Below are 144,179 nucleotides of genomic sequence, written 5' to 3'. Positions count from 1 at the left end.
TAATGTCAGGTCCGTTGGATTTTCTCTTTCGGTTAAATCTAACCCGATCCAAGTCGAGGTCGAAGCCTGTTGTTAAAGCTAGATCCATTGCATTTTCTCTTTCGGTTAAATCGAACCCGATCCAAGTCGAGGTCGAAGCATGTGTTAAATCTAGGTCCGTCGCGTTTTCTCATTCTATTAAATCGAACCCGATCCAAGTCGAGGTCAAAGCCTGTGTTAAAGTCAGGTCCGTTGCATTCTCTTAGTCGGTTAAATCGAACCCGATCCAAGTCGAGGTCGAAACCTGTTTTTAAAGACAGGTCTATTGCATTTTATCATTCGATTAAATCGAACCCGATCCAAGTTGAGGTTGAAGCCTGTTTATAAAGCCAGGTCTGTTGCATTTTCTCTTTCGATTAAATCGAACCCGATCCAAGTCGAGGTCGAAACCTGTTGTTAAATCTAGTTCCGTTGCATTTTCTCTTTCGTAATCGAACCCGATCTAAGTCGAGGTTGAAGCCTGTGTTAAAGCTAGGTCTGTCGCATTTTCTAATTTTGTTAAATTGAACCTGATCCAAGTCGAGGTCGAAACTTGTGTTAAATCAGGTCCGTTGCATTTTCTCAATCGGTTAAATCGAACCCAATCCAACTCAAGGTCAAAGCCTGTTGTTAAAGCCAGGTCTATTGCATTTTATCATTCGGTTAAATCGAACCCGATCCAAGTCGAGGACGAAGCCTGTTTTTAAAGCCAGATCTATTGCATTATATCATTCGGTTAAATCGAATCTGATTCAAGTAGAGGTCGAAGACTGTTGTCAAAGCAAGGTCCGTTGCATATTTTCTTTCGGTTAAATCGAACTCGATCCAAGTCGAGGTCGAAGTCTGTGTTAAAGACATGTCTGTCGCATTTTCTCATTCGGTTAAATCGAATCCGATCCAAGTCAAGGTTGAAGCCTGTGTTAAAGCCAGACCTGTTGCATTTTCTCAGTCGGTTAAATCGAACCTGATCCAAGTCGACGTCGAAGCCTGTGTTAAAGCCAGGTCCGTTGCATTATATCTTTCAGTTAAATTGAACCTGATCAAAGTTATGGTCGAAGCTTGTGATAAAGTCAGGTATGTTGCATTTTATCTTTCGATTAAATCGAACCCGATTCGAATCGAGGTCGAAGCCTGTGTCAAGCCAGGTCCGTTGCATTTTATCTTTCGGTTAAATAAACCCAATCCGAATTGAGGTCGAAGCCTGTGTTAAAGTCAGGTCCGTTGCATTTTCTCAATTGGTTCAATCGAACCTGATCCAAATCGAGGTCGAAACCTATTGTTAAAGTCAGGTTCGTTGCATGTTATCATTCGGTTAAATCGAACCCGATCCAAGTCGAGGTCAAAGCATGTTTAACACCAGGTACGTTGCATTATCTCTTTCGGTTAAATGGAACCCGATCCAAGTCAAGGTCGAAGCCTGTTTCTAAATTCTGGTCTATTGCATTCTATCATTTGGTTAAATCGAATCCGATCCAAGTCGAGGTCGAAGCCTGTTGCATTTTCTCTTTCGGTTAAATTGAACCCGATCCAAGTCGAGGTCGAAGCATGTGTGAAAGACACGTCCGTCGCATTTTCTCATTCGGTTAAATCGAACCCGATCCCAGTCAAGGTCGAAGCCTGTGTTAAAGACCTGTCCGTTGCATTTTCTCAGTCGGTTAAATCGAACCTGATCCAAGTCGAGGTCGAAGCATGTGTTAAAGCCAGGTCCGTTGCATTTTATCTTTCGATTAAATTGAACCCGATTCGAATCGAGATTGAAGCCTGTGTCAAGTTAGGTCCGTTGCATTTCTCTGTCGGTTAAATCTAACCTGATCCAAGTCGAGGTCGAAACCTGTGTTAAAGTCTTGTCTGTTGCATTTTCTCAGTCAATTAAGTCGAACTTGATCCAAGTTGAGGTCGAAGCCTGTTGTTAAAGTCAGGTTTGCATTTTATCATTCGGTTAAATGGAACACAATCCAAGTCGAGGTCAAAGCCTGTTTTTAAAGCTAGGTCCGTTGTATTTTCTCTTTCGGTTAAATGGAACCCGATCCAAGTCGAGGTCGAAGCCTGTGTTAAAGCCAGATCTGTGACATTTTCTCATTCTGTTAAATCTAACCCGATCAAAGTCGAGCTCGAAACCTGTGTTAAAGTCAGGCCTGTTGCATTTTCTCAGTCGGTTAAATCGAACCTGATTCAAGTCGAGGTCGAAGCCTATTGTTAAAGCAAGGTCTATTGCATTTTGTCATTTGATCAAATCGAACTCGATCCAAGTCGAGGTCGAAGCCTGTTTTTAAAGCCAAGTCCGTTGCATTTCCTCTTTCAGTTAAATCGAACCCGATCCAAGTCGAGATCGAAGCCTGTTGTTAAAGCTAGATCCATTGCATTTTCTCTTTCGGTTAAATCGAACCCGATCCAAGTGGAGGTCGAAGCCTGTGTTAAAGCCAGATCCGTGGCATTTTCTCATTCTGTTAAATCGAACCCCGATCAAAGTCGAGCTCGAAACCTGTGTTAAAATCAGGTCTGTTGCATTTTTTCAGTCGGTTAAATCGAACCCGATTCAAGTCGAGGTCGAAGCCTGTTGTTAAAGCCAGGTCTATTGCATTTTGTCATTCGGTTAAATCGAACTCGATCTAAGTCAAGGTCGAAGCCTGGTTTTAAAGTCAAGTTCATTGCATTTCCTCTTTCGATTAAATCGAACCTGATCCAAGTCGAGATCGAAGCCTGTTGTTAAAGCTAGATCCGTTGCATTTTCTCTTTCGGTTAAATCGAACCCGATCCAAGTCGAGGTCGAAGCCTGTGTTAAAGCCAAGTCCGTCGCATTTTCTCATTCTGTTAAATCAAACCCGATCCAAGTCGAGTTCGAAGCCTGTGTTAAAGTCAGGTTCGTTGCATTTTCTCAGTCGGTTAAATCAAACCTGATCTAAGTCGAGGTCGAAGCCTATTGTTAAAGCCAAGTTTATTGCATTTTATCATTCGGTTAAATCGATCCAAGTCGAGGTCGAAGTCTGTTTTAAAGTCAGATCTATTGTATTCTATCACAAGGTTAAATCGAATCCGATCCAAGTCATGGTCGAAGTCTGTTGTTAAAGCCAGGTGCGTTGCATTTTCTCTTTCGGTTAAATTGAACTCGATTCAAGTCGAGGTCGAAGCCTGTGTTAAAGATATGTCCGTCGTATTTTCTCATTCGGTTAAATCGAACTCGATCCAAGTCAAGGTCAAAGCTTGTGTTAAAGCTAGGTCCATTACATTTTCTCAGTTGATTAAATCGAACTTGATCCAAGTCGAGGTCGAAGCCTGTGTTAAAGTCAGGTCGGTTGCATTATATCTTTCAGTTAAATCGAACTCGATCCAAGTCATAGTCGAAGCCTGTGTTAAAGTCAGGTCGGTTGCATTATATCTTTCAGTTAAATCGAACTCGATCCAAGTCATAGTCGAAGCCTGTGTTAAAGTCAGGTCCGTTGCATTTTATCTTTCGATTAAATCGAACCCAATTCGAATCAAGTTTGTAGCTTGTGTCAAGCAAGGTCCGTTGCATTTTATCTTTCGGTTAAATCGAACCCGATCAGAATTGAGGTCGAAGCCTGTATCAAGCCAGGTCCGTTGCTTTTATCATGTTGGTTAAATAGAACCCGATCTAAGATTGAGGTTAACGCCTGTATCAAGTACAAGTCCTTTGCATGTTGAGATCCCACCTAGTGTCAAGGTTGGTCCATTTATATCACACCTTCTTTGAATAGAATTTCCGCCTTCCCAATACTTTATCTTTTGTGTTTGTCTACCCTTTTAGTTCTGCAAGGATACAAAAAAAGGGGCAAACTGTAGACACCGTATTTGGTCCGGCTCTCTTTTATTTTAAATAAATTATTATTTATTTTATTAAGTTTTATTTAATGAACATAAGTTTTAAGATAAGTTTTAATAAAAAATAAATTTTGTTTTAAAAAGAATTTGATATTATTATTATTATTATTATTTAAATTAGGATTTTATTTTAATTTTAAAAAACAATTTTTGGTTTGGTTTGATTTTTTCTTTGTGAAAAAGCCTCCTAGGTGTCACACTCCCCTTTTTCTTCTTCCTCCTTTTTCTCCATTCTCTTCTAACTCCTTCATCTTACCGTTATGTTAAGTGATATTTAAGAGAGGGCAGCAAACACATTATGGACAAAACCCACACAGAGAAGATGGATAAAAAAAATCTTATTCACTTCCTTCTTTCTCACCACCATCATCCTCTCATTCTTCCTTCACCATCTCTTCCTTTATTTTTATCCTTTTTTTATTTATTTTTATTTATTTTATTTTACCACCATCATCTGCTCTTCTTCTTCACCCACACCAGCGACCCCACGGCATCGGCAGGCAGGCTTGGCGAAGATACTCCAGCAGCACATGTCCCCCGACGACCACAAGCTCCAACAACCCACATCACAGTAGTCCGGTGCAAAGCTCTACAATCCCGACGGACAGCAATAATACAACGAACCGGGTTACCCACCTGCAATAGCACGAAATTTTGGCAACCTCTACAACCGACGCACAGATCTCCGGTGACCCGACTCCCACCAGCACAGTAGCTCAAGTGCTCCTTCACGGCTTCAGACCCGCGGGCACACCACGGAATTCTTCTCTACAGTAGGTGATTTTTTTTTAAAAAAATGCTTTTGGAAATGATTTTTTTTAAATAAGAAAATTTTATTTTGGAAAGTACATTTTTTTTTAAATAAGTAAAATTTGTTTCTCAAAAGAAAGTTTTTTTACGGATAAATTTCGGCGAATTACAAATTACCACGTAATTATAATGAAAAAATTATATGTCATTAAATTAAGGCCAATTAAATAATGTCACATATTATTTTTGGGCATTTGAATTCGACCAATCAAATTATATTATAACCATATGATGACATAAGTTGATCTAATAAGATTGCACCACATATGACATATAAATTGGTCCAATCAAAATTTGCCATGTCTATTTGATGACATAAACTTATCCAATTGGATTGTGTCATGTGGCAATGGACTTATAATCAGATGGGTGTTAGCCTACCTAAGGCCTATAAAAGATCCTATAAATAGAGGGGTTCATTCACCTGATCAAAATCCTCCCTACAAATAGGATTAAAATCTCTTTGCCATCTGGAGATCAAGGAGAAGCCAAAGAAGATCAAGATCATCATCAACGATCAAGATCAATAAGTTCATAAGGTCTAGCAAATCAAGATCATCAAGTCAGAGTTCGATCAAGATCATCATCAAGCCCGAGGCCGATCAAAATCATCATCAAGCCTGAGACCGATTAAGATCAACATCAAGTCGAAGGCCTCAAGATCAACATCAAGCCGGAGGCCAATCAAGATCATCATTAAGCCTTAGGCCGTTCAAGATCATCATCACGCCTGAGGCCGATCAAGATCAACATCAAGCTACCGGTAGGCCGATCAATGTCAATATCAAGCCGCCGATAGGCCAAAATCAACAAGCCACCAAGAGGCCGATCAAGATCAACATCAAGCTACCGGTAGGCCGATCAATGTCAATATCAAGCCGCCGATAGGCCAAAATCAACAAGCCACCAAGAGGCCGATCAAGATCCACAAGCCACCAAAAATTGAAGGGAAAGTCATTATAGGCCGATCAAGATCAACAAGCCACCAATAGGCCGATCAAGATCAACAAAGCAACCGATAGGCCGATCAAGATCAACAAGCCGCCGATAGGCCGATCAAGATCAACAAAGCCGCCGATAGGCCGATCAAAATCAACAAGCCGATCAAGATCAACAAGCCCCCAAAAATTCAAGGAAAAGAATCAGAGGATAAATATTAGAGATTGTACGAACCCTTCAAATATCAATACAAATTGTATTTAGTCCACAAAATATAATTTTTGCAGACATTTCGTGTGAACAAAGTTTTGTTTAGATTTTTTTTTAAAGAAAAGAATCCCAAAATAAGATTTTAAAAAAGAAAATAAAAATTTTGTAAATAAAATTTGCTTCATAAATTAAGGTAAGTTTTAAAATGAAATATTTGTGGATTTTCCTTGAAAAATTGTAAAATTTTGATTTTAAAATAAAATATTTGTTAAATAAGTTTTGAAAAATGAATAAGATTTCATTTTTAAATAAGTTTGTATTAAATATGATTTTTAAAATAAGTTTATTTTAAATATGATTTTTTTTAAAATAAATTTGTTTTAAATATGATTTTGTCTAAATAATTTTATTTTAAATATAATTTTTTTAAAATAAGCTTGTTTTAAATATGATTTTTTTAAATATATATATATTTTTAAATAAGTTTGTTTTAAATATCATTTTTTTAAATAAGTTAAATAAGTTAAATAAGTTTGTTTTATACGAATTGTAAATCTAAAACAAAATAAATGTTTTTTGAAACAAATAAATGGTACTGCTATTTATGCTTGGAGATGGTATATTTAAACGCAGTATTCCATGCTGTGCTTACAAGGTGAAAGAAATATAAATAATAAATAACAAAAAGTTAATTTATTTTGAAACAAAATCTCAAGTTTTAAAAATAACAGAGATTCATTATTTGATTTGATATAAATAAATAAATAAATAAACCCCTAAACCCAGATCCTGGAATTTAAAGTTTTCACAAGCCAAATTTCGTCAACATTCAAATTTATTTATGCCCAACAATTCTTTAAAACAATTATAAGAAAAGTAAATTAAGACCACACACGGTGTATACAACTATTTATGCACCTTTGTTGGATACGAATCCTGGCTTGCCACGTATCATGTTCGAAGAGGGCAATTAAATCAACACGCACACAAAATATAAGAATTGACTCCAAAACACTTAGGTCGGTAGACGGAGAATGAGCTAGGACACCGAGCCGACCTATGATAAAGTCTGTAACGCGGTCTCTTTCGAACCCGACAACACGCCGCGTTTTTAGGGTGTATCAGAATTCCTGTCGGGCCCAGTTTCTATAAATAGAAACCCTTGCCTTAAATGCAAGGTACACAATCCTAGATAAACTTGGCGAGTTAGCTCGGACTAGAACTAACTTGCTCGTCCAAGTGCTAACTTTGTTTTGCAGGTTTCGTAAGTGGTCTAGGAAGGTGTGGAGCAGCGGTCAATAGCTCATTCTGTACGTTCTGATCTAACACTTGTCCGAGCTTGGCAATTTCGAGCTCAAACATTTGGCGCCGTCTGTGGGGAACGACACATCTAGAAGTCAGTCTCACCCTTTGCAATCTGAGCCAATGGCCCAAACCCGCTCCCAGCAGTCACAATCTCAACTTTCACCGATCCGCTCTCCAATGAGGGATGTTGCCACTTCCCGTGCCCATCCTCGCCTCACGTACTCTCAGGTGGCCGGAACTCCTGTCATCAAGCGACGACCCCAGGCGGGCGTGGTCAAGGAAAATGGAGGTCGGCCTGCCACATCCGATCCCATAGCAACCCGAGACTTCCATCTCACCCCAGATCAGTTTCCGCCACTGCAGCCTCAGAGGAGCGGGTTGCCGCCCCATGTTCCTTGTCTCCACAGCTGGGGGAACACTGGTGCGCGCTCCGGGGCAAGTGCCGACGTGGGCGTGGACCCCATCATGGTAGCTAACGTAATCGCCGAGCTCGCAGAAGTCAAGGCACGGCTCGAAGTGGTCGAGAAGGGCAGCGAGGTGTCCGGCTCTTCCATCTCCAGAGATCCCGCTCGAGGAAAGGGGCCGATGCATTCGACCCAAAGAATGGAGTATCAGTTCCGACCTCGCAGGGGGCCCGGGCAAGAGTACCCTCGCGAAGGCCACAATGCCTGGGGACGGGTAGTGCCCCTAGAGCACAGGTACGCAGCTACGCTCAGCAGGACAACCAGGTGGAAGACCAACGCTCGAGGGTCCGACCAATTCGGACCCCTGGCATCATTCGATAGCTACAACGCCCGTCAGGGTCGAGGTGAGGGGCCACCAAGATGGCGAGAGGTGGCACCCGAAGATCGGGAGTACCAGGTCGACGGTCGGAGGGGAGCCCGGAGGTCGACGATCGAGAGAGGTCCTCCCAGGGAGATCATTCATTTTGATCCAAGGTAGACCTCCTCCGGGACCAATTTCAGAAGGAGATAGAAGATCTCAAGCGGCAGTGCAAACCTGTAGACCCACATCGGCCGGTCGAGCAAGAGGAGCCACCTTTCTCCCAAGCTATCCTGGACGCGCCCATCCCGCCGAGGTTCAAAGCCCCAGTTATGAGTTCGTATGATGGATCCGACGATCCCGTCTCGTATGTGGAAGTGTTCGAAGGCAAGATGGATTTTCTAGCTGCGAGCGACGCCATGAAGTGTCGAGCGTTCCAAATAGCCCTGGAGGGCTCAGCGAGGTTGTGGTACCGACAGCTGAAGCCTCGATCCATCGACAGTTATCAACAGCTGAGAAGATTATTCATCAACCAGTTCTCAGCTCGGCAGTTGTTGAAGCTGCCTTCCTCGCACCTCGGAACAGTGAAGCAACGGGATAATGAGTCCCTGACGGAGTACATCACTCGGTTCATGGACGAGCATGTCAAGGTGGTGAGCTGTACTGACGACATCGCCATGATGTACTTCACCACAGGTTTAAACGACAGGAATCTGACAATAGAGTTCAGAAGCCGCCCGCCGACCTCCCTAAACAAGATGCTCACCCGAGCTCGCCAGTATATTGACGGTCTAGAGCTGTGGAAGGCCAATGGAGCCAGGCGAAGCAACAGTGGTAAAGATCGGGACCAAAAGTCCCCCTCCAAAAAAGCAACACGGTGATGATCGGGCTCGTCTCGACGGGTCGATGACAACAAGAATAGAGCTCGTCGCGACGAGAGAGTCCCTTCAGACCGTCGAGGGCCGAAGTTCGACAAGTTAACTCCACTGAATGCTTCGATCGCGGAAATCTACGCGGTAGCTGAAGATACTGACTTGGAGGCGCTGTTCGCAGCCCCAGAAAAGCTTCGCCGACCTTTAGGGAAGCGTGACAAACGACTCTACTGCCGATTCCACAAGGATCACGGTAATGACACTTCTCCTTGCTTCCACTTGAAGGAACAGATCGAGGACTTGATCCGAAGAGGTTACTTGAAGAAGTACGTCGGCAGCCGAGAACGGGCTGAGCCAGAAGGATCGGCTCGGGAGGAGAAGCGAGAAAGGTCACCACCGCCCAACGAAAAGAAGATCGTCCTGCCGTTATAAACACCATTCACGGGGGTCCAAGCTGGGGGCAGTCTAGGCAGAAGAGGAAAGCCCTAGCCCTGGAAGCCGCGCACGAAGTCTGCACCTCATACCCGAAGGAGCCAGTGATGCCGATCTTGTTCGGCGAGCAGGACGGCAAAGGGGTCCATATGCCTCATAATGACACCCTAGTAATTGCCCCACAAATAGACCATGTGAAGGTCAGAAGGGTCCTCGTCGACATCGAAGCGTCGGCTAATATATTGTCTTTCTCGACCTACACGGCCCTAGGGTGGAAAGAAGACATTTGAAGCGCAGCCCAACACCTTTAGTCGGCTTCGCGGGGGAGTCAATTAGAGCGGAATGGTGCATCTCACTCTCTGTCACCGTCGGCGAAGGAGATCAGCAGGTGACCAAGGTCACGGAGTTTGTTGTAATAGACCGAAGCTCGGCGTACAACGCCATACTTGGCCGATCTCTTATTCACGATCTCAAAGCAGTTCCGTCTACTTACCATCAAGTGTTGAAGTACCCGACCTCGGCTGGAGTCGCCACAGTCTGAGAGAGTAAAAAACGTCGAGAGAGTGCTACACGGCCGTGATGAAGGGGACCAACACTTGCGCGGCAATCATGAAGCTAGAAGCAACCGCACCACCACGTGCCGACAAAGCAGAGCCCAGCCGCGGCACCCCAGCTGAGAAGCTAGAACTTATCCCCTTATTGGGGCCGGATAAGCAGGTCAGCGTCGGTAGCAGGCTGGGGGCCGAGGTGAAGAAAGAACTCATCGGTTTTCTGAAGGAGAATTCTGAAGTGTTCGCATGGTCCCATGACGACATGCCAGGCATAGACCCAAGTATAATGGTGTATAGGCTTAATGTAGACCCTAGCTATAGGCCTGTGAGGCAAAAGCGTCGGCCTGTCGACGCCGAGCGAAGTAATGTAATTTGTCAAGAAGTCGAGCAGTTGCTACGAGCTAATTTCATAAGAGAAGTTCACTACCCTGCATGGCTGTCTAATGTTGTTTTAGTTAAAAAGTCTAACGGCAAGTGGCGTGTCTGTATCGACTTTACAAGCCTCAATAAGGCGTGTCTGAAAGACAGTTTTCCCCTACCTCAGATAGATCAGCTTGTCGACGCGACGACATGGCACGAACTCCTCTCCTTCATGGATGCCTACTCCGGGTACAATCAGATTCGGATGCATGCGCCCGACCGAGAACACACCACCTTTGTTACTGATCAAGGGCTGATTGCTACAACGTCATGCCTTTCGGTCTGAAGAACGTCGGGGCAACCTACCAGCGGATGGTCAACATGATGTTCGCCAAACAGATCGGACGCAACATAGAGGTGTATGTTGACGATATGTTGGTGAAGAGCAAACAGACGAGCTCACATTTGGCCGATCTGGCAGAGGCCTTTAGCGTACTTCGGAAGTATCAGATTAAGCTCAACCCGAGCAAGTGCGCCTTTGGAGTCTCGTCAGGGAAGTTCCTCGGGTTCATGGTCCACGAACGCGGAATTGAAGCAAATCCGGACAAGATAAGAGCAGTCCTCGAGATGGAGGCACCGAGGAATATTAAATAGCTACAAAGGTTGAGTGGTCGTCTGGCAGCCTTGAACCGCTTCGTATCTCGCTCCACTAACAAGTGCCACCATTTCTTCCAAACGCTAAGGAAAAAGGGTCGGTTTGAATGGATCGACGACTGCGAAGCAGCACTTCGGCAAGTGAAGCAGTACCTCAGCTCGGCTCCGTTGTTGTCCAAGTCGCTGCCTAGCGACGTTCTCTACTTGTGCTTGGCTGTGTCGGAAAATGTAGTAAGCTCAATACTTATCAGGGAGGCAGAGGGACGGCAGAGCCCTGTTTACTACACAAGCAAATCGTTGACCGAGGTCGAGGCCCGTTACCCCTGTGTTGAGAAGCTGCTCACTACTTGATGCAAGAAGGCAAGCTCTTCAAGAGGGGGTATTCCCTACCATTGCTGCGGTGCCTCGACCCAGAGGAGGCGAGGTATGTTATACGCGAGATTCACGAAGGAGTTTGCAGAAACCACGGAGGAGCTCGGTCCATAGCTGCGAAGATCGTCCGCCAGGGCTACTATTGGCCGACGATTGAACGCGACACCAAGGAGTTAGCCAAGACATGCGACAAATGCCAGCGCTTCGCAGGCATCTTGAGACAACCCCCGAAGATGCTGACGCCGATCTCAAGCCCTTGGCCTTTCGCTCAGTGGGGGGTAGATCTGATCGGCCCACTGCCGACAGCAAAGGGGCAACTGAAGTTTGTCGTGGTAGCTGTAGATTATTTCACCAAGTGGGTAGAAGTCGAGCCTCTGGCATCCATTACCGAATAGAAGGTCGTCAGCTTCGTGTGGAAGAGCATTGTATGTCGGTTCGGTATACCAAACGCCATCATTACCGACAATGGAAAACAGTTCGATGGTGCCCAATTTAACCAGTTCTGTCAGCAGCTCGGCATACGCCACCTCAGTTCGTCTCCGGCCCACCCACAGTCAAACGAGCAAGTTGAAGACGTCAACAAGATCATCAAACGTGGTTTGAAGACGAGGCTTAAATCTCTGAAAGGTCGGTGGGCAGAAGAGCTGCCAGAAGTGTTGTGTTCCTACCGGACTACACCGCACCGATCTACTGGCGAGACGCCATATGGCCTAGCCTTCGGGTCGGAGGCCGTCATTCCAGTGGAAGGCGGCATGCCAACCCCCGAGTTGAGAATTTCGACGAACAAACCAACAGCGAGGCTTTTCTTATGAACCTCGACCTACTTGAGGAGAAAAGATCTCACTCCCAACTCAGGCTGGCAGAGTATCAGAAACATATGGCTCGCTACTACAACGCCAGAGTAAAAGTCAGAACGTTCAAGCCTGGCGACCTCGTCCTCAAAAAGGTAATGCAGCATGTCGGATCACTCGAGCCGAACTGGGAAGGTCCGTACAGAGTCTTGAAGGTACTCCGACTTGGAACGTATCTGTTATCCGACCTCAACCAAAGGCAAATCCCCCACCCATTTGCGAGTTTATTATCAGTAAGATGTGTGTAATCCGACGTGTAAAATTTCATTCATTAATGAATGCCGATCTCCAATGACTTGTGCAAATTTGACTTTATTCGATAGAGTTGTCTGTTACTACCGAGCTACGTCAAATGGGGGCCGGGGAAGACCACGTTGTATGAAGCAATGGTCAGCTCGTAGGAGCCTGGTTATCCCAAGTGCTTCCGTTGAACACACCGTCGAGCTGAACTGTTCGTCTCGTAAGTCGTTGTGTAAGAAAGAAGTTATCTAGACTTAAAAAGCTCAGATAATGAAACCAAAATTAAAAGCTGAAATCTAATTAAAATTAAAATTTCTCCAAGTGTAGGGACCTCGAAAAGAGAAACTTGTTTCGTTAAAAATAAAAGTTTGATGAAGAGCCGAGGTGTATATGCCTCGGCTCAGTACAGTAATTGGGTTCAGAAAGAGAAAAGAGAAGGAGCGACAGAAGAATGAGGCGATCTACTCTTGCGGAAGGTCGGCATGACTGTTGGTTCCTGCGTCAGCATCAGCGACCGTAGTGACCTCAGTAGCCTCGGCCTCCTTACTGTCGTCGGCAGGGCGGTCGGCCCAAATATACTCGTACTCCAGCTCGACGGCGGCAACGGCCTCCTTCGGGCAAGCGGCGTCAAGCTTGTTGACAGCATAGTAAAAGACCCTATCCGCTAGGTCGTGCGCCAGGCCATCAAACTCGAGGAATTCTTTGACTTTCTTCTCCAGGTAGGCCCAGCTGGCCAAATTCTGCTGAGCCTCATTCCAGCCCTACTCCGCAATCTCAGCTCGGCCCCGGGCGTTCTTCAGGTCAGTGCGAACTTGGGCTATCAAGGCCTTCGACCTATTGGCCTCAGCTTCCTTCTCAGCTCACGCCTGGTCAACTTCGACCTGGAGCTCAGCGATCCTCCGCTCGTAGGAGGCGTTTGTCTCCTCCTCCTTCAGGTCCCGTCCTCCGAGCTCCAGGCTCATCATCGATGCCGAAAGGCAGACGTGGTAGTGCAGCTGCAAAGGCCCGCTGCCTCATCGTACTGCTGAGCGCGAGGAATTTGGAGGCCATTCCTGAAAAGAAGACGAGGTTATTCAAAATATTGTAGACGACGAGCTAGAATAACAAGCGAGGCTTACGTTATGGGGCTTTGCGCTTCTCTGATCTTCACTATCGAGGTTTAGGTAACTTCTTGAGCTCGTCCGGTTGGTCGCGGAGGCTGAGACCGTAGGAGAAAAGGTGAGAGTTGGAAACAAGTGCTTCACCCCACAGCGCGTACTTCAATCTCCAACCTTGGGCTCGTCTGATGATCTCCCAAGACTTGTTGTTGATCCTCGAAACGGGGGATAGCAGGGCTGCAAAATAAGACTACGTCAGAAACGAAAGCACAGAAATTGAGACAAAAAACCCCTAGCTCGCACCTAAGACACTCACCTACGTCTCCGAACTCTACTGGGACATGGCAGGTCGGCTCACCCCCTCCATCCCTCAGAAGCCACTCGCCAGAGACAAGGAACCAACACTCTTTCCAATTTTTGTTAGAGGAGGGGTTCCTAATCAGCTGACGTACGTTCCGCCGAGCTGAGAGGTAGTACCGACCCTCTCCCTCGTTGGAGGCTTTGACCGTGTGGGTCGCTAAGAGTTGATCTACCGTGAACCTGTCCTCATCCTCATCCCGAAGGACCCACCAAAGAACGTAGGCGCCGAGCACGGTAGATCAACCGTTAGGAGAGAGCTGAGTTGGGGCGAGGTTGACTGCGCTAAGGAACCTCTGAATGAAAGGGTGAAGTGGAAGCCTAACCCCCCTACTAAACATCTGGGGGTACAAGGTGACGAAGCTCGGAGAAGGGTCGTCAAGAGACTCATCGACGTTGGGCACCCTAAGCTCTATGGAGTTGGGGATCGAGTAGGTTTTGCGGAGCTCGGCTAACCTACCTACTGAGCAAGTCGAGGGGGGAAGCTCAACTACTGGACCAGGGTTAGGGTTTCCCGAGGTGGAGGCTATATTGGGGTTTGCCGAGCTATCCTCGACACGAGGGTTCCCTGAGGTTGAAGCTAAGGTCAAATCCCCTAAAATGTCGTCTGAACGAGAGAAACTAGACGACCCAGATAACGAATCTCTAGATGAGCTACTCATCGTCAGACCTAAAGAACGAATCTAGAGAGCTACCTAAAGGAAGAAGGAGAGAGTACCTGACTTGGGAAACGGCCGAGGTACACAAAAACTTCGAAGTGAAAAGTGAAAAGTAAAAGATGAAAAACTTTCGCCTTTTATAGGACAGCCCGGAAGCACGAGGGCAAGATTTGTCCACGCCAGGCGGTTTCCATGGCGACATTTGAGTTCTCGAGGCAAAAACTGTTAGCTTTATGGCTTCAATCAAACCAAATATTTTGATGATCACAAACAAAGTATAAACTAACAATTTGAGTGTTTCAAAGTGTCCATAGTGTAGAGCTTGAAAAGACAAAACAAATGTCTGTCAAATCATTCAAATCGGAGTTTAAACGAAGAAGTTATGGTCAAAACAAGTTAGGAGAAAAGTTCTACGTAGCGGGTGACGTGGACAAGTGGACAAATCCTACATGGTGGGTGACATGGACAAGTGGACCGCTTAGAAGTTGACATGTGGCATCAAGAGGACATACTTATGCTGACGTGGCATCCAACAATAACAGAAGAAATTTGTAAACTACTTTGTTAAAGAAACTTCAATGTCTACTACTGTTTGCAATGCATGCGGAAAACTTGGTCATAAACTTTATGCTTGTAACTTGAAGAAAAATGGTGCATTAAATGAAAAGAGATGGATTCCTAAATTTTTGTTTACTAACCCTCAAGGACCCAAACAAGCTTGGGTACCTAAAGTTACATCTTGAGTATCATCTTTCTTCTAGGTATGTTTGAGATCAATAAAGAACAAGTGGTACTTGGATAGTGGATGTTCAAAGCACATGACCGGAGACCACACAAAATTCACGCACCTAGAAATGAAAGATGGAGGATACGTTACCTTTGGCGATAATAAAAGAGGTAAAATCATTGGCAAAGGTAACATAGGTAATGGTTCAAAATTTATGATTGAGAATGTGTTGCTTGTTGATGGCTTAAAACATGATCTTTTAAGTATTAGTCAATTATGTGATAAAGGTTATAAAGTAGTATTTAATGATAAAAATTGCATAATTGAAAATGCTTGTGATGGACAAAAGTTGTTTGTAGGAAATAGAGATAAAAATGTTTATACTATTGAATTGAATGACTGCCCCGTTGTTAATAAATGTTTGTCTGCTATGCATGATGATTCTTGGTTGTGGCATAGAAGATTAGGTCATGTTAGCATGTATCTGATTTCAAATATTTCCAAGAAATCCCTTGTTCGAGGTCTTCCAAAATTAAATTTTGAAAAAGACAAAGTTTGTGATGCATGTCAAAAGGGTAAACAAACTAAGTCATCCTATAAAGCAAAGAAAATGGTTTCTACTTCTAGGCCTTTGCAATTATTACATATGGATCTATTCGGACCTACTAGAGTTGCAAGTCTAAGTGGAAAACATTATGCTTTTGTTATAGTTGATGATTTTTCAAGGTTTACATGGGTTTTATTTTTATCTCATAAGGATGAGGCCATAAAAGCATTTATTAGTTTTTCAAAGAAAATTCAAAATGAAAAAGGTTTTATGATTTCAAAAATTAGAAGTGATCATGGAGGAGAATTTGACAATGTAGCTTTTGAAAAATTTTGTGATGAAAATGGTTTTTCTCATGATTTTTCTTCTCGAAGAACACCACAACAAAATGGTGTTGTAGAAAGGAAAAATCGCTCTTTGCAAGAATTAGCTACTTCTTTGTTAAATGAGTATAATTTACCAAAATATTTTTGGGCTGAAGCTGTTAATACTGCCTCTTATGTGATGAACCGTGTTTTAATAAGGCCAATTTTGAATAAAACCCCTTATGAGCTTTTTAATGATAAAATTCCTAATATCAGTTATTTCAAAGTTTTTGGTTGCAAATGTTTTATTTTAAAAAATAAAGAGAAACATGGAAAGTTTGAGTCAAAAACTGATATTGACATATTTTTAGGATATTCAGCATGTAGTAAAGCATATAGAGTTTTTAATAAAAGAACCTTTGTAGTTGAAGAGTCAATGGATGTTGTTTTTGATGAATCTCATATTACTGCTAATCAAGTTCCAGCTAGTGATGAGTTAGAAATGCCTTTTGAGAATTTGAACTTTAAAGATAATAACTCGGAAGTTGTAGTAAATGAGACTCAACAAGTGCCAGAGGAAACCCTTCCTAAGGATTGGAGTTTCTCAATTCACCATCCGTAGGAGTTAATTATAGGTGATGTATCCCAAGGGGTAAGAACTCGATCTTCTTTAAATGCATTAAATAATGTTGCTTCTGTATCTCAAATTGAACCAAAGTCTTTTAAAGAAGCCGAAGTTGATGAATTCTGGTTAATTGCTATGCAAGATGAGTTAAATCAGTTTGAAAGAAACAATGTTTGGGAATTAGTCCCACGTCCTAATGATCATCCTGTTATTGGTACTAAATGGGTATTTAGAAATAAAATGGATGAGTCTGGTAATATTGTTAGAAATAAAGCTAGGTTAGTTGCACAAGGATATAGTCAGGAAGAAGGAATAGATTATGAGGAAACTTTTGCTCCTGTTGCTAGACTTGAATCAATTAGAATGTTGCTTGCATTTGCATCTCATAAGAACTTTACTTTATTTCAAATGGATGTTAAAAGTGTTTTCTTAAATGGTTTTATAATGGAAGAAGTATTTGTTGAACAACCTCCTGGTTTTGAAAGTGTTGAAAATCCAAATCATGTTTATAAATTAAAGAAAGCTCTTTATGGTCTTAAACAAGCTCCTAGAGCTTGGTATGACCGTTTGAGTAAATTTTTGCTTGAACAAGGTTTTAAAATGGGACTTATTGAATGATTTGATAGACAAATCAATCAATCAAACCAAATATTTTGGACAAGTGGACCGCTTAGAAGTTGACATGTGGCATCAAGAGGACATACTTATGCTGACGTGGCATCCAACAATCGAACAAATGAGAAGATGACATGTGGCGCTTTCAATCTCCACAAATCAATTTCCACCAATTTCTCTCAATCTCCTCGATCACTCTCAATCTCCTCAATCACTCACAATCTCAATGATTTCTCAATCTCCACCAATTTCTTTTAATCACCATAACTATGTTTTCATTTCATTTCCTTACCTCACATCTTAATCTATACCATTCATCATTTGTTGCCCTAAATCCAATGGCCAAAATTCATCATAGAAACTCTATTTAAAGCCACCAAATTCCATCATTCTATACACCAACTATCAAATCAAAATCATTTGTTTTCAAATTCTCCTCTCAACTTTTGCAAAATCTTCATTCTCTCCTACACATAACTTGCTCAATTTTTTTGTGAGAGATTCATTAGAGTGTGGCTTTTTAGCCATTACTTTGGTGCAAAATTTGTATAATCTACTTTGTTTTTTAATTCTATATTTTCAAATTGGGTTTTGTATTAAGGTGTGGGTGCACCTTGGGTTGTGAGAAAAGTAAATTGGTTGGATCCTGAACCAGTAAAAAGGATTTTGGGTTTCTCTTTAGCCTAGGACAAAAAGAGGGTCGATCGATTTGGTTCTCACCCATTAAGAGAGCCACTGCAGTAAAATACCCAAGAAGGAGTCTTGGGGAGTAGAGTAGGAATTTCCGAACCACTATAAAATTTATCGGTGTCACCACTCTCTTCTCTTTTCTCTTTTAAATTCAGTATTTATCTACTTTGAATCTTGGTAGATTGCATATAGGTTTACTTAAATATGTTGTTCAATGTTTCCTCTTCTTGTTAATCTTCTTTTATTAGATGCATAATTGTTCATTACTTTAAATTTATTTTTAATTTTCAAAAAGTGGTAAGCAACCCTATTCACCCCCCTCTAGTGTTGCCATTCGATCCTACAAAACTAGGGCTGACGACATCCGTGACGTCACACGCGAACACGTGGATTCGACCCATCTCCTGTTAACTTGGAGTCCTTCGCCGAGCCGACCTCTGCCCCGCCGAAGTGGGGGCCAATATTGGATACGAATCCTGGCTTGCCACGTGTCATGTTCGAAGAGGCGAATTAAATCAACACGCACACAAAATATAATAATTGACTCCAAAACACTTAGGTCGGTAGACGGAGAATGAGCTAGGACACCGAGCCGACCTATGATAAAGTCCGTAACGCGGTCTCTTTCGAACCCGACAACACGCCGCGTTTTTAGGGTGTGTCAAAATTCCTGTTGTTGGATCGGTATGACAACCCTAGAGGGGGGGTGAATAGGGTTTAATTAAACTTTATAAATTTTTTACTACGATGGGCCCAAATTTAAACAAATAAATAAAATTTTTTAGGAACAATTAATTTTATCACAAATTAAACAATAAATTAGAAATACAAACACCCTAATTAATTTCACCACCCAAATAATTTAAATATAAACATTGAGCATAAATATGAATAACAAATTCGAACAATTAATTTTATGCAATTTGTAATAAAGAAAATTAATTGCAAAAATTAAATAGAGTAGGGTTAGAGAAAATGACACCGAAAATTTTATAGTGGTTCGGCAACAACCGGCCTACTCCACTCCCCAAGCGCCTCTTGGGTATTCGATTAAGAAACTTTGACTCTTTCCACGGTAGTAGTCAAACCGGAATAAAACCTTCTTTTTCCTGGAGCAAGAAGAAACTTGATCCTTTCCACGGTTCAGGATCAAACCGTTACAAATGCTCTTTTTAGGGCTTAAGAGCAACCCTTACAAAGGATATGAAATTTGAGAACGAACTTACAAACTCTCTCAAAGAGTGGGTATACAAATATTTTGCTCACAAATTTGTAAGAAAAAAATTCTTACAAATAAAAGCCCTCAAATTGGATAAAAGAAATAAAATTGGAAGCTCAAATATCTCTCAAATAAAAAATCTCCCTAAAAAATATAGAACAAAAATTGAAGCTTTGAAGAGAGATTAACAATATAGAAATTTGGAGTGAAAATTGGGAGAGAATGAGTTATATGAAATGTTGAAGGAGGTGGGGTTTAAATAGGTGAGGAAAAGTTGAAAATAAATTTGAAATCGAAATTGAATTTGGGCCATTAAATCTTTAATGATTGAAAATCAAAGGTTGATATTTAATTGAATAAAATAATAATTGATTTTGAAAATATAATATAATAAAATAATAATAATAAATTTCTCTCTAACGGCTCCAGCGCCATTTCTTTTTCTTTCTTTTTTTTTCTTTCTTTTCCTGTCAGCTCCTGCCGGTTTTTTTTTCTCTCTCTTCAAACGGCTCTTTCTCTTTCTCCCTTTTTTTTAATTTCATTTCATTTCATTTCTTTTTCCTCGTTTCTTTTTCTTTTCCATTTTTTTATAAACTAAAACAAGTTTCAGTAAATACATCTCGCCACGTGTCGTTATTTCATCGGTCCACTTAATTGATTTAGTCGCCACGTCATCCTCTTGATATGTTTCCTTTTAACTTCTTTCGATCATAATTTCTTCGTTTGAGCTCCGATTTTGGTAATTCAAAATTCGTTGAAATCATCGTATCGAGTTCTACGCTGTGGACACTTTAAAACACTAAAATTATCAATAAACAAAATATGTATTATCAGTAAATCATATAATATTATTGAAGCTCATAATAAATTTATGTTTTATAACAATAATTCTTACACACCAAAAACAATTAATAGTAAGTGTGTTTGTTATCATCAAAATATTAATTAATTAAATTAATTAACCGAGATTAAGGGCCAAAAAGCCAACATTCTCCCCCTTTTTTATGATGACAAACCACTCAAGAAAAATGTAATCAAAGTGGCGTGTGAGATGACATGAAGCACAATCAAGATAAACATAAATTTAATTGTAACACAATTTCTCACAAGGTTATTCATTTTTCTTAATACCTCTCCCCCTTTTGGAATCAATCAAAAAGGAATAAGTAAGAAAAATAAACAAAGAAACATGGAAGCTCCCTTTTTTTAAGCAATTTAACACTCCCTTTTGTAAGGGACAAAAAAGAGATTTAGCACAAGTTTTTGTAAAACTCCCCCTATCAAGATGCCTTCTAAAAATTAACAAGAAAAATCAAGAAGCATCACTTATAAGAAAATAATTCTAAAACAAATTTTAATTCGATGAATACTTACTCCCTTAAATAGATAAACAATAGCATAAGAGGGGTAAAGTTTCAACATACCTCAATAAGCTTTAACGTCAACACATTTAGCCTTTAATCTTTGTCAAGCTTAGTAGAGGTGCTTATGAGAGTTTTTGTAATATTAGATTAATTGACTTTAAACAATTTTAGCAAATTCTCCCAGCATACTCAATGTCAACATCACTATGTATACTCTTTAAAAAACACATTAACAATAAAAAACAATATGTAGAAACAATTTCATCAAATTCACAAGTATTATAACTCCCCCTAAAGATATGCATTCTCCTCTTAAAAAGACATATCAATAAATATCAAAGACATAAAGGGATATAATAAAAAATTATCTCAACAATTTGTACAAGATGGATATATTAAAACAAATAATGATATATCAATCTATCTTAGACAAATTATCAAAATATTCCACAAAATTTCCATTCAAGAAAATATGACATAAGACAAGTATAATTCCAAGAGAGCAATTTTAATTCTTATGATTAAGCGCAATAAATCACATACATGAAAGATACTCTCAATTGAACTCATCAATTTATCTAAAAAAGTTTAACATCAAGAATTAAAACACCATCAATATGCCAAAAATAAAATCAGGATACCAAAAATATCAAATGCTAAACAAAACAATTTATAAAGAACAATCAACATTGATATCAATTAACAACAAAACAATATCGTCATTTATACCACTTAAAAAGTATTGCAAATTAAATATAGGCAAACACTGATACCAATTGTTTTTTATCATAGGTATACTCCGATTTATGTCACAAAAAAATTACAAATTAAATATAGGCAAATGACATCATAAAAATATTAATTTGACTACAAAAGAATTTAATCAAAGATAGACAATGCAAAAATCACAAAAATCAATTGAACACTTTTGAGCAACATGTTAACGGAATACTAAAATATAAACTGATTCTTAACTACTCCCCCTATGACAAACAATTCAACCACTCTTTTCAAACAAAATTTCAAAACAAACAATTTTCAATAATGAACAAAAATTTTGAAATTAATTTTCATAGAGAGCACATAGTTTATGGCCAAAAAGCATCTAAACAAATTCTTTAAAGAGAGTAAACAATAACCATCACCTATCAAAAACAATATTTCACAACACAAAATTTCAACCATCCATAACAATATTTTTCAAGACAAAATATCCTCAATATTTTTCAAGAAAGCACAAGGATAACAAGCAACTAATGGACCAAAAATTAAAGACTTTAAGTTTATCAAAGAATCAAGCAATTTGGATAAATCTTAACATCAAAATTTCAATATTTTGATAAATCATAAATTAACTTTGATAAATATTAAAAACCAATATTCGAATATCATGTAAAAGATGTCAAAATAGATATTCAATCATTTCTCCAAGACATATAATCCAATATTCAAGCAATATAGACAAATGTCAAAATACTACTCAATATCTTCAGTATGATGCAAAATTGATATTCAATAATTTCTCAATGACATATAACAATCCAATATTTCAAATAATTAGCAACAAACATTATCGATAAGTCTCAAAATAATTTACCACAATGAGAATTAATCCACTAATTCATAAATAATCGATCAATAGACATAAGTGCCAAACATATTCTCAATTTAGTCAAAGGCATTTTATTTGATAAACGATAAAGTTCAAGAGACAAATTCAAACTTTTCTAACCCATCAAGAATATATAATTATTCCATAAATTATATCAATAGCATAATAATCTAAAAAAATAAAGGTTACCACATAGGCAATTTTCCTTTGTTAGGTTCAAGCAAGCCATGACGTTGCTCATTTGAAAATTTGAAATTTATTTTCAATTTGAAGTCTCAAGCAACCCTTTGCTTCTTGAAACATACCTACAAAAATAAAACTCAACCAAAAGATTTTGGTATCCATTTCTTGGGTCTCTCATTGTTAGGAAGCATAGATTTTGGAACCCATTTCAAATTAGTTCCAACATTATTTGTATTTAATTTTGGCAAATAACATGTATGAAATTTATGACCAATTTTGCCACAAGAATAACAAACAACATTAGGCAAGAATTTCTTTTTAACAAAATGATTTGGCACAATAGTTTTCTTATAGAAATTCTTCCTTGGATTATTTTTCAATTTAAAGTAATTAGGCCTAGTATGACCTTTAACTCCACAAAAATGACATGTAGGCACAAATTTGTCATTATGCATATAATTTGATTTTCCATGAACATGCTTAGACACAAGTTTAGCACTATGTATATAATTAGTTCTAACATAAGCATGTTTAGGTACAAATTTTGATTCTACATGCATATTTGTCTTTCCATGCTTAGGCATAAATTTAGAACTTGAATTTGCATTTGAAGCTCTAGATTTAGACAAGTGACAAGAATAAGCTTTATGTCCATACTTGCCACATGAGGAACAAACAACATTATACAATGATTTATTTCTTTCAACAAATTTGTGCACTCTACTTTTCTTTGGGAAATTTTCTTTTAGAGCATTGTGAGACTTTGCTATTTGAGAAACTTTTCTTCTAGAAGAAGTAGTTCGTGCATATTTCAATTTACAACACTTGGGTCTAATATGCCCTTCAATACCACAATGATGACATATAGGCACAAAACCAGATTTAGCATTTTTAGAAACAACATTAGGCATATTAAGCTTAGGCACAATAGGTGATGCTTTAACAAAGATAGTTTTAGAACTTGAAGGAGTAGAACATTCATCTATATAGCCTAAACCTCTCTTATCACCAAAAGGTTTGCGTACTTCAATTATTCTATCTAATCTTTGACTACCTATTGTCAACTTCTTAATAGACTCTTTTGCAATTTCAAGTTCTTTAATTGCAAGCATTTCTTTTTCCTTAAGCACATGCAAAAGATCATTTTTCTCATGACTATCAGATTCAAGAAATTTAATTTTATCAATAAAAGAAATTTTCTCTTTTTCTAAAGATATATTGCTAGTTTCTAAAATAACAATTTCACTTTCCAAACTAGTAATTTTATCTTTTAACTCCAAAGAAGAAGATTCAATTTTCTCATTTTTGTTTCTCAAATCATTTAAATCCAATTTTAATTCACATGCTAAAGATTTGAGATCCTCATTTTCCTTTTCAAGAAATTTAATCCTATCATTCAAGATATTTTTCCCATTATAATAATCATCAATATTTTCATGCAACAACATATCATTAGTAGCTCTATTTTTCAAACAAGAATTTTCATCTATCAAAGATTTATTCTCTATGGATAATGTCTTATACTTCTTTGATAGTTTAACATATTTAGAACTAACTTTTTCTAAATCACATTGCATGCTTTCAAATACATCAAACAATTCATCATATGAAGGAGGTTTATGAATTACCTCATTGTCATCACTTTCAAGATCGCTCCCATTGTCTGAATGAGCCATCAAACACAAGGAGGATCGATCATATTTTTCTTTTTCCACTTCATGGAATTTTTCTTGATTTTGAGAATTATAATTCTCCTTCACATCAAATAAATCATTAGTAGTACAAGGAGAATTTTCAACACTATACATATTATCAAGAAAATTCCAAATATCATATGCATATGTAAAATGTAAAATTTTATCACATATTTTCTATCTAAAGCACAACATATGATATTTATGCTTTTGGCATTAAAAGAAAGCATTTCATCACTTAATTTTAATTTAGATACATCATTTTCACAAACATACAAAATATCAAAATCAATAGACAACAAGAATGTTTTCATACGATGTCTCCAAAGATCATATTTTTTACCATCAAATAATGGAGGTTTATCAATACAATAACTTTCAAGAAAATCTAAAGTTGTCATAGCCCTAGCAATTAAGCTTTTCAAATAATTTTTCAAAAATTAAGAAGATACTTAGTATCAAGATAAAATTTGAAAAATAATTTTTGTAGAAGAGCGAAACCGTGCTCTGATACCAATTGTTGGATCGGTATGACAACCCTAGATTATAAACCAATTGTTCGATCGGTGAATAGGGTTTAATTAAACTTTATAAACTTTTTACTACGGTGGGCCCAAATTTAAACAAATAAGTAAACTTTTTTAGGAACAATTAATTTTATCACAAATTAAACAATAAATTAGAAATACAAACACCCTAATTAATTTCACCACCCAAATAATTCAAATATAAACATTGAGCATAAATATGAATAACAAATTCGAACAATTAATTTTATGCAATTTGTAATAAAGAAAATTAATTGCAAAAATTAAATAGAGTAGGGTTAGAGAAAATGACACCGGAAATTTTATAGTGGTTCGGCAACAACCGGCCTACTCCACTCCCCAAGCACCTCTTGGATATTCGATTAAAAAACTTTGACTCTTTCCACGGTAGGAGTCAAACCGGTATAAAACCTTCTTTTTCCGGAAGCAAGAAGAAACCCGATCCTTTCCACGGTTCAGGATCAAACCATTACAAATGCTCTTTTTAGGGCTTAAGAGCAACCCTTACAAAGGATATGAAATTTGAGAACGAACTTACAAACTCTCTCAAAGAGTGGGTATACAAATATTTGCTCACAAATTTGTAAGAAAAAAATTCTTACAAATAAAAGCCCTCAAATTGGCTAAAAGAAATAAAATTGGAAGCTCAAATATCTCTCAAATAAAAAATCTCCCTCAAGAATATAGAACAAAAATTGAAGCTTTGAAGAGAGATTAACAATATAGAAATTTGGAGAGAAAATTGGGAGAGAATGAGTTGTATGAAATGTTGAAGGAGGTGGGGTTTAAATAGGTGAGGAAAAGTTGAAAATAAATTTGAAATCGAAATTGAATTTGGGCCATTAGATCTTTAATGATTGAAAATCAAAGGTTGAGATTTAATTGAATAAAATAATAATTGATTTTAAAAAAATATAATATAATAAAATAATAATAATAAATATTTTTCTTTTCTTCTCCCTAGCGGCTCCAATGCCATTTCTTTTTCTTTTTCTTTTTTTTTCTTTCTTTTCCTGTCAGCTCCTGCCAGTTTTTATTTTTTTTTTATTTTTTTTCTCTCTCTTCAAACGGCTCTTTCTCTTTTTTTTTTTAATTCCATTTCATTTCTTTTTCCTCGTTTCTTTTTCTTTTCCATTTTTTTATAAACTAAAACAAATTTCAGTAAATACATCTCGTCACGTGTCGCTATTTCATCGGTCCACTTAATTGATTTAGTCGCCACGTCATCCTCTCGATATTTTTCCTTTTAACTTCTTTCGATCATAATTTCTTCGTTTGAGCTCCGATTTTGGTAATTCAAAATTCGTTGAAATCATCGTATCGAGCTCTACGCTGTGGACACTTTAAAACACTAAAATTATCAATAAACAAAATATATATTATCAGTAAATCATATAATATTATTGAAGCTCATAATAAATTTATGTTTTATAACAATAATTCTTACACACCAAAAACAATTAATACTAAGTGTGTTTGTTATCATCAAAACATTAATTAATTAAATTAATTAACTGAGATTAAGGGCCAAAAAGCAAAGACCTGTCGTGTCCAGTTTCTATAAATAGAAACTCTTACCTTAAATGCAAGGTACGGAATCGTATATAAACTCGGCGAGTTAGCTCGGACTAGAACTAACTTGCTCGTCGGAGTGTAACTTTGTTTTACAGGTTTCGTATGTGGGCTAGGAAGGTGTGGAACAGCGATCAATAGCTCATTCCGTACGTTCCGAACTAACACTTGTCCGAGCTTGGCAATTTCGAGCTCAAACACACCTTTTTATAATTATAAAAAAAACCAAGTTAAATTTTTTGGATAATATTTTGTGTTTTGTGTACTAATTTATTACATTAAAAAAATATATATATATTTTCTTATCAAAATACAATAACATGGTAAATTGTGCAATAAATTAATATTTCGCCTAATTAATGAGGATGTTTTATTCGAAGACTTTAGTTACTTTCCTATAAAATTTAACTAATGATGTAACCATAAATAATGGTAAAAAAATTAATGTGACTTCAAAAAATGGTAAGAAATTAATGACTTACCCATGGTATAAATATTCGTCGACACGTGGACATGTCTATCGATATTTTCATATATTCATGGGTTCGACGTTAAGATGAGGGGTAAATAGATATTTCCATCCTATTACAAATAAATCGACAAAATATAAAGAATATCAATAAAATGTCACTATTATATACATAATATTAACATTAATCATTTTAAACTTTTACAGAAATATTTACCTATATCGACATTCTATATCGATATTTCCATAAAATTGAGAGCTCGATATTTCTATCAATATTGACCTTTAAAACCTTGAACTTATCAGGAAAATTTATGGTTACTTTTTGGAGGAAAAAAACCGTTAAGAAATGAGAAAATATAGGAAAAAAATAACAAATTGACTCTCTTTCCTTGCCCTACAATCCTATTTAAGACATTCTCGACTCAACCATCATACATCAAAAGCCAAGAATTTAAACTCCATAACTCATTTATTTTCTTCCATATTCTTTGCTCCTCGCAAATGGCTTTACGATGTCGTCCTTTTCATTTCATCTACTTCTTCATCCTTACCATGTCTTTTCCTTCCATGCTCATGGCGACTTCTAGGGTGATGTTCGCTTCAATACCAACTAATGGTGAATCTACCGTTGAAGAGCTTACTCCAGGACATAGAGTGCCAATTTCCATGCCTAAAAGGTCAAACGACGACTTTTTCATTTATAACCCAACCAATCAAATTCATAAACCCGTTGTGCCTGTTTCGGCCCTTAGAAGTTGCTTGTTCAAAGGTTCACCTCGGTGGTCAAACCCCCATCCTATTGGAGATGATACCTCTAACAATATTATTTGCTAAAACATACCATGTGAAACAAGACTTATAATAGCACATTACCTTACAAATTATTATTGATTGTACTCCTTCATTATATTTATATTTTACGGATACACATCGTTATTCGTGAAAAGTTGTCTCATGTGTAATCCAAAGAGAAATATACTACAAAATTTACGTTGAGCTAAATGTAATTTTCCTATGTATTGTGTATCAAATCGTATTTTACAATATTCTAGAAATTGTCAACCTTTTTAAACTCTGGAAAGTTCAAATAAAAAAATTATATAAAAGAAAAACAATTGAATCTTGAAAATTGGAATAAAAATAAGCTTTATTAGGAATATTAGATAAAAAAAGACAACAAATATATACGTATAAATTGAAAAGAATTTATAAAAGTTCAAAATAGAACAGCTGCAATGTTGAATAAGAATTTTAATTTTAGAAAACTAGGGTTTGAATATCAGACAATATATATTTTTTTATTTTTTCTCTTTAAAAAATGAACAAATATATAAAATAATTTTTAATTTTTATTGCCACGTACTAAACTATTAGATTATAAAATATAATATATATGCATATACTCGTATAAAATTTAAGGTTGGACTTTTGGAATATTGGATCATGGGCTTTTGGAATATTGCATATACTCGTATAAAATTTTTATTGCTACGTACTAAACTATTTGATTTTTTCTTTATTTGGGTTCGTTGAAATTAAAATGGGCATAAATATTAGACTTGAATCTCGTCGAGTTTGAATAAATCTCACTCCTTTGATTTTTTCTTTTTATTTAGGTTCCTTAAAATTAAATGATAATAAATCTTGAGCATGAATCTCGTACGAGATTTATTCGGTTGGGATTCATGCAATTTCACCAAGTTTGCATGAATCTCTGGATTTTTTTTAATTTGGTTTTTTTAAATTAAATGATCATAAATCTCGAGCTTTAACATCGGAAAAGGCAAGATTATTTCATGAATCTCGAGCGAGATTGCATGATTTTGATCGGCATTCAAAACTCGAGCAAGCTTTGTCAGAGACTTTAGAATTGTGTAACACAAGTTGGGCAAAAGCTTGGCCGAGTTTGTGTCTAGGGGTTTCATGCTCACTCAAACATTAAGTTCCTGATGTTAATTTTAGGAAAAAAAAAAAGATGAAGAATGAGTAATTTGATTTTCTAAATATTCTTAGAAAAACAAAGACGATTTGGAGATTTTAGAAAGGGATGTCATGTTAATTTTTTAAAAAAAAAATGAAGAGGAATTTCGATTTGTGAAGTAGATGGCTAGAGACTTTCTGTTTTTTTTTATAATGAAAACCCGAGCAAATTTTACCCAAGAAATAAAGTAGTACGTAAAATTTGAGACCAAAACTCGCTCGAGTTTAGAGATAACTCGCCCGAAACCATGAGTACACGGGCGAGTTTCCATAAGTGGAGATGATTTAGGGAGGTTGAAGTTTAATATATATATATATATATATATATATATATATATATATATATATATATTTGTTTGTTTTTTACTTTCAAAAGTTCTTTGTTGCTGGCTTCAAGTGTGATTCATTTAGCCTTGAGCTTGTGTTTGAAATTTGCTGCAGCATATTTAATTTTTATGCTATTTATGAAAAAATGGAAAAAAATTGAAAACCATACCTTTCAAGATTCAAACTTGTGCTCATATGAGAGAAAAACACAAAGATGGACCACTCAATTTAGCAATTAAAAGATGTACTATAAATTAAAAATTCGCCCGAGAATTACCAAGTTGTAAACCTCGCCCTTGAATAAATAGTTTCGAGCGAAATTCATAAAATTCGGGCGAGTTTTCTTCGAATTCGTCCGAGTTTCTGCACTATTTTCTTGCTTCAGATCTAATATTCTTTTTTATCAAGTTATGGGTAATTTTATACTTTCATCCTCAGTGACATTTCAGAAAAAAGTTGATTTGGGTTAGAAAAAATAATTTTGGTAGGTGATTTGAGCACAACCTAAAAATTTTTAGGTCAAATCAGTCAATATCCCCATAACAACCTAGTTTTTTAGTTAATTTTTCCTCGTTTCTTTTTGGTAAAATGTATATATATATATATTTTTTGTTGAGGTTTGAGTTAGGTGTCTATTTGGTCCCTATAGTTTTGAAAGATTTTTAGTCTCTGAAGTTTGAAAAATAGTTTAAAATTGTCCTGAGTTAGATTGACACTGTTAGTTAACTAACGGAAAAATGACGAGGCATTGTGTCGATTTTTAAATGAGGTGACAATTTTTTATAAATTTGAAATTATTATAATCCTAAGTGGCTTTTTTTATTAAATTATTATAATTTTAAAATTTATAATAAATGACACTTCATCTAAAAATCGATATATCAACTATGTCAGGTCACTTTTCTGTTAGCCACTAACGGTCAATCTAACTCAGGTTCATTTTAAACTTTTTTTTAATTAGAAACATAATTTTTTTTAACCAAAAAAGAGCTACAGCCTTAGGGCAGGGACCAAGGTGGCCCTCCCCTAAAGAGCTACAACATTACAACTTTCTAATCTGGAGAGGGTAAAGCTATATTGTAATTACAAAAGAATCTCCTATTTGTGAGGCACTAAGAGGTCGTTGTAATTTGTACATTTTCACAAAAAACTCTAAAATGGGTGGAGGTATTGTTGAACACTCTTTGTAATTTTAAAATATTTTTCAAACTTCAGAAACAAAAAATATACCTTTCAAGACTACAGGATAGGATGAAATAGACAACTATCTCAAACTTCCGGACCAAAAATAATATATTTGTTGCCTTTTTCTTTTTCTATTTCGTTCTCTTATTACTATAATCAGATTCCTTGATCTTATTACTTTTCTTCTCATCCTGAAATACTTCAACTTAAAATAGGAGATCTTTTATTTTCAGTTTTGGGAATCACTCAACCAAGTTCATTTTCTTTAATTTTTTTTCTAAATTATTCTACAATTATTTTCAGATCTGTAGGTTTTTTATTCTTCCAACATTTTCAGTTTTTAGATCTTCAATGGATTTGATTTTTTGAACTATTTTACCGATTGTTTTATCAATTTCCACAATTTAAACATAAATTATATTTCTAACAATAGAGCTAGTGTTAAATTTAGACTTCTAATAGATTGAAAATTTTGTTGAATAATTTTCACTAAATATAATCTTTTGCAAAACCCACTTTCCCTCCCCCCATTTAAAAATTTTGGTTGTTTAAAAAATATTGGGTCACATCACCTCTCTTCTTCCTTGAAAAGGAAATCTAGATTTCAAATTTTGGGTGTTGAACCACGAATGGAGAGACAACTTCTAGCAGTGTGACCCATAAAACACCAACATTCTAGCAGCAATCGGCATCGATTCACACCCAATCGAACCCAAATTTGTGTTACCCATCTTCGACGCTAGATCTACCAACCTGAATATTATCAATCTCCGATCTATGGTATCGGATCTTATTGGCGCTGACCCCGCTCAACCGAACTCAAATCTGCTGCACCAATTCCCTCTTCACATCTCATAAAAGAAAAGGTTTGTAATCTATGATCAGATCTTAGCTAACCAAACCCCAACAAATCCCGATAAAATAAAACGACAAGGTTTGAAGGTGATGAATCGTTAAATAAAAATTTAAGCATGTTGTTTATTTATTTATTTATTTTCAATTTTATTTAAGCATGATGTGTGATTTTCTCGCAGTGTTAAAATTGAAAGTGGGCAAATGAGTTAAGTCAATCAACGAAACTCAGGGTATAAAACCATTAGCAAAAAGCAAAATAAGTTAGAAACTCAACAGTGTTGAAGCAAGAAAACCAGCCCAACTAAGTTAGAGTCCAAGGCCAATTAAATTAAACCAGGTGGCAGTGCCTAAGAGACTTAACTATTTGCAACAATAAAGCGACAAAATTTCAACGAGAGATCGACAAACTTCAAAGTTGTTTACTCTCGACGATTAAAAGATAACTATAACAAAAAGGTATGGGGTTGCCCAGTTTATGAACAACAAAGTCTTAAAGAACAAGGCAACGAGTTAGAGAATGGGTGCTAATATTAGAAGTAAAATACAAGTTAGAAGACGAGTAGGATCAACTAGCTAGAAGGCCAACAACAATTAATCGGCAGTGATGGCAAATCAAGAATAGTCAACCAAGAATGACTTACCAATGATGATCATCTAAGAATGGCTGACATGGTAAATAATCAACATACGACAAAATACTGTGAAAGCAAAAGTTTGACATTTTGACTAACTCATTATCTTCAACTTTGAGAGTGGGGCTAATGTTATAGATGAGAAAATCACTGACAATTCGAATTCTCTATATTTAAAGAATTCAAAAGGAAAAAATATTGTATAAATATCATATGCAAAAAATAGCTTATTATTCGATTATTTCGATTCTAACTTACAATGTGGCTAAAGCCACACTGGTATTCAGTACTGTTCGGTTTTGCAGGTTTCGTAGATCCATTTTTATTCTCAAAGATTGACGCGGATTTGGCGAATATCGAATGGGTCAAATTTCGGCATCAACAACCAACATACATTTGATATTTTTCTTCTTAAAAAAAATATAATTTGATGATATGATAAATAATTTCACCTCATATCATTAATTATATAACTATCTTTGAAAAAAATATTAAAGTTCAAATGAAATTTATATTTAATATTAAGACTTGAATTCTATTTTAGTATGTATCTCATATTTTATTTTCTATTTACTCTATTCCCTTGGGTATGTTGGTTCTTTTACATGATGTCATTAACTTTCTCAAATTATAAAACTAAAATCTAAGACCCTGTTTACTTATCAGGATTCAAAATGAAAATCAATCGGAATCAAATCAATCATAATGAGAAAGTTATTCTTTTGATGTTGTTTACCAAAAATTTTCTAGAATCAAACAATTACTAGTATACCCCTTTTTTTAGTACAACATGTTGGAGAGGTAATTTGAACTCAAAACCTCTTGGTTGGAGCTATATGCCAATTACCACCGAGCTATGCTGGTTTTGGCTCTTTCTAGCTAATTACAAGTACATTATTATGCTAATTTTTTTAATTACAATAGTAATAAATTTTAATTTATTTTATATAATTATTTATAGTAAATATTTTTAAATTCATTTTACTCTTAATTTGGCGCTACTCTTTTACTATTTTCAAATTGATAATAAAAGTATAAAACAATTAAATAAAAAAGTTTGAGCCTCATTAATTTTTTTCAGAGGATTAGGGAGCCGAAGCCCTTTGGGCCTCATTAATACATGAGAGAGAAAGGGTAAAAATAAAAAATTAATTGCAATGAATGTGTGGGACCAACAGAATAAGGAATAAGAATGAGATTAATGAGGGTGTATGAAAGTAATATATTGTCATTTTTAGGAAATGGGAATGAAAAAATTGTGAGTCCCACAATTTGATTTCAAGCTTTGGTAAACACCATAAAAGGGGATGAAAATTTGATTCTCGTTAGAAGTAAACATGAAATAAATACAAAGTATATAAACTAATATATCTTGCAAAAAAATATTTTCTAAAAATAAGAATCTAAGATTGTAGATTTCCACTAACATGAGCTTGTGAGTTCATGTTAACATGGTCAAAGCGAGCACAACTTAAAGGTAATTGGCATATATCTCCAATTAAGAGGTTGTAAGTTTGATACCTCACCCCCACATGTTGTACTAAAAAAAAAATAATTCCACCAACATGAGCTGTAGTGACAATTAATACATATCTCTAACCAAAGAGGTCGTGAGTTCGAATCCCCCACCCCCCACTTGTTGTATTAAAAAAAGGTATAATTTCAAGAAATAATGGAAAAAAACCAAGTCCAATACGAGATAAATAATTTTCTATAAAATTTTGAAAGAGATAAATATGTTTGGCTTGCTTCTTGAAGGTGTCACACCAACCGCCTTTAACTTTTTATTTGCTCTCATTGATTAAGTTTGATTTTTACCATACCAATATAAATCTTGTTGGGTTTTATGCCCTAAACTCGTTTGTAAATGTAAAACACAATTATTCAATAAAGCTGTTATTGAGTTTTCTTTAAAAATTACATTAACCCAAATCTAATAAACTAACATCCGAGGTTACGTCATGTAATTGAAACATGCTATAGTTGATATACAGGGTATATATTTAATATACATTATATATTCGATATACAAGTGGATAATGTTCTAGTAATAACCTAAATAGTCTATAGTATACAGGTAAGGTTGGATACCTTATCTTGGTAACACTATGGACACACCCACTTTGTAAGAGTTACAAACGACTTAATTCAAATCATTCATGTGGAAACATGCAAGTGTGGGTATCCTATGCAATTAGTTTGTATAAGATCGGACCGTGAAATAATTAATCTTTAGGTGTAACACCATTAACTAATAGATTATTATTTCATAGGAAGACCAGGTAATTCAATCCTATGCAATCCTATGCAATAAGTTGCTTGAGACATGGCTACCGTTTTGTTCTTGTGATCCCTTAGAATTTGGATGCCAAGAACATACTCAGCCACTTCTTTATGTCAGTGAGGAATCCTTCATCATTCCCAATGAGTAGGATATCATCCACATACAACACTAAGAAGGCTACGGTGTTATTGAGGATCTTCTTATATACACAAGGTTCATCAACATTTTGGTCAAAACCATAAGATTTGATCGCAGTATCAAACCTTATGTTCCAAGATCGAGACGCTTGTTTCAATCCGTATATGGACCGTTTAAGCTTGCAAACCTTTTACTCTCGACCTTGAGCTATGAACCCCTCGGGTTGAGACATATAAATAACTTCTTCAAGATTGTCATTCAGAAAGGCAGTCTTGACATCCATTTGCCAAATCTCACTCATAATATATGGCAATGGACAAAAGTATTCTTACGGATTTGAGCATAGCTACAGGGGAGAAGGTTTCTTCATAGTCCACCCCTTCCCTTTGTGTCTAGCCTTTCGCCATAAGCCTCGCCTTGTAGGTCTGTACCTTTCCTTCGACGTCTCGTTTTCTCTTGTAAATTCATTTGCACCCTATAGGTCTTACCCCGTCAGCTTGGTCTACAAGTTCCCAAACAGAATTGAAATACATAGGCTTCATTTCCAAGTCCATGGCTTTAACCCATTTGTCATTGTCGACATCTTCTATTGCCTGTTTGTAGATCAATGGATCCTCGACACCGTCATCAGGTGTGACAACTTGGGTTTTAGTTAAACCCACGTAGTGGTCCAGTTGTGACACAATCCTCCCACTACGTCGAGGCACCCTCAATTCTTAAGGTGGATGTGACAGACATGATGTGCTAGCTTCATCAACAACTCTTGTTGAAGTGCCAGCTTGATCAACAACTCTTGTTGACGTATTTATAGCCTCTTCAAAAATCTCATTTATCACTTCCTTACTTCATGGTTTATGATCTCGAACATGGTTTTCTTCCAAGAAGGTAGCATTTGTCGATACAAACACTCTGTTATCTTGAGGATTGAAGAAAAGACCACCTCTCTTCTCTTTAGGGTAACCTACGAATAAGCATACTTTTGAACGAGGTTCCAATTTCTTTGGACTAGTCATGAGCACGTGTGCCGGATATCCCTAAATACGGAAGTGACGTAAACTAGCTTTACGACCCTTCCATAGTTCAAAGGGTGTTTCAGAAACACTCTTCGATGGAACTACGTTCAGAATATAAACCTCAGTCTCCACTGCGTAAGCCCAAAACGAGTTAGGCATTTGAGCATAGCTCATCATTGAGCGAACCATGTCTAACAGGGTTCAGTTTCTCCTTTCTAATACACCGTTCTGTTGTGGTGTACCAGAGGCTGAGATTTGGGACGTGATTCCATGTTCTATCATATAGTCCTGGAATCTCAAATCTATACTCTCCACCCTCATCAGATCGAAGTGTTTTAATGATTTTACCTAATTGATTTTCAACTTCGGTCTTGTACTCCTTGAACTTTTCAAGTGTTTCGGACTTGTGTTGTATCAAGTATAGATAACCATACCTTGAATAATTATCTATAAAAGAGATGAAGGATTCATATACTCTCATCGAGCTTTAACATTCATCGGACCACAAAGGTCTGAATGTATAAGTTTTAAGAGCTCTTTGGCTCTATAACCTTTTCTAGTAAATGGTCTTTTATTCATCTTGCCTCCAAGACAAGATTCACATGGTCGTAAAGAATCGTCTTCTAACTCGCTTAGAATGTCATTCTTAACCAACCTCCAAATTCTATTGAGATTAATGTGACCTAATCTTAAGTGTCAAAGATAGGTATTTTCTTTGGGAGAAACTTTTTGCCTTTTAGTTTGAGTTTTAGAATTTTTAAATAACTCTGTATTTAAAACTGTTTTAGTTAGGGTTGGTCTTAGCACATACAAGTTGTTTTCTAATTTGTCAGAACAAATGTTAACACCATCTCTTGAAATGAACACTTCATTCATAAAAAAAGAAACATAGTACAATTGTTCTAATAGACAAGAGATATAAATCAGGTTCCTCCTAATTTTAGGAGCAACATATACATTATCTAATAAAATATATGATTTCTTACCTAAAAACAACTTAAGCTCTCCTACTGCCACAGTTGAGATGACTTCTCCCGTTTCGACCTTGAGAGTCATCTCTCCAATTTCAAGCTGCCTCCAGGAACCAAATCCCTGAAATGAAGAACAAACATGGTTAGTGACCTTGAATTAAGTATCCAGGCAGAATAATCACTCTCCACTAAAAAAGTTTCCAAAACAAGTAAATCATAAAATTTTCATGAATCTTAAAAAATGTCATGTAAGGTTTCACACACTTGTTTCTCATTTTCGAAATACTCACTTTCTTTGTTTAGATATTTATGTTTATGGATTTTGTGAGTTTTTCATGTGTTATGTGGTTATTTTGAGTTATGAATTTGGTTTGTTTAGCTTCAAATTAGTCTGTCCTTATGTCTCCCCCACCTTTAATGTCATATTTTTTCAAATCAGTTCCTTGTTTACTTATTTGGAATTAGAATGACAATGAATCAGAATGAAAATCAATCGCAATGAAATCAATGACAATGTGAATGTTATTTTTTGATATTAACATTGTTTATTTGAAATTGTAAATGAAATCAAAATCGAAAACCGAGTTGTTTACTTTTATCTGAAATCGAAATCAAACATAAGATATTACTAGAATAAGCTAATATATATATATATATATATATATATATATTTTTAATACAGAATAAATTAATATATTGATAATTAATTTAAAACTGTATTATATTATTTAAAATAATTTTTTTTTAGTATTTACTTAAAATAGTTTTAGCTATACTTTATGTCATTTTATTTTATATCAATCAATTTTATTTTTATATTGAAGTTTTAGAAAATCTTTACACTTTATTTGATATTATTATTCATTATTTATTTACAATAAATTTTCTTTTACTAATTTAATTTAAAATTAAATATATTTTTTTGAAATACAAAATTAAATAATTAAAAACTCAAAAATGGGTTGTAATGTTTTATAAATTAAATCGGTTAGATTTATATCTACCATGACAAAAGAAAAAATTGATGTGTCTTCTCGTTAGCAAAGTTTATTTTTAATAAAAAAAATCATTTTGTTTTTACTTTTAATTACTCCAATCCCTCTCTCCACCTAGAAAACCCTATTTTCTTCCTTCTTTCCCCCTCTCTCATACCATCCAGCCACTTCTCTCTCTCTCTCTCTCCCTTTCTCTTCCATCCCTTACCCTCCCAAAATCTCGTTCCACTCCAGCGGGCAAACATCCAACAGTGGCCAGAAGATCGCGTCGCAGCGCAAACCAACGAACTTGGCACAAAACTCGTCTCCTGTAGATCTAATTGCCTAGACGAACGGCGACGATAGGCCCGATGGCACGCAAAACCCACGACGTGAAGACCCAGTCACTGGGTTCCTCCCTATGGCGGTTTGACGCAACAATAGCGAGCAGTTGTGGCACGAGCTCCTCTAATGAATGTTCAGCGAGCAGGTGCGAGTAGATCCGACACATTCAAATCCACAACGAGAAGAATCGACAGTAAGTGAGTCAGGTGGGTGAGCATAGTTTTTGAGATTGTGTCTGAAAATTACTTAGTATTTCGCACTGTTTGTTGCTTTTAAATTTTGGGTATTTTGACTTTTTGTGAGTTTGTATGTTTTGAATTTCTATGTTATTTTGGATTGTTTATATTCTGAACTTGTATGAGTATTTTTTATTTTGAAAGTATTTACGGAATATTTGAAATGAATATGTTCTATTTTGATATATGGATTATTTATGGTCCCAAGAGTTTAACTATTTTTTTGCGGTTATGGAAGATCTATGGTTATTTGGGTGTTGAATGAAATTTTGAATTTTTTTAAGACTTTGATTCATGAAGCATGATGGTTAATTTATTTTGTAATTTTTTTTGGTATTTGTGGACATTTAGATGCTTTAGAATTTGTTTTAGCTGCCATAGTTGAGTATATTTTTCATATTTGAGAGCTCAAGTCTAGCTTGTCAAGTCATATTTCAAGATTGTCCATGATTGCTAATGTGTAACAGGTACGGTCAACCGGTACATATAAGGTTAAGAATTATATGTTTCACTGGTATAATTGAGATTTACTCTCGTATTTGATTTAAAATACCCCGAATTGCAAATAACGAGTGACCCCCTACCCCGAACAATTCTAAGTTGTAGTTGAAGGATGAAGTTGTTATATAGGAGGTAACATCAAACAGTATACTTATGTATGTTGTTTATGCGTTTATGTCTGATTTTATTTCCACTTTGTTTGAAATTCAATGAAATATTATTTTCTTTTACTTTTTAGATTTACAACTTTACTGTTTGTTGGGTTATTTTTAATACATAGTCACCATGTGTAGTTGGGTTTTAGAAGATTCACAACTTCTTTGCTTTTTTTTTTTTTTGATTCTATCACTTTATTGTGTTTACTTACTACGAGTTTTGAGTTATTTTCTTAGATCCAGCAAATAAGTGTCGGAGAGAAGTTAAGATGGAAGCATTGAGTTTTTAACATCCAAGAAATTATTGGTTGGGTTCGTACCTCAACGCATATGTGGTACTGCATTACTTAAAATTTTGTTTGAATGTTGTTGTTTACATCAAATTTTTTGAGAAAGCTCATTTTCCTAACTTGCTTATTATTGGTTTATATGACAGGAGCAAGCTTCGCACTCGAACGAGAAGTTGTAAGGGTTTTTTATTTTGTCGGACCGCGTCCAGGTGAGCTTAATAATGTTGTGGCCATTTCTATCAAAGTTCTATTATAATAAAGGTAAGCTAACTTGCTTTTCATCATCATTCATACTATAGCATTTGAATATTAAATCTTTCTGAATCGGCCTTGTTATATGCTGTAACTATAGCTAATCTATTACATTTATCAGATTGTTGAGTAAGTTCACAAGGAAGACTGAATATTTATTATAGATACTGTCATTAGATGAGGAATATACGTTTTCAATCATTATGATATACTAGCTAGTTTGTGCTATATTGTTTAAGTATATTTTGTGCTGTGCTGTTGAAGGATATTGAAGAAGTGTTGAGTTCTTTTGTTATTGTAACATCTTTTGTTCTGTTTGGAATTTTGTTTGGTCATTTTATTGGTTATTGTATCATATTATTGTGTAAGTACATAAGAGTTTTATGAATACTTATTATTGATACTTTTGTTATGGATGATTGTACGTTTACAAATCTTATGATTGTACTGATTTGTGCTATGTAATTTAATGATGTAGAAAAAGTGTAGGCATGTCGTTTATTTTAATCGCGCTTCTTCTATTGGGATATTTTTTTGGTCGTTATGTTGGTTGTTTTATCAGATTATTAAATAAGTTGATAAGAAAGACTATGAATGTTGATTATTTGTAGTGTCGTAGAAGATTAATGTACATTTTCAATCATTGTAATACTTGTTTAAATTTTTAAATATTATGTGATATTACTAAAGGATGTAAAAGAAGTGTACGTAGGTTAGTTTTTGTTTAATCAATTTTGTTCTGATGGAATCTGTATTTGCAAATATTACTATTGTGATAGGCTCCTAGTGTGTTTAGTTAAGAATGTTATTTGCAAAGATCACGATCCTTTGCAATTTTTAATAGATAGACACGTTCTTTTAGAAGTGAATTTCTTCCCTTATCTATCTTTCATTATTCATTTATCTAACTTGTGTATTGTTTTTTTCATTAGGTCTTTCACGACCTCAAAGAAGTCGATAATTAGGAATCCAACTAATTGATGGATAAGCTTCGTTGTTGGGGTTGGTGTGTGAGACTTGTTTAATTCTGTAATTTGTGTCTGTAGAAATTTGAACATGTTTAATATAATGTACTATCAAGTCCGATAATACTTTGAGAATACTAATATATTCTAAATTAATATATTAGCTTCCTTGTTCATGTTTAATATATTTCAATTTTGTTATCTAAATTAATATATCTGCGTGTTCAGTCGACAATTTCATTATATGATATTTCTATTACGCGACATCTGCAAGCAAAATCAAATACATTTTCTGTGATTTTTTTTTTATCATCAGAAAATAAAATCATTCGTGACATTTTTAAAACGTCACAAAAATGTTTCTAAGATAATTATTGAACGTCATGAAATATTTTATTCGTGACGTTTAAAAAACGTCACGAAAGGATGTCACGTGACCTTTCCTCGCTACTCAAGGTCTTTCCGTGACGTTGTATAACCGTCACGAAATCAAATGTCGTCACGGTTACTCATTTACGGTGACTTTTTTTAAACGTCACGAAAAGTCTTAATCGTGACGTTCTTAAAACGTCACAAAATCATTTTTAATGACGTTTAACGAACGTCGCGGAAGCCTATATTTTATATGACGGTCTTTAGCCGTCACATGTGCTAATTTTATTTAACGATATGAGTATTTAAAAACCAAAATATATAAAATCTAACCGATACAAAATCACAACATTTTAAAACTTGGGTCTTACATGTTGTATCTTTTTTATTGAGTGGTTTTAAAAAAATAACACCACATTCCTATGGCTGTTTTAGATTAAAACACAGTAGTCTTCTTTTTTTTTTTTCATTTCCATACTATTTCTTTTACAAATGTGTCATTGTTTTGATTTCAAAAATAAACTTCAAATGATGTAATAATATTTTAATATTTCTGGATTCATTTTACTCTTAATCTTAAATAATTATTCCCCTTTTACTCTAATTTGAATCCCAGTAATTTAGTTTGTTTGATTTTGTTTTCGTAATTTTCATCTCAATATTAATATTTTATGTTCCAACTTTTCCATGTTCTTTTTCTTGTGTCATGTTGTTTAAAAAATCCTGAAATCAAACATGTGTATAACTATTATATTTTATGGGTAAATTTGTTTAAAAACAACAAAAATCTTGGATTATGTGAAAATGTCATTGTCTAATACTTTTGACGATTTTTTGTTTTTTTTTTTCTTTTTTTGCTATCTAATCCAAAAAAAATTCATAGGCTAGGTTTAGCCAGAGCCTTCAAATCCTTTGACTTTTGAGATAGCATCCATCAATTGTCCATCTTTCTAAGTTGGGAGATTTTCAATGATATTGAATTATGTAGCATATCATGGGATGGAGATGGAAATATACACATTTATGGGTCGTTTTGTTCAATATTTTAAAAGATAACTTGAGAATAAGATGTCTGGAAATGAAAAGTAATTGTCTTTGGTTATGTATATAGTGACGTGATTATACAAAACTCCAAGCTCCAATACTCAACCTACACCAACAAGATAGAACGGTTGGAAGAAAGACCCCAAAAAAGAAGAAGGGTTAATTGGACCCATCAACAAATTTTGTCCATCTTAAAGGTCCAAAAACAACCGATGAGGATCAAGAGGAAGAGACAAGTGGAGGAAAGACCAAGCGAGTCATCTCAAGGACAGGTCCATGAAAGGACGTAAATCCCACAGCGGAAATAGGGATCTTTGAACTTGAATTTTGAGGAACAAAAAAACACAAGTTTAAAGAAAAATACAGGGGAAAAAAATTTTCCTTTACCTTTGAAGAATCGTTCTTCAAGGAATCACCAACGAACACCATCACTGATCTTCCCGCTATCCTCTTGGAACGACGATCTCACTTATGGGAGCTTTGGTTTGGCAACTCAAAGAGATTTGAGCGAGAGAGCTTTGGAGAAAAATGTCTTGGAGTTTTCTTGGGATGAATGTTCTGTTTTTGCATAACACTTCTACAAAAACTAAAAAAAAAAAACAGGACGTGGGGAGTTATCCAACGTCACATAACTCCCCACACCCCTGCAGTTTTGCACGGGACTTTTATTTTATTTATCATGAATTAAATTAATATTAATAAGATTAATAATACTAATAATAATTAATATATATAATTATTTAGTTTTAATAAATTAATTATTAATCTAACTAACAATTAATTAATTAATTAATTAATTAATTATATATATATTAACTAAATAAATAATTAACCCTTAATTATTTATTATCAAAATAGAATCATATTTTAAAAACATTTTTCTCGTATAACTTATAGTTATAATGTACATCTTATGCACATTATTTTTAACCTATATTAATAATATTAATCATATTGATAGTAATTTTATTTGAATCTCATTCAAATAATTTATCTCATAATATATAGTTTTAATTAGAATTAACTATATATATTCTAATGAATGTATCAACATACATATATAATATCTTGAGCAATTTAAACATTTCAATTTTTTCCAAAAACTTAATCCTCATTTTACCCGTTGTGAGCTAGCAATGAGACCTAATGGACTAACAGATCAGAAGCTCCAACGACATGAGATCAATCGGTCAAACTCATTAACCGAGTTAATCAACATTCCTTAGCTACAGGTCACTCCACTAAAGACCCGCAGCTGCACTATTCTCACTGCATAATGTTTTCGTGTCCACGAATATACGACAATTAATGGCAAGTCAATCATTCACGAGTGTTCGTAACTCAAGCTAGGTCAAATTACCGTTTTACCCCTGAGTTAGATGTTACTCCTTAAATACCACTACTCCTCTAATGAACAATCCGGTTATGGTTCGACCAATAACAAATTCCTCTCGTGCCAATGAGAGGGTGGGGCCCTTTGTTCAAGTCTCGAAGTCAGCATTTAAGAGAACACTCATCTACTCCCCTAAAGTCGAGGAGGAGTGAATTCCATCTTGTGTAGTTATGTTCCCAACTCCTAACTCGGTCTCGTCCCCAAAATGGTGGGAATATTGAGTCGGCGACTTGGGCAACTCTCACCCATATAGATCAAAGAACAAGCCCACACGGGAAGGAGTCCATAACTCACCCAGGATTAAGAATGAGTTGTCTGGTCATCCTATGAAATAGCAATATGTTAGTCAATGGCGTTACATCTAAAGATCGGCTATTTCATGGTCCGGTCTTATACAAACTGATTGTATAGGATACCCCCACTCACATGTCTACACATGAACGACCTGGATCATGTCGTCTGTAACATTTACAAAGTGGGCTGTATCCATAGTGTTGCCAGGATAAGGTACCCAGCCTTATCCATATACTATATACACTTTAAGTTATTCCAGGGATATTATCCACTTGTATATCGAGAGTATATCAAATATATATTCAGTATATATACTGTCCCGGTTACATGATAATAACCTTGGATGTTTAGTTTATTGGATTTGGACAATTCAATGTTATAAATTCAACAACAAATTGATTGAATATGAAACCATAACTTTATTGAATATAAATTTATTTGTACGTTAATTACAAACTACGAGTTTAGAGCAACACACCCAATAAACTCCCACTTGAACTAAACTCGAGTGGGGTGTACATAATCATAAAACAAAGGAAACTACAATAAACTAGAGCATACACTATACCCGTTACATTTCTCCCACTTGCCCTAGACTAATCGTACAATGCTCGTAGACTTAGACTTTCTAGACGACCCTCAAACACTATAGCCGTGAGTGCCTTCGTAAAAGGATCAGTAATGTTGTACTTCGAAGCGATCTTTGTGACGATCACATCCCCTCGTTGCACTATTTCCCGTATTAGATGATACTTCCTTTCGATTTGTTTGCCTTTCTTGTAGCTTCAAGTTTTTTTAGAATTTGCCACAGTACCACTATTATCATAGTAAAGTGTGACGGGCAAGTTCATATTTGGAACGACTTCCAAATCGGTCAAGAACTTCCTAAGCCAAATCGCTTCTTTTGCTGCTTCACAAGCTGCAACGTACTCAGCTTCTATCATGGAGTCTGCGATTCATCCTTGTTTGATGCTTCGCAAAACTACCGCTCCTCCATTAAGAGTGAAAACCGACCTTGACGTGGATTTCCAAGAATTTTTGTCTGTTTGGAAGTTAGAGTCAGTGTATCCTATAAGGATCAAATCCTTAGAGCCATACACGAGTTTGTAGTCTTTCGTTCTTCTAAGATACTTGAGGATTCCCTTAACAGCAGTCCAGTGATCATATTCTGGGTTGGATTGATACCTACTGACCATCCCCACTGCATAGCAAATGTTAGGCCTAGTGCACAACATAGCGTACATCAGGCTGTCCACTGTTGAAGCATAAGTTATGCGTCTTATATCATCAACTTCTTGAGGTTTCTTAGGACAATGTTCCTTAGATAGATGAATCTCATGTCTGAAAGGCAATAAGCCCTTCTTGGAATTCTGTATCGAATATCGAACACGCATCTTGCCGATATAAGTTGCTTGAGACAGGGCTAGCGTTTTGTTCTTGCGATGCCTTAGAATTTGGATGCCAAGAACATACTGAGCTTCTTCCTAATCCTTCATTTGGAACTCAGTAGCTAGCCACTTCTTTATGCAAGTGAGGAATCCTTCATCATTCCCAATGAGTAGGATATCATCCACATACAACACTACGAAGGCTACGGTGTTGTTGACGATCTTCTTATATACACAAGGTTCATCAACATTTTGGTCAAAACCATAAGATTTGATTGCAGTATCAAACCTTATGTTCCAAGATCGAGACGCTTGTTTCAATCCGTATCTGGACCGTTTAAGCTTGCAAACCTTTTGCTCTCGACCTTGAGCTATGAACCCCTCAGGTTGAGACATATAAATAACTTCTTCAAGATTGCCATTCAGAAGGGCAATCTTGACGTCCATTTGCCAAATCTCATAGTCATAATATGTGGCAATGGACAAAAGTATTCTTATGGACTTGAGTATAGCTACAGGGGAGAAGGTTTCTTCATAGTCCACCCCTTCCCTTTGTGTCTAACCTTCGCCACAAGCCTCGCCTTGTAGGTCTGTACCTTTCATTCGGCGTCTTGTTTTCTATTGTAGATCCATTTGCACCCTATGGATCTTACCCCGTTAGGTTGGTCTACAAGTTCCCAAAGAGAATTGAAGTACATAGGCTCCATTTCCAGGTCCACGGCTTTGACCCATTTGTCATTGTCGACATCTTCTATTGCCTCTTTGTAGGTTAATGGATCCTCGACACCGTCATCAAGTATGACAACTTGGGTTTTAGTTAAATCCACGTAGCGGTCCAGTTGTGACACAATCCTCCCACTACATCGAGGCACCCTCAATTCTTGAGGTGGATGTGACTAACGTGATGTGCTAGCTTCATCAACAACTCTTGCTGAAGTGCCAGCTTGATCAACAACTCTTGTTGACGTATTTATAGCCTCTTCAAAAATCTCGTTTATCACTTCCTTACTTCATAGTTTATGATCTCGAACATGGTCTTCTTCCAAGAAGGTGGCATTTGTCGATACAAACACTCTGTTATCTTGAGGATCGAAGAAGAGACCACCTCTCGTCTCTTTAGGGTAACCTACGAATAGGCATACTTTTGAACGAGGTTCCAATTTCTTTGGATTAGTGATGAGCATGTGTACTGGATATCACTAAATATGGGAGTGACGTAAACTAGCTTTACGACCCTTCCATAGTTCAAATGGTGTTTAAGAAACACTCTTCGATGGAACTACGTTCAGAATATAAACCTCAGTCTCCACTGCATAAGCCCAAAATGAGTTAGGCATCTAAGCATAGCTCATCATTGAGCGAACCATGTCTAACAGGGTTCAATTTCTCCTTTCTAATACACCGTTCTGTTGTGGTGTACCAGGGGCTGAGATTTGGGATGTGATTCCATGTTCTATCATATAGTCCTGGAATCTCAAATCTATATACTCTCCACCCTGATCATATCGAAGTGTTTTAATGGTTTTACCTAATTGATTTTCAACTTCGATCTTGTACTCCTTGAACTTTTCAAGTGTTTCGGACTTGTGTTGCATCAAGTATAGATAACCATACCTTGAATAATTATCTTTAAAAGAGATGAAGTATTCATATAATCTCCTCGAGCTTTAACATTCATCGGATCACAAAGGTCTGAATGTATAAGTTTTAAGAGCTCTTTGGCTCTATAACCTTTTCTAGTAAAAGGTCTTTTATTCATCTTGCCTCCAAGACAAGATTCACATAGTGGTAAAGAATCGTTTTCTAACTCGCTTAGAATGTCATTCTTAACCAACCTCCAAATCCTATTGAGATTAATGTGACCTAATCTTAAGTGTCAAAGATAGGTATTTTCTTTTGGAGAAACTTTTTGCCTTTTAGTTTGCGTTTTAGCATTTTTAAATAACTCTGTATTTAAAACTTTTTTAGTTACGGTTAGTCTTAGCACATACAAGTTGTTTTCTACTTTGTCAGAACAAATGTTAACACCATTTCTGAAAATGAACACTTCATTCATAAAAAAAGAAACAGAGTACAATTATTCTAATAGACAAGAAATAGAAATCACGTTCCTCTTAATTTTAGGAACAACATATACATTATCTAATAAAATATATGATTTTTTGCCTAAAAACAACTTAAACTCTCCTACTGCCACAGTTGAGACGATTTCTCCCGTTCCGACCTTGAGAGTCATCTCTCCAACTTCAAGCTGCCTCCAGGAACCAAATCCCTGAAATGAAGAACAAACATGGTTAATGACTCCTGAATCAAGTATCCAGGCCGAATATTCATTCTCCACTAAACAAGTTTCCAAAACAAGTAAATCATATTTACCTTCGTTGGCTTTCTTCTTGTGGACCAGGTATTATGGGCAATTGCACTTCCAATACCCGTCTACGTTGCAGTAGAAACATTTTCCTTTGTCTATAGCCTTGGCCTTGCCTTTCTTGGCAGCGGCAACAGCGAAGTCAGTTTTGACCCCTTACTAGCAGCCTTATTCTTCTTGAAAGTCTTACTTCTAGAAGAAGAGGGTGAAACTTTGTTCCAGAGGACGAACCTCAATGGAACCTCTTGGAGGTGGCAACGTTTGCCTCCCCTTCTTTTTCCCTTTTTTTCATAAGAGACTGATAGGTCTGCAACTCGTTTAAGAGCGTGGTAAGGGTGTACTCCAGCTTATTCATAATCGCATTGTTGCGGAATGGTAGGAAACTCTTCAAAAGAGATTCGAGAATGAAGCTGACCTGACTCTGCTCGTCTATGATGGCCCTATTCGACTCTGCCACGTTGAAGTGGACCATCAAGTTGAGAACATGTTATCGCACTGAGGAGCCCTCCTTCATACCGGAGTTATGAATGAACTTAGGGGTTTCATGTCGAGCCCGTGAGGACGGTTGTCCAAACATGCTCTGCATCGAGTCCATGATCTCATTAGCGGTGACCGTGTCCTCGTGCTTCTTAGCAAGCACATCAGATATGCTCACCAAGATGTAGACCTTGGCCTTAGTCCATCTGTCATAGACGTTACCCACCGCCACAGTGACGTTAGGCGCAGGATCTTGAAGACAATCTTCTTTCAAGACGAACCTAAGATCATCTATCACAAGTATAGTGTTTAGGTTCGATTTCCATTGTTTGTAATTCTCGCCGTTAAGTTTTTCAGCCAAAGCAATTATAGAAGTAGACATGCTGAAAATAAAAACAAACTTATATTAGTTTCATGCATTATCCTTTAAACCCAATCAAATTTTAGCAAAAGTAATTAAGCACCCTAACTAAACTATTTTGCAATGATGCTTCAGTGATTTAGAAGAACAACCATCATAGGGCATATAACTACCCTTTCATTGAACCGAGACGTTTTCAACTAAATCTTACACTAGAATAACTCTTATTCCTATAACCTTTAGTCATTGTTTATTCGGTCAGGGAATTGCTAATTAGCTTAACAACTCCCCATAAGTGTGATCCACAATTTTTGGATCTCAGAGGTCTGCTTCAATAATTCCCAACGTAGGAACAAAGGAAAATATTGGAACAAAACCTAAGAAACTCTTATCTATTTCTGGAGCTTTCCTTGATTTCGATTCCATACAATGGACCCTCCGTAGGGATAGTCGCATCAGGACGACACGCAGGTCATGTATGAATTCTCATGGTACAAACCAATGGTGGAGACCGTAGGATGTGTTGCCACACGTCCTTCTCCCACTTACTATGACTACCATCTCTGTTCACCTCGATATTGAACCATGCAAATACCTTTCGTAGGGAGGCTGCGCCCAGGGCGACACGAGGCCGAGCATGGAACTCACAGTGTGAATATAAAGGAGAAACGTGAGAGAGAAAAAATATGTCATATTTACATTGTATATCAAAAATATACGTGGTTAACACATTCTCTTTTGCTCCCACTTAGTATTCTAAGACTAGATTATATTACTTAGTTAAATACCGATTAAGTGAAATTAACTAAATGAATCTTTTAGTCGGCCCAATATAACTATTTATATTGAAAGTTGTACAATAATGTTTTAGTTTATCAAATGTTTTAATAAACTAATGAAATTATTGTATGCATAAAATATTGACTAATTCAACCCCTATGTTGTTTCCAAGGTAGAAGTTTCTTTTATTATTTCAGTTTAAACCTAGTTAAAAAAAATAATAAAAGACTACCCCTAGTCATATTAGAAGATATAACTTAAGGTCTAATTAATTTTAAACCCCTTTAAAATTAATTAACATAGATGCTATGTTTGCATGCAACTCTTTATTATAAATTTTTAATTTCTATCTACCAAATTTTATAACTCTTATAAAATTTAAGAAATTAAAACTATAAACATGCATTGACGACATACATTAACATAGCGATTATATTAACTAAAGTAATGACATTGTTCAATGCACCTTTATTTTCATCTAATTAATACAACACTTATATTAACTAGTGTGCTACTACCTGCATACGCACACAGAATTTTAATTTAATTTAATTTAATAATAACATCAATTAATGAATTAAAAAAGCAATACCACTAATTGTAAAACGAAAAAATATGTAAAACAAACAAATAAGAAATAAGATATATTTATGTGAACTTTCTAAAAATATATTTGTCTATTTTAAAGAAAATATTTTACTCTTACATGATAATTGCTAAAAAACCATTCAACTTTCAAATCCAATAGTAACATCTCAAACATATAATATATTAAAATATTAATTAACTAATGTATATCATGCTCTCCTCATATACTACCCAACATATTGAGTTATTTTTTAAATTACCAAGACTTGAGAAGTAAAGGATATGAGAGAATTAAATTTAGAGAAAATAAAATATAATTTACTTTTATAATTTTAAAAAATTTCAATTCATTTAAAAGTGGATTTAAATTTTAATAATTCAAAAACTAAACTTCAAACTATTATATATCTTTTCTAAAAACATCCACCATTTATATTATTTCTTAAAATTTATTTATATTATTTTATTTCTAAAATTTTTAAGAATATTTTAGACTAATTTTTAACATAACTAAAAAAGTGCATGTTATAAAAAATCATAATGTATTAATAATTAATACATTAAATGTACACACATTATTAGGGTAGAAATGCGGAATAAATAATTAACCCTACTTACATAATTTTATAATAAAATCACTTCACTTCTCTGTATTCTTAAATTAAATATAACACAATTAGAAGTTATAATAATTAAATTAATTAAGGTAAGTAAACTTTTCATGTTATAAATTAAATATATAAATTATTAATTAATAGTAATTAATTATAAGTCACATCTTATCTATCTTTAAAATTTCACGAGAGATAAAATAATCAAAAAATATATTTTTAGAGATGGTAACTTTTTTTTTGTTTTTTGTTTTTTTATATATAAGTATGACAATGGTAAAGTAGAAATTTTGATAAAGTTTAATATTTGACATTTATTTTTAATTAAGGGTACTTTTAAAAAATTTTAAAAAGATAGGGTAGGTTTTTCAATAGATTTTTTCAATTGGGTGTCTAAGAAAAAACTTCATTATGCTGTTTTCACATAATACAAAAATTGAATCAACCCAACAAATTGAAATTGAACCAACCAAGTTAGTTTAGTCAATTAATTATGTTGGTCTATTAAATCGAATCAAAACGTTTAAAGACATATTGAATAGTCAACATAATTTTTATGATTATTTTAATTCTAAAAAGGTAAATGTATATTTGACCGTTTATTAATTTAAGTAAGTTCACGCTTTTTTTATAAAAAAAATAAATAAATAAACATAGATCATCACGTTCAAAGACAATTTTATTAAATAAATAAAATTCAATAACAATTTCGCAATTAAAGCAGTATTTACAAAACTCTAATAATTCATACTTTTCTCTCAACCCAAACTAATTTTATAGTTGCCGCCGCCACAATGTGGCTTATCGTTGAGTGTTTGCCGCCGTTACTCATTGGTGCCCGTCGTTGCCACCACACTGATATTCATAATCATTCTTTTGTTGCGATATTAAATAATCAAGAAAATGAAGAAAATTTTCTATGAATAGAGGGTACACAATTTCTAGCAGATAAAAATGAAAACAAATCAAGAAAGATAGAGACTCATTAACCTCACTACCAACTCCAATCAAAATTAGATGGTTGACGATTCCTATATTTGGTTAGCAAAGGCTTGGAGGTGGCCATTTGATAAAGTTATCTGAAACAATGTTGAGCTTTGATGATTTCTAAATCCTACATTTCCTCCTTGTAGGGTACGTTGTTTGCAGCGACAAACAAGTCGGCCATATCACGCTTCCCAACCATTGAAGCCACATTTAAGAACACGTTTTTTTATTAATCCAGCATCCTCCTTTAATTTAATCTTCTCGAGATAGTTGGCAAGCTTCTTTGGACAAGTTTGACCATAACCTACAAAACCATTTGGATAATAAGATTTGTGGCAAAACTTTGTTTCTAAAGTAGAAGATATTGCTAAACATAAACCGAATGAATTTTAGAAAAAAAAAAATTATATGAAAGTTGCACATCCTTCTGTTTTGCACAACTTACTTCACCAACTACAAAATTGGATTTGGGGGGTTTGACTTTATATTTTGTATTTATATATTTCAAGTGGAATTTTCCGTTTTAGTATCATAAATTTTGTCAATAATAAATAAATTAGTAACCGTTTATGTATCTAACATAATGAATTGTGCAAAGATAATTAATTTGTCGGTTAAAAAAAAAAACTAAAAGATCAACGAAATTGTTGCCCCAAGATAGCACTAAAAATGACATATATATTTGTGTATTTAAGATTTCATACCAATTATTGTTGATAATTAATTTAGTATTTAATTAATTAAACACTTTTGGATGTATTAACTTATATGATTTTTTTTCAACTAAAAAATATGAACTTGTAATTGATCTACATTTTAAACAAATATTACAAATAAAATTGCTCATAATAAACATATTCTAAATAAAAAATACACTAATTATAAAAGAACATAAAAAAAAACAATAGTAATAAAAAAAGTCCTAACTATACCATCATCTTTTGGAATACCTATCCTCATGGTTGATAATTGCTTGTCAAATACCATTTTCAACTTTGTGGAACGAGCCTAGTATTTGAGATATATAGATAGATTCGACAAGTGTATCCCTTGCAACTCGATGAATATGCATCTTTTGCAACTTGATGAATATGTCACCAACATAATATTTTCAAGATCTAATAATATTTGAGAGATGTTCTGAAGGAATCTTTGAGAGATGTTTTGAAGGAACTAAAAGTAAAGTAGTGAAACTTCTAAGTTGGGAAAAATATGGTGGAAGAAAGTTTATTTTTATAGTAGTAGAGGATAATAAGTTACAAAAACTTTTGAAATTCTAAATCTCTTCAAATTCTAATATGAATTATAATTAAAAAAATAATAATTTTATGTTATAGGAAAACTTTTTGCATTCTAACCTTTTAAATTCTATGCATTAATTTGTATTGTTAATTAATAATTAATTTAATATTTATATATAATAATATATTAATGACATGATTTGTAAATTACTAAATTTAGTAAGGGACAAAAGTATCCAAAAATGTTTTTCCTACATCCTCCCTTTTTATAATTAATCATGAAAATAAAACAAACATTCATACATTATAATAATTATAACTATATGATGCATGATCATACATACATACTATATATCAAATATACATATTATGCATGTATCTTATAGTGAGATTTTAAAATTATATGGCATATATTATGTAATATGCATTTAATTAAAATATACATTCAAAATGCATAAAATAATTAAATAGCAAAGTTGGACCGTATTTTGGCATCTTAAGAAAGCAAAATAAATAAATAATTAAAAAAACCAAGAAAACGCCCAAAACAGCACTTGAACCGCGAACCGAGACAACATAACATGTTGGAAAACACACGGGACAGCGCCGCGGCGCCAAAGGGTAGCACTGCAGCGCTGCGGCAGCAAAAAACCAGCAACACAGCACCGCAGGACTACAGTGCAATGCCATGGCGCTGTCTGCTGTTTTTCAGTAGCACCATGGCGCTTCCTGCACGGACTGCTTCGTCTTCTTCGCTGTTTTATGCAAAATTTCGCCAACCCGACGCCAAGAACAGTTTTCGAGCAATCCAAACTTACAGACTTGATACAGAAATATAATGCCCAAAACACGGGGCCCTTACATTATCAAATCAATAAGGAAAACACTATCTACATGTCAAAATTCGCAAACATCCAACCTGCAAAACCCACATTTCGAAAATGGAGAATTACGCAACAAAAATAGTGATTTTGTTCCTAAAGAATTCATAATGTAAATGCCGCTCTGATACCAATTGAAAGGACGTAAATCCTGCAGCGGAAATAACAATCTTTGTTCTTGAATTTAAGGAATAAAAAAACCACAAGTTTAACAAAAAATACAAGGGAAAATAATTTCCCTTTACCTTTGAAGAACCGTTCTTCAAGGAATCACCAACAAACACCACCACCGATCTTCTCGTTACCCTCTAGGAACGACGATCTTGCTTGTGGGAGCTTTGGTTTGGCAACTCAGAGAGATTTGAGCGAGAGAGCTTGAGAGAAAAATGTCTTGGAGTTTTCTTCAGATGAATGTTCTGTTTTTGCCGAACACTTCTACAAAAATTAAAAACAAACATGACGTGGGGTAACTCCCCACTCCCCTATTGTTTTGCAGGGGACTTTTATTTTATTTATTATTAATTAAATTAATATTGATAAATAATAATTAATTAATTAATCTAATTAACAATTAATTAATTATATATATAAACTAAATAAATAATTAACCCTTAATTATTTATTATCAAAATAGAATCATATCTTAAAAACATTTTTTTCGTATAACATATAGTTGTAAGGTACATCTTAGACACATTATATTTAACCTATAGTTTTAATATGAATCATATTCGTAATAATTTTATTTGAATCTCATTAAAATAATTTCTCTCATAATATATAGTTTTAATTAGAATTAACTATATATATTATAATGTATCAACATACATATATAATCTCTTGAGCAATTTGAACATTTCAAAATTTTCCAAAAACTTGATCCTCGTTTTACCCGTTGTAAGCTAGAAAGGGGACCTAATGAATCTACAGATTAGAAGCTCAAACGATACGAGATCAATCTGTCAAACTCATTAACCGAGTTAATCAACATTCATTAACCGGTTACTCCACTAAAGACCCGCAGCTGCACTCTTCTCACTGCAGAATATTTTCATGTCCACGGATATACAGCCATTAATGGCAAGTCAATTCTTCAGAGTGCTCTTAACTCAAGCTGGGTCAAATTATCGTTTTACCTTTGAGTTACATGTTACTCCTTAAATACCACTAGTTCTCTAATGAACAACTCAGTTATAGTCTGACCAATAACCGGAAGTCCCTCTCGGGCCAGTGAGAGAGTGGGTCCCCATGTTCAAGTCTCGGAGTCAGCATTTAAGAGAACACTCATGTACTCCCCTAAAGTCGGGGAGGAGTGAATTCCATCTTGTGAAGTTATGTTCCCAGCTCCCCACTCGGTCTTGTCCCCAAAATGGTAGAAATTTTGAGTCGGCGACTCAAGTCACTCTCACTCATACATATCAAAGGACGAGCCCTCACGGGCAAGAGTCCATAACTCACTCAAGATTGAGAATGAGTTGTCTGGTCATCCTATGAAATAGTAATCTGTTAGTTAACGGCGTTACATCTAAAGATTGGCTATTTCGCAGTCCAGTCTTATACAAGCTCATTGTATAGGATATCCCTACTCGCATGTCTCCACACGAATAACATGGATCGAGTCGTCTGTAAAATTTACAAAATGGGGCGTATTCATAGTGTTACCAATATAAGGTACCCAGCCTTATCCATATACTATAGACCCTTTAGGTTACTCCCGGGACATTATCCACTTGTATATCGAGTGTATATCAAATATATACCTAGTATATATACTGTCCCGGTTACATGATAATAATCTTGGATGTTTAGTTTATTGGATTTGGACAATGCAAGGTTATAAATACAACAACAAATTGATTGAATATGAAACCATAACTTTATTGAATATAAATTTGTTTTTACATAATTACAAACTATGAGTTTAAAGCACAACACCTAACAACTTATACATAAGCGCATAAACCACGGTCCTAGACATAGACACTCTAACCCATAAAAGCAAATGAGTTGATATTACATTATAGGATTGTGATTATACATATAAATGTGATAGTACGTTACCATAGGCTTTGCAGTAACCAAAAGGCGGTTCATGAAATAGTAGAACTCAAATTTCCTGAATTTGCCAAACAGTGCTTGGCGCTTTTTCCCTCAATTGTATATTTTTTTTGTATTTTCTCCTAATACGAAGGCAAGAAGCAGAGATGTTGTGTTTTATAAAGAAGCTTAATATTTGCAAACCTACATTATAAATTTATCACCTATTTTTATCCATAAAACTCAATTGCAATTTGAACCATTTCATCTCATTAAATTCATTTGAAACCAAAAGTACCTAAGGATTCGACCTTGGAACTACTTCCTTGTACAACTTGTGACCCGTGTACGCTTGCACATGTCTCTTATCTTTTAAGGTAGAGAATATCTCGAACAAGTTCTTGGCGTCCTTGTCGGGGACTTATTTTTCAAAATTATTTTCTTTTTAAGTGAAGTGTTTCATATTGTGATTGTGCATACCTCTCTTGGAATACCATTGTTATATCTCGTTCTTGAAAGGTTGAGTTTTTATGTATAAGCACAAGTTCGGGACTCCCTAACCCAGTTCGTAAATCCCTCACAGTCAACAGTCTTTACCTGCCACAAGGTACTTCCTAATTTAATAGTCATCACCTTGGTGATACATTTGAATGGAACATAATTTATCTGGACCCAAAATGATACATAGGTAAACACCAATTCGGAAGGTTGCGCTGCCGCAATCAACGAAATAAGAATTACTAACCCTTTATCCAAAAGTCCACGAACTTGACTTCATAACCCGAATTTTGTCAGCACGTACGATAAAGAGATTGTCACCTGCCGGATCAATCTGAGTTTACTCACCGTTTTCATGACAGTTCGAAAAGCATCAGAATTGATGCATTTACTCAACAATACCTTACCAACAACACACAATTCAATGTGTTCTTCAATCCACCTTCACCATCTCATTCTCCATATTAGTGAGAATAAAACCCTTCCACAACTCATTATCTCATCCATGGACACCAGAATGCACCTGCACAAATTTTGAAAAAAAAAAAAAAACAGAAACCACCCTTAAGTCAAGAGAGATCCCATACACAGATGAGAGATCTTAGTTTTTTCGATTCTCTATTTTCCTCATCGCTAGATTCCCCATTACATTTTTTCTTTCTTTCTTCATAAGTCATTTTATTCCCAGTTTGTTGCTCTTTCTTTTATGTTTTCTTTCTTTCTGACGAAGTTAATTCCAATTTTCATTTCTCCTATATCATTTTTTCAGCGGCGATTATTTCTTAATTCTATATTTCCAAATTTAATATTTTTTAAGTCCCGGCGGTTCTTGTTTGAATTTTCCAACATATATATTTTTTCGACATTTTTTTTCTAGGCGTCTTTTATTTCCGACATCCTTACCTGACGTCCTTTTTTTCAATAGTATGATAAACATATACTCCTCAATAATGTTGTATAATATATTCTAGTTCAATAATATATTCCAATGACCATTATATAATATATTTTTCATTTTAATTTTCTAATTTACAATATGATAAACATATACTCCTTGAAAAGTTTATATAATATATACTTTTTATTGGTATATATTAAACCATTGAGTTACATTATACATGTTTATTTTTTTATCTAACTTATACTATGAAAATAATATACCACCAATATGTAATATAATCTTCCAATTTAGATTATGATAAATATATACTCCTCCAAACGGTTGTATAATACTTTTTATTGATACTATTGGGTTACATAATACATATATTTTTTTTTATCTAACTTGCAATATGATAGTAATATACCCCAAATATGTTATATAATCTTATAATTTATGGTATGAAAAATATATACTCCTCTAAAATTTATAGTATGGTAAACATATATTCCTCTAAAATTTAAGTAGGATAACTGTGACATCATCAATCCATAAACATCTCATTCTTCTCTCCTTTCATTAAGTCGCCGCTCCCTTTCTTCGCGTCACACCCCTCTCACTCGATTGTCGTCTCCAGCAACAAGCAACAGCTCAATGGCAACCTGTAACGCCCCAGGATTACCAACTGTAACACCCGAGGATTTTCAACATCCCAACGGGAACCATTACTAAAAGCCACCTAAAAGTCACACTCGTACTAGAAGATTTAACCCACTAGACATATAACCTATGACAAACTCTCACCACGCTTCTGCTGCACTACTCTGAATAATAACACTTACAAACACTTGCACTAAACAAACAAACAATGTTAAAGTTCTAGCGCAACTCAAATCCTTCACAGTTAATAATTTAATAACAATCTAACCTTATAAAACTTCTCAAAGAAACCTGCACTAATCATAAACCATCCACTACGCGATTCCAACTTTCACAAAAAGCAGCGAAGCATAAGCTAACTCAAGTTCAACTTGAACAAATGCATTATACTGATAAATACCCTCAACATATTACATCACCACAGTCCAGGTAGATAAACAAAATTAAGGTTCTCAAGAAAACGAGCTGTCAAACCTAGGACATTCCCTAAATAAGTGACTTAACAAAACAATTTATTAATCTAATAACAGAATCAAGCTACAAATAAACAACTATAGCTATCCTATTCAACTTGAAACTTAACAACGCAGTGTTAAATGGTCTCTCCAGTCAAGTCTCCTCCTCGCCATCACCATTTCAAGAGTTAGCTCGGTACCTGCAAAACTGGAGGGGAAAGAAGGAGAGATGAGTACAACCACGGTACTTAGTAAGCAGCCCTTATCTGAAGGGTCACGGACAAACAACATGCCTATCAAGGAAAACGTCGTGTCATGCTTATCAAGGAAAACATCGTGTCATGCTTATCAAACAATCAATACATCATACTTATCATAAATCTCGAACCTTAAATGAAAGAAACATGTTACAAGAAACAGTTTATGCATAAGTTTAACTAAACATGTACCATGCATGTCAAACTCGTCCTCACATCTTAACTGTGCATCGTGTTGGGTGTGTTGCCCTGAACTTGTAGTTTGAATTTTGTAAAAACAAATGTCTATTTAATAAAGTTTTATTCAATAAATTTGTTGTTGAATCTTAGCTTTGCATTGTCCAAAATCCAATAAACTAAACATCCAAGGTTAATTTTGATGTAATCAGGACAGTATATAGTTGATATACGGGGTATATATTTGATATACCCCTGATATATGAATGGATAATGTCCCGTGAATAACCTAAAGGGTCTATAGTATATGGATAAGGCTGGGTACCTTATCCTGGCAACACTATGGATACGGCCCACTCTGTAAAGGTTACAGACGACTCGATCCAAGTCGTTCATTTGGAGACATGCGAGTGGGGGTATCCTATACATTGAGTTTGTATAAGACCGGACCACGAAATAGGCAATCTTTAGGTGTAACACCGTTAACTAATACATTGATATTTCTTAGGATGACCAGGCAACTCATTCTCAATCCTGAGTGAGTTATGGACTCCTGCCCGTGAGGGCTCGTCCTTTGATCTGTATGGGTGCAAGTGGCCCGAGTCGCCGACTCAATATTCCTACCATTTTGGGGACGAGACCGAGTGGGGAGCTGGGAACATAACTTCATAAGATGGAATTCACTCCTCCCCGACTTTAGGGGAGTAGATGAGTGTTCCCTTAAATGCTGACTCCGGGACTTGAACAAGGGGCCCCACCCTCTCATTGGCCGAGAGGGACTTCCGGTTATTGGTTGGACCATAACCGGGTTGTTCATTAGAGGAGCAGTGGTGTTTAAGGAGTAAGATGTAACTCAGAGGTAAAACGGTAATTTGACCCAACTTAAGTTACGAACACTCGTGAAGGATTGACTCGTCATTAATGGTCGTATATCCATGGACACGAAAACATTCTACAGTGAGAAGAGTGCAACTGCGAGTCTTTAGTGGAATGACCCGTAGTTAACGAATCTAGATTAACTCGGTCAATGAGTTTGACCGATTAATTTTGCATCGTTGGAGCTTCGGATCTGTAGGTCCATTAGGTCTCCTTTCTAGCTCATAACGGGTAAAACGAGGATCAAATTTTTTGGAAGAATTTGAATTGTTCAAATTACATAAGGGATTATATGTATATTGATACATTATAATATATAGTTAATTGTAAATTAAAACTATATATTATGAGAGATATTATTTGAATGAGATTCAAATAAAATTAATATGAATGAGATTCATATTAAAATTATAGGTTAAAAATAATGTGCATAAGATGTACATTAAAACTATAGGTTATACGAGAGAAATGTTTTAGAATATGATTCTAATTTTATAATAAATAATTAAGTGTTAATTATTTATGTATATATATATATATTTATTAATTATTAATTGGATTAATAATTATTTATATTAATTAATTTGATTAATTAATTTTATATATATATTAATTATTATATATATATATATTATTATATATATATATATTATATTATATATATATATTAGAATTATTATTATATATTATATAAATATATATATATATTATTAATATTATTAATATTAATAATATTAAACTCGCCTGCAAAATTGCAGGGGAGTGGGAGGTTAGTGTGACGTCACTGCTTCTGTTTTGTTTTTGCAGTTCTGCAAAACACAGAACAGAAGAAGAAGAACAAAAAAAAACCCATTTTTCCCTCAATCAAAAGTAGAACTCTCTCAAGCTCTCCCTCTCGTTCCAAAGGATTGCTCCCACCAGCACGATCCCGAGACCCAAAAGGATAGCGAGGAAGACACAGTGGTAGTGTTCGTTGAAGAAACGTTCTTCAAAGGTTCGTATTTCCTCTGTATTTTCCTTCTGTAAAATTCGATTTTGTATCCCGAAAATCAGCAACGAAAGTCCGCTTTCGCTCTGGGATTTACATCCCTTCACATCGACCTTGATATTTATCCCCAAGGTATCGACGACTGCTCAACGTATTGGTCCTTGCCTCCAAACAACTTCTAACCAATCACATTATGTTAGTCTCTAAGTCTAACTCCTCGAATCGTAACGGCCCTTGTTATTTATCCCAAGGCCCGACACTCATCTACAAAAGCTTGGCGTTCGGCGTTGCCATTTATCCCCAAGGTTTTGAACTGTGCATCGACCTTGACTTTATCCCCAAGGTATCGACGACTACTCAACATATTGGTCCTTGCCTCTAAACAACTTCTAACCATTCACATTATGTTAGTCTCCAAGTCTAACTCCTCGAATCGCAACGGTCCTTGCCATTTATCCCCAAGGCCCGACACTCATCTACAGAAGCTTGGCGTTTGGCCTTGCCATTTATCCCGAAGGCTTTGAACTGTGCATCGACCTTGACATTTATCCCCAAGGTATCGACGACTACTCAACGTATTGGTCCTTGACCGCCACCACATCAAGACCCAATACTAATTCAACAAAATAGAATCACCGTGCCGACCCCCGACCCTTTGTACCCTGAGCCTCGACACTCATCTCTACTAAGTTGGGGTATCGATCCCCGACCTTTGCACCTGGAGCCTCGATACCAAATTAGTGACGTGCCAGCCTTTTTGGCCTTTTTAGTTCTTCATTTACTTTATTACATCCCGGAACTCTCACCAGAGTTCTACTACGTACTTTCTAGGCCATGACCCATGCAGCACTCAACTCACAATAAAACCAGCATGCTTCCAAAACCAAAAGCAGTAAGCTAAAAATGAAATGACAGGTCCACATGCATGGGCAACACAACAGATTTCTCCCACATTATTTCAGTATGCTTTTATGAACACAACCATACAACCATAAAACCATTCATAATCCATAATGTTTTCAGAAATACCACTAAGCATCAAATCCAACAACGAAAAGCAAATCAATTATAAACAACTGGAACCAACATGATTTCATTCAAACTATTTATAATCATTAGCCAATATTCATAAAGACACAATAAACTTACATATTAATAAATAATAAACACACTGAAAGCACCAAAAAATTTATACCTATTCATACAACAAACATTCCCCAAGTAAGAACTACTTACAAACAAAGTCCCAAAGTGCTACTAAGCTCGTCGAAGGGTTCCTAAATCCAGAAGCAAACCAAACTTGATTAGATTTCATGTTAGAAACACTTAATTTGCATCGAAACTAAGTTTAGGTGATCCATTACTTATTATCTCACCCTAAAACCCCGTGGGTTAGGAGTGGGTCGACGTCGAGGATGTCCGGACTCCAAACTTCGTCTTCGAATCCTTAGGCTTGCTGATCCGATGTCAAACAGTTATGGGCAATGTTGATTTGGGTCCAATTAGAGGTGGGTTAACACCGAACCAATGCCGAATAGGGTGGGTATCATGAATCGAGCTTCGAATAGGAGTGAGTAAGCATCGAAACTTACCGAAATCTCATTGAAGTGCTGCTGCCCATGGGTTTCTGTAAAACTCGCCGAAAAACACACTGAAGCCGGGGTTTGCTACGCGCCGTTGCTGCTATCCAACACACCGTCGCCGCCGTTTGTGGCTGCAGTAGCTGCGTGGAGTGCCGGAGATGACGACAAAGCTGTAGATCTCGTCGAAATCATGTGGACAGCCGTCGAAAACGCTACAGCCGCGCGCTTGTCACCCCGAGATCGCCAGAACCGCCGCAAGCTGTGTAGAAACGCCACTGGAGGAATGTGCTGCCACTAAAACACCGTGGGAGTGTCGGGTCTGCTCGATTCTCACCGCTACAAGCGTAACGCTGGAGAAAGGAAAACCAGGGGAGGTCGGCAGCTCGGGTGGGGGTGAAGAAGAAGGAGAAGTAGATAGGGAGACCTAGGGTTTGTTTCGTTTTAATTTCCTTTTCTTTTGTTTGTTTTCACTAAAATCCCAAATCCATAATTTTTAAAAGGAAGCCCAACAAAAACCACAATGGCCCAAACAAGAAACCCCAAAATTACATTTAAGTTCAACAAATAAAATCCACCACAACCCGAAATAAAATAGTTAACTTAAACTCTAAAACCCAAGAATTTAAATCCAAAAAGTGAAAATCGAATTTCCCAAAAACCTTTGATTTGAGATTTAATTAAAAATCTCCTTCAAAACTCGATAACTTAATTTATCTTAATCCAACGAAATTAAACTTAAATTATAGTTTACCCAAAATTAGAATTCTAATGTAGAAGTCCAAAAATTTAATTACCAGCTTAGGGAAAAATCCAAAGGCACTATTTACCCCAAAAAAAAATAAACGATCCAGAGAACGTGGGGCGTTACACGACCTCCCTTGCAAACTCCCTAACCACGACCCACGTGCGACAAAATCCAACGACATGTAGCAACACGTCTTCAAGCAGCAAACCAGTGACGACCTCCCCTACAAACTCCCCAACCACGACCCATATGATGCAAAATCCAATGACATGTAGTAGTGCGTCTTCGAGCAGAAAGTGCGACTAATATTAGACCACCTCGAACGGCTGCTGACAATTAAATTGACGACCAGCGGAGACCTACAAACGAATCCGGCCACTAGGGGTGATCCATGAACAAATCTGGCGAACAGATCATACAACATTAGTGTTGGGTTTTATGTCCTAAACTCATGGTTTGTAAATATAAAACAAATATTTATTCAACATTAATCTATAATCTTTTTAAAGGTAGAGAAAGTTCCAACACCTGACATTTGCTATGCGGTAGGGATGGTCAATAGGTACCAATCCAACCCAGGATATGGTCACTAGACTGCTGTTAAGGGAATCTTCAAGTATCTTAGGAGAACGAGGGACTACAAGCTCGTGTATGACACTAAGGATTTGATCTTTACAGGATACACTGACTCTGACTTCCAAACAGACAAGAATTCAAGGAAATCCAGGTCGGGGTCAGTATTCACTCTTAACGGAGGAGCGGTAGTTTGGCGAAGCATCAAACAAGGATGCATCGCAGACTCCACCATGGAGGCTGAGTACGTTGCAGCTTGTGAGCAGCAAAAGAGGCGGTTTGGCTTAGAAAGTTCTTGACAGATTTGGAGGTCGTTCCAAACATGAACTTGCACATCACACTTTATTGTGATAACAGTGGTGCTGTGGCAAATTCTAAAGAATCTCGAAGCCACAAGAGAGACAAACACATCGAAAGAAAGTACCACCTTATACGGGAGATAGTGCAACAAGGAGATGTGATCGTCACAAAGATTACTTCGGAGCACAATATTGCTGATCCTTTTACGAAGGCACTCACGGCTAAAGTGTTTGAGGGCCATCTAGAAAGTCTAGGTCTACGAGCATTATACAGTTAGTCTAGGGCAAGTGGGAGAAATGTAATGGGTATAGTGTATGCCCTAGTTTATTGATTTTCCCTTTGCTTTATGATAATGTACACCCCACTCGAGTTTAGTTCAAGTGGGAGTTGGTTGGGTGTGTTGCCCTAAACTCGTAGTTTGTATTTTGTGTAAAAATAAATGTATATTCGATAAATTTGTTGTTGAATTCATAGCATTGCATTATCCAAAATCCAATAAACTAAACATCCGAGGTTATTTTAGTGTAACCGGGACAGTATATGTACTAGGTATATATTTGATATACCCCTGATATACGAGGTGTATATTTGATATACCCTGATATACAAGTGGATAATGTCCCGTGAATAACCTAAAAGGTCTATAGTATATGGATAAGGCTGGGTACCTTATCCTCACAACACTATGGATACGGCTCACTCTGTAAAGGTTACAGACGACTCGATCCAGGTCGTTCGTGTGGAGACATGCGAGTAGGGGTATCCTATACAATGAGTTTGTATAAGACTGGACCACGAAATAGCCAATCTTTAGATGTAACACCGTTAACTAATAGATTGCTGTTTCTTAGGATGACCAGACAACTCATTCTCAATCTTGAGTGAGTTATGAACTCCTGCCCGTGAGGGCTCGTACTTTGATCTATATGGGTGAGAGTGACCTGAGATGCCGACTCAATATTCCTACCATTTTGGCGACGAGACCGAGTGGGGAGCTAGGAACATAACTTCACAAGATGGAATTCACTCCTCTCCGACTTTAGGGGAGTAGATGAGTGTTCCCTTAAATGCTGACTCCGGGACTTGAACAAAGGGGCCCCACCCTCTCATTGGCCCGAGAGGGACTTCCGGTTATTGGTCGGACCATAACCGGGTTGTTCATTAGAGGAGCAGTGGTATTTAAGGAGTAAGATGTAACTCAGGGGTAAAACAGTAATTTGACCCAACTTGAGTTACGAGCACTCGTGAAAAATTGACTCGCCATTTATGGTCATATATCCATGGGCAGGAAAACATTCTGCAGTGAGAAGAGTGCAACTGCGGGTCTTTAGTCGAGTGAGTCGTAGTTAACGAATGTTGATTAACTTGGTCAATGAGTTTGATCGATTAATCTCGTATCGTTGGAGCTTCGGATCTGTAGGTACATTAGGTCCCCTTTCTAGCTCATAACGGGTAAAACGAGGATCAAGTTTTTGGAAGAATTTGAACTGTTCAAATTTCTTAAGGCATTATTTGTATATTGATACATTATAATATATAGTTAATTCTAAATTAAAACTATATATTATGAGAGAAATTATTTGAATGAGATTCAAAAAAAATTAATATGAATAAGATTCATATTAAAACTATAGGTTAAAAATAATGTGCATAAGATGTACATTAGAACCATAGGTTATAAGAGAGAATATGGTTTAATTAAATATTAGATATTTAATTAAATGTTAAATAATTAATTATTAATTATTTAATATTACAATTTAATTAATTAATTATTAATATTAATTAATTATTAATTTGATTAATAATTATTTAATATATTATATTTTAATTAATTAATATTTATCAATTATTATTAATTATTAATTTTGATTAATAATTAATTATTAAACTCCCCTACAAATTTGTAGGGGAGTGGGAGGTTAGTATGACGTGGGGAGTTACCCCACGTCATTTTTCTTCTTTTCTTTTTGGGATTGCAGAATGGTTCTGCAACTGTTACAGAACAGAAAAAGAAAGAACACTCATTCTCTCTCAATCGATCTCTCTCAAACTCTCCCTCTCGTTCCAAGGAAACGCTCCCACAAGCGTTATCTCGAAACCCAAGAGGATAGCAAGGAAGATTCAGTGGTGGTGTTCGTGGGAAATTCATTGAAGAAAAGTTCTTCAAAGGTATATGTTTTCCTCTGTATTTTCATCTTGAATTTTTTGATTTTGTTTCCCAAATTTCACGAACAATAGTCTGCTTCCGCTCCGGGATTCACATCCCTTCATAATATACAGAATATATTCGATATACAAGTGGATAATGTTCCAGTAATAATCTAAAGGGTCTATATTCGATATACAAGTGGATAATGTTCCAGTAATAACCTAAAGGGTCTATACTATCCAATATTTTTTTCAGATGAAAACAATGGTGCAATATTTTTTATTTTTTATTTTTGAAATATAAAGTCATTATATAAAAGGTTTACATGGACCATGCACGTCCAAAAAGACAAGTTAAAATTTTGATATTCTTTATAAAATTAAATCGTTGATATCCCTTATATTTAGTATCTAATTAATATTAATACTGAATAAATAGTAGTGATATCGTAATCAACATTATTGATAATATTAGTATATTAATCGATCAATTGAAATGGTAAACTAGAATTTAAACAGCTGATATACCAGAAATTAAACATTTGATATACCTTATATTTAGTATATCAGTTGGAAATACATCAGAGATATATATATATATATATATTATATGTATAATATGTACAATTGATGTATATCAGTGGTATATATGATAACGTATATCATGGGTACACATGATACTGTATATTAGGAGTACATCAAATGTATATCGGAATTTATCATAGTTACATCGGATGTACATTAGATATAGATTTGATGTATATCATATACAAAGTTACATCAGATTTATATCAGATATCATAAAGGTAAAATTGCAATAATAAAAATTCCGAAAATAAAAATTCAAATATTTTGCTATATTTGAAAATTTGAAAAGCTTGTGACATTTTTTGAAATACATGAAATATTATTGCTACCCACTGTAATTATTCTTTTATTTAAATGTCTCACAATCTATTAATTAACACTTTGTTATAAAATATGAATTAATTGGTGTGAGTGGCATGAAAGTCATTAGTAAAATTTATCACATCGAGAGTATTGGAACGTTCCAATATCTGTCATTGGAGTTTTTAAAATAATTATTAATTTAAAAAAGATGATAAGTAAAAAAAATATATATTTATTTTAGGGCACATAAAGAGCTCAAACTTGGGGAGTGGGTGTCAACTCAGTCAAGCTTCTTGCTACTACTCAACACTGCCATACAAATTTGGTTTTCTTCAAAAAAAAAATCAAAAAATCTTTTCTTTATTTACTTTCCTAAATACTTTATTTTAAAACTTTCCTTTAAAAGATTTTAGTTAAAAAAAAACTCAAAAATTCAATTTCACTCAAAAACAACTCTTATTTTTTAAAACATAATTTTATTCACCACAATATTTGGTTTACCACTCCCAAAACTATTATTACTTAAAAGCTTACTTTAAAAGATTTGATTTTTTTTTTTTAAAAACATGTTTTATTTTTTGAGACTTTTGTGGGTGATGGAGTTCGCCGGTTTGTTGTGGGTATCGGGGTTTGCCGGTTTGTTGCGCCACCGCTAGATCTACCACTGCCGGAGGTTTTGCAGTCGCAACGCCAGCGTGGGTCGGTAGCCAGAAGCTTTGGGTGCCGCCGGAACAGATCTACTACTGGTCAAGATGTACTGCTGCGCTGATCTGTGGGTCTTCGTCGGAGATCAGTGCTGCTCCGTCAAATGTGTCATAGATTGAGGTTGTCGGAATTTTTGGTTTCATCACCGTCGGTCTCTTGTCGCCCGATATGCTGGAATCACGCTGGAGATTGTTGCTGTATAGCCATTTGCCGCCGATTTAATTTGTTGCTACCGTCGGTTTGGGTGCCGCCGTGGAAGGTCGTTGGAATCTGTCGCTCGCCGTAGTTGTTGCTACCAGAGTTTGTGGCTGTTGGGTACTGTGGGTGGTTTTTAGAGGAAGAGAGGGTAAAAGAGAAAGAAAAAGAGGTAGAAGATGAAGACGGTAGGGGTTGTAGAGAGAGAGAAAAGAAAATGAAATGGTGTTTAAGAGAGACAGATGAGTTTTCTAAAAAAAAATTTAATCCGCCCTTACCAATTCCTTTCTGCTCTGCTCTCTTGTGTGTTCTCTTTTAGCGTTATACCTCTCTTACATATTGTTGGAGGCGAATTTGGACCTACCGATCATATTGGTAAGTCGAATTGACATGTGGAAGAAATTAGAATTTTTTCCTAAGATTGTTTAGGTCGGCGGTCACGGGCGACCACCGACCTAAAGGGACGAGCCGACCTGAATAATCTTAGGAGTCCGTAAACGTGTTTCTTCCAAACCCGACAACACGTCGTATTTTTAAGATGTGTCCGAGTTCCTGTCGGGCCCAGTTTCTATAAATAGGAACCTTAGCCTTAAATGCAAGGTACGCAATACGAGATAGACTTGGCAAGTTAGCTCAGACTATAACTGACTTGCTCGTCAGAATGCTAACTTTGTTTTGCAGATCTCAAGAGTGTTCGGAGGAGGTGCTGGGCAGTTGGCCATAGTTCGTCCTGAACGTTCCGATCTACGTTACATCTGAGCTCAGCAATTTCGAGTTCAAACACATACGCAAAAACTATAACGGTAACACTGCGTGGGTAAAAAAAGATAGAGGAAAAGAAGGAAGAAGAAAGTAGTTTTGACCCAGAAAAAAAAAGTTAAAATTAAACTCTCTTTTTTTACTAAAAATAAAATCCTTTTATTTACTTAAAAATCAATAATAATATAAACCAAATCAAATCAAAATCTCTAAACTTTTTAAATTAAATAAAAATTTATCTAATAAAACAATTAAGCCGAACTTTAGCTTTTCTAACCAAGACAATTAAAAGAAAAACTAACTATAATAAAGTAATATAAAATAATAATAATAATAAATGGATAAATTAATAAAAATAATAAAACTGAGTCAGACCAAATACGGTGTCAACAACTTGTCCGTTTATATATTCTTGTAGAACTAAAAAGGTAGACAAAGACAGAAATATAAAGTATTGGCAGGATGAAATTTTTATTTAAAGAAGGCTAGAGTGGCAAACCTTGCTTGTCACCATGAGGAATCTCAACAATGGTCTGATAAGATAAGTGAGATGTAGCAGACCTGCGCTTGACACAAGCTTCAACTATGATCTCCGATTGGGTTCGATTTAACCAACGATAAAATAAAAATGCAGCGGACCTGGCTTGATACATGCTTCGAACACGATCTTTGATCGGGTTCGATTTAACCAACATGATAAATGAAACGGATCTGGCTTGACATAGACTTTGACCTCGATCTTTTATCGGGTTCGATTTAACCTAAATAATAAGTGCAACGGACCTGACTTGATATAGGCTTTGACGTCGATCTTGGATAAAGTTCGATTTAACTGAAGATAAGATAAAATGTAATGGACCTGACTTTTACACAAGCTTCGAACTCGATTTTGGAGCTGGTTTGATTTAACCGAAAGATGCAACGGACCTAACTTTTACATAGGCTTCGACCTCGATCTTGGATCGGGTTCGATTTAACTGAGGAGAAGATAAATGAAACGGACCTGACTTTTACATAGACTTCAACCTCGATCTTGGATCAAGTTCGATTTAACCATAAAATATTAAAATGTAATTTCGCGAAAAAGCTAAAGTGATTTGATTTACTAGGAAGTTCTTTACCTAAGTGCAGAGTTTAGAAATTTTCCTAAACATGCCTACATGCATTGATGCGCATTTGACCCATGATGATAATAATAACACAAACCACGTGTTCATGAAAATGCAAACTTCCAATGGTAGTATGCAGTACTTATCGTAAATGACGTTCGCAAGAATGATGAGTGCATTATGAATTGTTCCAATGTCATGAATGATAAAAGCTGCCCGTTTTTATTTTTCACTTATATTTTTATGATTTAGAAAATGATAACTCACTAACAATGTGTGACAACATATAATATGTTTTTTATTTAGCTTAACTAATGAATTTGACTTTCAATTCAGGATGCAATAATGTATATGCATACTGAAAGCTACATGGATGCAATAGGTAAGCATGATACTCATTTTTGTTTTGGTTTAAACAAAGGAACGTGACTATGAAGGCACAATGCACACTCATGGTAGAGTTAGATGCATGGTATTTAAAATTTCATAATTTAACCATGATATGAAAACGATTTACTTTTTGAAGAATATTGATCCAAGTGGTGTAAATGCATGATTTGTGGAATACGGTTGATAGAACAAAATGTCTTTCAATTATTTTTTAAAGATATCATCCTTTGTCTACCCTCATATTTTTATTAGGAAATATTTAACAAAAAATCAAATGAGAAAAAATATTTGTCAATATTGGAAGAAACATGTCAACTCTTTTTTCCTTTTTCTTTTGCTTTTGCCATTTTTTTATTTTTTTTTATTTTTAAAGAATGCCTTATATGCATCATAGTGATTTCTCAACCATATCAGGTTTGGTGAGGAGTTCTTTTTTAGAAGCATCTCATGTGCAAGTCTAGAGAACTATCAAATCTGATCGCAAGTGAGGATGGAGAACGCCTGTTTAAATAAGGAACAAGTGAGGATGGAAACCATTATTTTATAATAAGGCTCAACAATGAGGAAAATCATTGAGCTTCCTTCTTCTTAGAAGAAAGGAAAAAGAAAAATAAGAGATTTGAGACTTGAGACTTTTTAAGAGTAGAAAATGATCAAATTTCTTTGGATAAATAAACCTTGAGAATTGGTTGTGTAACTCCCACAATAGTTCCTCTCATGTACCTTGGTCCCTTCTTTGAGTTTAGCTCAAGATTTTCGATAAAAATCTACTTTCTCGCCTTTTAGTTTCAAGGTAGTTCTTTATAGCCATGTTGCTGTAGTCCACTTTTTGAGTGTAGAACTCTCTTTCTAACCTTATCTTCCAAGTATAGTTCTTCATGAGAATATTGTTGTAGTCCACTTTTTTTTTCTCTAATGTAAAGGACCTTTCTTTTCATCCTTCAACTTCAAAGTGTCATTCTCTATGGAAATGTTGTCGACAACCAACTTTGTGCAGTGAAAAACTTCTCGAAATCGAAAGATTTCCTACGAGATAAATGAGACCTTCTTAGTATCAAGATGACATTTATCCCAAAGTTTTGTATAATGCAGTTACAATTTTGCCACGATATAGCATTGCTCGACATTGCCGCAGTTTGAAGATTTTGTAAAGAGGACCTTGAAGTCTTTGAAATTGTTGTTGTCGATCTATGTTGATTGCCCACCGTCATTGAACTAAAGAATTGTCATGACTTTAGACATTTCCCTTTTTTCTTTCTCTCTCTCTTCTCTTTATTTTTTTTTTTGTTTACCTTTCTTTTTTTTCTATTTTTTTTACCAGACATATTCTTTTTTACAAACAAAATAGGGTGCAATTACATATAAAAAGGTTGATTATGCGTAAGTCACCTTTTGCAACCCTAACCGTTGTTTTAAATTATTTATTTGCTGCTGCTTTAGTACTATATGACAAAATCATTCCCAAGCAAAACTCACTAATGGAGATTGATATCTTGAGACTATTTCTTAGGTTGCTAACTTCCCAATTCTCAAAAAAAGTCAAAATAGGGAAATATTTGTGCAACCACAATACTAAATCATAAGAGCCCAATGTTATTTCATTATCTTTAAAGTTCTGAGGATAAAATCACGTGGATAATTTTGAATGTTTGTCACAATGTTAAAATTTGGTGGACTTAGCAAAAGGCTTTTTATGGTGGATAAACAAATATGGATATTTTGAGATTTCCATAATAGGTAATTTGTTGGATCGAGATTACATGATATGAACCAAGGAGCTCCATTTGTCATGCCTCATCGACCGATTACAAATCAAGAGCTAGGAAACTTCAATATTTCACATTTCTAAGTGTTTTTTAAGGTAAGTCAAAGTCAACTTGATCAAGGTCAAAGTCAGCTCCATCAAGACAAGTCAAAGTCAACCCATTCAATTCAAAAACTAAGTCAAACACTCACATCCTTCATTATGGACGGGATTGTACTTATTTTGGTTGGCTTTCCATTTTCTTAACCTTTTCATTTACTTGTCTTTCCATTTGTTGAAATTATGTCTTTTCATTTGCAACTCTTTTCATTTCTTGTAAGTTATGTCTTTTCATTTCTTGTAAGTTACAAGTCTTTTATTTGATTAAGACTTTTCATATGGCTAGCTAGAATGGTTATGTATAGCCTTGAGATGTCTTGTTGTAAACACAATTTGAAGTTTAATGAGAAGTGAGTTTTCTCATTAGCTTGGTTGAGAGCTTTATCTCTAATTTCTGGTGCAATTTCTTATGTCTTTAGAACTTGCAAGTAAGTTAGGATTATTCAAGCGGGGTTGATCATACCTCTTGTGGAGTGATTCGAATCACGAGTTTAGAAACGAGTTTTCTCTACTCTTCATATTGATCATCAAGGTAATTCATTCTTAAACTTTTTCTTGGGTTGATTCCATAGTTGTTTTTGGGGTTTTTGGAATTGAGTTCTATAGGTCTTGTTCGTTAGCAAAGTTCTTAGATCCAACTCTCAAGGGTTTCTTAACATTACACTTGTGCACTAGTGAAACATTTGGATTGTGAGTTGAGATTTTCATTCTTAGCTATAGGTGCTGTTTATCTTAGGATATTGTTTTCTCATTGTGAAAGTTCTGATACTATAAAGAGAATGAAGTTATTTTGAGTTAAAATTTAGTTACAATTGTTGAATTTTCTGTGTATTACAAAGGTATTGCCATCCTGCACAAGGAGCATTAAAATTGAAAAGGAAAGTTACAAGATTCAACTATAAAGGGATATACATGGGAAGCTTCTGTAAATAAATTAATAAATAGAAACAATATCAATTTTAGGCTGAAATAATACTAGATTGATATGGCTAACTGGAGGCTTAAATCATGCATCAGTCTGTGCGGAAGAGGAGACTTGATTGAGAACTCAATGACTTTCTTCCAAATGTTTCATTGTGAGCTGCTGCTAGAGATGAGAATCATTATGTTTTAATGAAATGTCTGAGTAATTTGAGTTGCTAAACTGAAGGCATGAACATTTATTTCTCTCTTTTTTTTTTTCATTCTTCTCTCTCGTTTTTCTTTTAATTCTTTCAGGGGCTTTTTTTTTGTTTTTTTTGTGTGTAATTTTAAGTTAGTCAAACATCTAAATACGTTAGGCATCTGAGAAGGTCTCATTTGAAGCTATCTTGATTCCCATCCAAACATGTTAGGATTTCTAAGATTTTTTTAGAAGACATCTATAAAATGACTTGATTTATCCCTAATCCTAACTTTGTTTGCCAACTAAAGCATAACTCAGCGGGTTAAGGTACGTGTATCAAATCATGAAGTTGAAAGTTCCAATCCACACCCATACATGTTGGACTAAAAAAATCCTAACTTTGTTTTTCTAGAAAAAAACACTCCCATGGAATCTACTATGTGCCCTTCCTTTTCTTACTTTTTCTCCATTTTGCTTTACTTTTCTACATTTTTCACATTTTTTTTTTGTCCATTTGCTACTCAATTTTAATATATTTTTTTTCAATTAATTTATGTCAAGACACCGACCTTCAAATTAAAAACTATCTAATCAAGTGTTTGCTTTGTTTTCATTTTTGTGTTCTACATTTTACAATATTTATATTTTTACACTTTTCTATATTCTTTTAAGGGGTGTTTGATATAGAATTTGAAAATATTTTTGTTTTCAGAAACATTGAAAAAGTTGCTTTAATGGAGTTTTTTTTTTTAAAGAAAATCTGAATAGAGTCCCAACCAAATTTTGAAATAGCAAAATTCCGTGTTTTCAAAATTATTTGTGTAGTGTCACACATTCTTATAATTTATTCTTATATTCAATTAGGTTTTAACTTTTACCGCTCAAAATGGAATGATCAAATTACAATTCTAGTTTTCTTTAAATTTCTTGTTTTCTGCACTCTCATTTTAGTTTTCTGCACTTTAATTAATTAAGTTCATGCATTTTAATTTTCTGCATTTTAACTTTTTTTTTTTTTTTTGCACAAAGTGTAATTTTAATAATTCAAAGTTATGGTACTCAATATGCGAAAAACGCCTTCTAACTTATCTATTTCCCATTCGACAAAGAGCAATCCCACGACACATGACGTTCGAGATTACAACTGTTCGAAATAGATCAAGTTTCTTTTTACCCTAATTGTGTTCTTTAAATCTTAATAATAATGATGTTGGTCATTCATTAATTTTCTTAATACATACCACAATTTTGTTAAAGTTAACACTGCTAGAATCCATATACGTGAATTAAAGTTACCCAACCCATCAGCTTAACCTTTTGGGTTGAGTGGTGGTTTATTCATCCTTAACAGATTAATCTCTATAAGATTACATCTCCAAACCAATTAATAAGAGGAATAGCCCATCGTAGCTTTTTTAGCTCATCTATTTTGGTTGGTTTGGTTGGATCATATTTTTGAATTGGATGCTCGTTTGAACTTTTTAAGCTCTAATACTATTTTAATTTTCAAGGAGTTTCATCTCAAAATCAATTGGACGACGAGAAGAATAGCTCATGTCTATCATAAATCATTGTAAGATCTTTCTCAACGGGATCGATAACAAATACTCGAATAAGCTTATCGAAAACTTAAAAAGATTTTGAAGGTCAAGATTCCCAAGAACGTGGAAAGAGAATGGAGGAGACCAATAAGTTGTACTGCACTTGTTCATCAACATGGTTTGCTGGGTGTACCGTGTACTACAAAAGTTAGCCATATCGTACATCTTTTGCAAATATCAATGTGATCCAATAGTTTATTTACATATTCCATAATCTGATTTTTTTTTCCCTTAAAAATATCACATTATAAATAGGAATTCGATTCTTTTGTGTAATCGAGAACTTTGTTTAATGTCTTAAATTTTAGTTGAATTATTATCAGGTTGTTTCACTTACGCTATTTGTTTCAAACATAAATAATATTGCAATAGAAAAATAGGTGAATACAAATATATCATATAAAAAAAATATATAAAAAAAAAAGTTTCTTCTTGATGTGCAGTTAAAATTAACTATTTTTTAATTAAAAAAATCATTACAAATATGGGAGAAAGATTCAAATTCATAGTGGATCGAAACTACCAATGCCACTATATAAGTTGCACTAAATTTTCAATATTTTAATTCAAATAGCCAAATATTTAAAATATTTTATTTTAATTCTTAAACTCTGCAGACGATGAATTTTTTTTATTAATAACTATAACAGCAAACTTAATACTTGACATATCACAAGTGATGACAAAAACAAAAAGTAATTAATCTTTTTATACAAAGTTTAGTAATTAAATTAACATAATACACAAATCAAAACAAACCTCTAGATTAAAATAAGATTTAAATTAGAAAAATTATAAATTTAGTTCTTATAAAGTTATTTTGTAACGTCCCTAAAGTTTAAAACATTTCAAATATCATTTATACTATTAATAGTATCAAGGGAACGTTGACAAATAAATATATTTTGTGAGATTGATTTGACATCTCATTTACTTTATTATTTTATTTTGTGGGAGTCGGTTCTAAACATATCAAGATAACAATTTGTTGAGTTTCATAACTCTAGAAGTTGGATTATTTGTTTATTTTATTATTATTATTTTTTTTTTTTTTTTGGTGTGTTCGATGTATAAAGAGGAGAGGGAAGCACCTAATCTCTCTTTTTCTCTCTCCAAAGTTCAACTCATCAGGTTTCCATTTTTTCTTCTTCGCATCACAAGAGAATAGAGGTATCTCGACTCAATCATCTTCTTTTTTTTTTTTTCTTTTCATTTGTGTTTTGGGTTTGATTTGTTTTCTTGATTCCTTTGTGGATTATACATATTTGGCAAAGCACCTAAGTTCCAAGTATTAGGGTTTCAAACAATTTAGCCTCGGTTAATTTTGTTTTTTGTTATCCATTTTTTGAAACTTCTACCTTTCTACTTATATTCTTTGTTTGTTATCTACCGTTTAGAAACATGGATAACTCGTGGTAGCTGTTCCAGTACACAAACAAGGTGGGTTGGGGTTTAGGAGGTATTTTGAGCGCATACTTTTTGCTTTAATAGAGAAAGGGCTTGGCATTTCACTCTTTGTTGTGGGGTTGTCACGGATTGGCCGGCCATACGGATAAGGAAGTCCAAGGAATTTTTTCTTTGTGGAGGTTTCACATCACATTAGTGATTCCATTCCTTCCGGATAACCTAAAACGTGTAGGCCTACCGAGAGGGTGATCAAAGTTGTAAGCTAGAAAACAAAGTAGATTGTTTTTGTCTTTGAAAAACGTTGTAAAGCACCCCAAAAATTACGAAGAAACAAATATAATATTTAAAAATAAAATACTTAAAATGAAATGATTATCCAATCGGGTGGTAGGTTTTGAAATTGATAGTGTGAGATTGTGAGATTATGGTATTTAATGTTTTCTTTCTAAGAAATGAGAGGGGATGATTATTCAAACTTTACTTTACTAGACAGATTATAGTACGCAACTTTCACTACTGAGATTTAACCGTTTAACGTTGAGCTATGTTCTATTTCTCGCTGCAAAAGTTGATTCCTAATTGCTAGGGGTAAATATATATCAAAAGGGTAAAATTGTTACCATATGATCACATATGTACTAATTAAATGGCTTCATTCGTAAGTGATTTGGCAGGAAATTAGTGGGCATGAGAATGGAAGGGAAGTGGAGTTTGAGTATGGCATTGGCACCATGGGAGGAGGATATATTGAATATTGATCAAAACTATGGATTTGTAGAGAGAGAAAACCCACCATTATTTCCAATATTTCCACCATCCATTAATGGCAATAATATTGAAGAAACCCATTTCTCCAAAGGTGCATTAATGGGTTTGGAGGAGGAGAAGGGGAATTTTACCTCTCCAATTGGAGTTGAAGCCTCAAATTCAAATGCAAATGCAAAGAAAGAGGAACACAATGCTAAGGAGAGAGAGAGGAGGATGAAGCTCTCTCAAACCTACTTTTCCCTTCGTTCATTGCTTCCAAATTCTAGACGATCAAAGGTTCCTTCCTACTACTTTTTCTCTTTTAAGTTTGAGCTTAAAAATACTATTTTGGTTTATTTTGGTCTCTATATTAAAATGTTCATTTTGATCTCTGTACTTTTAACTTTGGTTCATTTTAGTCCTTATACTTTCAAAATGTTTCGTTTTGGTCTCTAAACTTTTAAAAACGGATCATTTTGGTCTCTTCATTTTATTTCTAATCTCAAATTTTCTATCAAAATTTCAACACGACACTACACTCCAATATATTTCTTGAAATGTAGCGTGTGTAGAATTTGTGTTAAAAGTTTGAAAATAGACACTAATATATTCACTTTTTTAAAGTACAGGGATAAAAAAAATAATAATCACAAAGTACAAAGACTGAAATAAACCAAAATTATAAGTACAATGACCAAAATATTACGTTAAACCTAAGTTTAATTATCAAACGTTTCTATCATTAATGAGGAGTAAGATAAATCTATCAGAATTTACAAAGAAAAAGTAATTGAACTCTACCATACCATAGTAAATTTAGATAAATAACCTACTCTATGATATGGCATTTTGTTTGAAATGGTCACGTTGGAAAATCACCTTGAATGAAAAATATTGTGAATTGATGTTAGGCCTGTAGGCTCTATAGTATAGAATGCATAATGATGATGTCAATTATTGGTTTTTATCATATAAGATTTATGTTATCTTCTCGATATTATTTTAATCTTTGGTTTATGAACTTTTAATATGTTGATTTAGATCTCTAAACTTTCAAATTTGGCTCTATTTTAGCCTTTAATCTTTTAAAATGTCTAGTTTTGTTGAAACTTAAAAGGAAAAAAAAAGGACAAATTTGGTCCTTTTGTTAGGTATGTATTCTAACTACAAAAGTTGAATAGAGAATATAAGTAAATAAATATTTGTGAAAAATATGGTAGCAAGAATAATCAAAATGATTATTTAAAAGAAACATTAAATGACTAAATTAGACATTTAAAAATTTTTGGGACTAAAGAGGAAATTTAGTCATTTAAAAATTTTTGGGACTAAAGAGGAACAAATTTGAAAGTTTAATTAAAAATATATATATAAAAAAGAGATTTAAACCTTTTAAAAATAATTTCTATTTTAAAATATAAAATACAGTTTTTAGTAATGTTAAAACCTGTTTAGTTGAATAATTTTTTTAAACAGTTTTAAAGCAAGAAGTATACACCAAAAATATTATTTTTGAATAATTTTCTTAAACAGTTTTAAAGCAAGAAGTATCCACCAAAAATATTATTTTGGTGTTTTCATGTTTTTTTTTTAATAAATATTTTGTTAAATTTACTATCCTTACATAATCATCAGTCATTTTCTAAGTATTACTTAACGAAATTATACATTATTTCATTGTTTAAAATAGTTTTGCAATGATGAATCTAATGTAGTTTATCTCACCACATTTAATTAATTGAAAACTGAAAAACTTCCACATTTTGAAAAAATTATCATATACGGATTTTGCGTGTTTTGAATAATTGTTAGGGTAGAGATTGAACCTTCGACTTGAAAAAAGAGTTATGTTCAAGTTGGCTAAAGAATAAATATATGTTATCGTATTATTTAAAAGTCAAAATAATTAGAATATATAATTCACGCCACCACAATAAATCTAACATAAAAAAATAAAATGATTATCAATCTGGACCTAAATTATTTTATATGGGTAGATCAAATGTCACATTTCATTGGGCCCTGTTACTTATAACCTAAGAATGGGAATGAATCGGAATGAGAATGTTATTTCTTGACTGTGCTAATTTTTTTAATAACAAAAGTAATTAAATTTTAACTTATTTTATTACTATATTATTGATAGTAAATATTTTTTTATCGTAACAATTTATTTAATGTTAATAAATAATGAATAATTAAGATAAAATTACATCGACTAAAATACTTTTTATTAGAACCATTATCATTTAATATAAAATATTAATAAATTTTATTATTATAATATTTAATAATAACATTATTAAACTTAATAAATATAAACTTATAATATTTTATAATAAAATTATATCAACTAATAAAAGTGATCTAAATTTTTATTAGAAAAAATTTATCAATGGTGTAAATGAAAAATAAACAAAAAGTATAAAATAATTAAGTAAAGAGACAGAAAGGGTAAAAGTAAAAAAATAAGTGCAATAAATGTGTGGAGTCCACACGAATGTGAACGAGATTACGAGGGTATAGAAGAGGAATGAGATTGCCTCGAAATTAAAAAATCTTTGGGTCCCACAATTTATTTCTCATTCCTACCATTTGTTAACATATGAAAATAAATGAAAAAAATTGATTTTCATTTCTTGATTCACGTTCCGTTGAATTAAACACGACCTTAAATTTAGTATTGAAAAACAAGCCTTCTTATTTCTTGTTCCAAAACAAGATTTGATCATTTTTTAATCCACGGGTGTTGGGGCCGTACTATTCTATTTTTCTTTACTAAAAAAGAGAAACATAAAGGTTAAAAAACCACACGAAAAATAAACCTAATATGTACTTGCAGAAGAGATGGAGTTCATCAAGGATAATCGACAAAGTTATAGAGTACATCCCCACAGTAGAAAAAGAGATAGAGAAGCAGAAGCACAAAAAGGAGGAGCTGATAAAAGCAAAAGAGATGAGAAATTACAACAATAATAATGAAAGAGTAACTGCAGCTGCCACTGTTTCGACCCACCCACTGAGCAACTCAGGAGAAGTGATAATCCAAATATGCATAAACCAAAAACCAGCTGCTGAAAATTATTGCATTTTGTTTTCAAGTTTGATTCGTAAGGCTGAAGCAGAAGGCATCACAATCATTGGTGCTTCCACAGTTTCTGTTTCTGGAGATCATCCCACCCTCACCTGCCATTTGCATGTCCAGGTAATATCTAATATATATTCTATTTACGCTTATATAATAACCCAAAATTTTCACCCTTGCTTGGCGTTTGGTAATGTTTCGGTTTTCTTGTTTCTCTTTCTCTTTTTTATAAAGAAAAAATAGAATTGCTTCAACATCGTTCATGTTGGAACAAATTACAAACGGAACAAGTTTAAAAATTTTCTATTCAATTTTGAGATTGTTTCTAAAAATTAGAAACAAGAAAGATCAATGATTTGTCAAAGTTTTGGATTTCTTAATAAAATTGGAAATGAGAAACAAGAAATGGGAATGTTACCAAAATGAACACTGACATTCGCGTTTCTTATTTCTTATTTCTCGCTTTCAAATTTTAGGAAACATAAGCATTTTTGGTAAATATTGATATGCCTATTTCCCATTTCTAAGAAACCTTTCCAAAATTGAAAACAATAAATCATATTTCATGTTTTTTTTTCCTCTATTTTTCAGTTTTTTCCAAAACATATATAGATAAAATAATTTTTTTATCATTTTCTAGTCATAAATATAACATAAAAATAATTTGAAAAATTAAATTTCATATACAAATTTTACCTTCTTTTAATCTAAAATTTTAGAGAACAAGAAACAAAAAATATTACTAAACACGTTTCCGTTGAACAAAAACCAAGAAACAATTATCAAACGATGTTATATTTTTCTTGATTAAAAAAATTGAGAAACGAGAAACGAGAAACGAGAAACGAGAAGCGACAACGTTACCAACCGGACCCTTGATAGCTCGTTTCTTGTTTCTCATTCTCTTTTTTAATAAATAAAAACAAACTTACCCCTGGTATGTGTTTCTCATTTCTTTTTATTGAAGAAAGAAACCTAAAAAATGTGTTTGGTAACTATTTTTTATTTATTGTTTTCTATAATTTTAAATTAAACGGTTACAAGTTTTATATGAAAATTAATTTTTTAAATTAAATATTAGAAATTTGTATGTTATATCTTTTTAAATATTTATTATACATTTTACAAGTCAAGAATGATAAAATAATATAAATATATTTATATTTCGAAAAAAAAAAGAAAATGAGAATAAGAAACTTGATTATGTTATTTTCAAATTCACACAGTTTTGGAAATTAATCTTTTCTTAAAAATAGAAAATGAGAAATAAGAATATAGTTTTTTTAAGTAGGGGGTGGGATCCAACTCATAACCTCTTGGTTGGAGATATATGTCAACTACCGTCAACTGAATGCTCGCAGAAATAAAGAATATAGGGCTCGTTTGGTAACTTTCTCGTTTATTGTTTCTCGTTTTCAATTTTGTTAAGAAATCTAAGTATTTTACAACTAACTTTGTTTCTTGAATCTCCTTTTTTTGGAACATTGTCACAATTGTGTAGAAATTTTGGAAACAACCAAAACAAGTTTCTCTTTTGTTGTTCTCATTTCCAATTTATTCCAAAACATAAATAAAAATATTGTTTTATCAAATTCTCAGAGGTTGGAATCATACAATATATTTTTTCATTGAAAATAAAAAAAATAAAAAACAGAAACAAAAACAAAAAATTAACAAACGGACTCATAGTTACTGAGGCTTATATTTCTAAAAATAGAACCGAAAGTCTTACCAAATAATCTTAAATTTTCATACTTGTTGGATTATGGGATTAACTTATGAGCACTTTCGTGGATATAGACAATGCTACTCTTACGGATATTGGATTTTTTTTTTTTAATTTATCATGTTAATTAAGATGCTTTGTAGCTAGGTTGGGTCATTTTGTTGCTAATTAAGTTTGGAGATTTTTTTTTTTTTGACAAAACGAACATAGTTCAATGGTAATTGGCATATATCTCAAATCAAGAGAATGTGAATTCGATCCCCACTCTACATGTTGTACTTAAACTTTGGACACTTTTTTGTTTACGTGATTTTTTTCTGGTTAGGTTTGAAGTATTTCAATAGTTGAGTTTGGAAGTCTCTATGACTTGAATCATTGTTTGGTTGGTTCAAATTCGTAGGGTTAGTTTCAGGAGTCGTTTTTTAGTTTAGTTAATTTTGATCAGGTATTAGATTTCATCTAAAATTTAAAAGTTAAAATTGACTCGGGGTAAAAATAGAAATAGTAATTATTTATTATATATTTTAATGTTGGTTTAAGTGAGAGAAATGATATTTCATTAAGACTCGACCGAAGTTTTTTCTTTTTAATTTTTAAAAATTGAAATTTTTTTCTAAATTGTAAGTAATTTAAGAAAGAAAAATTACTAAACTTTCAAAATCCAACATTGTCTCCTTTTGACACTCTTACTTTCTAATTTTTAGAAAATGTACAGAAGGGAAAGGATCTAATATTATATGCAAAATTAAATGGCTAAAGACCTGATGGAGATAGAGACTAAAATTAGACACTCAAAAATTTATTTATTAGAAACAAAATTAAAAAATGAGAGATCTTTTTAAAATAGGGACCTATTAAAAACAATCTTTGAAAATTTAGGGACTAAACTTGTAATTTAACGTATGATTTTTTTAATAATTTGTTTATGTTTTTGTAAATAGACTGAATTCAAATGTAGTTTTTTTTTTTAAAAGAAACATGAAAATTTTACCAAAGAAATTGGGAGAAAGCATAAAGAAGATATGAATCCTTATCATCCATTAGGATCTAACTTCTGTCTTTCGTTCTTTTAAACAAAAAACTAATGAAATTACTTTTCAGACCTATATTTTTAAATGCTCTCTTTTCAAACAATTAATTGTTTTCTCTTCAAAATTTATTCTATGTTTTGATAAGAGATCACGGATCCATGAGAAAATTATCAAACTACTCATATTCACATATTTTAATAAATAAATAAAATCTTAAACCTTAAATTCTAGACTCACGGGAGACAATATATCTTTTTAATAAAGAAATAAAACCCTAAAACCCTAATCTTTAAACTCTAAAAAAAAAGGATATACGCACGAAAATTCAATGAAAAATCGTCGAAAAATAAAGAAAAATTGGGTGTTTATGTATAGTTGTTATATTTATTAAAATATTGGCATCTAGTCATTAGTATAAATATTAATAAACATCAATTCTCACAAAAATACATTTTAAAATACAATTATAAATGTAATGTAATTACATCTATTGAGGGCAATTTGAGAAGAAAAAAAACTTATTTAAATCTTGAAAATCTAGATTTGTAATATTGAAAAGATTGACATTTGTGGAATATCATATCTATAATGGTGATCCGCTAGATACAACTTTGTATTAAAAAAAATATATATTATGTTAGGTTAATATTTGCTTTTTCATTTTCTCATTTGCCTAAAAAAATAAATAACAATGAGAATATATAGTCATATAAAACAACTTTTTCATTTTTTTCATTCGAATTAATTTAACTCAATTGGTTAAGACATATATCTTCAATGAAGAGGTCACCTGTTATTTTATTTAAAAAAAAAAAAAACTTAGTTAGGATTTAATGTGTGGGTGTTTTTTACAGATGAATTGGAGTTTACAAGAATCTGCTGACTATGAATCACTTTTAAGAAAAAAGGTAATCTCTTGGTTATAGTAATTCATTTAATTTACCATATGCCACCGTAAAATTTAGTCTCTTTTACTTTGTTTAGTGTTTAAAAACTTTAAAATGTTTCAATTTTTTTGTAAGTTCTTGTAATGTTTTATTTTGAATTATATTCACTTAATTAGTTCACATTATTATTACTATTACATGCTTTTTTTTTTTAGACCATAAATATCTATATCTTCAAATGTCTAGAATTTCAGATGCTCTGTATTTTAGATGTCTGACATATTTAAATAGTCATGTTTGTTTTATATGAAACTTTATAAAAATGTTCCAGAATATTTGAAGAACCATGTTTATTTTGCCGGATTTATTCTTGGAAATGTTTTAAATTTATATAATGTTAAGAAATGTCCTTAATATTCATATAATTTATATTAATTTAATATAATTTACATTTATATAATAAATTTAATATTTTATTTTTTATATTAATTTTGCATATATTAATTTTTATATTTTCTTTTGTTGAACAAATTAATTCTTATTATCTCCCAGAAGAATTAATTCTTATTAGGTTAAAATATTATTTTGGTCTCGTGTACTCCCAAATTTTGTTCATTTTGGTTTCCATACTTTCAAAATGTTCATTTTGGTCATTGTAGTTTAAAAAAGTGACAATTTTGGTCCCATAATTTTATTTTTAATATAATTTTTTGTCACAATTGCAACGCGACACTACACTCAATATATTTATTAAAATGTAACAATTACTTTATACTAGAAGGTTATCTTTATGTGCAAAATTTGTATTAAAATTTTGTAAATATGGACTAAAATGACTACTTTGGATCAAAATGAACATTTTAAAAGTACATGGACTATAAGACAAAAATGAATATTTTGAGAGTACAGAGACTAAAATACACCAAGACCGAAAGTATAGTGATCAAAATAGTATTTTAACAAACTTATTAATGTAAGATTGTTTTTAGAAAATAATTAATATTAAATTAAATTTCATTTTCAACTTTATTATTTTAAAAAAATAATAATTATATAATTGAGGTTATCTTGGATAAATTTATTTCTCATGTTATCAAATTATATTTTTTTAATAAGAAAAATATCAAATGTAGGTTAATCGTTAAAAAAATGTTGTTTTAATATAAAATAATATATTTAAGATAATAAATATTATTAATAAAATAAGAAAAAATAATAAAGAGCAAAAATATAATGAGATGATTACCCCAATACGGAAATTTTGAAAATTTATGTTTCAAAACGGCATCCAAAACGCTTAGAAGACTCCCGCATGTAGGATACCCGAACATCTTAAAATGTCTAGGTATCTACATTCTTTTCAATATGGACTACTTCTTTTATTGTCAATTGATTTTGAGATAGAATCTGATGAATATTAATATTGTGACACCATGCTAATAAGTAGCAAAATCCAAGAGAAATCATTGAACAACTGTTGCATTTGCAGCACCTTGTTCGGTGATTTGGGTAGTAATAATTCTATATAGAACCAAGAATATAGAGAAATGATGTAACCTGAATCTTCAAAACGATGCAATTCTATGGTAGACGAAGTAGTAAAAACTAATGACCTCCTCGTTGGATAGGGAATAAGAGACTAAATATTTTAATATATTGAAGATCATAATCTTTGTACGTTAGGTCCAATAACAGTTGATGGATATTTGTCCATAGTATATATTCAATAAAAGTATATAAACCCACTGAATCATAGATTGTTTTAGTCCATCCATTAAATAGTCCAATAATATAATTATATTAATACATGACCCACTATAAAATGTTCTAATAACATACGAATCTCTTAAGCTAATTCAATATCATTGGTTAATTTTCTTTAATGACCCATGAACGTTTTACTACAACATTTAATTCTCAGAAAACTGGAAAGATTTTTTTTTTTATAAAAAAAAGAAAAAACTGGATAGATTTTAATATGAGGTCAATATTTATAATATAAAACCAGAAGTTTAGCAGAAAAATCAAGAATAGAATAGTTCTACTTACATCATTAAGTATCCCATGTGATAGTAATATTGGCGTGAGGGTCCAACAATCATATCCATCTGCATCAATAATCTAATTATTAAATTTCTCATATTCCCCCATGAGAGGACCTTATCTTCGGAAGAAACAGGATGTAAGAGGCACGTGTAGAGAGACGAGTATACATACTTCTACTTATTTTCTAGAATATTATAATTTTCTGTACTCCATTTAATAATTTTTCTACTGCGTTGATGAAATACTTGATAGTGTATATCATCTAATTATAGATGTGATTTTGAACATTTTATTTATTGTGCAGATATGACTCACGTATGTTCAGCTACTGAATACAAATACTTGTTATCTTGTTGTCCTATTTTAAGATGCTAAAGCAAATGATGAAAAGATATTTATAATGGTAGTAATGCTAATGTATAGAGGACAAACCCGAAGAAGACTTATGGGTGGAAGTTCTATCTATAGACGTCGAATTCAACCATTAAACTTTTTTCGTCTAATACATGAGAGCGATTTAGTATGTTTCGAGACTACACGTATTAATAGAAGATGCTTTACTATATTATGTCATATGCTTAAAACAGCTGGAAAATTAAAAGGCACGACCAAATGTAGAAGTTGAGGAGATCATGGTTGCAATGTTTTAACATATCCTTGTACACAATGTCAAAAATAGAGTTATATGTCGACATTTTGCACGTTCAGGAGAAACAAATAGTAGACATTTTAATACAGTTATTAACTCTGTGTGTTACGATTACATGAGGTATTACTTAAAAAACCTGAGCCAATTTCTGCCGATTGCTTGGACGAAAAGTGGGAGTCAATCTTATTTTAAATATATTAATAAGTTGTTTATATTAACTGTGACCTTAACTAATTTAGAGGTGGTTTTTTTTCTTTTGTATTTAGAAGTGTCTAGGTGCATTATATGGAACATATATTAAAGTTAACGTTGGTATTCTTGATAGACCTAGGTATCGAACAAGGAAGAATGAAATTGCTACTAACGTGTTAGGAGTTTGTTCTCAAGATATGCAATTCATCTATGTTTTACCTAGATGGGAAGATTCAACTTTTAATTGATCAAGAGTTTAACGAAATGCTATATTTAGGAGGAAATAATTAAAGATTCCAAAAGGTAACGTGTATAATATATAGATTGGTATATAATATATAGATTTAGCAATTGAGATGTTTGAGGAGTGGAGGGGCATATAAGGCACTAGTATTGTTATTTTACGGGGATTCTCTTACTAATGATGCATTTAAATCATCTTTTTTTTTTTTTTAACACCATGAGAAACACCCTGAGCCAAAAGTAAAACAATAGCCAAAGGTGCTCTTCATATCATCTAATGACCCAGCCCAATCACTATCTGAGTAACCCTACAACTCAAAATTTTCAACTTTATTGAATTTGATCCTAAAAGACAGTGTGCCTTTAAGATATCTCAAAACCCTCTTTCCAGCAACCATATGATTCTTGCTTGCGTAGTGAAGAAATCTAGATAAGACATTTACAGTGTACATGATGTCAAGTCTAGTGGATGTGAGATACATGAGACATCCAACTAGACTTCCGTACACATTCTCATCTGCATGTTCCTCTCCATCATCCTTTTGCAACTTCTCCTTCAGAATCATCAGAGTGTTCACACTCTTACACTCCTCCATATTGAACATCTTCAATATCTCTCTCATGTAGTTCTTCTGGCAGAGAAACACTTCATTTTGCCCTTGCTGAATCTCCATGCTAAAGAAGTAATGCATCAGACCTAGATCAGTCACCTCGAACACCTTCATCATTTATTACTTGAACACCTCTATCTGAATATCATCACTTACTGTCACCAGCAGGTCATCTACATAGAGAGATACAATCACAATAGCAGTACCTCATTTCTTCACATAGAGTGTGGATTCACTCAGACTCTTCACAAAACCCAAGTTTAGCAATTGATCATCCATCTTGCTATGTCATGCCTTAGGAGCTTGCTTCAACCCACAGAGAGCCTTCTTCAATAAATAAACTTTCTGATCTTGCCTTGGTGTGATGAACTCGTCTGGTTGCTCAACATAGATGTCTTCTTCTATCATTTCATTTAGGAATGTTGACTTCACATCTAGTTGATACACCTACCATTCATGCTGAGTTGAACAGTTAATAGCATCCTGATTGTGTCCATTCTTGCAACCGATGCAAAAGTCTCAGAAAAATCAACTCCCCATACTTGTGCATACCTTTCACCACTAACCTGGCCTTGAGCTTGTTCACAGAGCCATCTGAATTTAATTTAGTCTTGAAAACCCATTTGAATCCAATCACCTTTCTATTAGTAGGCTTCTCCACTAGCTTCCATGTCTTGTTCTTCTCTATCATTCTCAGCTCTTCCTTTATTGCCTCCATCCACTTTTGATCTCTTTGAGCTTTTTCAAACCCTGCAGACTCCAACACAACTACGTTGCTTCTTTCATACACATCAGTCAGTAGTCTAGTCCCTCTAACTGGTGCATCATCAACTAGTTCATTAGGATCCAGAAGGACTTCTTATTGCTTCACCTCTGCTTCTTCTGTCCAGTCTCACTCCTCATCCTCCAAAAATTGAACGTCTCTATTAATCACCATCTTCTTCGTGTGAGGTTGATAGATCTTGTAGGCTTTGGACACCCAGTTATAGCCTACAAAGATTCCTGGTTCTGCCTTCTCACTAAACTTGTCTCTCTTCACTTATGGAACATGAAAAAAACACAAATAACCGAACACCTTCAAATTTGTCAGTTTTTGTTTAGTATCAAACCAAGCTTCATAAGGTATCTTCTTCTCTAAGACCATAGTAGGTAGTCTATTCAATAGAAAGACTGTTGTGTTTGCTGCTGCAGCCCAAAACTCCTTTGGTAAAGTCTTCCCATGCAACAAGTATCTTGTCGTCTTCATAATACACATGCTCTTCCTTTCACTAACTCCATTTGGTTATGGAGAATATGAAGCAGTGATCTGATGTTCTATCCCAACTTCTTTACAGAAGAAATTAAACCTTTGTGATGTAAATTCATTCCCATTGTCGGTCCTCACCACCTGAATCTTACAGCCACTTTGATTCTTAACCCATCTTTTAAACTTTAGAAATACTCCAGCTGCTTCAGATTTCTGCTTCATGAAATATATCCAACACATCCGAGTATAATCATCAATAGAGATAATGAAATACCTACTACCATTCAGTAAGAGAGTTGGTTGAGGTCCACACAAATCAGTGTGGATGAGCTGTAGCTTCTCGGTTGCTTTCCAAACTGACTTCTTGAATGGCAATCTCGTTTGCTTCCCTGTCAAACAAGCTCTACAGTTTATTTTCAACTCCTCCAAAACTGGTACTCCTATTGCCATCTCATTTTTCTACAGATACTGCAACCTCTTCTGATGAAAATGCCCCAACTTCTTATGCCATAACTCAGTGTCATTCACTTGACACTTGAAATCTATCTGCTCCTTTTCGAATGGATCTAATGAAAAGCTCTTGTACTGCATCTTTATTTTGAACAACTCATTCCCACTGGAATCATAAAACACTTCCCATCTTCAAACAACACTTTAAATCCCTTATCTACCAGTTGACCAACACTTAACATGTTTTGATCAATCTCAAGAACAAACAACACTTCACTAATCAACTTGGTTCCAACACAGCTCTCTATTGACACTGTGACCTTCCCCTTCACTTCTAGATACTCATCATTTCCTATCTTCACCCTTGACTTGAATGACTTGTCAAGGTCCTTGAACAACTCTTTGTCACTTGTCATATGATTGGTACACCCACTATCAACAAACCGACCATCACATTGAGTAGCTGATGAGAAACAAGTAGCCACAAAGAGTTGATCTTCTTCTTGCTATACTGCAGCATATGCTCCTCCTTGTTGTTGAGTCTTGACACCTTTACAAAACCGTTCAATGTGTCCTAATAAATGACACCTTCTACACTTCACATTTGGCCTTCTCCAGAATCTGAATTGTGGATGATTGTACTTCTTGCGGTGCTTGCATGCATTACCAACATCCTTTGCAGCAGATTCTGAGATACTGCTGCCACTCGCCTTCTTCCCTTTCCACTTCTTCACTCTTCCACCTTCTCCCTCCTGCATTTTAGCTTTTAGTGCCCCCTCAATGCTTCCTTCTTGCCTCATCAACCTCCTCTGCTCCTGTGCTTGCAAAGCACTAACAACTTCTATCACTTTGAATTTGAAGAGGTCTTTAGTATTCTCTAAGGAAGCAATGGTTGCTTCATATCTCTCAGGTACTGAAACCAGAATCTTCTGAACCAATCTATTGTCAGATAGATCAATTCCTAATGCTCTTGCCTTGTTAGCAATCCCGATCAACTTGTCTAAGTACTATTTGATGGCTCAAAATCTTTCATCTGTATTCTCTCGAATTCCCTCACCAAGTTCAGCACCTTAATGTCTTTAATCCTCTCATCGCCTTCATACTCACTTTTGAGAAACTGCCAGATCTCCTTTGCTGACTTCAAGGCCATAATTCTGTTGAATATGGCGGGAGACACAGCTGCATATAGGCAAGCCCGAGCCCTTGCCTTCCTGGTGACCCTCTCCTTGTGAGTCTTGATCTGATGCATTGTTGGATTATCAAGAAGGGGAGCAATTTCATAATCTTGCTCAATTGCTTCCCACTAATCACAACTCTCCATGTAGGCTTGTATTCTGATTGCCCATGCTTGGTAGTTTTCACCATCAAACACAGGTGGAGCCAATGAAGAAAGATTTTTTGATCCTAACTCCATTGGACACAACTCTCACAGGTGTATCACTCAGTTTCTCTCGGGAATACTTCACTAATACGCACTCACAGATCCCTTAAGAATTTAAGGCTCTGATACCACTGGAGTTCTTATTATTGAGAGAGAAATAAAAAACTGGGGAAGTGTGTGTTTCATTCAATGATGATACATATTTATACACACTCTAAGTCTTCCACATAAAAGACAACTACTCCACTAGCCATAAGAATAGCAACCTACCTAGTTGACTTGACTATAACAAAAAATAACCCTAACATAATTTATTTTCTCATGTTATTTTTAATAAAATGGCCTTAAAAAAAAAGAAATTTATTTTTATTCTTAAATGTGAGCTTTATTGATCATTATCCGTAGGGTAAATAATTAACAATAATTATGAGTGATTAAAGTAATTAAGAACATTTTAGTTATTTGAATTTAATTTAGCCTCCCAAAATAAAATCACCACTTCAAAATATTAGGAATCGACCTCTTGAATCCCAAATTTCCATCATAGGAAATTTTTTTTAGAAAATATTAAAATAAGATTTAGAAAAAGATTTGATTTTTTGACTTTTAAAAATGTCAACTTTTTAGGAGGAAATGCCTTTATAAAAATGTGTATTTTTTTTATCATTGAAATGTTTTTTTATAGCAAAATTTTCCTTATAAAAGAAAATTTACAAAAACGAAATATATTTTATTTTTTAAAGAGAAGATATTTATTTGCTTCAAAATATGATTTTTTTTGTTTAAGGAAAAAAATGGCAAACAATTTTGTATTGGTATTTCAATTACTTTTCCCAAACCAACCAGGGATTGACAAAACGACTAAAATTACACAATTTCATTAGGAAACATATTAAAAATCAAATCCTGGTCTCCCGAGATATCGATCTTTACCATCAAGAATCCAAGAAGATCGGCCTCCCAATATTTCGAGGTTCCATCGTCGGGAAATTTCCTTTCGAAAATTTAAGTTAAAAACCTTTGATAAAATTAAAAAATCTCCACCGAATAATATCGCGATGAAAATTACATAATATATACAAATTCATCAAATATTATATGCGTATTCTTGATAAACATGTTAGAAAAAATTGGACCAACCAAATATGATGGTACGAGAGACAATAGTATAAAATTAGCAATGGAGGTAAATGAAATAAAAAAAAAAACCAAAAAACAAAAGAAAATAAGCAAAGAAAGTATGAACGAATTAAAACTAAACATGACTACTAAAACAAGATATGATGAAATAAACCAACCTATTTTGATTTTTTATTGGATGGAAACATGAAAACTTACCACCTTGGAAATAAACTTAAATTTTTCCCTCCTTATTCACTTGTGAAACAAGTCAAAGTTGAAGGACACAAGTGTGGTGAAAATAACCATAGAACAAAACTTTTTTTGAGGAAGTAAATAAGGAGGAGAGGAGGAAAATGAATGAAAACAAACAATGTAGAAAAACGAAAAGATTTATGGTGAGTGGAAGAGAGAAAAATGTTTAAGAAGAATGAAAGAAAAGAAGATGAGAAAAAACGAAAAGAACAAAGAATAGAGGGAGTGATAGAGAAAAAATAAGACAAAGAGAGAAAACAAAGAGAAAAATTTGAAGAACGAAAAGAAAAAGAGAGACCGAGACAAAGAGGTAACGGAAAAAAAAAGATTGGAAGAGAAATTGTAGGTTTTTTCGTGATGTGTTCTTCATAGTGAATTCAAAACCCTAATTTACAAATGGGAAAAATATTTGATTTTAAAGAATTTATTTAAATCCACAATTAATAAAAAAAATCTTTTGATTTTATTATTTTATTATTTTATTTAAAAAGATACATATGATTTTGAAAGCTGGGAAATCAATATTGAAATCAAGTATTTTTTTATTTTTTATTTTTTATTTTTTTCTTTTGATAAAACACACACCAAATGGAAAATATTTACCATAAAATAAAAACAAAAAATCTACAAGAAAATTACTATAAATAAAATAAATAAAAAATGATGAAATTGAATACCAGACAAATTTAGGGGTTTACAATAGATATGGATGATAGGGATTCAAGTAGGAAACGATGTGGAGTAAGACAAAGGATGATAAGTTAGTCGAGTACTGTTTATTGGAGTTATCTAATATTGGCACTCGGAAAGCTGATAACAGCACTTTCAAATCAAGATTTCTTATTCAAATAGAAAAATGGATGTCTCAAAAAATTCCTAATTGCGATCTGAAAGCTACACCCCATATAAAGTCTAGAGTTAAAATATTGAAGAAGCATTATAATGCAATAGCTAAAATGTTAGGCTCAAGTTGTAGCGGCTTTGGATGGAATGAAAGAAACAAGAGCATTGAAGCAGAAAAACATGTATTCGATTATTGGGTAAAGGTAAGTAATTTTTTTTAATTACTTGATTGGTGATTAGAAAACATAAATCTGAAAATGAAAAAAAGAGTTGCATTCTTTATTTTATTGTTTTCATAGCATTTTTGAAATTGAATCTCAATTTAAAAAATTGTTCAATATATTTAGCTATATATTTGTAAACAATTAAAAGTTACCCCATAAATATTTAGTTTAATCTAAAATAATATTAATTAATTTATTAATATTTTTGTTATAAATTTTTATATAATTATTATTTTACAATCTTATAGAATTTAAAATATCTTATATTTTACATGTTTTAATTTTAACAAAAATGAAAAGAGTTTATAACATGAAATAATATATTTATCAAAGTTTTTGTCTATTATTAATATAATCCTGCATTCTAAAGTTTTAATTCAAAATCACAAAATATGGAAAAACATAAAAATATAACGCGTATTTGGATTTAGTGAATTTGAAAACAAGAAACAGGATGTGAATTGCCAATCAAATAGGTTCTAATGTAGTTGTATTATATTATTATAAACAAGTATTAAAATAGATTTATATATCTGTTTTCACACAAAGTCATCCAAATGCCGACTAACTATTGTTTTTGGGAAAGAGACGGGAAATTGACAAATTTGACCTAATAAATTTTTCATTTTGCTCAAATGACTTCATATTTGAAAATATGTTTTTCTGATCTAAAATTTTTTTTTCTAACTTGTCAACGAAGGTGAAAGTACAAAATTGTCCCTTAATTTAATGAAAATTTGAAGTCTGGAGAGGAAAAAAAGAAGCATGCCAAACTTCGCTAAGTTCAAAGATAACTCGCAAATTTTTATGAAGTTTGCTTGGAATTAGTTCAACAGGCGAGTTTTTATTAACAAGTTTAAAGTTTAATATATTTTAATTGTTATTCTTATTAATAAACTATTATTTGGCTTGGTTTGAGTTTGAATCTCTCGAGATGAAATTTAGTTTTTTGTTTTCTCCGTCAAGACTCCAATCTTTGTACAGCATATGGGAAATTGACCCAAATGAAAACTTTGCTCAAGTAACCTATTGGATTATTTTAATTAATTTAAAATTAATTAAAATTACATTTGTACCCCTAAAGTGAAAAAACAATGGTTAGCCTCCCTCCACTATTTCCCCCTCTTTCTCTTATTTCAGTGTCTTTTTATACCCCTTCTCATTTTCTATATTTATCTTTACTCTTGTTTTTCGATTTTCTTTCTCTTCTCCTATTTTTTGATTTCGACTTTTGTCACTGTTTTGGATGAGAAAATCCCTATTTTCTATGATTCGAATTCGATATCCTAATGGCCTTAGGATTTTACTCTACTCTATGCTATACTGACAACACTTTAGTCGATGAAACCGAGGACTCTATGGTTCGTCAGAAAAAGGCATGATAGCTACTTTTTTTCTGTATAATAGGATTATTAGTTACTTATTGGATTTATTTGAGGCATTTAACATTAAAGTGATTTATATGAATCATGACTATTTCTTTCATGGAGTTTCTCCATTATTCATATATTTGCGTATTTTCAAAAATATAAAAACCATTTAAGTGTAAGCGCAATACCGTGCCAAGTACTATTTTTAAAACTAACCAATCAATGAAATCCAGAGGTAGAAAATCATTTGATAAAACCAAAATAGGTTAGAAACCCAAGGGGTAAAGTAAACCCTGACCAAAATCCAAATAGGTTAGAATATAATATTTATGATATTATATTCTAAATATATTATTAGAAATATAATCTAATTTTAACTATTTAATTAATTAATTGCATTATTGCATTTACATTTTATTTGAATATTGTTATATGTTTCAATTTTTTAGAAATATTATTTTCTTTCTTTAATATATTTCTATATATTTATGTTTAGTTTAGTATTTGATCCACAAAAATATATATTATACCTAATAAATGAAAAGAATTAAATTATTTCATGTTTAAATTATAACATTTTAAAGTTCTAAAATTTATATTAATTTTAAATTAAAAATTATAATAAATACAACAAAAAGAAAACCAAAATTTATTTATACTTTGTTTTCTTTTATACTTGATCTTGAAGTAGAAAAAGTTTCATCAGTTCCTGAATACCTTCTTTCAAAAGGGCTTACGCTTCATTGGTGAATGTCTCGGTGGAACATATTATTTCTTGAAACTGAGGTTTATTCGTTTTTACGTAAGTATGTAACTCAACGAGAAATTTCCTTGCTTGTCCAATTTTTAATGAATCAAGATAACCATTTGTTCCGGTATAAATAGTCATTATTGTTCTTCTACCATGAGGGGGATTGATTGGGATTGTTTGAGCAACTCACGTAATTGTTGACCTCTTGCCAATTGATTCTAAGTAGCTTTATCGAGATATGAAGCGAATTGCGCACAACTAGCCCAACTAAAAATTAGATCCCAAAGCAAACATCTAAACGGTAGAGTCCAAGAGACTTGACTACAGCCAACTACGACAAAAGGTTATGGGGACTATGACAAGCCAGCCCATGAAAAGGACAACTGACAACGACAAAAGAGAATGGGGGATAGGAAAGTCAGCGCAATTAACACAACAATCAACAACGACCAAAAAGAGAGCTATAAAAAGTCAATCCATGAATCACAGCAGAACTTTGACAATCTTCAACTTTGAGGGTGGGGGTTATTGTTATGGATGAGAAAATCTCTATTTTCTAGAATTCAAATTCCCTTATTTAAGGAATTTAAAAGGAGAAGATATATCCTTCAGAAATGATTCTAAATGGTCTCTAAGGTTAAACTTCAGTTAATAAAACTAACGGAAATGCCGATGTGGCTTCATGAGTGAGATATTTATTCAATTTTATATCATTTTTAAAATGTGTCTTTTTTTTCGTTTATCATTAGGTTGAAGCCCCCACCGTAGGGAATTCCAACCTCAAAAATTAAACTTTTTAAAGTTGTACTCTCTCCTTCCTAACAACTATAAAATCCCAGTGGTTGAAGCCCCAATTAAAGGTCTCACAAGAACTCCATAACAAAGTTTGGAATGAAACAATCTTCATTGATACTCTTTTCAAGCTTTGGGAAAATTGATTATTGTAGAATCTGGTCAGAAAACTTGCAATAATTGTGGCTCTTTTCGGGGCTCTCTCCCTTCGAACAACACTAGGTAGAGTTAAGAGTTATTCTATAGAAGTTGAGCTGGAAATATATTTGTACAATTAACCATTGTTTAGTTGAAAACTTTTGGGATTGGTCTAAAGTTGCAGGCAAATAAATTAGCCATCTAGGGTTTCTTTGAATTCGGAAGGTGATCGAATCCATCCCAACAAGGACAAGTCAAGTAATGTGGTGCTCTAAATTGGAAACATTTTGAAGAGAGGAAGAGAGATGGAAGGAGGAGGAGGGAAGAGAGAGAAAGAGAAAGGAAAAGAAAATGACACTGTGTTGAAAATAATATAAAATTGAATAAATATCTCCCTCATAAAGCCACATCAGCATTCCGTTAGTGTTATTAACGGAAGTTCAACCTCAATGACTATTTAGAACCATTTTCTAAACATCAGGGACTAAATTGTCATTTTTTGAAACTTAAGGACCAAATAAAAACTTATCTTTAAACTCAGGGACTAAAAGTATATTTTACCCTTTATTTTAAACTTGTTTTGGGATACCCAACCTGTAAAATTCATAAAAACTTGGGCGAGTTTTCTTCGAACACGCCCGAGATCTAGGGCTTCCTTTAACGCTATAATGAATACAAAATGAGGGGTAGTTGGATACATTTACTTTCATGAACTTGTCAGAAAAGGTTAGAAAAAACAATTTTTGAGGAGTGGGTTATTTGAGTAAAGTAGAAACTTTGCTAGGTCATTTGGGCCAATTTTCCCGTCTTCCCTCCGCTTGCATTTGTCCAAATTACAACATCAAAAAATAATAATTTAAATGTATAACTTGAAAATTTTAGTGTACAACATATAGTTAATTGAACACATCAGATCTATAGTATAATTATTGGATTTTCTTACTAAATCTGCGGACCAAGTGAACACAGTTCATTAAAATATATTAGAATCAGTTTCTTTTTAGTTTATACCAATCTCGACAATAAGTTTCTTTAGATTATATCAATCTCATCAATAAGTTTTTTTTTTAGGTTCATCCATCTTCCAACGATCAGTTTGAACACTACTTGATGCACGAAACCTTACTGGATGTGCAATGAACTCTTTGGATAGGCGAACTCCTATTACACAAATACTAACATCGGTTCAACTCAAAAGATGAGTTGGATATGGATTACTTTAGGTAAAACCGAAGTTTTCTACCGTCGCTAAAACCTTTAGCGACGTGTTTAGACTTTTCTCAACGTGGTTTCTGCCGTGACAATTTATTAAATTCATTAAATCATAGCCTAACACCTTATAAATATGAATGTACATGGTTATCATCTAAGAAGAACAAACCCTTCATTTTGGGTAACATGTCCGATATGTCGGACTCTCCAACACGTATCAGACACTTTTTAGCTGAGTCACACACACTAGTTGCATAAAGTGAATATGGATTCGACACTTGTTAGGCATCGAATCCTTGTTAAGCATAAGAAATAAACCTAAGTAGTAATATAGGACAAAATAATAAACTTTAAGAGTAAAATACGTCAAGCTCATTTTTTAAAACATAAAAATACATAAGCTACCTCGAATTTCCCTCCTAAAAAAATTGTATATTTTAATAAATGTATCCTTGTCGTGTCTATATCCTAGATTTTTAGAAAATATCGTGTCCCCATATCCGTGTTATATTCATGGATGCGGCATCCGTATCCATGCTTCTTAGGTTATTGTATATAAATCAAATCTATATGGATGAGGTGAGAAAAATGATATTGAGTGAACTTTGTGGTCCAGATTCACACACAAATTGCAGCATTGGTTTTAACAGAAAAGAAAGAAGAATGAAAATAAAAAAGTTTGGATATGGAAAAGGAAACATATGGAATGGAGAGGGTAGAGAGAAGGTTGGGAGCAGCATATTATTGTTGTATGGAAGTAGAAGCTAAATATAGAGATGAAAGCTTCAGAAACCTACCCCTCACCAAAAACAGAAACACTGCTTCTTCCCAATTTCATCTTCTCCAATGGATCCCCCTCCTTATAACTTCCTAACAAAACGCTTCCCCATGGTTTGTTCTTCGAGAATTTTCATTTTGCATTTAAGTTTTTGACACTTTCCCCTCAAATTTCCATCTCTGCAACACCAAATTTTTTCTCCTCTCTCTTTCTCTTGTTCTTTCTCTCATGGCAGATCATACACGTTCACACGTAACAACGGATTTGTATAAGATCCTTTCAATCCCAATCAAAGATATCTGCAAGGGATTCAAGAAATGGAATCCTTCTGAGAAGAGCCCTAGAATTAAAACTATTGAAGGAGGAGGAGACAGAGACTTTACGCCTTCCGTCAGAGAACCTGACAAGGTGCGTAAACACAGATATGCAAAATTTCTGCATAGAAACCTAATTTTAGGTATTTCTTCCATTAATCCACCTCAATTCACGCACAGATTATGCAATTATATCCAGATCAGGAATGAATCATGTATTAGATTAGAAATCATGCTCCATCATAAATTTTGCAAATCACAATCGATCAAAAACAGAAAAGTAAAACATGTATACAATCTGAGACTCACCTTTACCTCGGATGATGAACTTTTCTTCTGAAATCTTTGAATCGTCATTGTCTACGACAGTCGCGTCGCGGTGGTGAGCGGCACATAATCAGCGCTCCGACCACGCCGTTAGGTTCCAGCAACCATAAGGGCGTGGACGAGAGCTTCTTCGCGAACATGACGAATACATTCTCCAGAAACCAGAGTCGGAGAAGTAAGACGCCGACGCCAAGTCCGCGGTCGTATTCGAGAAACGCGAGCCGGCGACGGAGCAAAACGCCGACCTCATTATCGACAAATCAAAGCCGAAGGAGCAACTCAGACACCGAATTCCTAAAACGACCGCTATCGAGAAATTCGAGCAGAAAAGTAGAGGCAGCAGAATCAAACGAAACGCCGATCTCGTTGTCGAGAGAAACGAGCAGAAGGCATTGTTGGGAGACCAACTCCTCCGTGGATCATGCTCGATCGTTGTCGAGAAATGCGAGCAGGAGAAGCCCTAATGCTACTCCGATCATATATTCACAGTCGACGGCACTGAAGAAGCCGCCGCCGGTAGAGAAGAAACTGGAATGTACCTTGGAAGAGTTGTTGGAAGGATGCGTGAAGAAGATTATGATCGCCAGAGCCGCCATTGTTAACGGGTTAGTTTCTCAATTCCTCTTTTTTCTTTTTTTAAAAAATTCCTCGCTTTTATAGATATGGTTTAGGTCAACTTTTGTTTTTTCTTTATTTGGTTTGACTATGCTTCAAAGGAAAAAATAATAATAATAAAAAAGAAATAATACACCCTCCATCCCAGTTTGAGAATAAGTTTCTAGCAACTTAAAAAATTGGACCAATCATTTCTAAACTGTAATCCCCAAAGCCTACCTCCAAACTATAGAACTTTTGCAATTATACTTTTTGGAATTGTTGCAACTAACATTAACCAATAAGAAAGTTGTAACAATATGATTTAATTACAATAATTTTGTACCATACGAATTGCTCAAAGTTTGAGACAACCCGATAATTCGGGATAGTCTTAATAGAGTGTAAACAAACATGTGTTTAGATGTCATCAAATAATGGTGGGTATTACTTTGATTTAATTGTTTTAAATACCATTAGAATCTTGTTTTAAAATAATAATAAGTTAAAAACTTGCTTATTTCATTTTTTGTTTTTGTTTTTGTTTTTTTTTGTTTTTCAATGTCTCTTTTATTAAAGAAAAAAAAAAGAAAGAAAAGAGAACCAATATCTCTTAATTTTTCCTATAAAATAAAATCAATAACTTTTATTTTCTATTATTTGTTAATTTAAAATATAAACCTAATAATTTTCATGAAGTTTTCTAAGTAGAAAAATATCAAATATCATAATGTGATTTTTTATTTGGTGACATTTAATTTAAAGTTTCATTTTAATTGTGTAAAATTGGAAGCAAGAAGTTTCTTCTTCCTTTTTTCTTTTTTTAAAGTAAAAATAAAAAATAAATTTACTGAACATAACTCAATTGTTCTAGTAGGATTTTTTGTTTCTTCTTCCCTCTTTTTTTTTTTTAATTATTTTTGTGAAATAACATTGTTTGATACAAGCAAACGTCCCATTTCCCTTTGTACAAAGCATTCCTAACACTATAGATTAGACAAATTACAAAATGAAATTTCCTATGACTTATATCAACATTCATTTTGGTTGAATTTTTTTTAATTTACTTGTTTTCTTCAAAGAAGGTAAAATCAGAAACAGTTGAGGAATTTTTACTCAACTACAAACAAAGGAGATCACAAAACGAGGGCCTAATTTTTATGGACATAAAAATTGTATAAGTTATTTCCTATCCAAAAATTGTTATCTTTATTTATTTATAATTTTTTTTTTTTTTTTACCAGTTACTTCTTTGAAAATCACGAACATGTAAATAGTTTTACAATAACATTTATATTTAGCTGCTAAACAGCCCCTTAAATGAACTCAAACCAAGAGGAAGACAAATGAAGAAAGGAAAAAAAATCTTGTCCAGAGAATATGTTCAAGTTTGAAATGGTCAAATTCCACAATTTATCTAACTGACATTTATACAAAATGACATACAGGATAATTGTACAAGAAGAGGAGTTGCTGAAAATAGAAGTGAAGCCAGGATGGAAGAAAGGAACAACAATCACATTTGAAGGGAAGGGAGATGAGAAACCAGGGTTCCTACCTGCAGATATAATCTTTGTGATCGATGAGAAAAGGCATCCGTTGTTCAGTCGGGACGGTGACGACTTGGAATTAGGAATTGAGATCCCTTTGGTGAATGCACTCACTGGCTGTTCAATCACAGTTCCTCTGTTGGGAGGTGACAAAATGACTCTGTCATTTGATAACATCATATATCCAGGCTTTGAAAAGGTTATAAAGGGACAAGGAATGCCGACCCCGAAGCAGCAAGGGAGGAGAGGCGACCTTCGAATTCAATTCCTCGTTGAGTTTCCCTCTGAGTTGAGTGAGGAACAGAGGGCTGAAGCTGTTAGCATCTTGCAAGATTGTTCTTGATCCTCTCCCTTTGGAGCAAGCCGATCTGCATTCGTGCATTGAGATGAGGGTTAGAGAAGAATCTGCAGTTAATCAGCTCTTCGAATGCATTTTGAAACATGAATTAATCAGCAACCTTGATTTGATCATCCCGTGGTCAAAAAATTCACACAATAGCACCACAAAACACACTGAATGAATGATGCATATGGAGTTGCAATAGAGATGGAATATAATGAAAATGGCACTTCCAAGCTCTTTGAAGGATATTACTGCCACTGCCAGCCACTGTGAAGTTCCTCAGAATGAACTCATCATACTGGCTGTGCAGAGAGCAAGAAACTGAAATTGACAAAATTGAATGCAAGAATATCCTTGTGGGCTACCTCAAATGTGCAAAAAGGTGATTATAATTCGATTTTTTGTGTACCTAACCTACCTGTGCTGCTGTGCAAAGTTATTCAGGCATGTCAGATCTTTTGAAACGTATTAGAGAGTAGTTTTCAGAATACAATATTTATAATAACTGACGAACGCAGAGGAGTGTCTTTGCTTCCAATATTGATAGGTATGAAGAGGGCTAAAAAATCCGACTTGACAAAGAAAATGTTCTATTTACAGAGCTTTGTCAGATATATGTGAATCAAGTCAAAACATTGATAGAGTTCGCTTCTTATGAGGAAAAGGAGATTCAGAGGTCCCCACCCATATTCTCCCAACTCTTAGGTCACTTACCAAAAGTCTACCCGTCCTGTTCAAACAGGATCCTAACGAGCCTCTAACCCCTCACAACATTCCCGAGCTTATATAAGATATGATTTCTTAGTCTGACCTCCTAATAACTCCCCTCTTCCTAACTATTCCTATGATACACATTTATATCAGGGAGTATGTCTATCAAAGTATTGCTGGTGGAACAGTTTTAAAGTACAAAATTCTTATACTATGATCCTTAAAGCTCACTACCATGGCAAATAGTTAAAAATGTGATTTGATATTATAAACACAGCTGAACCATAAGCAGACCTCTAATGATTTGCACAAACAGGGTTCCAAGACCATCAGCCTTAGGGTCCATGCATTATTAAAGATGTATAGAACATTGGATCAAGCACAGTAGAGTAGCAATAATTATTCTACACTGCCTTGAGACGTGATACTCGAGCTGTTTGACAGTGGTTGTTGCCGAGCTAAAAAAGGAACTTCCACCACCCTACCAATGGTGTTTTCCCCAACAATTACAGTGTCTCCATTGGAAGCAGCTCGCTTCTTGATGTAGCCAAGACCGAAATGCTCCAACCCTTTTCTTCCTGGTGTATAGCTTGTCAGCTTTCCCACCTACAGAAAATTTCTTGTTATGGATCGAAGTGTATATATATTCAACCTAAAACATGGTCATGCAGATGTGAAGGGGACAAAAATCTATAGTGACAGTTTCATTGATTAATGAAAATGAAACAAAAAAAAAAAAAAATTGTTCAAACAATAAAAACTCTCGTGGAAGTGTGGAAAAATAAAATAATACAACTTGTTAAAAAAAAAGGCTTCCCATGAGGAACAAATGACGCTAAAAGAGTAATCCTTGAAGAGATGAGAAATCGAATACCATTGAGATGCTTTCAACTTAGCTAGCTCAAACCAATCAAGCCAAACCCTTCCCTTATATTAAAAAATTCTTTGGTTTTTTTCATATACTACATTTTCAATTGAAGCACTGGTGAAACGGGAGAAATTTTGGTTACAGTTCTTCAAAGTTTCATATTCAGGGAGAGATGCTTAGTATTCTATGTAAGCTCTCGAGAAGGTTCAAATCCTATAGGCCCGTTTTGGTAACGTTTTTATTTCTTGTTTCTCTTTGTTCATTTTCAACTTTGAGAAATATAAGCGTTTGGTAATTGTTCTTATTTCTCATTTTTAAGAAATGTTTTTTAATTGGGTAGAAATTTTGGAAATAACAAAGTAAACTTTCCTTTTGTACTTCTCATATCCAGTTTTTTCTAAAACATAAATAAAAGTATTATTTTATCATTTTTTAATTATAAAATGCATAATAAATATAGCAAAAAAATTGAATATTTAATTTAAAAAATAGTTTCCATATAAAAATTTTACTTTTTTTCTTCAATTTCAAATTTGAAAGATGAGAAACAAGGAATGTTACCAAATATGTTTTATTTCTTTTTTCAATAAAAAAGAAAAAAAAAAGAAATAAGAAACTGTTTTGATAACTGTTTCGTTTTTTATTTATTAAAAATAAGGAAACGAGAAATAAGAAACATTAAATGCAAAACACGAAACAAAAATATTACCAAACGGACTATATATAATCAGTTTCTTGAGAAAGGAAAGAGAGGCTCATGATTAGAGGCATTTTTGACAAAACGTTTAAATTTTCCACATAAATTAAAAAGTGAAATAAATCAGCTTACCCTTTTTCCGTCAATGGTTATTGAGCTGCCTGGTTCCACTGAATCTGATAGCTGAAGTCCCCATAATCTCTGTTTTACTCCATCATATGTTATTAGTCTAGATATTGTCTCTTGTCCCTTGTAACAACCTATACAGATTAAAAATCAAGTACCCAATCCATCGTGGATCTACAATGAAAACTTATGGCAAGAATGAGTACCCTTGTTGAGAGAAATTGAATTCCAAAGACCAGCTTCGAGTACATTGAACTCATCGGTAAGCTCTTTCTGAGGAGTTGGCATTCCTGCAAAACTAACATAGGTCATCGAGCCATCCAAGAATCCACAGAATAACAGCATTAAAAAATACGTTCTTATTGAAATCATTTTAGCTTCATCAACCATGAGCAGTTCAAGACTATAGTATGAATTTCTAAATATTCAATGGAATTGTTGACAATTTAGACTTTTTTACACATTATTCATAACTTCAATGTTATGATAATATGTAAAACTGCTTTTCTTAGTGATACACGCGAAAAAAGAGAGAAAATTCTATGCAATAAGACTAATTATTAGAAGTTCAATGATATTTATCTATCATTTTAAAACTGTCAAACAAAATATAATATAATCCAGAATATTGTTACAACAATACTTACCCACAGTTTGAGTTCCTACTAACACAGTCTATCTCTATTGCAATTAATAGATAAGCGGATCTTACTAAACTTTTGAGCTACTAAAATAAACTACATTAGAAACTGGAAAATCATTAGAAGCTCTTACTCACTAGGTAGTGTACGCAAGTATTGTTCAATGTAAAATATATGAAAGATAATTAACAAAAATCATACTAGCACTCAAGTTCAACTAGATTAACAAGTCAGGATGCTTCTTTAGTTGCAACTAAAACTATTTTGGAAAATGTGGAAGCATTATTTCTATAAATAATAATAATTGCAAAACGTAAATCATAATAGCACTCAAGTTCAACCTAATAGTTAATGTGATCCTTCATGAAAAAAAGTTTGCAAGTCATGAGACGTAGATTCCACTCTTAACTGCATCCATCGTAAAGGATCAATATGATCACAAGGCATTAAAATTCCAAGTGCATTAAACAATAACGGACCAGCACACCAAAGAAGCAGAAAAAGGTTGAGAGATGTACACCTTGAAATATCCTCAGCTTTTCCCATGCCTCTGAGCCCATTGGAACAGCACCTAGAGAAACTAGAGTTTTCCATACTGGTCCAGCCACAGCAGGTGATACCAACAGTGAAAAACCTTCTTCAGAAATGACGTTTCCCACCCCCACGGTTATTGGCATACCATTAACCTGCATAATAAGAGTCCAAATCTCAATGATATTCCTAATAACATCTGTCTTCTGTATATTACTAAGGAATAAAATATTAGTCAACAAATCCTAAGAATTTTTGACTTATACTACTACCTTTCATGCTGGATCTCTGAACATCTTTTCACCTCCTCTTTTTTCTTAATAATATGCTGAACCTTTTCCATTGAAAAGTTCTATAACATTTGACTCAAGTAAATAAAATGTAAATGTGGTCACGTGTAAACTGGATTATATATTCTATTAATATCAATTATCAGGTATAGGTTTTTCAAGAAAGAGTAAAAAAAACAAAGGAAAAATAAAACAGATCACTTAGAACACTTACTTTGAGTAAATAACTACAAAGTGCGAACTCTTCAAAGAGGGGAAAAAAAAGAAAAAAGAACAAAGAAAATGATTATTTTCCATTTCCATAAATAGAAGCAATTCCAGAGATGGGTTTGAACTTTGAAGATATTCTAGGAATAAAAAAGATTCAAGTTGTTTGCAGATCTATGGGGGTGGAAAATTGATCACTTTTTCTCCTTGGCCTATTTTGCAGTATAGATGGATTTTCCTTTTTTTTTTTTTTTTTGAAACGTTTTAATGTCCTAATAATAAGGAGGGATATAATCTTGCACCTTCTGTTGTCTACGATTAATGTATTTTTAATAGAATTGGTATCTATCTGATACAGGATGCTCTAAGCAATATAATAGGTGAAGACATGAACAGTCCAGGAGGAAATTTCTTACTCTAAACTGGTTAAAGGTAAGTTTCAAGGCATACAAATAGACATCATAAAAAGAGACTCTTCAATACCATTGGGGTGAAATCTACAAATGCAAACACAATACACTCACGATCTATGTATAATCAAACAAACTATCCTAATTAAGAAACACTTGAGAGAAGAAATTGCAACTTTTTGATTTTGCTTTGAGAACCTCCTAACCTTTATGAAGTCCAGAACAAACCTTTTAATATTTAAAAAAATGATTAGTGCCAGGCATAGAAAGCTCAATTAGATAACAAAAGCTTACACTAAAGTGCTGATGTGTTCCATATGGTTCTCCCGCAATATCACCAAGGTTCAAAGCCTCCATGATCTGCTTGCATTTGAGGGTTAAAGCAATTAGTGCATGAAAACCAGAAATATGAAATAAAGATGATATTGCTTGTACTTGAGAACTGCATAGTGCTCTTTTACTTGGTTGCTTTTAGGTCCCACCAACACTAACAAGGATGTATGCTTGGTAATATCTTGAATCTCTACCTTGTCCGCCAAAAAGATGTACCTAGTCAAAAGTTCTTTTATTAAGTTATGAACAATGCATGGTATATCTGGAGAACACATGTACATACATAAATCATATATACACATCTAAATAATGGAAAGGCCAAGCAGCACACCCATCAGAATAAGCAGAAAAATTATGTTGTTTTCCTATCTTGAGTTTGATATATGGACCAAATCAATTTCTGAGTTCCAAGGAATAATCTGCAAAATCAAGATGAATAGCAGCCCTTTACCCATGTATGATCAGTATTCAGTCTATGTTTATCTAATCTGCAAAAGTAGGAGATGGAAAAGGTTTAATTTGTCAACAGGTGGAAAGATGGCTTTATGCAATGCAGTGTTAGCCAATCTTCCAGTTTATTGTTATTAATATTATTATTATTATTTTGATAAGAATCCAATCTTCCAGTTTATTATACATCTGTCTTTAATTGGCTAGAATTCTGTCGTAAAAGCCATGATGTTAAAAACATATCGCATTTAATTGGCTAGAATTCTGTGGTTAATCCATTGGAGGATGTTGGGTTTGGAATTGGAAACTAGAGGAAGAGTTATGAAGATCTTCTAATCAAATGGCTTTGGAGAGTTCCAAATGAAACCAATGAATTGTAACTATTTTTATAATTTTTCATTTTATCAATAAAAATTTATATTTCCTTGACCAAAAAAAAAAAAAAAAAAAAGCGAGTGAGAGAGAATTGTGGAATAAAGTGGTCGCTAGTGTGTCCATGAAAGAGGTTTCCTGGTGATGTAAAAAAATGAAGAAACATGGAAGCTGTAGAAGCCCTTGGTGAAACGTGTTAAAGTTAAAAAACATTTATGATAAGTTTTCCTTTGATCAAGGTAGGCAGTGGTGAGAAATTCTTTCTAGAAAGACTCTTGGATTTTTCCTTCAATTTTTTGTTCGATAAAAAACCCTTGGATTGGAAACCAGCCTTTTCCTCTTCGTTTTCCAAGCATTTTTCAATTGTCGAATCAAAAGGTTGGTAGCAATAAGTTCTTTATGCTCTTAGAGAGTTAATGTGTGATGGTTGTGATGGTTTCTTTTAATCTTTGATGTTTGTTGGGCAAGTTTGGGTAACATTTAACATTTTATCTTCTTATCAGTCAGAAGGTTCGGGAAAAGCAAAAGTTTTATGGTCCCATTGTGAAATCTGTTGTTTAGGGAATTGGTTTGAAAAAAATTAGAGGCTTTCAAAAATAAAAGTGTTCCTTGGATGGAAATCTTGGGTTTGATAAAGACTCTTTGGGCTTCTTGGAGTGGTCTCTCTGAAGCTTTTCCCAATCACTCACCTTTTGAGATTAATTTTCACTGGGAGGCCTTTTTGTAATTTTGGTTTGTATGTAATTTTTAGTTTCAGCTTCGCTGTCTTGTAGTTGGTAGATACTACTCTCAAGTTATCATTCTCACGCAAGGCTACTATCAAAATAACAGAACGGGTTCAAGAAAAAGATAGCACAAAACCCACGAGGGGACAATTAAAAAATTACAAGAGAACCTACTTGTTGAGCATTCGAATTATGCTTTCGCGAGTCACTGGCGAGACAATTAATGTGATGGCATTTTTCTGTTAACATGATGTATAACAAATGAATTTTAAAATAAAATTGAACAAGTTATGAGACAAGAAACCATGGAGCAATACACGATGACAGTATTACCATACCATGATCCATGCTTGAGCAATATCAATTGTCCGAGCCGTGGGTGTAACAAATGCAGTACTGCATCCCTGAAGTTAACAAAAAAGCCCATAGAAATATCAATCTTTTGTTAATTTAATTCCATTCAGAAAGAACTTAAATATAACCAAACATGATTAGAATATGATATGATGGTGTGCCTATTCGGAACTTACTTGTCCTTGACGTAGACTTTCAAAATTAGCTGTGCTTTGGTTATGAAGAAACTGATAACGATCTTCCCCACTAACTTCATGTACGTTAATGCATCATTTTCATAAGAAAAAGAAAATGGTTGCAAAAGCACTAAATACTATAGCATTCTAGATTTGTGGTAAAATCTCAAACACCGATTAATAAGGATAATGAGTTCAGTGCAGAAGATGACAAATAATGATGAGATAAAAACTAAATTAGCAAGTTAAGGTGCTTTCATGTCTGGTGGACAAATCCTCGATGAAGTCTTGATTGTAAAGGAAATCCAGAGAGGATTTTAAGGCTAGGAAAGAGGAAGATGTCACCTTAAAGGCGTGTGATCATATAGATCGTGGGCTTTTGGACAAGATCTATTGGAGGACAAGTTTCAAGTATGAATGGACAACTTTGGTTGAAAAAAGATTTCAGCAAATTTGTGTTGGACTTTGTGGAGCCTAATCACCAAGGCGACTCAGTTTGAGACTTGTTTAAAAATTGATGTGAAGCCCAAATTGAAACCCAAGAGAAAGGAAGTTAGGTATATTGCTACAACAATGTCACAGCAATGCTGCAGCTTTAATAGTAGGCTGCCAGATCGCACAGTACCTAGGCGACCAAACCCAACGCCATGCACTACCCTCCCTAGAGCATTGTGGCACCCACCTTAGGTGAGCACTTGAGTTCAGAGGGTCATTGAGTGTGTTACCAGCACCATGGTGCCACCGCCGACACGATTTCTTTTGTAAACTACCAGCCAGAGTCCTCTCTAGTAGTTCCCTATATATATGGCCTTATGTATGAGGTCACAAAAGAAGAATGAAGAAGGGAAAAGGAGAGAGAAATGAGGAAACCATGTAGATTTTTTGAAGCTAGGAAACACGGACACACATTTTTGGGCGAAGTATCTGTGTCGGACACGTGTCCGACACGGATACGCCCGGACATGTGCCAGACACGTATCAGACACGCATTTTGGCGTGTCTGATTTTTTTTTTTTTTTTAAATCGGACACGGCTGGACATGGTATGGACACGGGATGGACACAGGATGACAGTTTTGTGGGTTTTCTGAGCCCAAATAAGAAGGTCCAATGCCCATTAGTAATTAAAAAAAAACAAATAAATGATAAATAAACTAATATCCACCCACGAAAATGAAACACACCACCCACTCCACGAAGCCGACGCCGCTGCCACTGACGCCGACGCCCGCTTGCCCTTGCCGCTGCCGACGACGCAACTCTGCCCTCTGTTTTTCTTTTTTGCTTCTTAGGTAAACTCTAATAACCTAACTTTTTTATTTTTCAACCCTCTGTTTTTCTTTCATTTTCATATACTAAAAACAATTCTCATTTTTTAAACTGCTTTTTGAATTTTGACCATTTTATTTCACTAAATTTAAACTTTATTTTTCTTAGTACCTGCGTTTTGTTTCTGTCCCTTTCTTTTTTTTTTTACAAGGACTTGGTCTCTGTAAAAAAATATTAAAAAACTTTTACAAGGACTTTTTTAATAATATTTTTTGTGTTAAATTTACATATATCCTAAAAAAAATTAAAAAAAAAACGTATCCCAACGTGTCCGTGTCCGTGTCCCGTATCCGTGTCCGTGCTTCTTAGTTTTGAAGAAAACCCAACCTTAAAAATGAAAAAATACAAAAGGGCATATGCAAATAAAAAAACAAAAATAAATAAAATAACAAAAGAGAACCAAACTAAAAGAATGGGCTCTCTGTAGATTATTAAAGCTAAAAGAGATTTTAAAAAGAACAAGTATAAATAAAAGAATATTTTTAGACTCGCCTATATATGGTTTCTCTTTTAAGTGAAATTCAAGGCAAATATGGTGTTCACAGATTTATCCATACTTTCTACCCAGCGTCTCCCTCCCGTTCTCTCATTTAATCAGATGCTAGCAATTATGATTCTTGAATTCACTCCAAGTTTTCATTTTCCTTCATGAGTGCTATAGGAAATAGATGACATCAACAATCAAGGTTTCTAAAATCTTTAATAAGACGATTGAAAATTTACCCAATATATATGGATGGTCTCAAATTTATGTTTTTTTTTTTTTTGTTAACCAGAGTTTGGAGAGGTTCACTCCTTGCACCATGTATATGGCGCACCGGCACTAATACTTAAAGAGGCTTTGTTCACCCTGAGGTTAGCTCGGAGGGACCACAAGGATTTTAAATTATTAAAATTTTCACTAAGTGGTTGAACCTAAAACCTTGGAGGGCATTTCCAAACATCCCAACTTGGGATGAAAAACAACTTCACTTGTTTTAACAACTTCCTATTCTCTACCCAAAATATATTTTCATTTATCCCACACTCAATTATAATATCTTCATGTCTTCAGAAAATTCTTTTCCTTTAAGAATATGAGGTCATTTTATAAACTATGGATCATCGAAATCATGGTAATTAAAAGAAGATTAGCAAGGACATATACAAATAAATCATTTATTACTCTTTATAAACTAGAGTTTAAAAACAAAAATAGTAAACAAATGTTTGTGATTATATTATATTGTTAAGTTAAAATTATAAATAAAAAAAAATAAAAGAAGGAAAAGAATCATGGTCAATCACAAAATAATTATAGAACTTTTGGGAGAAAGTACACCGATGTAGAAAATCAAGCCGTAAATTAAGTTTTTTCCTTATTAGAATTTACATTATGCCTCTGTATATTCTGTAATTCTATTGTTTTCCTTATAGGTTTAGATTAATTCCTTATTTGTTGAAAGGTCTTCTTGTATATTTACCCCTAAATGGGTTGTAATGAGAATAAGAAAAATATAACCCTTCTCACAAAACTACATGGTATCAGAGCTAAAAAAACCCTAGAATCTGAAAAACCCTAGCCGCCAGAATCTGAAAAAAACCCTAGCCGTCGTTTCCGCTGCAGATCCCAGCCGCAGCTCTCGTCTCAGGCGCCGTCACAATCTGAAAAAAACCCTAGCCGTCGCTTCCGCTGCAGATCCCAATCGCAGCTCTCGTCTCAGGCACCGTCACCCCATCACAGATCTCGTCGCACGTCGCAGCTCCGGTCGTCGCACGTCGCAGCTCCAGTCGTCGCTCGTTGCAGCTTCGGTCTTTCGCAGAAGCCCGCCTCTCTGCTGCTGTGTCCGCCGCTGCCGCCGAGCTTTCCGCCGCCGCCGAGCTCGCTGCCGCCGCTACTACCCGTACTTTATTCCGAATCACAGCTCCTTACACCTTTTTTTTTGTAATGGCAGGTTCAAAATCACAAATTAACGTCTCATCCTTTTCCGAAAGCAACAATAATCCGATAACATGTCACAAACTCAATGGCCACAATTACCTTCAGTGGTCCCAATCAGTGATGATGTTCATGTATGGTCGTGGACGGAAAGACTATATCATCGGTAAAGTGGAATCACCCAAACCCGATGATTCAACATTTCGCAAATGGAGGGCTGAAAATAATCAAGTCATGAGCTGGTTAATAAATTCCATGACCACTGAAATTGGTGAGAATTTTCTCCTATTTTCTACTGCCAAAGAAATTTGGGATGCTGCTGAGGATACATTTTCCAATAAAGAAAACACTGCTGAGCTATTCCAGATAGAGACTACTCTCCAAGACATTAAACAAGGTGATTCAACGGTTACAGCGTACTACTCCAATTTATCTCGTTACTGGCAACAACTAGATTTATTTGAAACTCATGAATGGAAATGTTCCGATGATCGTATCCTCTTTCGAAAATTTGTGGAGACAAAAAGGATCTTCAAATTTTTGATGGGTCTGAATAAATCACTTGATGAAGTTCGTGGTCGCATTCTTGGTACTAAGCCATTACCGAGTCTTCGAGAAGTCTTCTTCGAAGTCCGTAGGGAGGAAAGTCGAAAGCAAGTCATGTTAGGACAAACCGAACATCCTCCTACTCAAAATGGATCTGCGCTCATTTCCCAACGAGATCATCCTAATGATCCAATCGCTCTTGCTGCTCGGGGGAATCTATATGGCGATAACCGCCAGCACAAAGGGCGACCATGGTGTGATCATTGTCATAAAGTGGGACATCTCAAAGAAACCTGTTGGAAATTACATGGAAAACCAGCGAACTGGAAGCCGAACACTACCAAATCAGAGCGAGAAACTCGAGGCAATGCTGTTGTCTCTGAAACTTCTAACCAACAACCACATACCAAAGAGTTGTTTTGGACATGCTACAACAACTATTGAACAGAACAACTCCACCAACAACAGTAAGTGGTTCTGGGAATGTACAACAAGGTAACCAAAATTCTCGTGCTCTCCACACTCAAACTCTTCCATCTGAATAGATAGTGGATTCAGGAGCATCGGATCATATGACAGGTGATAGATCCTTATTCTCATCATTTTCAATTTATACGGGTAACCTGTCTGTTCGAATTGCTAAAAGTACACCTGTTCAAGTCACTGGAATTGGGAGTATTCAGATATCAAGCTCCATAACTCTTGCATCAGTATTGTTTGTGCCCACATTAGAGTATAATCTATTGTCTGTGAGTAAGTTGAATCAAGACTTGAACTGCGAAACTAAATTCCTTGCAAATTCTTGTATTTTTCAGGACTTGGGATCGGGGAAGATGATTGGCAATGCTGAATTATGTGCGGGATTGTATCTTCTTAAAGCAACGAGTCCTCCACCAACAAAGAAATGCAATGAACTTGCAGTTCAGTCTAATCGTGAGTCTGCTTATGTTTCTGAGTCCTTAAATCATAAAGATAATCTTGTCATGATGTTGCACTATCGTTTTGGTCATCCCAACTTTGTTTATCTTGAACGATTGTTTCCTTCTTTATTTCTCAATAAAAAGAGTCAATTTTTCAAGTGTGAGATTTGTCAACTCTCCAAACATACTCGTGCTTGTTATTCACCTCACATTTATCTTCCATCTCAGCCTTTCTCCCTTATCCATGGAGATATTTGGGGACCTTCAAGGATAAAAAATATCAATGGGGCACGTTGGTTTCTTCTCTTTGTTGATGATCACACACGTTTGAGTTGGACATTCCTTATGAAAGAAAAATCTGAAACAAGCCACTTATTCACCATTTTCCATAAAATGATCCAAACTCAGTTTCAAGTCAATATAAAAATACTTAAAACTGATAATGCTCGTGATTTCTTCAACTCTACCCTTGGTCCATATCTTCAATCTCATGGTATTGTTCACCAAAGCTCTTGTGTTGACACACCTCAACAAAATGGTGTTGTTGAACGCAAAAATCGTCATCTTCTCGATGTAGCCCGTTCTCTCATGCTCACATCCCATGTTCCAAAATCTTTATGGGGTGAAGCTGTCCTAACTGCTACCTATCTTATAAACTGTTTGCCATCCCGCATTCTCAAATTCAACACACCCTTACAAAGTTTACTCTCAATTTATCCTACATCCCATCTTGTGTCTCCATTACCATTAAAAATATTTGGGTGCACTGCGTTTGTTCATATATATCCTCAGCATCGTAGTAAGCTTGATGCACGATCCATAAAATGTATCTTTCTTGGATACTCGCCAAATAAGAAAGGATACAAGTGTTATCATCCTCCCACTCAACAATTCTTTCATACCATGGATGTCGCCTTCTTTGAAAATCAACCATATTATCCCAATTCTGTCCTTCAGGGGGAGAATTTTGTTCTTGAATCACAAAATTGGGATTGCATTCCTGACTTCTCTTTAAACCCATCCTTTGAGAGTTCTCTTGTACCCTCTTCTGATTCTGAGCCAATTCCATTCTCTGAGAGTTCACCTGTACCTCATTCTGAGCCAACTCACGTATCTCCCTCTGAGGCTGAACTGCAAGTTTATTCGCGACAAACAAGACAACCTGAGAGAAACGAAATACAGCCTACACAAGTTCAGCAAAGCCAAGATCTAAACCAAAATCTCAATGTCCCTGAAATAGCACACGAGACATCAGGAGATGATAGACCCATTGCTGTCAGGAAAGGTATTCGCTCATGTACCCAACATCCCATACGGTATCACTTGTCTTACACTAATCTGTCGCCGTATTTTAGAGCTTTTGTGACTTCACTAGATCAGGTTCAAACTCCCAACACAGTTCAAGAAGCCTTGCAGAAACCTGAATGGAAGGCTGCTACTCTAGAAGAATTGCAGGCTTTGGAAAAAAATGGGACATGGATCCTTACAGACTTACCTCCAGGTAAGCGCACGGTTGAATGTAAATGGATTTTCTCAACCAAACACAAACCAGATGGCAGTATAGAACGATTCAAAGCTCGCCTGGTGGCTAAAGGCTTCACCCAAGCTTATGGGATTGACTATCAGGAAACTTTTGCTCCAGTTGCCAAACTAAACACTATTCGGGTACTTCTCTCCATTGCAACAAATCTAGATTGGCCATTGTTTCAACTTGATGTGAAGAATGCATTCCTAAATGGTGATTTAGTAGAGGAAGTGTACATGGACATACCTCCTGGATTTAAGGACAGATATACTAAGGGAAAGGTATGTAAACTCAGGAAGTCTCTGTATGGACTAAAACAGTCACCTCGGGCCTGGTTTGAAAAATTTACAAATGTGTTGAAACAAGACGGCTATACTCAGTGTCAATCCGATCATACCCTATTTATCAAGCACTTCTCACCAAGTAAGATCACTGTATTAATAGTATATGTTGATGATATAATACTTACAGGAAATGTCTCTGAAGAAATGGTTCGTCTAAAGCAACTCCTCTCGAAGAAATTTGAGATCAAAGACTTGGGACACCAAAGGTATTTCTCAGGTATGGAAGTAGCAAGATCTAGTAAAGGGATTTCTGTCACTCAACGAAAGTACACGTTAGATCTCCTAATAGAGACCGGGATGAGTGGTTGTAAACCAATAGACACTCCTATGGATGCAATTCAAAACTTGGAGTTAATCTTGAAGATGAACCAGTTGATCGAGGCAGATATCAACGCCTAGTTGGAAAACTAATATACTTAACTCATACGCGACCAGACATTAGTTTTGCTGTTAGTGTGGTAAGTCAATTTCTGAACAAACCTTCAAAGGAGCATATGGAAGCTGTGTATAGAATATTGAGATATCTCAAACACGATCCTGGAATTGTTCAGAAAAACCACAAACCGAGCTCTTGAAGTCTACACGGATGCAGATTGGGCTGGATCTCCTATTGACCGTAAGTCAACATCAGGATACTGTTCCTATGTATGGGGGAATCTAGTAACCTGGCGTAGTAAGAAACAACAAGTTGTAGCTCGAAGTAGTGCTGAAGCAGAGTTTCGATCATTAGCACATGGGATCTGTGAAGGACTTTGGTTGAAACGTCTTCTCACTGAACTCAAGGTGAAGACAGAAGGTACTATAGAGGTATTGTGTGACAATCAATCTGCCATAGCCATTGCAAGAAATCCAATACATCATGATCGGATGAAACATGTCGAAATAGATCGTCACTTCATCAGCGAGAAGATTGAGACAAATACTATCAATCTAAGATATGTATCTTCCCAACAACAAGCTACTGACATTTTAACTAAGGCATTGCATCGACCCAGCCTTAGTAGATTAATCTCAAAGCTTGGAATGACAAGCATATATCATCCAGCTTGAGGGGGAGTGTAGAAAATCAAGCCGTAAATTAAGTTTTTTCCTTATTAGAATTCACATTATGTCTCTGTATATTCTGTAATTCTATTGTTTTCCTTATAGGTTTAGATTAATTCCTTATTTGTTGAAAGGTCTTCTTGTATATTTACCCCTAAATGGGTTGTAATGAGAATAAGAAAAATATAACCCTTCTCACAAAACTACAAGAAGCAACCACAAATCTCTATTATTATATATAGGATGCTTTCAAGGATGGTGGCAAAACTTTTATAAGCAATCTATAAGATCAAACTCATAAAGAAGAGTACAATCACAAAATAATTAGACAATAAGATATAGCATACCCCTTAGTCGGCCAAAATGTGAGAGATCCACGACCTAAACATTAACAGCGTAATATGAATAACATGAATAACATCAACCCAGTTGCAAGATATATCAATGAAACTTATGAGTTAGAACTATGTCTAAGAGCAACCAGAATGAGATGAATCAAGTGTGTAAAACTTGCAACCAATTAAAACAATTTATCCGTGACATGAAGATTAAGTAATTGCAACAAGAAACTATTCAAATCCTAATCCCAGAAAAAATATCTCAAACAGTTCCCAAGACAAACCAATATGATCCAGATATTTTGATTTTCAAGTTAGACATTAGTAAGTAGTCTGCAAGTAGATGTACTTCAGCCTAAATAGTTCTTTGTAACATCCCCCATGTTTTTTATTTTAGTGTTAAAAAAATAAAAAATAAAAACTAAAAAATAATTCTTTCTTTTTTTTTTTTTTTGATAGGAAACAAAGTGATATATAAAGAAGAAAAAATAACAGTCTATAGGCCAGGGGATGAAAATTTTTACTTCTTGGATAAGAAGGCATACGGTCAACTTGTAAAAATAAAAGGCATATGGGTGCAGGATAGATGGGATCAGCCTCACTTTTTCTAATACTCTTTTCCTTGGCAAGGATAAAATTTAGAACTGTGGAACATGCTCTAGAAATGGTTCTCCTGTAGTTGAGTGTTAGACTTCATAAGCAATTTAGGATGTGTTTGGGAGTGATTTTGGCATTATCAAAATCATTTCCCTTCCCATTGATCATGTTTGACAAATTAAAATTTCGATTTTAAGAAAACTTAAAATCACTTTAAATTAATTTTTAAGGTATCACTTGGATGGTGATTTTGGAAAATCAATTCTACTTAAATCTCTTTTTTCAAAATCACTAATTCTACCATCACTTCCAAACACACCCTTATTTGTGTTGGAGAGTGACTCGTTTTGATGTGCAAGGTTGGGAATTTCTCTCCTTCTATAGCATACTCTAGAGTTTCAATTCAGGACAAATAAGACAACTTCTCCAACAAATTTCCTTTTCCAGCCGAACAACATCAGCCTCTGCCTTTCCTACCTGCTTTTGCAAGAGAATATTGAAGGACAAGTACTCTAAGAAATTAAAGGTCTTCTTCAGACTATTTAGCTGGGGAGTATCGGCAGTAGAGATATTGAAACTGGCATAGAATTTTAATTCTCTTTTCATGTCATCTTTACTTTTGTTTATCTTTTTCCTTTTCTTATCACTCCTTTGGGAGTTTGTATCTTTAAGATTTTTGGGTGTAGCAACTAGGGCAAAAGAAGAATTCATAAGGATGAACATAAAATTGTGTGAGGGAACTGGAGATAAGATAGGTTGTGTTTCTTCAAGGAACTTTTGCTAAAAGTTCTTTTGTCATTATTCAGCATCTTTCCTTCCACTTTCTATATTCCAACTTATTAATGAAATTTAATTTCTTATAAAAAAAATTTGTGTGATATGCATAAAGTTTTTGTTTATTGGCTTGTTCAGAAAGTCTAAACACCGTGGATAGAGTGGTACAAATGCCCAATGAAGAATCTTTGTCCTCACAGTGTGTTTTTGTGCCTTAATAGAATTGAAGACATAAGCCATTCGTTCTTTTAGTCCTTACAGCAAGAAGCTTTGGTATTCAGTTTTAAATGTAAATGGTCTTTTCGTGGGTCTTTCATCTTTCATTGGGAGAAAACGTGAAGCTTTGTATCTTGGAACTCTTTTCGAAGTAAGGACTGGCAAAATTTTGGTTTATTAAAGCAGATATTATGAAACTATGGTTGGAAGGAAATAGAGCTTCTAAAGAGTGGTAAGTTGTATTTTACATAGGAGATATATTATGAAGAGGACCCAGCCAAGGAACATCCTAGAGGCTGGGAGATGAAAGGCGAGCTACAAAGACATAGCATGAGAAGAACCAACAAAGAATGCATTCCAACGAAAAATAATTATGAGAAGAGTGATGAATATAATTACAAAAGAATGTAATATGGTTGGAATACCACCAAGAAGAAGTGTTTCATACACTTACAAAAATAATTCAAACAAATCTGACTTATCCTCAAAAAGTTTGTTGGTTCTTCTCCTTCCAGATGAGCCAAAAGAGCATTTCTCCGCACAATTCCATAAAATCCTAGCCTTTCCTTTAAACTCCGATCCCCAAGGGCTTCCAAAAGCCAGCCAAAACAAATTGATAAACCAAATTCTTCTATAATGAAGGGCCATCCTCTGTTAGCAAAGGGGCAATGTAGGAAGAGGTGGTCCAAAGTTTCCCCCTCTTATAACATAAGCAGCAGAGCGAAGGGGAAAGAACCCAGTTAGGAGACTTCCTTTGAACTTATCATGAGTGAGAGACTTCTGTAAGCAAGCAGCCACAAGAAAATTTTCACCTTTTTAGAAATCTTGAAGCTCCAAACCATATTAACTAACAGAGTTCACAATTTCGTCAATGAAGCAGAAAGCCTAAGAAAGCAGAATTAGAGGACAAGTTCCCTGAAGAATTAAGGGAACAGTGGACCTGGTATTTGATTGTAAAAGTTGCCAGTTCACATTGAATTTCATTTGAGATAAATATTTGAATATGAAAATTTGCAGAAGGAAGTGTTCTCTCTTCGGAAATCAAAGAGTCCAAAGAAAGTTGGTGCCTTATTATAGATTTTTCTCAATGATAATTTGAAGACGGCAAAAGTTCTTCAAAAGAAGCTCCCAATTCGGCTCTTTAACCCTCAATATATGCCTTATGTGCTGCCAACAGCAAAAGTCAATGCGATCTTGAAACTTCATTTGCTTCGTATTGTTGGTGTTCCTTATTTCAACTTTTCAATCTTCAATGGGTATTCTCGGCAGATGTTAAAAGTAATTTGATTCAGCATTCAGCTTCTCTATGGTTAGGTTCTGCGTCCTAAGGCCCATTTATTATGGGTTAATGTTGTCAAAGTCATTTTGCCAAAATTTTGGTTTGAGAATAACCAAAGGACAATTTTTTTTTTTTGAACAGGAAACGAACTTTTCATTGATAAATGAAAAGGAACATAAAATGTTCAAGGATACAAACTCCAAAGGAGTGAGAAAGATAAAAAAAAAATAAATAAAATAAATAAATAAATAAAAAAGTTGAAACAAAATAAATAAAATTACAAAGGAGAGCTAAAAGCATCCCAATTAGAATCAATCATGCTAGGTGAGTAATTGACAAAAAGATTGGAAAGAGCACACCATTGAGAAGCTTTGAATTTGGCAATGTGAAAACATTCCAACGGATGCCTTTTTATCCCTTTGAAGGTCCTTTGATTGCGCTCGAACCATAATTCATAAATAAGGGCTTTAAGACCGTTGACCCAAAGTAATGTAGCTCTAGGATTCATGTGTAGACCAAACAGCAACTGAAAAACCAAGTTCGAGACTGACTTGTCCATAACCCAAGGTAGATTGAAGATACCAAAAAAGGCAGACCAACAGGTTGCTGCAAATGGGCAGAAAAAGAAAGTGTGCAGCTGATTTTCGCTTGAGTTTACACAAAAAACACAAGCAGATGGCTGGAGAAACATATATGGTATCTCTTTCTGCATAATTTCAGCTGTATTGACCTTGCCAAACATAAGAATCCATGTAGGGACATTAACCTTCTTGGGGCTACCAAAATTCCAGAGCTTTGAGCAAAAATCTCGTGGTAATGCAGCAAAGGGAGCCTTAGAGTTACATAAGGAGCTGACAGAAAAAGTCCCATTTTTATTCAGATTCCAAGAAAGTTTGTCTTCATCATCATTTAACAAAACCAAATTCAGATTGTCCAATAATTCAATATATTCAGCAAATTCTCCATCTTTTAGCGACTTTCTAACTTCAATCCTCCAAGAAGACGTGGTTGAATCCCAAGCTTCATGAACCGAAAGGTAGGGGTTCGAGGAAACCCGAAACATAAGTGGAAACTTTTCCTTTAAACAAGACTTGCCCAACCACAAGTGATGCCAAAACAAAGTACGTTTGCCATTTTTTACTGATAATGAAGAGAATTTCTGTACCTTTTTCCACTGTTTTTGAATGTTGTTCCAAGGGCTACGACACCTCAAATTCTTCTTTTCCAGAGTGTTCCAATCAAAACAATATGTTTCATAAATGCTGGCCACAACCCGGCGCCATAGCGCAGAAGTTTCCACACTAAACCTCCAACCCCATTTCGCAAGAAGAGCATGGTTGCCAATGCCCAAGCCACCATTTGCACAAGGGCGAGAAGCTAAATCCCATCGAGCCAAATGCTTTAAAGACCCATTTGAACCATCTCCCCAAAAAAATTTTCTGATATACTTTTCAAATTGCTTGCTGATACGTCCAGGCATTTGAAAAAGCGATAAGTAATACAAAGGGATGCTACCCAACACCGCTTGGCACAAAGTCAGTCTACCTCCTCTAGATAATTGATATCGCTTCCATCTATCGAGTTTCTTTAGGATCTTGTCCTTAATAGGGAATCAAAAGGCTTCAAGCTTTGGATTTCCACCTAACGGAAGCCCCAAGTACATAATGGGCAGATGTTCAATTTTACAATTCCACTTTGCAGCAAACAACGCTACTTTTTGGGTATCAATATTAATTCCACATAATGATGATTTATCCCAATTTACTTTTAGGCCAGACAACCATTCAAATGCCTTAATAGTATCGAAAAGAATCTCCAACATATCATCATCATCCTTACAAAACAACAAAGTATCATCTGCAAACTGTAGATGAGAAACATGAACATGATTTCTGCCAACAATAAAACCTTCAAAAATACCCTTTTCATGTAGGCGATCCAACAAACTACTAAGCACATCACTGATTAAGAGAAAAAGGAAAGGAGAGAGAGGGTCTCCTTGCCTTAAACCTCTAGAAGCTGAGATTCTTCCTCTCGGTCTACCATTGATGAATACTGAAAATTTTGTCCCTCTAATGCAACCATTAATCCAGCTAATCCATTTCTCTCCAAACCCTTTCTTTCGAAGGACAGCATCAAGAAAATCTCAATCCACTCTATCAAAGGCTTTTTCTAAGTCAAGTTTTAACATCCAACCACTCTTCTTCTTGACTTTATAGAAATTTACAAGATCATTTACAATTAACACCAGATCAAGGATCTGTCTTCCTTCAATAAAAGCACTCTGGTTCGTAGAAATTGTGCTAGGGATCACCTTCTTGAGGCGCTCGGTGAGAACTTTGGCTATAATTTTATAAGTGGAGGTTGAAAGACTTATTGGTCTAAAGTCCTTTACCTTTTCCACTGAATCTTTCTTAGGAATAAGGCAAATGAAATTATCTTTAACACAAGCATTCAATTGGCCATTTCTAAAGAACTCAACAAAAAGTCGCATAAAATCCCCTTTCCAATGCTGCCAAAATTTGATGAAGAATTCAATGGTAAATCCGTCGGGCCCTGGCGCCTTATTTCTTCCCAAATTTTTTAGAGCAGACCAAACCTCAGCTTCCTCAAAATTCCTTTGTAACCAGCTACCGTCTTGACAAGAGATAGGCCTCCAAGAGATGTCTCTTGGAGTAAAACGTGAAATTCCTTCACTACAGTACAAGGCATCGAAAAAGCTGGAGATTTCCTTCTCAATTTCTTTTTGGTTAACAAGAGATACACCATTTCCATCCTTAATCTGAGAAATCCGGGCCTTCCTTTTGCGGGCAGCTAAGAATCTATGAAAAAAATTACTATTTTCATCCCCTGCCTTAAGCCAATGTACCTTACTTTTTTTGTATCAAGTTTTGCTCCTCCCTTACACACAAATTAAGTAAGAATAAAGTTTGGAGGCAAGAATAACCAAAGGACAATTGGAGGCAAGAATAAAGTTTGGCTTGAGCATTTCGATCATGCTAAGTTCAAGGCCTCCCAATGGTGGTTGCTTTTTTTTCTTTATTTTTTTAGTACAACAATTTGGGGATATGGGAAATCGAACTTCCGACCTCGAAGGAAGGAGTACATGCCAATTACCACTAAGCTATGCTCATGTTGACGAATGCTTTCTAAATTATTTGAGCAGTATCCATCTAGTATTATTTGTTCAAATTGGGATGCTTTGGAGAGCTGTAAAAGATTTGGGATCAAACAAATCTCTCGGTCCGGATGGATTCACGGCTAAATTCTATAAACAATCTTGGAACACCCTTAAGCCTGACATCATGAGAGTGTTCCAAGATTTTTTTAAGAATGGCATTACTAACGCAAGCCTCAACGAAACATATGTTTGTCTCATCTCAAAGAAGGTTGATGCTTGAAAGGTAGGAGATTTTCACCCATCAGTCTCATCTCTTGTCTTTACAAGATCATTGCTAGGGTTCTCTCCGAAAGATTCAAAGAACTCTTGCCCCACACCATTACCAAAGAACAATCTGCATTTGTGGCTGGAAGACAAATCCTCAATGCATCTCTTATAGCAAACGAATTATAATTATTGAGGAATGGGATAGGAAAAAGAGAAAGGGAGTGGTCATTAAGCTTGATATAGAAAAGGCTTTCGACTAAGTCGATTGGGATTTCCTCGATGAGATCCTTGCCGCCAAAGGATTTGGTAACACATGGAGAAGATGGATCCGGGGTTGTATCTCATCAGCAAATTTCTGTTGGGAAAAAATAATATAGATCAGTCGATCCTCCTGTAAGTTCTTCAAACAGGAACTATTTGATTTTCCCCTTCCACAGACTAAAAGTAGATAAGTAATAACAATAACAAAAGAATAAGAGATAGGGATAGAAAAGCTTAACACCACAGGGATTATATTGGTTCGCCCCTATCTTGGGACTACGTCCAGTCTTCTGCAAAAAAGCAGGTTCAACTATAGTTGAGAATATTACAATGGAGATCTCACCCAAGATATTATTATCTTACTTATAAGTACTCTAACAATGGCTACCTAGGATTACACAATTGAAAATATCCTCACTAAACCCACGAGATACAAACTCTTTTTTCATACACTGTCCACAACCACTCAAGTCTCTCTTATTTGGACACTGTACAAATGAAACCTTAACAAAATGGTTCTATTTATAAGAGGTCAAATATCCCAATCCTTATAGGAAAACAATATTGTAATCCTTATAAGACAATAATATCCTACTCCTTGTAGGAATTGGTAGTAGTGTTTGAAAATTCTTTTCCTCGTAGGACACGGGTCATCTGTTTTGGCTCCATTATCCCAACAATTTCTTCATTATCACCAATGGTCGTCCCCGGGGCAAAACTATCGCTTCTAGAGGTTTTCGACAAGGTGACCCCCTCTCCCCTTTTCTTTTTATCATGGTTGTTGATGTCTATAGCAGATTGATGACCCATGCAGCAAACAAAGACCTTATTAAAGGCCTTAACTTTGGTAACAACCCCCTTCGACGTCCAGGTTTACTTCTCTTTGGAAGATTAAAATTCCAAAGAAGATTAAGTTCTTTGGGTGGCAAGTCTTACTTGGAAAAGTCAATACCATGGATCGTATTAAGAGGATTTCCTCCTTTTTTCTGGGTGTTCTCTGTAGGAATGCCTCGAGAGGCCTCGTACACCTGTTGTGGACTTGCCAGTTTGCACAGGATTGTTGGCTTCAGTTCTTTAGATGTTTTGGAATGGCCTGGGTCCGCTCTAGGGAGTATAGGACGACGATGGAGGAAGTGTTGTTGTCTCCCCCTTTCGTGACAAAGGGTGTTTTTTGTGGCAGACTTGTTTTCTGGCTACTTTATGGGTAATAATAGACATTTTAGGGGGGTGGAGAGACCGATTGATTATGTTTGGGATCTCATTAGATTTAATACTTCGTTATAGGGTTCAGACACAAAGGCTTTTTGTAATTATCAGTTAGTTAGGCATCATTCTTTTTAACTGGAGCCCTTTTCTTTAGGGGGTTCCCTCTTTCAGGACTATCTTTTTGTATTCCCATCTTGTTCTTTTTGTATCTATTTTCATTATTCTCAATGAAATCGTTGTTTTTTATATAAAAAATAAAAATAAAAAATAAAAAACTTTGGTAACAACTCCTTGGCCATCCATCATTTACCGTTCGCGGATGACACCATTCTTTTCTCTCCATATGATGACTCCTCCCTCACCAACATTTTCAACATCATTAGGCTCTTTGAAGTTGCTTCCGAGTTGAACATAAATCACCTCAATCAGAAATTTTGGGGATAAATTTGGAAGAAGATGAATTGTCCACCCTTCAAACAAAATATGCTTGCAATAAAGGAAGCTGGCCGACTACTTACCTCAGATTACCCCTTCATGGAAAGCACCGGTCTCTTTCTTTTTGGGACCCTATGATCGACAAAATACATAAGCATCTTCTATCATGGAAAGGATCCTATCTCTCCAAAAGGTGGTAGACACACCCTAATCCAAGCCACCTTAACAAATCTCCCCATCTACTACCTTTCCCTCTTTCCATTGCCATCTAAAGTGGTTTACACTTTAAATATCATCATATCAAACTTTCTTTGAAAAAGCCGCAGGAAGAACAAAGGCCTTCATCTTGTCAAAAGAGCCATTACACAACTACCAATTCAAGGAGGCCTAGGGACTATTAATATGAGGCTAAAAAACAGATCCTCCTTGCAAAATGGAATTGGAGATATATCAAGGAGGACATAGCCCTTTGGAAGAATGTGATCGAGGCTAAATATGGCAAAGCCTCTTGGAACCATAGACCCATCTCTACATCACTCCCCTATGCTAAAAGTCCTTGGAAAGCCATTTTAAAGATGCAAAATCTGATTTTCGACCGGATGGCTTATAAAATCAGAGATGGCAAGAGTATTTCTTTTTGGAAGCACCCTTGGTTGAACGCCAGCCCCTGGAACACCCCCTCCTTTTGCATTGTCATCGAAAAAGGAGGCCCCATATCTGTTTTCTGGATGGAATCTTCATCTTGCTGGAATTTGGGTATTCGATGGAACCTTAAGGATGCAGAAATTATAGAATGAGTAGCTCTCAGTTTCCAGCTCTTGGAAGTTCATCTTTCTGCTGAAAGGGATGGTTTTTTCTGGAATTTGGAGGCAAATGGGTCTTTCTCCACATGCTCCCTCACTAAGGATCTCACTCACCACAACCAACCTTCTCGTACTAGTCTTCACAAAGCAATTTGGAAGGACCTTTGCCCTAAAAAAGTGAGTTTTTTTCTATGGGAACTTAGCCACCGCACCATCAACACAAATGACAACCTCCAAAGGAGCCTCCCCTAATGGCTTTATCTCCCCGATGGTGCACTATTTGCAAGGCCAGCTTGGAAACACAGCAACACCTCTTTACCACCTGCACCTTTGCTCCTGAATTTTGGAAGTCCATTCTCAACACCTTTGGATGGGCCACAGTTCTTCCTAATGATCCCCATTTGCTCCTTGAGACCACCATTGTCGGACACCCCTTCAAAAACGAAAAGGAAAAGCTTTGGTTGAACTTTGTGCAAGCTTTTCTTTGGAATATGTGGGGAGAAAGAAATCAGAGGACTTTCAACGATGACTCGCAACCTTTCGAGAGATTTTTTGATGCTATAGTTTATAAATTTGTCACTTGGTGTAAAAAATCGCCTATGTTTAATTACTATAGCTACACTTCCCTTTTGACTAATTGGAAGTGGTTTATGTAAACCCTTCATGGGCTTTGTAATTTCACATGTTTGTTCCTTCATCAAAAAAAAAAAAAAAAAAAAATTGGGATGCTTTTATTTTATCTCCTTGCATTCTCTATATCTTTATTTTCTTCTCTTTTCCACTCCTTTGGGAGTTTGTATCCTTGGACAATTTTGTTCCTCCTAATTATTTCATGAAAAGTTCTATCTGGTTCAAAAAGAGAAATATTTTAGTAGTTATATAATCTATTTCGATAATTGCTTCGAATTGGGAAGCATTCTTGTAATTCGAGGAGGTTGTTGATTTTATTTTGGGAGGTCTGTGACTGTGAGGATTGATGTGAGTGAGGGTTTACTATTGAAATTTTTGTAGCTTTTCACCATCCAAGTGAAAAGTTTCTATCTTTGTTTCTAAATATATAATAAAAATAAATAAATAAAATCTTATAAAAAAGTAAAATTATCTAACAGTAGAACCCTGAATGTGTAATTCCAGAGTAAATATGCAAGTAGCTGATTTTAAAGACAAACATGTAGCTATAGTTGCGACCACATGAATAATACATCTTAGATATAAGAGTCCAGGAGTCAACTTTCACCATGACAAGCAGCCCAAATAAATTTTCATGTTTCGTTTCATGAAGCAGCACGTAGAGTAATAATAACCCAACATCTATATCTCCCCTCATTGGTGCCCAAATTGCAGAAAAAGTTCTCGACTCCCAACATCATATTTTCAGCACCTGTAAGCTAGTCGTTACATTCTGGATTTTGATTCTCAATGCATTTTGATGGTACACAGTCCTCCCTATGGACCCAAATGCCCTCCTCCACTATACTTTGGTGGGTCACCCATTCAAGAAAGAAAATAAGCTCATTTGGATGAATTTTGTGAGAAATTTTCTTTTGGATCACTTGGCAAGAAAGGAATTATAGAATCTTACAATTTTTAAAGACAAGGAGCACTCATTTGATAGATTTCTTTGAAGATATAGTGTTACTTGTTATATATTGGTGTAAACGCTCTCCCCTTTTTCATCATTATAATTTTTTTATTATGTAACCCCTTTAGATGGAATTGTCATCCCTTGTAATTTCATCTCATCAATAAAATTGTTTCTTATCCAAACAAGAAAAGAAAAAAAATAATAAAAAAAGAAGTAATAATCCAACACGTCTATCTACTTGTAAAGGAGTATTAACTTTCAGCCGGCTCTAATGCCCCATGCATCTTTTTTCGGAGGTGACATAGGAGAGCTTCTAGATGGTCATCTTACTACTATTGCTACCATCTAGACTTCTACAGCACACTGTACTGCCTCTCATTCATCTATCCACCTTCTGACTTCACTCGGGTACTTGAGAATTAGAAGGCATATTGTAATGTGTAAAATTTACAACTAAGAACCTTTTTCATATATTTGAGAATATTACCAAAGTAGCACACTTAAAGGATGCATACAAACAGTGGTTGCTTTCAAAATGAAGATATAAACAGTTTCCAAACTAAACAAATCAAAAAGAAAAGAAGATGCCAGTAAGAAAAATGTTGAAAGACTACATACCGCGACCCCATTATTGGCTGCATCCAGTGCTTCATCATCGTTATGAAAAGTTTCAATTATCCCATCATCAGAAATCCTTGCACCCTCAATCTCCGCAGTCTCCTGCCCATTATATATACCTAACTTCAGAACATTACAAGTAATAATAACATTAAATTTGAAACTTGGCATATAATAAAATTGTTAGTAACAATACAGTCTTATACCACCGTCTGAAAAGGGAATGAGGGAGTAATAGTAATACAATACACGTTCTCACCGATTAAAATATCAGCACATCATATCAATTAACAGTAGTCGACTTTATTGGTACAACAGAACCAAATCAGTTTAGAGAAATTCAGCAAGAACACAAGAAAATTAACCATTAGTCTCATATTAATCAATTCCGGTAGTCTACCACTCTTGTCCAGTTTATAGCGAAGCAAACAGACCAACAAAACAAAGTGGAACATATGGAGAAGCAGAAGTTACAAGGAGGTCCTGATCGATCGGAGGAGGGGAGAGATCGAAAGGCAAAGCAGAGAAGAAAGTTGTGAGTCTGTTCGCTTTGGAATCGATCTTCTTGATGTTCCGAGCTCGAAATGCCGTAAACTGCAGGCGATGAGGTTGGGAGAAAGACGAAGCGGAAAGGCCCCAATGCCATGGACTAGAGATGAAGGCTCTGCTCGTAGAGGGAATCGTAGAATCTGAGAGGGATTGTCCATAGCTCCAGTAAGAAGCCATAGTTGCCTGAAATTGAACTTTGTGAAGCTCGCCGCTGGCTCTGATCCGAATATCTGCTCTGCTTCTGTGCTACACGAGCAATATCAGATTAGATTACCATTTTGCAAATTAAGGATAATTCTAGCCCCTCTAAGTTATTTTAAATATCATTTTGATCCCAAATTCTGAGTTTGTTGAATTTTTTATCCTTACAGAATTTAGAATATTCATTTTGATACGTTTGAAATTTGTTCCATTCTAGTTCAACGTCTTTAAAAAAAAATTTTCTTTACAATAAATGGAACAACACATTCAAACAAATGAGCTAGGTCATGTTTACCTACTAGCAATCGGAATGGGAATGAATCGGAATAGAAATACTATTTCTTTGATGATGTTTACCAAAAACTTTCTGTAATTGAAATCAGAATTCGTTTGACATTGTTTACTATAACCTCTTTATTCTTTCTAGTTAATTACAAATATATTGTCGTGCTCATTTTTTTAATTATAATAATAATATATTTTAATTTATTTTATTATTATATTATTGATAGTAAATATTTTTTATCATAACAAATTATTTAATATTAATATTAATAAATAATAAATAATTAAAATAAAATTGCATCCACTAAAATACTATTTTATTAGAACCACCATCGTTTAATATAAAATTTTATTAAATTTTATTATAATAATATTTAATAATAATTTATTAAATTTTGTTATTATAATAATTAATAATAATGAATTATATTTTAAAGAAAGAGTATAATATTAATTAATCATAACAAAATAAAATTAAAATATTAAATATAAATTTACAATATTTTATAATAAAATTACATCAAAAAGTGATATAAATTTTACTAAAAGAAAAATTATTAATAGTATAAATGAAAATGAAATAAAAAAGTATAAAACAATTAAATAAAAAGTTATGGTCTCATTAATCCTGTGTGACCACGGTATAAGGAAGTAGCCTCATCATCGGGCTTAAAGCCCAAAGGTCAGCCCAAATCCAGCTCAGGCTCGATCCAAGTCCGACCAACGGTCAACGTTTGACCAGTCCGACCTACCTCATTCATAAATTGGATTGGATATGGATCTTTGTTTTTCAAATTGGGCAGGCCCATGGGTCGGCCCGTTTGGGCCATATTTGGATCGGCTCATTGGGCCGGCCCAAAATCCGATCCAATATTTATTAATATTTATATTATATAATATTAATATATTATTTATTATTTATTTATTATTTATTTATTATAATAAATAAATAACACATAGGTATGGTAGGCTAACATGCAACAACTTTTGTTTTGAAAGGTTCCAATGATATTTTAAAATTCAAAATTCAAAATTATTTTAAACATATCTAATATTTTGATTGTAATTTTTAAAATTTTTTAATATAAACTTTTCTTATAAATATCAACCTTCTTTCCCTTTTTCTTCACCCAAATTCTAATTTCAATCTCAATTTGTTTCTAATTCTCAATCTCAAATTTTTTCGAGTTCCAATTCAAAGGGTTTAAGTTTTCAATTTTTTTTGTATTTAACTTTTGTTCATCTCAAATTATTTCTGTTTCAAGTTTAAAAAAAATAACAAAAAATTGTACCAAAAATTATATAAAACTACATATTCTAGAATTAAAAAAAAACTTAGTTTGAAAATTATTTAAATTTTAAAATTTAATAATTAAAACTATGTTAATATATGGATCGATCCAAGCTCGATCCAATTTTGGCTCATCGACTTAGGCCTATAGATTGGGCTATGAGCCTAGGTTTGAGCTGGCCTAAATAATACTTGAGGCCCGTAGGGCTTGGGCCTAGGCCAAGCTTGGGCCATTACTTCTTTAGGCTGGGCCAGCCCGGGTCGGTTCAATGATGAGTTTGAATAAGAAATAAGAATGAGACTGATGAGGGTGTAGGAGATGAATAAGATTGCTCATTTGTAAGGAATGAGAATGAAAAATGTGGGTGGGTCCTACCATTTAATTCTCATTCGTACAATTTGGTAAACAACATCAAAGGGAATAAAAATTTTGATTTCCATTCCACCCCAATTATGAAACCCCTTCTCTCCCACTTTTTTCTCTCACTTCACACCTTGGAACGCACTGTTCTTACAGAGAGAGAGGCACTTTCACATCTTCTTAACCCGAAATGGCAAATGGCTAGGGAGAGGAAAGGTTCCTTTTTTTAGGGTACCCCTGAGAACAGATCCAGTGGAGACGGGGTGGGGCCTGTAGCTCAGAGGATTAGAGCACGTGGCTACGAACAACGGTGTCGTGGGTTCGAATCCCTCATCGCCCACAACCGGCCAAAAAGGGAAAGTAAACATGGTTTTAGAGAATAAGGTTTTCTCGTCAGAATGTAAAATCCTCAAATCCTAGTTAAGTATAACTACCATCTCTACTGGGCTTCTTCTAGCCAAACTTCAGTGAGGCCATCGTCCACTACCAACTTTGTTGCTATATGGGCCACCCAATTTCTATTGCGCCTAGAAAAGGTAAATTTTGTCTCTCTCGATCTTTTTGATATATTGATAATTTCTTGAGCAATGAGGTCTGATGTAGATTGATCTTCCTTATTCGATTGTAGAGAGAAATTATCCACATAGAATTTGTTTCAATTCTCAACTGGGTAAAGCCTATTTCAACTTCCATAAGTAAGGGTGCATTTGGTTGGTAATCAAAAAACAAAAATCTGAAAACAAAGGATTCAATGAAAACCAGAGTTATTCAGTATTTTCATATATGTGTTTGGTAGCAGATTTGATAATTGAATCTTAATTTAAAAAATTGTTCAATACGTGTTTAGTAATATATTTATAAGCTAGTAGTTACAAACTAAATATTTAGTTTAATCTAAAGTTATATTAATTAATTTATTAACATTTTTTTATGAATTTTTTATAATTATTATTTTACAACGTTATATAATTTAGAATACATTATATTTTACATGTTTTAATTTTAACAAACATAAAATGAGTTTATAATATGAAGTAATATGTTTATCAAAATTTTTTAATATTTTTTAATGTAATTCTGCATCTTAAAAATTTCAAATTTTGAATCCAGTCAAAGCGAGCATAACTCAGCGATAATTGGCATATACCTCCAACCAAGATGTTATGAGTTCAAATCTCTTCCCCAACATGTTATACTAAAAAAATAATAAAAAAATAAATCTGAATCAGAATTTCTACTACTTGGATCACAAAATTTGAAAGCGGTTTTCAAAAACGAATCTCAACCAAATGCGTATTCACTGAATCCATTTGATCAAGTAAATCTGAAAACAAAAAACAGAATCGTAGTTTGCTTCATCCACTAAGCAAAGGAATGGGTGAGTCTGTAAGAATGTGAGGTAGACATCTCCACTGTTATTATATATTATCTCTCCTATACCCACATGTTTTTCCCTCTCTCTTATCGTTTCATCTGTGTCTAATTTCAACTTCTCATTCTTAACACCCCACATTCTCATAAGATATCTTAGAAGTTTTTTTTTTCTTGAGTAAATAAATAAAAAGACAGTTAATTCAAATATGTGTGAACAGAATCCAACAATCCAGTGGGGTACAAAACCCACTTCTCTTTCAGATTGAGATCCATTGCTACATGAGCAAGATAGTGAGCAGCTCCATTGGCTTCGTGATGTCGGTTTTTGAAACCACCCAAATTTCCTCTTCCCTTTGCTTTACCTCGTGGATTAACCAATAGATTTTTATGATGTCTTGGATTTGCCCTTGAAGAAGGTGAATCGTCCCAAGTTAATCTCTCCAAGAAGATCGGCCTCCTAGTCTCTTCTCTGGCTGATTTCAATCCTTTACAAATTGCTAGCACTTCAAGGTATGTAACTGTTATGAGATTGATATAATTTAGGAAATGATATGATATGATTTGAGATTTATATATGATTTAGATTTAATTAGAATTACGTTTAATTTTAGATATTATTTTGATTCAGATTTTTTATTCTTATTTCGATTAGAAATTATCCTATTATAAATAGGATGGTAGGTTTGTATCAAGGGTAAGACATTGAATTCAATATGAAACCTTATTTTGTAATTCTCTCCATCTTCTCTCCTCCATAAAAATCTCACAAAATTTAGCAATTTCTCTCACCTTTGATTACTTCACAACCCGCTCGAACAATTTCCCCTTGTCATTCCTTAAAATCCAACCTAATCCGCCGCATCGTCTGCCCTCGTTCCAGGCTGCATTAGTATTTAACTTCCAAGATCCCATTGGAGGAAGTTTCCAATTTGTCGCTGAGGAGCCTTCAGGCCAACAAGTTAGGTGTGTCCCTACCGAACTCTCTTGTCTAAATTTCCTCTAGTTTCTGCTATTGGCATTTGTTTATGCTAGTGTGTTGCTAAGCGATTATGCCTTTTTTGTTGGGTGTTTTTCGTGATAAATCTGAATTTTCTTAAAAATATATCAGATATTGATAGTTTCTGATGTGATCATGTTTGACCCAACACTTCAAAATGCCACTACTCCAACAATGAAAAGAAGCTTGAGGAAAGACCCACCAAACGAAGGAGACTTCATTGGACCCATAAATTTTTTTTGATTATTTTGAAGGCCAATGAAGAACACACTAGGGTTAAGAGGAAGCAGGGAGAGGAAGAGAAGTCAAGCAAGTGTCCTCACTTCAAGGACAAGCCTATCGAGAGGCCACCCGCACGCACGCACCGCTAGGCACACGCCAACATGCCGTGAGAACCTCACAGCACGCCTCCTGCTGCATGCGTCATCGCCTTGCTAACCTCGCAGCACATGGTCCCTGCGCGCGCTGCCTGCCCAAACGCCCATCGCCTGCACGCCAGCACATGCTGCCCACGCCTGCCTAGCACCCATGTGCGCCCCTGTCTGCCACACACGCCCGCGCGCCCCTTATCCGCCCAGCGCCCATGCACGCAGCCATGTCTACCCGTGCGCCCCACGCCCAAGCGCTCGCACGCCACGTGTCACAACCATACTAGTACATAGTAGGTTGTGACGCTTACATAGTGGACAAATGGTGGCGACATGCATATGTCGCCCGTCTGGCCATGTTGATGGTTGAGAGAGAAATGTCGTGATGCGACCAAGGAGGATGATGCATCATCTATCACACCCCAAGGATGTGCAAAAGAATGTCTAGAGAAGGTGTATGCAGAGTGCAAGGCGAAGGCGATGCAGTGGTGTCGGTGACAAACTCAACGGGGGCCAGTTGGGGCCCCGGGCCATGACCCTAGAAGTCGGGGTTTCGTCGAAAATTTGGACTAGCGGCTTTAGAGTTAGATGCATATTAGTGAGATATGCAAGCACGCCAAGTTTCTTGTCAACCAGAGTTTAGACGTGTGCTCTACGTTAGCGAATGACTCCTCGCCATTTTGCACGTACATGCCTGCTATACCAAAGAATGCCTCAGAATGTTCCTTATGGGGAGACATGGTGTCAGCTCTCCACCACCCCTGAGTCCTGTGGCTTAAGCGAGCTACCCCATGACACATGCATGTGTCATGGCGTGGGCGAGTGTTGCAAGACCAAGGTCTATGACGTCTTCCTTCGAGAATGGGAATCTCAAGGACAGTGTCGGATTGCATGGGTGTGCCGACAATGCGCCTCGTCCCATGGGCTGGAGGTTGTACTTAGGGGCCATTATGCGGTACGGTATGCTCAAACGACAAGGCACGTACGCAAGGGTCGTCGTGCCTCGATAATTCTGGATGGCTGGATGTTTGAAAGGTCCCGATCGTGATTAAAAGTCCATGGGTCGGTTCTCGGTATGCGTGTCCAAGTGAGCAGCGAAGTTCGATGACATCCCAATGCTTGAGGTGGCATCCTACAGTACCGGTAGGCACCCAGTAAGTGAGAAAAAGCTAATCTTGGCCCGATAAGCAGCAATACTCATCCCGATTGTCAAGTTTAGTCATTCCTTGTCGGGATCTCAGCATGAATCATCTCGACAGTATCCGGTAAGGCTGTTTAGCCTGTTATTGACTAGTTTCTCGGCAGGAATGGTCTTAGAGGTGTCCGATGGGTCCGATAAGCTAGTTTTGACATAGTTAAGTGGCAAGAATCTCCCGGTAGTACCCACTTGGCATTTTAAGCTTGTTCTAACCCGGTTATAAGTCATAACTCATCCCGATAAGGTCCTGACTCATCGTAGAAGTGGGACGGTCGAGTGGCCGAGAACCAAGATGGTTAGGAATGTGAAGTTAAGCTCGGTCGAGTAAGAAAGATCCTCGCCTAAGTCCGACGAAGCCACAAAGGGCGCAAAAAGTGGATTGAGGCTAGAGTTCTCCATAAGGCTGGCCATGGTCGAGCTTAGATCATGGCGCCGCACGGTTGAAAAATGTACAACCGTGACACCACACACGCCACCAATGCCCACACCCACAGCTCGCCCCTTAGTGCCCCTACCGCCCAACGCCCAGCACTCGCACGCCCCCAGTGCCAGCGCCCCTGTTCGTTGCCCATGCTTGTGCCAACCGTGCCAGCCTTGCCTCCATGCACACTAAACCGACCGCCTAGCCCCTTGTTTGTTTCCTCACAACTAAAGGAAAATTAGTGCAATAATACACTAAATAATCAATTGTAGTATATAAACAAGGTTGTCTGCACAGAGATTACAATTTTACTTGAAATAGCAATAAGAATACCAAAAAGTAAAATAAAAATAATTTGTCTAGAGTGGTCTGGATGTTGTAACAGTAAATGATAAAAACAGTAAAATGAGCAAGAACAGAAATATTCTGCGATTCTGCTCTGGAGCATCCGAAAACGGAAAACATACCGAGAATGCGAAAAAGATGCGATATGAAGGTAAATCGAGGGGGGAATCACTCTAATGCTCTAACTTACGTCTAGCTATGCTCTAGTAAACTCAAAATGTTGTATTCTCAAACCGACATGCTCTCTCCCGAGATACCCAAACATGTTTAACCACAACTCCCGTTGTAGACTAAACAAGCAATACGAACAGTTTATAGGCACAAAAGGGTGAGTCTCATCCCTAAGTACTCATCATTCTACTTCAAAGAGAGAAATCTTATGCAAATAAAGTCAAACACGCAACACAAGGACTTTCCCAAGCCTCAAGTGAACATAACAAACTAATAATGTTGGCCAAACAAAATCAGTTAGATGAAAAAATACAAACACCTCTATTAAATCAGCATAAATATATATGAGTTGCTAAAACATAAATAAACAAGAGCTATAGCGAGTTCATCCCACCGAAGGTGAGGTTTAGTTCATAACAAAAGAAAAGAGAAGAGTGGGTAGAAGAGAAATGGACTCCATTAATGAAGAAGACAACATAAAAATGGAAGCTTCCTAGGCAGCAAGATGAATGACGCCAAGGAGAAGCAGCCCACGCTCTTCAGCTCCTTCTTCGATGAGAAAAGATGGGGAATGTTCTCTAGTTTCGATGCCCAAATGGATTTTCTGTTTTAGGGCTCTCTCTAGCTGCTGGGCACTATTCTGCTATTTATATTGCGTCCTTAAAAATTAGGGTACCACCAGGAGGCTGTATGGACACCGTAAAACTGGTGCAAATAAATTACTGTGCAGTCACACGCTCTAGAGCATCCTGAGCGGCTTCCGGCTTCAGCATAAATGCATCTTTCTGCCATGTTCCAGCAACACTTTCGCAGCCTTGAAAGCATTTTGCTTGCCCTCAACAAATTCTCGAATTCCTATACAAAACATCTATAATTAAGCATAATTCATTCAAAATGAGGGAATTGAGAATTCTAATAGCTCAGGGATCTAACTAAGTGATTTCTTCTATTTTCCATGGTCTTTGATAAGGACTCTTACATTTACACACCAAAATTGTCCAAATTATGCCACAAAACGCTCTCTTATGGAGAGTTATCACCCTTTGCTTTGCCGCCCACTCAATCTCATTCAAGGAAAGAAATTCCTTATGATTTTGGTTTATTTGATAGGTGAATTTGATTTGCTTTATTTCTTTTATATTTAACAATTTTAATTCCAACTTTAGGCAAGTTTAGTACTTTTAGGAAATTATCAATTTTTATTTTTCTTCATTTTTGTTATTTCCTTAAAATGCCAAGGGCTTTGGCCTATATATAGGCGTGTACCCCCTCATTGTTGAGGCATCTTTTGAATGTTGAGTTGAATAAAACCTAGAGTGTTTTTTCCCTTTGCCGTGTGCACCCTCCCAAATATCGAATCCCTTTGTGTGGTTGAACTTAGGTTTTCGTATTGACCCCTCAGAGTATATTTGTTTGATTGGTCATCAAACTCGTGGAGTGTTTCCAGCCTCGAGCATAGTGAGTATTTTGTCTGTTCAAGGTAACGACTGCAAAGATAATCCCTCTGACTCTTAGCCTTTTGGGTTGAACCAACTATACGATTCGGTTCAAGTGGTTTGTGGCTCGAGTAGCTCAATACGCTTGGGTTGTTGCATATCATTTGGTATCAGAGCTTAAGCTCTAGATCGGGATATATGTTTATTTTCTATCTTTAAATTTCTTGTCATTGTATTTACATTCCTTTATTCGAAAATCTCATAAAAAGTTCCATTGTTCTTTTGTATTTCGCGTGCCTTTTGATCTATCTATCACGCGTGCCTTTGCATGTGTTTAGCACCTCATAAGATTTCCAACAAACCAAGTTTCACTTTAATCCGAGCCTTATAGCCAAAGTTATCAATTTTTCTTCGAACCCCAGAATTTTAGAGAAACCTGCAGAGAACACAAACCGAGAGCCGACTTAAAAAATTCATAACTTTTTGCTCCAAAGTCCAAAGTGAATGAAATTAGTGTTATTCGAAAGATCTCTGAGTTAGCTTTCTAGAGAGCCAAAATCGATAATTTTGATATGTGGTTTGAAAGTTATCGAGTTTTTCGTGAATACTGTTTTCTGGAAAATCCTGCAGCCGCCGAGAGTAAACAGTCCCAACTTCAATGACTCATATCTTACTGATATTTTTGCTTAATATAGTCAAATCAGGTACCAAATTAAAGATCTTTGAAAGAGCTTTCCAGGAAGATATATATTGTCGCCATCCAAGGTCTGTAGCAAAAGTTATTGGCGAAAGAAGAGAAGATGTTCAAGCAGAAAATTTTCCATACTTGAAGCTGGACGATTTTGGAGAAAATCTTTGGGCCATCAAATCTTGTCAAAATCGATTTATTTTTAGCAAGTAATCCTAATATTGTTTATATTTTGATTTAGAAATATTGTTGGATTATTTTGACTAATTTGGACAGCCCAAAAAAAGGAGGACATCGGCCTAACCCACTGGGCCGGCCTAGAGAGACCTTTTGTGTAGCCCCCGAATTTGCTTTGAGAGAGCAGCCCTCTCCAACGAATTCCAAACCTTTTGGCAGCCCACATACATCAAGTACACTGGTTGTGCTACCACTTGCCACTGGTTGGAGCGCCATCTGAGTTGCATACATCACGCACCCTTCACCCAAAGTTACCCTACTTACCCCAAAGGTTACTGTTTTGTTGGTAAGGAAACTTTTTGTGTGTGTTGCACTACAAATTGGATTTTGTACATCTTTTAAGTTTATTTTTTATTTCATTAGTTTTATTTGCATAGTTTTTCTTTGTTTAGCTTTAACATCAATTTGTATATTGTTGTTGACTCCAAAGAACCAAGAGCATTAAGCTCAAGGTTGTCTTTATCTTTGCTTGTCTTTGGTCTTGAGTATCATTTGGTGTCTTTTTGATTCTTAACATCATTTAGTTTTGTTTGTTGCCATTTGATTCTTGTCTTTGGTATCATATATACCATTGACCCCTTAGTCAGAAAAAAAAAGAAAGAATATTTTTGCAAAGTTGCTTGTAGGCTTATACTCACTTGTTCTAAGACTGATTCGCCACAAGCATTAAAGTGAGCATCTCCAAAGGGTATCCACACCAACTTCCACCCTACCAAAGGAGAGGAAGCCGAGAGGTTAATTAAGGTAGCGAGAGATAAATTTTTTTTGTTTATACTGACCTTTATTTGTGTAGTGATGGCAACAAGAGGGAAGTCTCATGACTCGCAAGAAGAAAGAAACAAGGCCAATGTGAGCGATGAAAGACTTAAAGAAGCTCAAATCCAAACCTTTGCAAGGTTCACACAACGGCTAGAAGATCTTATCGAATCCTTACAAATGATCAACACACGTGTTCAAGGATTGGAAAGGTTACAAAGAATGCCACACCGAAGGAGACCAATGAGTCCAAGAGAGATATCCGACGGTTCCCAAGAAGAAGAGGTAGGTACTATAAATTAATATTTTGCTAATGAAGAATCTTTTGATGTAGGTCCTCCAAGAAGAGCATAATTTGGCCAAGGAAGAGGAACATTCCAACAACACCGAGAGAGGCCAAGAAGGGAAAACTACCTTGGGAGCATCAAGTTGAAAATCTCGACCTTCCATGGAAAGTCTACACCCGAAGAAGTTCGAATCATGGGAGAAGAAAATTGAGTTAGTGTTTGCTTGTCACAACTATGATGATAGCAAGACGACAATTCTCGCAATCACTCATTTTAAAGATTATGCACTAACTTGGTGGGATAAAGTGATCTCTCATAGGAGGAGGAACCATGAAGGACCCGTAGATTCTTAGATAGAATTCAAGGAACTCATGAAGAGGAGATTTGTGCACCAAGGGAGTTGAAGACTACAACAAGGAGATGGACATGTTGATGAGCCGTTTGCAACTAGAGGAAGATGAGGAGACCACCATGGTCCGATTCTTAGATGGTCTTAATCTGGACATAGCTGACAAAATTGACTTGCAATACTATGAAGACATGAAGAAACTTCTACACCTCGTTGTCAAAATAGAGGAGCAAAACCAAAGAAGGGCTAAAAGGTATGTGAAATCTACCTCTAAGACCGCTAGTAGCAAAATAGAGAAACCCCTAGAGTCAAAATCGAAGGTCAACTATGAAAGGGAAAGTCATCCAAGTTCAAAACCCAACCCGAAATTCCCAATACTAGGACTAGTGATATTAAATGTTTTAAGTGCCATGAAGTAGGTCACATAAGCCGAAGTTACGCTAATCAAAGAGCCATGATACTTAAAGAGAGAGAGCTAGCCACTGATGATGACGAGGAGGAAAAGGTAGAGGTTGAGGAGAGAAAAAAAGAGAGTAGTAAAGAGAATGAAGTAGAAGAGGATTCCAAGGATATAGTCTTAGTGGCTAGGAGGAACCTCAATGTGAAATTTAGGGAAGAGCCCTTAGAGGCACAAAGAGAGAACCTATTCCATAATAGGTGCATAGTAAACTCCACCCCATGTAGTGTTATCATTGATAGTGGGAGTTGCATTAAAGTTGCTAGTAAGAATATAGTGGAGAGGTTGAATTTAGCCACTACACCCCACCCACGGCCTTATATAGTCTACAATGGTTGAATAATAGTGGGGATGTGAAGGTCCAAAAGCAAGTTCAAGTTCCATTCAATATAGGTAGGTACAAAGACGAGGTCACTTGTGATGTTGTACCTATGCATGCTGGTGATTTCTTGCTAAGGAGACTGGCAATTTGATAAGAGAATGAGTTTTGATGGTTTTTTTAATAAATATTCCTTTGAGCATCAAGGTAATAAAATCACACTTGTACCTCTTTCTCCAAAGGAAGTACATATTGATGAGTTAAAATATAAGGAAAAAATGTTGGAGGTCGAGAAAAGGGAAGTTGTTGAACTTCAAAATAAAAAGAAGGAAACGACCCCAAAAAAGAGTGAGAAAGTTGTGACCCTTATAGCTAGAAGAGATTAAATAGAGCAAGTTCAATGTGCTACACAATTGCTTTTCTATATCTCATAAAGGTACTGATCTCCTAACTAAGGAAAGAAGAAATACTTTGCTTAGTACTTGTATTGAGTTTTTAAAGGAAATCGAGGAGACAATGCCCGCAGCCATGCCATACTTGGAGCGAATGATGGAAGAAGAAGAAGGAGAGCAACAAGGAAGCTCTTTTGAGCCACCCACTAAAACATCCCAAACACTTCAAGAGGCCGAGCCACATGAGGAGAGCCAACATGACAATCAAGTGGAGATCTTTGAGAAGAAGGATGGAACTGAAGTTTTTCAACCTCATCAAGGTAATAGTCTTACTATAGATGCTTATCATTGGACTAACTTACTTCGTTTGGATGTAGGTAAACAACTTGATTCGAGGACGAATACAATTCAAGAATGAGGAGATGATGTGATCAAATTTGACCTAACATTCCAAAATGCCACCTACTCCAACAATGAAGAGAAGCTTGAGGAAAGACCCACCAAACGAAGGAGACTACATTGGACCCATCAAAAAGTTGACCATTTTGAAGGCCAATGAAGAACCCACTAGGGTCAAGAGGAAGCATGGAGAGGAATAGAAGCCAAGTGAGTGGCCCCACTTCAAGGACAAGCCTATCGAGAGGCCACCTGGACGCACACAACGTGAGGCGCACGCCCCTTGGTGCTCACGCCAACGTGCCACAAGAACCTCACAGCACGTCCCCTGCTGCACGCGTCATTGCCTTGCTAACCTCGCAGTGCACGGTCCTTACGCGCGCTACCTGCCTAAGCGCCCATCGTTTACCGTCCACACCTGCACGCTAGCACATGTCGCCCACGCCTGATCGCCAGCGCCTGCCTAGCACCCATGTGCGCCCCTGCTTGCCTCACACACCCGTGCGTCCACGATTGCCCCAGCACCCGCACGCCCCTTGTCCACCCAACGCCCCGCGCAGCCATGTCTACCCGTGTGCCCCAAGCCCAAGCGCCCACGTGCCACACACGCCACTAGCGCCCACACCCGCACGCACCGCTCGCCCCTCAGTGCCCCGCACGCAATCAGCGCTAGTGCCTAGCGCCCAGCACCCACACGCCCTTAGCGCCAGCGCCCCTGTCCGCCGTCCATGTGCGCGCCAACCTTGCCACCCTTGCCTCCGGGCGCGCTAGCTGACAGCCCAACCCCTTGCCTTGCCGCCCACTCAATCCCATTTAAGGAAAAGATTTCCTTATGATTTTGGTTTACTTGATGGGATTTAATTTGAATTTGATTTCTTTGATTTCTTTTTTATTTAACAATTTTAAATTCCTACTTTAGGCAAGTTTAGCAACTTTTAGGAAAGTATCAATTTTTCTTTTTCTTTTTAATTTTTGTTATTTTCTTAAAAGGCCAAGGGTCTTGGCCTATATATAGGCGTGCACTCTCTCATTGTTGAGACATCTTTTGAATGTTGAGTTGAATAAAACCTATAGTGTTTTTTCCTTTTGCCATATGCAAAACCCCCTCCCAAATATCGAATCTCTTTGTGTGGTTGAACTTAGGTTTTCGTATTTGACCCCTCGGAGCATGCTTGTTTGATTGGTCATCAAACTCGTGGAGTCTTTCCAGCCTCGAGCATAGTGAGTATTCTGTCTGCTCAAGGTAACGACTGCAAAGGTAATCCCTCTAACTGTTAGCCTTTCGGGTTGAACCAACTATACAATTCGGTTTAAGTGGCTTGTGGCTCGAGTAGCTCAATACGCTTGGGTTGTCGTGTATCAGTTTCCCTTTTAAAAATCGATCTGTTCCTTGCTTCCCATATCTACCGGCTCATAATCATGATCTTACTTCTCTCTTCCTCGTTTGAATACTGGATAGCCCATTCCTAGTAGTCCTTGATAGTCTAGTGTGATCTGTCCTTATCAAAAAATTTTGCATTAGAATTTAAACATTGTTTCTATATAGCTTTCAATACGTTGCACTCCCATATCACATGCTTTTGGTCGCCTCACATTACCTACAAAAAAAATACAAATCAAATCAGTAGCAATGCCCTTATTTTGGAGATTTAGTTTGGTGAGGAGAATATTCTGATAACTCTTCCAACAACAGATTTTTATCTTAAGGGCAACTAAAGTATTCTATAAAATCTTCCACCATTGGCTTTGTATCTCTTCTGATGAGGAAGAACAATCTTTAGCATGATCTAATTTTAAACCTAGCCAATAAGCACTTCTAAAAAAAAAAAAATCCCATTTTGTCCCATTTCCAAATGATTTCATCCTCTCCACTGAATCTAGGAAGGGGAGTATGCAAAATCCTATTTGCTTCCTCCTCACTAAATACATTTCGCACAAACTCTATATTCTATCTTCCTTGTTGTCTGATAACTCTCCATAAGAGAGTCTTTTGTGGCATAATTTGGACAATTTTGGTGTGTAAATGTGAGAGTCCTTATCAAAAGACTATAGAAAATAGAAGAAATCATTTAGTTAGGTCCCTGAGCTGTTAGAATTATCAATTCCCTCATTTCGAAAAAATTATGCTTAATTATAGATATTTTTTGTAGGAATTGGAAAATTTGTTGAGGGTAATTCAAGTGCTTCCAAGGTTGTGAAATTGTTGCTGGAGCATGGCAGGAAGATGCATTTATGCTGGTGCCGAAAGCCGCTCAGGATGCTCTAGAGCGTGTGACTGTGCAGTAACTAATTTGTACCAGTTTTACCTCATCCGTACAGCCTGTTAGAGAGCCCCAGAACAGAAAATCCATTTGGGCATCGAAATTAGAGAACATTCCTTACCTTTTCTCATCAAAGAAGGAGCTGAAGAATGTGGGCTGCTTCTCCTTGGCGTCATTCATCTTGCTGCCCAAGAAGCTTCCATTTCTTTGCTGTCTTCTTCACCAATGGAGTCCATTTCTCTTCTACCCGCTCTTTTATTTTCTTTTAGTATGAACTAAACCTCACATTCGCGGTCGGGACGGGGGGGTGAACTCGCTGTAGCTCTCGTTTATTTATGTTTTAGTAACTCATATATATTTATGTTGATTTAATAGAGGTGTTCTTATTCCTTCATTTGTTTGGCCGACATTATTGGTTTGCTATCCTCACTTAAGGTTTGGAAAAGTCCTTGTGTTGCGTGTTTGCCTCTATTTGCGTAAGATTTCTCTCTTTGAAGTAGAATGGTGAGTAATCAGGGATGAGACTCACCCTTTCGTGCCTATAAACTGTACGTATTGCTTGTTTAGTCTACAATGGGAGTCGGGGTTAAACATATTTGGGTATCTCGGGAGAGAGTCATGTCGGTTTGGGCATCAGCATTTTGAGTTTACTAGAGCATAGCTAAACATGAGTGAGAACATTAGAATGATTCCCCCTAGATTTACCTTCATATCGCATCTTTTTTGCATTTTCTGCTTGTTTTCCGTTTTCGGATGCTCTAGAGCAGAATCGCAGAATATTTATGTTCTTGCTCATTTTACTGTTTTTATCATTTACTGTTACAGTATCTAGTCCACTCTAAACAAATTATTTTATTTTACTTTTTGGTATTCTAGTTGGTATTTCAAGTAAAACTGTAATCCTTGTGGAGACGACCTTATTTTTATACTAAAACGAATTGTTTTGGTGTATACTTGCACCACTTTTCTCCTAGTTGTGAGGAAGCGTACATTGTCCCATCAGAAACACCACCGAATTATGTTTAAATTCATTTGCTACTAAAATTGGAACAAAATTTCCAACACCCGGTATCCAAGGATCCATCCCAATTGTGATTCTTGTGCCACTTCTTATTTGCCATCTACAACCCTTCCTAAAAAGTTTTCTCCCCCCATAAAAGGCTTCGCCAAATATAGGAAGGATTTTTTTCCAAGTTGAGCTCTCATATAGTTCCAGTGAAAAATATTTACCCCTCATAATTCTAGTAAGGAAACTCTACTTCTACTTAAGTAATCTCCAACTTTGCTTTGCTAACACAGATTCCTCCAACTTTTCCAATGAATCTTCCTCGAACTATTCCGAGAACCCCACCAAAAGTTGACACAAAAAGAGTTGGTCTCCTTGCAAAGCGTCACAGAGAGCTTGAAACAAGACATAGTATAGTTAGGAATCTGATACGCGACAACCCAAGCGTATTGGACTACTCTGTTGGGTGTGTTGCCCTAAACTCGTAGTTTGTATTTATGTAAAAACAAATGTATATTCAATAAAGTTTTATTCAATAAATTTGTTGTTGAATTCATAGCATTGCATTGTCCAAAATTCAATAAACTAAACATCCGAGGTTATTTTAGTGTAACCGGGACAATATGTACTAGGTATATATTTGATATACCTCTGATATACGAGATATATATTTGATATACCCTGATATACAAGTGGATAATGTCCCATGAATAATCTAAAGGGTCTATAGTATATGGATAAGGCTGGGTACCTTATCCTGACAACACTATGGATACGGCCCACTCTGTAAAGGTTACAGACAACTCGATCCAGGTCGTTCGTGTGGAGACATGCGAGCAATGAGTTTGTATAAGACCGGACCACGAAATAGCCAATCTTTAGATGTAACACCGTTAACTAATAGATTGTTGTTTCTTAGGATGACCAGGCAACTCATTCTCAATCCTGAGTGAGTTATGGACTCCTGCCCGTGAGGGCTCTTCCTTTGATCTGTATAGGTGAGAGTGGCCCAAGCTGCCGACTCAATATTCCTACCATTTTGGGGACGAGACCGAGTGGGGAGCTGGGAACATAACTTCACAAGATGGAATTCACTTCTCCCTGACTTTAGAGGAGTAGATGAGTGTTCTCTTAAATGCTGACTCCGAGACTTGAGCAAGGGGCCCCACCCTCTCATTGGCCCTAGAGGGACTTCCGATTATTGGTTAAACCATAACCGAGTTGTTCATTAGAGTAGTAGTGGTATTTAAGGAGTAAGATGTAACTCAGGGGTAAAACGATAATTTGACCCAAATTGAGTTACGAGCACTCGTGAAAGATTGACTTGTCATTAATGGTCGTACATCCATGGACACGAAAACATTCTGCAGTGAGATGGGTGTAACTGCGGGTCTTTAGTGGAGTGACTCGTAGTTAACGAATGTTGATCAACTCGGTCAATGAGTCTGACTGATTAATCTCGCATCGTTGGAGCTTCTGATCTGTAGGTCCATTAGGTCCCATTGCTAGCTCATAACTGGTAAAACGAGGATCAAGGTCTTGGAAGAATTTGAACTGTTCAAATTACTTAAGGGATTATATGTATATTGACACATTATAATATATAGTTAATTCTAAATTAAAACTATATATTATGAGAGAAATTATTTGAATGAGATTCAAATAAAATTAATATGAATAAGATTCCTATTAAAACTGTAGGTTAAAAATAATGTGCATACGATGTACATTAAAACTATAGGTTATACAAGAGAGAATTGTTTGAATATGATTCAAACTTATAATTATATTTAATTAATATTTGAATTTGATTAATTAAATTTTAATTAATTAATTTTAATTAGTTAATTAAATTAATTTGTTAATTTAATTAATTGATTTTAATTAATAAAAAGAAAAAAAAACAAACACCACCTCTCCCCCAAAAAACGTAGGGGAGTGGTGATGTGGGCAGTTATCCCACATCACCTCCTTTTTGGTACACAGCAGAAGGGTTCTGCATTTTGCTCTCTCAAGAAAAATACCTGCAAGGAAAAACATAGAGGAATTGGTTTCTCAATGTTTTTGCTCTCTCAAAAATTCCCTCTTCTTCCAAACGAGTTGTTCCCACAAGCACAATCTCGAAACCCAAGAGGATAGCAAGGAAGACATAGTGGTGATGTTCGGGTGGAAACCGTTGAAGAAACGTTCTTTAAAGGTAAAGTTTTCCCCTGTTTTTCTTCTTAACCGTTTTGATTTTGTTTCCCAAATATCACGAATAACGGTCCGCTTCCGCTTCGGGATTCACATCCCTTCATACTCGAGCCACAAGTCGCTTGAATCCAATCGTATAGATGGTTTCAACCCGAAAGGATAAGAGCTAGACGGATTACCTTTGTAGTCGATTACTCTGAGCATACAAAATGCTCAAAGTCGGAAACACTCCACGAGTTTGGTGTCCAACCAACCAAGCATGCTCCGAGGGTAAAAATATGGATTCCTAAACGAAATTTTTTTTGGGGCGGGGGGGGGGGGGGGG

The 144,179-nt window shown here is 35.1% G+C and overlaps 5 protein-coding genes and 1 long non-coding RNA gene across 11 annotated transcripts; 3 read left to right on the top strand and 3 right to left on the bottom strand.

Moving 5' to 3' along the window:
• The first annotated feature begins 8,216 nt into the window (after nt 1–8,216).
• LOC148211734 (uncharacterized) lies at nt 8,217–9,188 on the top strand. The gene is made up of 2 exons (XM_088122904.1): nt 8,217–8,718; nt 8,905–9,188. Exons 1-2 carry the CDS (start codon nt 8,217–8,219, stop codon nt 9,186–9,188), a joined length of 786 nt encoding a protein of 261 aa, XP_087979030.1.
• A 65,701-nt stretch (nt 9,189–74,889) lies between these two features.
• On the top strand, nt 74,890–82,142 carry LOC111025515 (transcription factor bHLH160). 2 transcript variants are annotated; one of them, XM_088123285.1, is made up of 3 exons: nt 74,890–75,640; nt 78,186–78,548; nt 82,040–82,142. In XM_088123285.1, the coding sequence occupies exons 1-3, from the start codon at nt 75,284–75,286 to the stop codon at nt 82,109–82,111; spliced, it is 792 nt and encodes a 263-aa protein (XP_087979411.1). In that variant the 5' UTR covers nt 74,890–75,283; the 3' UTR covers nt 82,112–82,142. The 2 variants fall into 2 exon arrangements, with proteins under 2 accessions (XP_087979411.1, XP_087979410.1); XM_088123284.1 differs by lacking the exon at nt 82,040–82,142 and having other exon boundaries at nt 78,186–78,942.
• A 5,873-nt stretch (nt 82,143–88,015) lies between these two features.
• Nucleotides 88,016–88,758, bottom strand: LOC148211733 (uncharacterized). Its single transcript, XM_088122902.1, has 2 exons — nt 88,567–88,758; nt 88,016–88,516 (listed from the first exon to the last, which is right to left on the bottom strand). The coding sequence occupies exons 1-2, from the start codon at nt 88,756–88,758 to the stop codon at nt 88,016–88,018; spliced, it is 693 nt and encodes a 230-aa protein (XP_087979028.1).
• Nucleotides 88,759–96,169: 7,411 nt separating this feature from the next.
• Nucleotides 96,170–97,659, bottom strand: LOC148211732 (uncharacterized). The gene is made up of 2 exons (XR_015790367.1): nt 96,996–97,659; nt 96,170–96,671 (listed from the first exon to the last, which is right to left on the bottom strand). It is a non-coding gene; the product is annotated as an uncharacterized LOC148211732 (long non-coding RNA).
• LOC111025360 (uncharacterized) lies at nt 96,601–99,500 on the top strand. The gene is made up of 3 exons (XM_022303211.2): nt 96,601–96,780; nt 97,056–97,618; nt 99,056–99,500. Exons 1-3 carry the CDS (start codon nt 96,601–96,603, stop codon nt 99,498–99,500), a joined length of 1,188 nt encoding a protein of 395 aa, XP_022158903.2.
• A 954-nt stretch (nt 99,501–100,454) lies between these two features.
• Nucleotides 100,455–126,348, bottom strand: LOC111025359 (putative transferase At1g60990, chloroplastic). 5 transcript variants are annotated; one of them, XM_088123187.1, is made up of 13 exons: nt 125,991–126,346; nt 125,517–125,618; nt 121,109–121,159; nt 114,364–114,397; nt 106,392–106,465; nt 106,200–106,265; nt 106,036–106,100; nt 104,443–104,530; nt 104,276–104,341; nt 103,064–103,229; nt 102,109–102,192; nt 101,909–102,036; nt 100,455–100,817 (listed from the first exon to the last, which is right to left on the bottom strand). In XM_088123187.1, exons 1-13 carry the CDS (start codon nt 126,240–126,242, stop codon nt 100,611–100,613), a joined length of 1,383 nt encoding a protein of 460 aa, XP_087979313.1. In that variant the 5' UTR covers nt 126,243–126,346; the 3' UTR covers nt 100,455–100,610. The 5 variants fall into 5 exon arrangements, with proteins under 5 accessions (XP_087979313.1, XP_087979314.1, XP_022158902.2 ...); XM_088123188.1 differs by lacking the exon at nt 106,036–106,100 and having other exon boundaries at nt 106,392–106,461; nt 125,991–126,348; XM_022303210.2 differs by lacking the exon at nt 121,109–121,159 and having other exon boundaries at nt 125,991–126,345.
• Between the last annotated feature and the right edge of the window lie 17,831 nt (nt 126,349–144,179).

The sequence above is a fragment of the Momordica charantia genome, assembly GCF_013281855.1.
Source record: "Momordica charantia cultivar OHB3-1 chromosome 4 unlocalized genomic scaffold, Mcharantia_2.0 BLBB01000004.1, whole genome shotgun sequence".
Classification (NCBI taxonomy): domain Eukaryota; kingdom Viridiplantae; phylum Streptophyta; class Magnoliopsida; order Cucurbitales; family Cucurbitaceae; genus Momordica; species Momordica charantia.
This window is presented reverse-complemented; position numbering and strand designations above follow the sequence as displayed.

What these genes read in the sequence shown, in the direction of transcription:
- LOC148211734 (XM_088122904.1), top strand. Translation starts at nt 8,217, where the DNA reads ATGAGTTCGTATGATGGATCCGACGATCCCGTCTCGTATGTGGAAGTG. An exon ending in AGCCAGGCGAAGCAACAGTG is followed by an intron (nt 8,719 to 8,904) that starts GTAAAGATCGGG and finishes TCTACGCGGTAG; the next exon opens with CTGAAGATACTGACTTGGAG.
- LOC111025515 (XM_088123284.1), top strand. Translation starts at nt 75,284, where the DNA reads ATGAGAATGGAAGGGAAGTGGAGTTTGAGTATGGCATTGGCACCATGG. An exon ending in CAAATTCTAGACGATCAAAG is followed by an intron (nt 75,641 to 78,185) that starts GTTCCTTCCTAC and finishes ATGTACTTGCAG; the next exon opens with AAGAGATGGAGTTCATCAAG.
- LOC148211733 (XM_088122902.1), bottom strand. Translation starts at nt 88,758, where the DNA reads ATGCATCAGATCAAGACTCACAAGGAGAGGGTCACCAGGAAGGCAAGG. An exon ending in ACATTAAGGTGCTGAACTTG is followed by an intron (nt 88,517 to 88,566) that starts GTGAGGGAATTC and finishes GCCATCAAATAG; the next exon opens with TACTTAGACAAGTTGATCGG.
- LOC111025360 (XM_022303211.2), top strand. Translation starts at nt 96,601, where the DNA reads ATGGCAGATCATACACGTTCACACGTAACAACGGATTTGTATAAGATC. An exon ending in CCGTCAGAGAACCTGACAAG is followed by an intron (nt 96,781 to 97,055) that starts GTGCGTAAACAC and finishes TGTCTACGACAG; the next exon opens with TCGCGTCGCGGTGGTGAGCG. An exon ending in AGAGCCGCCATTGTTAACGG is followed by an intron (nt 97,619 to 99,055) that starts GTTAGTTTCTCA and finishes AATGACATACAG; the next exon opens with GATAATTGTACAAGAAGAGG.
- LOC111025359 (XM_088123187.1), bottom strand. Translation starts at nt 126,242, where the DNA reads ATGGCTTCTTACTGGAGCTATGGACAATCCCTCTCAGATTCTACGATT. An exon ending in ACATTTTGGCCGACTAAGGG is followed by an intron (nt 106,466 to 114,363) that starts GTATGCTATATC and finishes ACGTACATGAAG; the next exon opens with TTAGTGGGGAAGATCGTTAT. An exon ending in AAAGTCTACGTCAAGGACAA is followed by an intron (nt 106,266 to 106,391) that starts GTAAGTTCCGAA and finishes TGTTAACTTCAG; the next exon opens with GGATGCAGTACTGCATTTGT.